The sequence below is a fragment of the Myotis daubentonii genome, chromosome 1, assembly GCF_963259705.1.
Source record: "Myotis daubentonii chromosome 1, mMyoDau2.1, whole genome shotgun sequence".
NCBI lineage: Eukaryota > Metazoa > Chordata > Mammalia > Chiroptera > Vespertilionidae > Myotis > Myotis daubentonii.
Window position 1 is genome coordinate 207,432,614 of NC_081840.1, and position 111,511 is coordinate 207,544,124.

The 111,511-nt window shown below is 40.4% G+C and overlaps 1 protein-coding gene across 4 annotated transcripts; it reads right to left on the reverse strand.

Annotated features, from left to right (window-relative positions):
• Positions 1-21,687: 21,687 nt before the first annotated feature.
• Positions 21,688-102,042, reverse strand: SLC30A9 (solute carrier family 30 member 9). Of its 4 annotated transcripts, none has more exons than XM_059672390.1 (18): positions 101,788-102,042; positions 90,585-90,752; positions 83,304-83,351; positions 80,723-80,822; positions 78,659-78,751; positions 78,193-78,275; positions 75,231-75,289; positions 70,067-70,134; positions 67,454-67,556; positions 62,089-62,144; positions 56,876-57,011; positions 53,190-53,229; positions 51,497-51,568; positions 50,961-51,068; positions 47,850-48,015; positions 40,892-41,021; positions 37,139-37,252; positions 21,688-22,814 (listed from the first exon to the last, which is right to left on the reverse strand). In XM_059672390.1, exons 1-18 carry the CDS (start codon positions 101,897-101,899, stop codon positions 22,770-22,772), a joined length of 1,701 nt encoding a protein of 566 aa, XP_059528373.1. In that variant the 5' UTR covers positions 101,900-102,042; the 3' UTR covers positions 21,688-22,769. The 4 variants fall into 4 exon arrangements, with proteins under 4 accessions (XP_059528373.1, XP_059528344.1, XP_059528353.1 ...); XM_059672361.1 differs by having other exon boundaries at positions 83,304-83,348; positions 101,788-102,040; XM_059672370.1 differs by lacking the exon at positions 37,139-37,252 and having other exon boundaries at positions 101,788-102,041.
• Between the last annotated feature and the right edge of the window lie 9,469 nt (positions 102,043-111,511).

Below are 111,511 nucleotides of genomic sequence, written 5' to 3' on the forward strand. Positions count from 1 at the left end.
TTTTTCAGTCCATTTCTATTGATCATTGTGGGAGGGCTGTTATGTAGATTTATCTATTTCTCCTTTCAGTTCTGTCAACTTTTGCTCCATGTATTTTGAAGCTCTGTTATTTTATTTATTCATTCATTTATTTATTTATTTATTTATTTATTTATTTATTTATTTTTATTGATTTCAGGGGGGGTGGAGAAATGGAAACATCAATAATGAGAATCATTCATTGGCCACCTCCCACACACCCCAGAGTGGGGATCGAGCCCACAACCCAGGCATATCCTGGACCTGGAGTCGAACCTCAACCTCTTGGTTCATAGGTTGGCGCTCAACCACTGAGCCACAAATTTATTTATTTGTTTTTAAATAAATAAATCAGTCTTAGGATAGTTTTGACCTCTTGAAGAATTAGCCCCTTTATCATTATGCAATGGCATTTTTTATCCCTGGTACTACTTTTCATTCTGAAACCTACTCTGTCTGCTATTAATATATCTATTCCAACTTTCTTCTGAGTGGTGTTGGTACGGTATATCTCATTCCATGCTATCATGCTTGATCTATGTGAATCTTTATCATCACAGTGGATTTCTTATAGGCATCCTATAGTTGGTTCTTGCTCTTTTTATCTAACCTGACAACCTCTGCCTTTTAATTGCAGTGTTTAGACCATTTTACATAGTTTATTTTAAATCTACCATATTGCTATGTGTTTTCTAGTCCCATTTCTTATTCCTTTTTACTCTTTTTTGGCCTTGTTTTAGGTTGTATATTTTTATGATCCAATTTTATGTCTTGTAGGCTTATTGTATCTCTTTTCTTTTTTTCTTTTTTTTTTTTTTTTTCTTGTTTCTAGGGTTTGCTTTACTGGTTAAAATATATATCTTCAACTTTTCACAATCTGCCCTCAAGCAATATCATACCCCTGCAGATATAAGAACCTAATAACAGCATAGTATTTTTTCTCTGCTAGTGTCTGTGCTATTGTTGTATACATTTCAGTTCTACATTTAAAATATACCACATAATATACTATATGATTTTTTGCATTAAACAGTAAATCATCCATTTTATCCTTTTTAGTTTTATTCATTTGTTTGGATATTGTCAGTCTTTTTTATTGAATTTATTGAGGTGACATTTGTTTGCAGAACCATACAGCTTTCACGTGTACAACTCAATAAAACATCATCTGCACACTGCATCATGTGCCCATCACCCCAAGCAAATTCTCTTTCCATCCCCATGTTCCCCCACTTTGCCCACTTCCTCCTACCCCCTGACTATCAACCACTGTTGCCTGTGTTCTGTGGGTTATGTATATATGTTCTTTGGCTAATTCCTTAACTATCCATTGTCTTAAAAACAAGAAAACATTTTTATATTTAATCACTTACTTCAGAGCTTTTCATTCCTTTGTGTAGGTCCAGATTTTTATCTGATTTCATTTTCCTTCTGCCTAAAGAACTTGCTTTAATGCCTCTTGTAGTCGAGGCCTCCCAGTGATTAATTCTTCCGTTTCACAATGTCAGAAAAATTCTTTATTTCACCTTCACTTTTGTGAGATATTTTCACTGAGATATTTTGTGAGATATTTTCACCTATAAAATTCTAGGTTGAGCATTTTTCTCTTTTAGCACTTTAAGATGCCAGTTCATTTTCTTCTGGTTTGCATAGTTTCTAATGTTACGTTTCCTATATTTCTTATCTAAGTATCTTTAACTATATGTCCCTTTGTAACTATATGTCCTTTTTTTCTCTGACTGCTGTAGATTATCACATCTTCAGATTTGACTGTGATGTACCTTGGTATGGCTTTCTTTATATTTATTTATTTATATTTCTGCTTGAAAGGTGTTGAACTTCTTGGATCTGTGGGTTTATCTTTTTAATTATATTGGGAAATTTTTTCACTCATTTCTTCAAATATATTTTCTGTCCTTACTGCTCTCTCCTCTCCTTCTGGCACTCTAATTGCATGTTCTGGGAAACAGAATAATGACTCCTCAAAGGCACCTGTGCCCTAACCCCCAGAATCTGTGAATATGACAGGTCACATGGCAAAGGGGACCTTAAAACAGGGAGATTACCCGGGATTATCTGGGTGGGCCAGTATAATCACAAGGGTTATTAAAAGTGAGAGAAAGAAGCATATGAGGAAGTCAGAGTGATGAATGTGAGGACCTGACTCACTGTTGCTGGTGTTGAGAGAGATGGAGGAAGCCTCGAGCCAGATGCAGTGTCCTCTAGCAGCTGGAAGAGGATTCTTCTCTGGGGCCTCCAGAATGAAATCATCCCCCTTACCACTGTGAGGCCCTCGTTGAACAGAGTCTTCAGAATTATAAGGTAATGCATTTGTGTTGTCTCAAGCCATCAATGTGTGTTAAGCTGTTATAATAGAATTGCAAACGAATACACACATATATTAGACTGCGTGATATTGTCTCACAGGTCACATGGACTCTTTTTTTTCTGCTTGCACTTTATTTTGGATAGTGTTTGTTGCTTGAAGTTCATTAACTCTGTCTTTCTCAGTGCCCAATCTGCTACTAATCCCATCTAATGTATTTTTCTTTTCAAATATGATATTACTTATTTCTTGAAGTTTCCATCTGTTACAAATATATATGAATATATGAATATATATATGAATATATATATATGAATATATATATATATATTCATTCACATCTGTCCTTATTATGTTCATATTGTCAACATAAAGAAGCATACAAACCTGTAGAGAATTTTTATGAGTGTATTTGAGCCAAACTGATGACATATGCCAGGGAGCAAGATTCAAAGGCTCCAGAGAATAACAGTTTTGCAGTTTCTTTTATGCATCTAAAATTAAAGAGCGAATGTAAGGAAGATTGCATGAGGGTGGGAGAAAGCAAGGCAGGGATCAGATCACCGGCTACTTAAGATTCTAAACTCCTTTGAGGAAGGTCGAGCTTTAGAAGGGGGTGTTAACCCAGATGCACAGAAACAATGGCCAGGGCGTGCTTACGACAGAGAAGCCTTTAAGTAAAGCAGTTACATGCCTGGGGCGTGACTACCCTCTATGACCTGCCCAGTTAGGAATTTAAGATCAGGTGCCCTGTGAGGTTACTTCCCATAGAACCCCTTTTCACCCACAGGGTTTTCATTTATGATCCCGAGCAAATCTATATTTATATACCTGTATTTAACTTCCTGTCAGCTGATCTCTTCATCTCTATCCTTTCTGGGTCTGTATCTATTGATTGCTTTTTCTCCCAGTTAAGGGTCGTTGCTGGGAGCCGGTCCATCCTTGCTGTTTCAAGGGACCTGGCATATATGGCATACTGTTCTTAATATGTTTGCTCACCTTCTTGGCACTATGTGTTTTAACCAAGGTCTCTGAGAAAGGTTGTTTCCCCAGGTAGGGATTTTCCCCTGAAGTTAGGGAGGGAATAAAACCCCTCAACTAAGTGCCAGGCGGCTAATTAATCATTTTAACTACGAACAATCATGCTTAAGCTGCATAATCTTTACTCCCTGGAATGGAGATAAGAAACGCCCTAACCTTTGTAATAGAGATTGATAGGATTGAATCAACTGGTATAAATACAGATGTAACAAGACAGAAAGAGACGGAACTTAGAAGAGAACCAAGAAGACAGAACCTACACAGAACCTACAGACAGAAGAACTTCGCAGGAGAGAACATGGCAAAAGATCCTGGACTGAACCTGACTACAGAAATTGGCAAGAGAACCTGACTAGAACCTGGTGACTGAACCTGGCTGGAGAACCTGGACAGAACCTGGCTGGAGAACCTAGCAAGAGAATATGGACACAGAACCTGGCTGGAGATCCTAAGCAGAACCTCTCTGGAGATCCAGACCAGAACTTGGCTGGAGATCCTGGCTGGAGATCCTGGCTAGGCTGCTGATCAACTGAACGCTGTCTCCGTGTCATTCCTTCTTCGCCGACTCCGTCTACACCTTTGGGGACCCCTGGACCTGCTGGGGTTGGACCCCGGTGTATAGTTCTGTCTCTTTCTGTCTTGTTACATCTGTATTTATACCAGTTGATTCAATCCTATCAATCTCTATTACAAAGGTTAGGGCGTTTCTTATCTCCATTCCAGGGAGTAAAGATTATGCAGCTTAAGCATGATTGTTCGTAGTTAAAATGATTAATTAGCCACCTGGCACTTAGTTGAGGGGTTTTATTCCCTCCCTAACTTCAGGGGAAAATCCCTACCTGGGGAAACAACCTTTCTCAAAGACCTTGGTTAAAACACATAGTGCCAAGAAGGTGAGCCAACATATTAAGAACAGTATGCCATATATGCCAGGTCCCTTGAAACAGCAAGCATGGACCGGCTCCCGGCAGGTCGTCTTTTCCTGCTGGGAATTATTGATCAGATGCTAAATATTGTGGATCCTAGGTTGTTGACCGATGGATTTTGTTGTATTATCTTACGAAGTGTTGATTTTGTTCTAGGATAGAATACTTGCAGGTCAGTTTGCTTCTTTTGAGGTTTGCATTTATGCTTTGTAGGGTGGGTCAGAGAAGCCTTTACTAACTTAACCTCACTAGGGTGTGACCCTGCCAAAGACTCTACCAAATGTTCTGCATATAAGGTTTCTCTCCCTTCTGGCTGATGGGAAAACAAACTATTCCCAGCTTTGTGTGAGCTCTGGGAATTGTTAGACCTACTGACTTCCTAGTTTTCCCAGTTTTGAGGCATTTCTATGCACTGATCGGTACTTAACCACACTCAAGGGAATGTCTTTACAGATATGCCGAGCTTTCTCTCAGTGTACTTCCCTTCTCTCTTATACTATGCTCAACAAATTCTGTCTTCCTTGAACTCCAGTTCCACCTCAGAGATCTCCAGGCCGTTTGGGTTATCTTCATCTGTGCTGCAGCCTAGAAACTGCTCGAGGCAGTAAGCTGGGGCAATAGTCAAGGCCACTTCTATTTGAATTACCTTCGAGAATGATAGTGATAATATCAGTCTCTTACTAGGCATGAAACAGGATAGTATTTTACATCTGGCGTCTTATTTAATCCATCTGGGGTTGGGTGATTCTGTTCTCTCCATTTAAGAAAACTGAAGCTGGGGTAAAGCAGGCCAGGTACAGAAGGTCAGCAGGGTGGGAAGCCCAGGTGCCCAGCAAAGGACAGTTGCTGGGTGGAACCTCACCCCCAGCGTGGCTTTTCCTCCCCTAGCATATCCCTGGTCTTGCGGTTTGGGCCCCTGCCTTTACTCCCTAGAGACAAGATTTAGGCCACAGTTGTATTTCAGCTCTACGTCCCAAAAGGCAACAAAACCAGACTAGTGACCCCCTGGCTGACCTCAGGACCAGCTGCACTGAATAATGACCCCTTGCCCTGGTGCCGGTCAGTCAGTCAGTGGAGACCACAACCCTGAAAGGACACACCTGGAAAACTGCTGAACATTCTATTAAGATCAGCGGTTCTCAACCTGTGGGTCGCGACCCCTTTGGGGGTCGAACGACCCTTTCACAGGGGTCGCCTAAGACCATCGGAAAACACATATATAATTACATATTGTTTTTGTGATTAATCACTATGCTTTAATTATGTTCAATTTGTAACAATGAAATTGGGGGTCACCACAACACGAGGAATTGTATTAAAGGGTCGCGGCATTAGGAAGGTTGAGACCCACGGGTTAAGATCTTCCCCTGGGACCTCTCCTAAAAACTCTACCTTACAACCATTGGGACAGAGGACCCAGCGCTCTCTCCCTCCTGGGTCCTCTCTTGTTTCCTTCCCCCGAGTCTTTTCCATTTCCTTCCCCTCCCCTAAGGCAGGTTACCATTACCTTCCTCACTCCCAAGCAACTAGGGCCCTTCCTTTAATTCTATAACTTGTTTCCTAAGCCCATTTCTTCTAGAAATTATTTTTCCTATCTCTGTGATTTTATAAATAAACTGGATGCCTAATGCACGAAATTCGTGCAAGGGGCTCAGCCCTCGCAGCCCTGGCTTCGTCTGGAAGGTCGTCCGGAAGGACTTCCGGAGGTCATTCAGCTGTTCGGACTAGAGGCCCGGTGCATGGGCTCGTGCACCGGTGGGTCCCTCGGCCTGGCCTGTGGGGATCAGTGGACCTCCATGCCGCTGCAGCCCGACCTTATCTGCCAGCTCATCAGGCCCCAGCCGCTCCCTTTCCATGTCAATCCCACACAGCACAAAGTAATGAGGGAAGCAGCAGGTGGCCGGGGAGGAGCCCGGGCCGGGGCTGGGTGCCGCACTGCTTCCACTCATCCTGGCCCACTATGCCTACCGCCACTTGGGCACATGGGGAGTGTCCACAGGAGAGGTTTGTACCCCTGCAGCTGCACTCGCCAGCTGTGAGCCTGGTGTCTGGTGCCATCTGTCAGCTGAGCGGCGCTCCTGCTATGGGAGCACACTGACCTCTAGGGGGCAGCTCCTGCATTGAGCGTCTGCCCCCTGGTGGTCAGTGTGCATCATAGCTACCAGCCGGTTGTCCAGTCGTCCGGTCACTAGGCTTTTATACTAGTACTAGAGGCCCGGTGCACAGATTCATGCATGAGTGGGGTTCCTTAGCCTGGCCTGCACCCTCTCACAATCCAGGACTGGGCCAAAACTGGCAGTCCGACATCCCCCCGAGGGGTGTAGCAGTGCTGAAGCAGCAGGCAGCTGGGGAGGAGCCCCAGCCAGGGCCAGGCGCAACTCTGCTGCCACTCATCCCGGCCCCACTGCGCCTGCCACCACAGCTGTGCTTGCCAGCCATGAGCCTGGCTTCTGGCTGAGTGGCGCTTCCACTGTGGGAGCGCACTGACCACCAGGGGTCAGTTCCTGCATTGAGGGACTGCCCCCTGGTGGTTAGTGTAAGTCATAGTGACCAGTCAACTGGTCATTCTGGTCGTTCGGTCATAATGGTCGGTTAGGCTTTTATATATAGAAATGTTCTCTTATAGTTTGGGTCTTGGCTCTGAATTCTTTCCTAGCCAGAACCCATGTACCGAGGTTGCTGATCCCAGGTGCCTTTTGTCTACAACAAAAGGACAGGAACTTATTTTAACAATGTTCATAGAATGGTTAGGTCTCCTCCTAAAAAATGAATTGATGATTCACAAACACAAAATAGATTTTGTTATAGTGTTCCTTTTTTCCAATCAATAACCCAGCTTACCCATCCACCATCTTCATCAGTCTTGGGTCTAATTAGGTTTGACTGCTTCCTAAAAATCAAATTTATCCTCAACAGATGAAATAGTGACATTCCGTCAAACCTGTTTTTACAAATAGGTCACGTATACTCTAGTTAACTCCCAAGCAGGCGTTCCAAACATATCCTGAGGAGGGCAGCATTGTTAGAATAAGAGTTGAACTTTAATGTCTACTAAAAATACTATTGACATTATTTTATGGTCATACTTTGGGTACAATTCCAAATTTAGACACCCCCCAATTAATTAGGTAGAAAATATTCTTTTATAAGAGAATTTATAGTGATCTTTCTTTAAATATTACAACCCTAATAACTACTATCATGTCTTAATGTAGCCATGCCTGGCCAGTATGACTCAGTGACTGAGTGTTGACCTATGCACAAATAAGTGGAACAACAGTTGATATTTCTCTCTCTCTCTCTCTCTCTCTCTCTCTCTCTCTCAACAAAAAAATCAATAAATATATTTTGTAAAAAAGAAAGTTTTTAAGAGAATAGATCTTAAAAGAGGAACATTTTGTAACTAAGTATGGTGACAGGCCTCATCACAAGAGGAACATTTTGTAACTAAGTATGGTGACAGGCCTTAACTAGACTTATTGTGGCCATCATTTTGTAATATATGCAAATATTAAACCATTACGCTGTACCCCTGAAACTATTATAATGTTGTATGTCCGTTATACCTCAAAAAAAATAAATGAAGTAAATAACTAATAAGGAAAATTGAATTCCTTTCATCTGAAAACACTGCCAAGCTTTGAGAGGTGGTCCTGTTGCAACACTAGGCCTGTCTTCAGGACACAGCAAGGCCTCAGAGAAGTGACGGTAGCTGAGACCCTCTCCCTGAGGAACGCCAGGGCTGGGCAGAAGAGAAGTCCCATGGAGCAAATGAGGTGGAAACGACTATGACATATACTTCTTTCCTTCTGGAGGTCCAGACTTTTTTACATTTAGAAGAAACAGAAATTCTATATCAAATATACACTGCCCATAAAATGTTAATTTGCTTCAATCTGAGTTTAACAGCCACCTCTCCTTTCATCTCTTACTAAATCATCTAAGGCTATACCTAGAATTCAATAAGAAAAATTACAATAAAAATGGGTTTTAGAGTTTTCTCAGGTTTATTTAATATCTCTACTGAGAATGGGTAACCCACAATTCAGAACTGCAGCAGGAAACAATATCTTGAAGCTACACTTAGGAGGAAACACATTAGATACACAGAACCACAAGAGACAGTATATACACCATTTCAAAACAGGCGCGAGACTCTTATCCATTATGATTCTCCAGATCCTGCAGAAATGTAGCAAAGTGGAATTCACTCAGTACTGAAGGCTATAGACCATCCGTATCAACTCAGGGAATGAAGATGCACGCTGAAATTCTTGTTAGAATAAGACTGGGTTAGCCTGATTGGACATACTATCCATTGAAGAGCAATGGACATATTCTGCACATATCTGTCCCTCGTCTAGAACACGCTCCACCCCCACTCTCTGTGTGCCTGGCCTTGAAGGGCACTTCCTGGAGGAGGCTTTCCTACCCACGCTGCCCAGGTAGTTACGGGGTTGTGCAGAGCCTAGTGACACAAGGCACTCAAAAAATATTTGTTGAGTGAATGTAATGATTAAAGGCTCAGTTTTTAAATTTCATTTTTCAGTCTTCTCTGACACTGTTTTTCAATGACCAGTAGTGAGATCTGAGAGTATATAAACAGAGTTAAGCACACCACCACGTTGAGTTCTAACAGTATATGCCCCTATCACTGGGGGTGGAAATCCCTATGGGAAACTTTTGAAATCTCATGATGTTAAATTTAACCCAAGTTAAAAACAAGAAACCAGCTATCTTCTGTCTTTTCCCTTTAAAATTTTTGGTTCTTGCCTCCTTTTGAAAGGAGGCATTACAAATAAAATTCTAATTCAAGGATTCTCACACTTTAGTTTGACATGAAATGTTTTTTAAAATATTTTTATTGATTTCAGAGAGGAAGGGAAAGGGAGAGATAGAAACATCAATGATGAGAGAGAATCATTGATCGGCTGCCTCCTGCACGCCCCACACTAGGGATGGAGCCCACAACCCAGGCCTGTGCTCTGACCGGGAATCGAACCGTGACCTCCTGGCTCATAGGTCAACGCTCAACCACTGAGCCCCGCCCGCTGGGCTTATTCATCCTTTCAAATTAAATTTTCTTTATTAATTTTTAGAGAGAGAGAAACATTGATTTGTTGTTCCATTATTATGCATTCATTGGTTGATTCTTGTATGTGTCCTGAACGGGATTGAACCCGTAACCTTGGCATATCGAGAGGATGCATTAACCAACTGAGCTACCCCGCCGGGGCTGTTCACACTTTTAACTATCTTTTTATTACAAAAGACAAGCTCATTGTAGGAAATCTGTAAATAACAAGAGAAAAAAAATATTCATTTTTTTAGCATTGTTAATATTTATTTAGTGTACTCCATTCAGTCCTTTTTCTATGTGTACAAAATGGAAATTATTCTCAATATAGCCATGCATCCTGTTCTTATTTTCCCCCTAAAGAGTCTTACGTGTTTTCTAAAATTAATAAAACTAATAGTTACTCATAAAAATGTTTTTAGAGTGCACAATAAAAAGAAAAGGACATCTCCCACCCCAAACCCAAATGTAGCAGTAACAACTTGAAGTGCTAGGTGTGTATTCCTTTTTTACTATTATAAGCATTTTGCCATATTATTAAATATTCTGCACAAAATGCTTCCAAAGTCTGCATTATATTCTACTTAAAAGTATGCCATACTTCTTTAACCATTTTCCCAGTTTTTCCTACAGAAGCAACTCTATTTCTTTAGAGTGTATTCCTAGAAGTGGAATGACTAGGTCAAAAGATAGGAACATTTTCCAGACCCTTGACGCCTACTACACAAGTACCCTCCAGATAGGTGGCCCCAGTTCACACTCCACCAGCAGCACATCAGCATGCCTGTCTCACAAACTTGGTCTAAGTCTTTTTGATCTTTATACCCCTAGAGACTAGGATCATACATGAAACACTCACTTATTCAACAAATAATTACTGAATGCCTACTATGTGTCAGATGCCATTCTAGCTTCTAGAGACCCAGCTCTAATGGATATTGTGTTGTAGCAGAGATGGGGGAGAGTGAACAAGGGTAAAATTATAATATGTCAGGTAATAAGTGCTCTGGTCAAAATCAAATCAGGGAAAAATTAGAGGGAAGAGGGAGAAATACAGGGTTTGCCATTTTATAAGGGGCAGCAGAGAAAGGCCTCACTGACCAGGTGGCTTTGGAGCAGATATTTGAAGCAGCATGCTGTGCAGGTAGTGATGGGATGAATACTTCAGGCGCTGGAAAGGCCTGGAGTTGAGCACATGCTTAGGGTGTATGAAAAGCAGAAAGGCCAGGCTGGAACAGTGAGGGAGAGAACAGTAGGAAATGAGAGAGAGAGAGAGAGAGAGAGAGAGAGAGAGAGAGAGAGAGAGAGAGAGAGAGAGAGAGAGAGAGAACACTCAGGGAGGATTTGTTAGCTTCTTTAGGACTTTGTTATTCTGTGTGAGATGAAAAGCCATAGGAGGGCTCTGAGAAAAGAAATTACATGATCTGACATATTTTCAAAACATGACAAGCTGCTGCGCTGAAATAGAATGTGTGGGCTAGGATTGCGGGGGAAACCAGTTAAGAGGCTATTTTGAAAATTCAAGCAAGGTAGGATGATGGCCGACATTAGATAATAATTGAGATGATGATAAATGGGTTCCAAATATACAGCAGTGAATCTTGCTCAGGTGTTGAATGTCCATTGTATAAGAAATGGAAGAGTCAGGCATGAGTCCAAGGTTTTGGGCAATTGAAATTATGAAAATACCACTTATTGGTAAGAACAAGACTGCAAGAGATTTTTTTTTTTTTGACAGTGAAAAAATTGGGGATTTTACTTTTGGGTATGTTGAGTTTGAAATATTAGTCATCTCCCAAATTTCCGTGGTGCTCACAACACATTGGTTGGTTGCCTTTCTGTCCCATATCTTTTCCATTAAAAAAAAATCTAGGTAGAAAAACAGCCCCTCTCTGAAACATACCATTCTCAGGGAAGAGGGAAAACAACTATGGTGGGATAGTGCGATAGCTCGTGAAATACCTGCTCAAACATGGCATATGCCACTTATGCTCACATTTTATTGGCCAAAGCCTATTTCACGGCGGAGTCTACTGTCAATGGGAGGTACTGCAAGTCACATGGCAATGGGAGGATTATTCACCCGAGATGTATAGTACTCTTACATAAGGGCAGTGAATAATGGGGACAACCATATAATCTACCACCTCAGCCAAGTGGAGATGTCAAGAAGGCAACTGGATTTGAATCTAGGGTTCAAGGTTCAGGTTTCAACAATGGTTTTTGAAGTAATAGGGTTGACTTACTCAGAGAAGGAATGTGGACTGAAAAGTGTAGCCCTGGGACACTCCAATGCTTGGAGGTAAGAGAAATGAGGAGGAACTTGCAAAAGGCACTGAAGAGTGGCCAGTGGGGTAGGTGGAGGACCCAGAGAGTTGAGTTCTGGAAGCCAAAGAACTCAGTGTCAAATGCTGCTGAGAGATCAAGTAAGATGAGAATTTAAGATTGATCACTGTGCCCGGCTGGTGTGGCTCAGTGGTTGAGCATGGACTCATGCACCAAGAGGTCACCAGTTAGGTTCCCAGTCAGGGCATATGCCCGCGTTGTGGGCCCGATCCCCAGCAGGAGGTGTGCTGGTATAGGAGGCTGCCAATCGATGTTGATGTTTCTCTCTCATTGATGTTTCTCTCTCTCCCTTCTCTAAAATCAATTAAAAATATCTATAATAATAAAAGGGTAATATGGTTATTAGACTGGACACCTGAACCACCTTCCAGATGTCCAAACATCCTTCCTGACAAAGTCAGGGCCCAAGGGAAGCCAGCCCGGTCCTGGATGCCTGCAGGTGGCCAGAGGAGGGAAAGCCCAGGACCCGGATGCCGGAGGGAAGCTGGTGCTGGCAGCTGGGGTCAGGAAGGCCTTACTTTGGCATGCGTTTTCGTGCATCAGGCCTCTAATATATATATATATGATTGACCACTGTACTGAGTGGGATGGAGGTCAAGGACAGGGTGAGTGGAGATACTGACAAAAGCCTGATTGGAGTGGGCTTCTGAGAAAATGGAAGAACTACAAGTATAAACGACTCCTGTGAGTTTTGCTGTGAAGGGAAATAGGAAAGTAGTTGAAGGGTTTTTTAGTGTGTTATTGTTTTAGTCTGTTTTTCTAAGATGGCAGAAATAACAGCATGTTTATAAAAATCCAGGAATTTTGTGTCCAACCAGGGCTGTGGATGGAGCCTGCAACTGAGGTACATGCCCTTGACCAGAATTGAACCTGGGACCCTTCAGTCTGAGGGCCAACATTCTATCCACTGAGCCAAACCAGCCAGAGCCACAAATAAATTCTTTATTGGCATAGCTCAGAATATCTCCTATTCAGTGAATTCATATTAGGATCACAACATAGTCTATACTTGAAATAGCCTGGCCATCACTGGCCCACAATTACCAAGTGCTTGTTTCTGATCCAGGCAGACCTCAGTGAACCTAAGAAAGCCAGAGGTCACAGCCAGGAGTAATTTCACTGTTCTGGTTCTCAGAGGAGGGGATCATCTGGATGAGACATCCACCACCCTAGACCAGCAGGAGTGACTGGGTTGTTAACACTGCATTATCTTCCTTCTTCTAGTCAGTCTCTCCCTCTCTCTTTCTCTTTCTCTCTCCCTCTCTCTCTCACACACACCATAGTATATAGTAAGCGCTCAATAAATTTTGACATGGGCCAATCCATACAAAAAGTATCATAAATAAATTAAACCAATCCAAGCAATTCCTTGGAAATTCCAATACTATTGGTATTAGACCATCTATCACCCAATTCTTTAATGTCCTTCTAACTCACCTGACCTGCTATAGTTCCAGGAGCAATCTAGTCAATCACCTTTAAACAGGATTACACAAAACAGAGATAATAGGATTCATATGGCAAAAGGATTTCTTTAAATCATGATCTTTAGGTGCTTTTAAAAATAGAGATTTAAAAATATTTAATTAACACAACTTCCAGGAACTTATTTCTTACATAAAGTGTGGTAAACTTGTAACTTCTCTCCTCATCATTTGGGCGCACCAGTCCTCAGTTCATCATCATCAGGTGGTGAATGGTGTGATAATGACAGCACCTTGCTGGAACACCATGTATATCAATATTATCCTTCATAATCACATAATAAGCATAGGTAAGAACTTCGAATGGCTCAAGAACACTTCAGGGTTGACTTGTTTCTTAACATTCAGAATGTTGATTGTGCATTTGAATGAGAGTTGAAGTCAAGTTCAAACTATTCTGAAGATGAGAAATTTACTTGTTCTAAGTAATACTAGTTGGTAGCTTCAAGTTTTAGCCCAAGAACTAATTTATAAGTGCTAAGCTAGAATTTACCTTTGACTCCAATAAAAACTAGGCACTATTCTATTATACACTATAAAGATGCTCTCAAGTATTAAAGAGGTTAGGATTACTTTAATCTGCCATATTAGTGCTGTGCAAAAGAACTTTCTGTAATAATGGAAATGTCCCAAAGCTGCCCTGTCCAACAGGTAGCCACCAGCCAGCCACATGTAGCTACTGAGCAAGTGAAAATGTGCTAAAGCCACTGGGGGACTGAATTTTTAATTTTCTTTAATTAATTTAATAGCCCTATGTCACAAGTGGCTACCATATTAAAGCACAGTACTATATTGTTATATCCTGATATAAAAACTTTCAGTGAACACAAAACTCTGAAAACTGGCTGTGTACAGATCCATTAATGTATATGTATTTTACCATTGGTGTAGAACGGAGGAAGTATATATTACAAACTTATGGGGTGTCCTCCCAAAATGTATACACACTTTGAATAATTTTTAATTCAAATGGGCTAAATCTGAAAAGAAAGAAACATCAATTGAGCTACCAGCTGTTAAAGTGTGTATACATTTTTGGGGACACTCTATATGTTTGTGGGCATGTATACATCAAATATAAGAACACATCACAAGCTTGTAACATTAGATGCCTCGGAAAAATAAATGGGTAACTAGGGATCAAATACAATTTTAAAATTTTAATAGTCTGATTAATGCTAATTTCCACACCTTGCCCCAAATTTCTTTCCTACGTGGTTCAAGTCAATGACTGGCAGTTGAACTAAATATTATCTTGTGGATAATAAGGTGGCCTCTAAGTAATGTTTGCAAGTAAATCTCCACTGTAACAGACAATTCCTTGGCTTCCATAATATCAACATCCCACCACAACCCATCCTGCCATCCCCGTTGCAAGCAATCCCTGTTAGATCTGGCTAGTTGTTCTGACTACTGAAAATGCATATATTTGCTTATTTTAGAACACAATGAATATTTTGTTTCTACTTTCTATATAGTGTTACTTCTCTTGGGCTCTTCTGCTCAGCAGTGACTTACAGAGCTAGACCATCTGATTTCAAATCCTAACTGCTCCTTACCAGCTGAGTATCCTCAGACTCGCTGTGTATCTCAGATTCCTCATATACAAAACTGAATAAGATCCCTACTTCACTGGCTCTTTGTAAGGATTAAATGTTTTAATGCTGGTATAACTAGCTAAAATTATCCTGTTGATAGCTATCTTATCTAATAATAGACAAACATGGTAATTAACCATACCTCCGACACGCTTCCCATTGGCTAATCAGGGCGATATGCAAATGAACTGCCAACCAAGATGGTGGCCGGCAGCCAGGCAGCTGAAGTGAACAGGAGGCTTGCTTGCTCCAGTGATGGAGGAAGCCAAGGTTCCCCGCCTGCCGCTGCTGGCCTCTGAGCTTGCACTCTAAGAAACAATGTTACAATTATAAAAGTTAAACAAAACCCAGAAACCTGCTTTCGGCCAGCCGGGCTTCAGCCAGCAGGATTGCAACAGTGTTTCAATTATAGAATCCAAACAAACCCAGATCTCTGCTTTCAGCAGCCGAGGTCTCAGAGCTGTAGCCGGGCCTCAGAGCTAAAGCTGGCTCTCAGCTCCAGTGACAGCCACAGAAGGTGAATAAATCCCAGAATAAAAGAAAAAAAGGAGAAGTTGGGAGCTTCAGTCGCCCACCAGCCTGAAAACGGCCCTCAGCCCCTCACCCAGACTGGCCAGGCACCCCAGTGGGGACCCCCACCCTGAAGGGGGTGTGACCAGCTGCAAACAGCCATCATCCCCTCATCCAGGCTGGCCAGGCACCCCAGTGGGGACCCCCACCCTGAAGCAACAAGATGGCGGCTAATTTGCATACTGAAGGCGGGCGGCAGTGGGCAAGGCTGTCAGTGGTCTGGGACCAGATCTGTGACCCTGCCGGATGGGGGGCAGCGCTTGAGGCTGTCTGCGGTCTGGGACCCAGATCCATGACCTGGCAGGCGGGGGCAGTGCTTGAGGCTGTCTGCTGTCCCGGGACCTGGATCCATGACACTTCCCGGCGGGGCGGCAGCTCGCACAGGGGCGGATCGACCGGGGTTGGGCAGGGCAGGACGCCTGGCTTCCGCCCAGCCCCAGTCACTCTGGGCAGGTGAGCAGCGCAGAGAGCCTCTGGACAGGGGAGGCAGGCTGGCGGAGGGCAGCCTGTACTCCCCACATGGCGGTGGTGACAGCTGTGAGCGCGTCAAGCGGAGCCTGCAGGCTGAGCTGAAGTAGCGCCTGCAGGCCATCAGCACCCAGGAGTGGCTGCTCAAGATCTGCCTCCTGGCCCAGAAGGTACAGGATCGCAGGGACAGCCACCGTGGTGGGCCAGACTGACGTCCTCCTGGCCGCACCACGGGGGTTTGCGGATCTGCAAAGCCAGAGGCCCCAGCATGCGAACATCCCCCAGCACACTGTCACCCTTCCGCGCCTGCAACAGTTGCAAACCAAGGCGTGCACAAGTTCCCCCTGCCTCTCCACCGGACTTCCATCAACCCAGCATGCCTAACACCCCCACAGGATGTGCACACATCCCCTCTGATGCGCTCACGTCCTTTGGAGAGTGTCTGGGTGTTCTGGGTGCTGAGGGTGGGCGCCTGTGAGATGACAGTGAGAGGGTGGAGTGGTGATGCCCTGTTCCCACGAGGCCAGTGCAGCTAGGAGATCACCTCTGGGGGGTTAATGCAGGTGCTGAGGTGGGAGCAGATGCAGACAGACACACCTGGTGGGTGCGGGCGGCCCTCGCTGAGGTGGCTTCGGTCAGCATTCAAGATCAAGAACCCAGAGGTAGAGAGGAATTCCATCCTCTCAGTGAAACAGTGGGCTAGTCGGGGCGACTGTAGAGGAGCAATGTGCACTTTGGGTGCCAGCACCCATGAGCGAAGGCTGCCCTGACTGAGCCTCGCTTGTTTGGGGCCTAGCGCACTCCTGCCAGGCAGCGGGTGACAGGACGTGCTTTTCCAAATTAATAAAAGAAAACGTTGATTCTCCTGCTGCCCATGAAGGTGGAAAGTGAAGTGGGGAGACGTGGGGAGTGAGCGAGGTGCCCTGTCTGGGGGTTCCAAATCTGCTGTTGGTTTCTTTCACTGCTGACTAGATATATACAGATTGTCCCCCCAAAATGTATACACACTTTGAATACCTACTAATTCCAATGGTTTTAAGCATAAGAAAGAAACAACAATGGAGCTGTTATCTGTTAAAAGTGTGGGCACAAACAGGTAGTTGGACATAATCTGAGGGGTCTCAGATTGGAGAGGGTGAAGGCCAGACTGAGGGGCCCTTCCCCTCCTCCTTACCCCCGTGCACGAATTTCGTGCACCAGGCTACTAGTCCTATATAATAAAAGCCTAATATGCTAAGTGTCTGGTCGGACATTCAACCAATCAAAGAATAATATGCTAATGATATGCTAAGGCTGCTCAACCGCTCACTGATGTGCACTGACCACCAGGGGGCAGACGCTCCAACCAGTAGGTTAGCTTACTGCTGGGGTCTGGCCAATTGGGACTGAGTGAGATGGGCTGGACATGCCCTGGAGCCCTTCTGCGATCCCGCCCCGGCTGGCCAACCTCCTGTGTCCCTCCCAGGCCCTGATTGTGCACCAGTGGGGTCCCTCGGCCTGGCCTGCACCCTCTCGCAATCTGGGACCCCTTGGGGCACGCTGGAGAGCTGGTTTCGGCCTGATCCCGCAGGCCAGGCTGAGGGACTCCACTGGTGCACGAATTCGTGCACCGGGCCTCTAGTAATAATATAAACAGGTATGTTTTTACTTTAAAATCTCATTTTAAACATCTATAGCCCTTAAAGATGAACACACAATTCTGTATTTTGCTCGTTTATCAAAATGTAATATTATCTATCACTAAAGGATATATTTTCTTAGATTTGTGCTTTAGCAAACACATGACATCCTAATAGCAGACTAATAACATTTCTCTTTATACTGAAAACCGATTTTAGAATTAAGAATTGTTGAAGTCCTAGCCAGTTTGGCTCAGTGTATAGAGCATTGGCCTGCGGACTGAAGGGTCCTGGGTTCGATTCCAGTCAAGGGCACATACCTCGGTTGCAGGTTACTCGCTGGCCCGGGCCCTGGTTGGGACTTATGCAGGAGGCAACCAATTAATGTGTTTCTCTCACATCAATATTTCTCTCTAAAAATCAATGGAAAAATATCATTGGGTGAGGATTAAAAAAAAAAAAGGTGTGATAGTTTTGTGAAACCAGGAAACTACAATCTAAAAAATATACACAATGAATAATAAATTCTGTAAAAAACATAAGCATGATTTTTAAGGTAAAATGTATCCAATTATACAGTTTAGCTCTTAACACATGAGGTAAAAAAGGATTTATGTTACAAAAAAAAAAAAACCCAACCATTTATTTATCAGGGGGAAAAATCCCAAACTAATAAGTGAACTGCTCTTATTTATGTAAGACATTTATTAAGAAAAAAAAGCATCTTGAGGGACCAGGACCATCTTAATCTGCCAGTGAAATCAGACAACTGAAACACAATGTAATAGAAATGAAATTTCTCTTTTTCCATAAAACCAAGTCTAGGAATGCTAGTAAACTTAAGTGCAAATGTAAAGGCTGCAAGACCAATTTTCTATATAAATCCTCCCAAAGTCCCATTTCAGAGACAGGGATGAGCGAGTTAGGAGAGACAATCTCTGAATCCACATTTTACATTCAATTCTTTGCTTCACTGACTTCTGACAGTTTGGCGAATTGGAGGTCAGCATTTTTTTTAAATGCCAAAACTTGACAAATACAATTTGAGAAAGACAGTATAAATTCCAAATGCCTGTGCAGTTTTCTGTAGTTCCTAGCATTCTACCTCAAAAAGTTATTAGATTTAAGACATGTCATTTCCTTTATTTAGATGGTACAATTTTAGCAAAAAACATTATCCAAATTATAGGATAATTACGGTAACACTAAAATCATATACCCAAAATTCAAGTGTTATTATGCCTTTTGTTATTCTGGGTTATGTGGGGTCTGTGTAGGATGATGTATGCAGAGATTAACTTTTCTGGGTGTGTGGGTGTGTGGCAGGGGATGGATTTCCAATCTGATCCTAGCTCAGTTTCCTATGTTCAGAAATCTTCCTCTTTGGAACTGGATACTATTGACCACCAATATGGTCCACTTAAATATAGGTTTCCATCCCTCATCCTCCCTCCCTCTGCCACGGTCTCAAAAAATGTGCCACCTTACCTAGTTCAGGACCTGATTAGAGATCCATTCTCAGCCAAAGCTGAAAACAAGCACACTTGACCTCTGATAGTTCCCAGATTTCAGCTTAGTATAGAGAGGAGTCATGGGCCCTTGACCGTCCTCTTCTGTCCAACATTATTCTTACAACTATTCTACTACAGGAGCTATTTTCCTTTAAAATACAGTGGGGCCTTGACTTACGAATTTAATTCGTTCCGTGACGGAGCTCGTAACTCAAATTACTCGTATGTCAAATCAAAAAGTGAACGAGTGAGACACGTGATGCTGGGCTAATGTTGTGGCGTTCACTGTGATGTTCGTTGCGCCAACTAGCAGTGGTGTATCTGAAGCTGGCTCGTAACCCGAATTTTAGCTCGCAACTCAAAGCAAAAAATCGGCTGAGAGACGGCTCGTATCTTGAAAAACTCGTTAGGACACTCGTAAGTCAATGCCCCACTGTATTGAGATTTGTATGTTTAAATATTCAAATGCTACGGAAGAGGACAAGACTTAAGAAGTATTAATTTGGAAACACACACACACACACACACACACACACACACACACACACACACACACGAAACCTGAATGAGATATCTTACTTTGAGACCCAAATTCCCTGGTTTTCAAATTTAAATTTGACTCTAGTTTAAAAGGAAAAAGGTCCAGAGAGGTCTTACATTTCCTACTCCCACAGAAATATTCAAATTGCTTGGTATGTACTATGCTTCTTCTTATCCAACTTTGCTCAAACAAACTGTAAAATACCAGTGCACAACAGCACTAAAATAAGACAGAAACATAAGCCTTCAATTCTTATTTAAGAATAGGTATGACCTCAATTAAATCAGATTAGAAAACCAAGTATTGGGAATTGGCCTCTTTTAGGGAGTCCTAAGAAATTTGGAATAACTTCTACACATCAATTTTTATAGAAATTTGTGCACTCGGGGGGGGGGGGGTTCCCTCAGCCTATGCCCTCTTGCAGTCTGGGACCCCTCGGAGGATGTCCACCTGCTGGCTTAGGCCCGCTCCCTGGGGGATCGAGCCCAAGCTGACAGTAAGACATCCCTCTGGCAGCCCGGCAGCCCTCGGGGGATGTCCACCTGCTGGCTTAGGCCCGCTCCCTGGGGGATCGAGCCCAAGCTGACAGTAAGACATCCCTCTGGCAGCCCGGCAGCCCTCGGGGGATGTCCACTTACCAGCAGAGAGCAGACCTAAGCTGCAGTCGGACATCCTTAGTGCTGCTGAGGAGGTGGGAGAGGCTCCCGCCACCACCGCTGAGCTGGCAGCCATCAGCCTGGCTTGTGGCTGAGCAGAGCTCCCCCTGTGGGAGCGCACTGACCACCAGAGGACAGTTCCTGCATTGAGTGTCTGCCTCCTGGGGGTCAGTGTGTGTCATAGTGACCAGTCTTTCTGCTGTTAGGGTCAGTTTGCATATTACCCTTTTATTATATAGGATAGGGACCTGGTGCACGGATGGGGGCCGGCTGGTTTGCCCTGAAGGGTGTCCCGGATCAGGGTGGGGGTCCCGCTGGGGTGCCTGGCCAGCCTGGGTGAGGGGCTGATGGCTGTTTGCAGGCTGGTCACACCCCCTTCAGGGTGGGGGGGTCCCCACTGGGGTGCCAGGCCAGTCTGGGTGAGGGGCTGAGGGCCATTTTCAGGCTGGCCAATACCCCCCCTGGTGACGGAAGCTCCCAGACTCTCCTTTTTTTCTTTTATTATTCTGGGATTTATTTACCTTCTATAATTGAAACTTTGTAGCCTTGAGTGGAGCTCAGAGCCGGCTAGGGTGGGCGGGAAGCTTGGCTTCCTCCATCACTGGGGCAACCACGCCTCCTGCTTGCTCCAGCTCCGTGACTGCAGGCCGCCATCTTGGTTGGGTTAATTTGCATATAGTCGCTCTTACTGGCTGGTGGGCGTGGCTTAAGGCATAGCAAAGGTACAGTCAATTTGCATGTTTGTCTTTTATTAGTGTAGATAGGTATGACCTCAATCAAATCAGATTAGAAAACCAAGTATCAGGAATTGGCCTGTTTTAGGGAGTCCTAAAAAATTTGGAATAACTTCTACACATCAATTTTGAGATATTTCTTAATGAGTTAAGTTATTCTTGTCTAACTATGTGAAATTTTTCAGAGTAATTTTACAAGGAGGGAACTGGATAGAATTTGGTACTTTCCCATCTTGGCAGTGACATGGAAAAACAAATGGCAGGTGGAAAAGAGGAGAGGAAGAACACAAAGTACAGAGTGAATTATAATGGGGGAAAACAGTTTCAGAAAAAAATGAGTGAAGAATTTGAAACCATAAGAGCAGAGAATCAAATTGTATATGTACAATAATTTTATATCTTAAAAAATAAAACTGGAATGTAATTTCATTTAAAATGTACAGCATGCAAAATGCTCTGTAATGGTAAAAATAAATGTACCACAATGTACACTTCCACAGTTTTCCAGTAGATGACATTTATGGATCAAAAATTATCATTATAAACCCTTTAATCAAATGTTATTTGTTTCAGCATTACAATTTGCTTTAATTCGTTAACTTCGATCTAAGTAAGTTTTAGACACTGACCTCATATAGGTAGTTAGGTCCTTATTACAAGCACTCATTTACCCGCAAAGAGATCACGCAGTTATCACTCGTGTGGACAATGCTCAGTGCTGCCTGAACCATCTAAAGTGCATATGAATTGTTCTGATGAAAGGAGACAGAGCTGTAGTTTTGCACTAGATTTTTAATTACTCAATTGTATTTCTTTTCACCTTGATACCATATGATCATTAGAAAGCTACTCACCGAATGTTATAGCCATATTTATGCTAACTGCCCAAGGGGAACTCAGGTTACAGACATGATACAGACTATGGTGTTATAAAAAATCAAGGACACAAGTTCTGCATAAGAGATTTACTTCTCTCCCTTTCTCTTTAAAGCAAGAAGTACCCCACAGTTCAGATTTACATAAGTAGTGCCTTTTTAAATAAATTAAAAGTAAAATGTTACCTTATCTATAAAATTATAAATATTTTTAGCCCATTTTATAGAATGTCAAAATACTTATAAATGCATTATGTCCTAGTAAATACACATGATGGCACTGAAGCCAGTTAAAAAACAAAAGCAAAAAAACCAGTTATTACATGTCCCATCAGAAAAATTAAACCAAATAAGAAAAAAGCAAAAGGAGAAATAAGAAATTTTACAAAATGGCAACTACTATGACCTCAAAGGCTGTATTAAAATGCCTTCCTTCAGTTCAGTAACCAAGGCCATTCTGGAATGAACATTTATGGATAACCAGGTTAGGAGAGTGCTACTCTTCATGCTCAGGGCAAAATCATAAGGTATGTAAAAATAATTTCCACATTCTATAAAGGCAGACGGAAACGGAGTGACTTTAAAAACCACAAACCAAGATTTAGCCCGCATGTTAAGTATTGGCAGGTTTCGATGGAGTGGTCTTCAGTGGAAATAAAATTAATAACCCTATGGATGACTGAAGGTACAATATACTCTGACAGGCCAAAAAGAGAAATTGTGATAAATTTAAGTTAACTAAAATGTTTCCTACTAAAACATAAAAACATGATTTCCAAACCGGTTCAAATTGTAATGTGTCTCTTAGAAATAAGTAGTAGTTTTAGTTCCGTAGCTTGTTGAATTGCCCTTTACATAAAATATTTCCTTCATCTTAAAAAAAAGTGGCTTCTGAATGGCGTTGACTCCTTCAATGTGGGAGAGAAGGCTCAACAAACTTGTTTCCAAGGTCCCTCTGAAGTGATTCATTCCATCAAATCTATAGTATCTCCAAATCAACATGTCGAACTTCAGGATTTCGTTTCTGGAAGGAAAAATCACCACCATGTTATTCAGAACAACACAGAATCTTCTCTTTCTTGTATTCCTTTAAATCACTAAAGCCACTGAAAACATTTGGTCAAACTATTTCATTGTAGCATACTAGCAAGAGAAATGATTTGATAAGGAAAAAAATAAAACCAATAGATGAATAAATCATACTATAAACGATATAGTAAGTAGTCTCACCAATATGAGTTTGTTCACATGTGCTAAGCATTACAAAGCACTGAAAATATGCTCATTTGTGGTAAAAAGAAAATTACTGCAAAACAATAATCAGAAAAAAATACATTGATATTCATTTACTTTAGTAACAATCCATATAGTGTTGGGCCAGGCATTTTGCCAGGAAATGGAGCTATGATTATTTTTTAAAATATATTTTTATTGATTTCAGAGAGGAAGGGAGGATAGATAGAAATATCAATGCTGAGAGAATCACTGATCCGCTGCCTCCTGCACCCCCCCCACTGGGGATTGAGACTGCAACCTGGGCATGTGCCCTTGATGAATCGAACCTGGGACCCTTCAGTCCAGAGGTCGACGCTCTATCCCCTGAGCCAAACCAGCTAGGGCTGGAGCTATGATTATTAAATAAGACTTAATACTCAGATGCCGGGGAAGTCAGGTTAGACAGGGAGATAAGTATAACAATAACCATCCATGAGCTTAGGCACTATGGTTAATAATAATAGTTAACATTTAATTAACACTTACTCTCATGTCAAGTACTGCGCTAGTAAAGGGTTTTATGTACATGTAATTTTAAATCTATCATAATAACCCAACTGTTTTACATATGGGAAAATTTAAGTTTGAAGAAATAACCTGTCCAAAGTCACATGGCTAATTAGTGATGCAGTCAGTGTGGATTCCAGGCCTGATTCCAGACCTCAAGCTCCTAACTGTTACAATATACTAAGTAATAACTCTAGGAACAAAAATGTGAGATATAGCACATATGCTCATGAGATCCGGAAAGGCTTCACTGAGGATATAATACGAGGTTTGAACATGGTACTTTCCAGAGAAAGGATGAAGAGGGTGCAGCCGTGGGCAAACTACGGCCCGCGGGCTGGATCCGGCCTGTTTGAAATGAATAAAACTAAAAAAAAAAAGACCGTACCCTTTTATGTAATGATGTTTACTTTGAATTTATATTAGTTCACACAAACACTCCATCCATGCTTTTGTTCCGGCTCTCCAGTCCAGTTTAAGAACCCATTGTGACCCTCGAGTCAAAAAGTTTGCCCACCCCTGGGAGTCTACTAGACAGAAGAAACAGCATGAACAAAGTCAGTCCAAAATGTAGGCAAGAAGCCAGGTTGTGAAAAATCTTAAATGCTAAGCTCAGGAATTTTCAACTCAGTAAAAACAAAAATATCTTTGAAACACGCCTACCCAGGACCAGGCATTGAAGTATGTACAACAAGCATCTCAAACTCAAAGGCTAACATGGGCCAAATAAACAAGGTTTAAGTTTATGTGGGCGGCAAAAAAACCAAAAGCTTCAATTCTCATAGAAACGTAGGTTTATTTCGATAGAGATATGATGAATACAAAGGGCTGAAATAAATGAGTAATCATTAAAATAATAGAACATTTTAATAAAAATATCTTTTCTTGAACACTAACTTACAAGACACTGAATAACAGCACAAATTAAGCATAATGCAAATAAACCTATTTTTCTTGTTCTCCGAAAGCAAAACATTTCCGGTTGTTCACACCAAACAAGTCAGTCCAAGACTAATGACATGGCAATCGGCTGCTAAAACATTCGCTGCTAGTATTAGTGGAGAGAAATGGTGTGCCTGCACGTAAGACGCGTAAGGGAAATGAATGCAACACAATTATAGTAATCAGTCATTAGCAAACATTGTAGTTCGCTAATGATAATTATGTATAACAAGATATTGTTATAAAAATTAAGTTAAAAATTTTTTATTAAAACGTTTCTTATATACCACTAGAGGCCCGGTGCACAAAAATTTGTGCACTCGGGGGGGAGGGGGGTCCCTCAGCCCGGCCTGTGCCCTCTCGCAGTCTGGGACCCCTCGGGAGATAACAACCTGCTGGCTTAGGCCTGCTCCCGGGTGGCAGAGGGCAGGCCCAATCCCTAGGTGCAGTCCCTGGTCGGGCTCAGAGCAGGGCTGATTGGGGAATTGGGGCACCGCCCCCTATCATGCACAGAGCAGGGCGATCGGGAGGTTGTGATGCCACCCTCAGTCATGCTCAGGGTAGGGCCGATTGGGGGGTTGGGGTACCGTCCCCTGTCACACTCAAGGCAGGGTCGATGGGGAGGTTGTGGTGCCATCCCCTGTCACGCACAGAGCAGGGCCCATCAGGGGGGTTGGGGCTCTGTACCCTGTCACGCACAGAGCAGGGCCCATCAGGGGGGTTGGGGCTCTGTACCCTGTCACGCACAGAGCAGGGCCAATCAGGGGGTTGGGGCCCTGCCCCCTGTCACACACAGAGCAGGGCCCATCAGGGGGTTGGGGTGCCGCCCCCTATCACCCACAGAGCAGGGCCGATCAGGGGGTTGGGGCGCTGCCACTCTCACACTCAGGGCAGGGCCAATGGGGAGGTTATGGCTCTACCCTGTCACACACAGAGCAGGGCCGATCAGGGGGTTGGGGCGCCACACCCTGTCACACAGAGCCGCAGGGCGATCAGGGGGTTGGGGAGCTCCCCCGTATCAGGCACAGAGCAGGGCTGATCAGGGGGTTGGGGCGTCTTCCCCTGTCACGAACAGAGCATGGTGGATAGGGAGGTTGTGGCCCCGCCCCCTGTCACACACAGAGCCGCAGGGTGATCAGGGGGTTTGGGCGCTGCCCCCTGTCATGCTGATCCCGGTGCCGGGAGGCCTGCGCTCCGCTGATCCCGGTGCTGGGAGGCATATTACCCTTTTACTATATAGGGTAGAGGCCTGGTGCATGGGTGGGGTTGGCTGGTTTGCCCTGAAGGGTGTCCTGGATCAGGGTGGGGGTCCCCACTGGGGTGCCTGGCCAGCCTGGGTGAGGGGATGATGGCTGTTTGCAGCTGGTCACACCCCCTTCAGGGTGGGGGTCCCCACTGGGGTGCCTGGCCAGTCTGGGTGAGGGGCTGAGGGCTGTTTTCAGGCTGGGGGTGACTGAAGCTCCTTTTTTTCTTTTCTTTTTTTTTTTTTATTCTGGGCCAGCTTTAGCTTTGAGGCTTGGCTCCAGCTCTTAGGCCTCTGCTGCTGAAAGTAGGTTTCTGGCCTTTGCTTACAATGTTGCGATCCTGCTGGCTGAAGCCCAGCGGACTAAACCCCCCTGGGGTTTTGTTTAGCTTCTATATTTGTTACATAGTTGCTTAGAGTTGCAGCTCAGAGGCCAGCAACAGCAGGCAGGGAATGTTGGAGTCCTCCGTCACTGAAGCAAGCAAGCCTCATGTTAGTTTCAAGCTGCCTGGCTGCCGGCTGCCATCTTGGCTGGCAGTTAATTTGCATATTGCCCTGATTAGCCAATGGGAAGGGTAGTGGTCGTACGCTAATTACCATGTTTCTCTTTTATTAGATAGGATTATATTGGCTAGGCCACAGAAATATTTGTTGTGGGCCACATGTGGCCCGCGGGACACAAGTTTGACATGCTTGGTGTACAACAATGAACAGGAAACAAATACTACTTGTCCTTGATGAACTTATGTCTAATAAGGATAAGCAGGCAATAACAATAGTTTGCCACTACAGAGCAAAGGAAAGGTGCTGGCTTATTTTTTCCCCATGGGTACATAATGAAAGTACACCTAACTCAATTTGGGAGAGAATTAAAAGTGCAAAAAAAGCCCTGGCCAGGTAATTCAGTAAGTTAGAATGTTGTTCCAATACACCAAGGATGCGGGTTTAATCCCATTCAGGGCACAAAGAAGAATCAACCAATGAATGCATAATTAAGTGGAAAAATAAACTGATGTTTCTCTCTTCCTTTCTCTCTCTCTCTAAAATCAATCAATAAATAAAAAAGTTTAAAGTACAGTTAAGTGTAATATAATGATACTGTGAGAATTCTCGGAGGGGAAAAGAGAGTATATAAAATAACTAAATCTATACCTATTAAAGACAAAATAATGTTTAAATTAGGAGCAGTATAAGACTTTAAGTAAAAATATAACAGTAAATATAAAAAATGTGAGAAGTATTAAAAATGATTATCTCTGAAAAATAGAATTAAGGAATGAGGAGGGTGAGGCTGGTGACACTTATTTCTGTTATAAGCTTTTCGGTTCTGTTTGATTTTATAAACTTTGTATACTATTTGGTTAAAATTGTAAAAATACATCAGCAGTTGGCAACTGGTGGTCCACAGACCACTGGTGGTCCTTGAGGTCCAAACAGTTGGCGACCGCTGGTTTAAGGAAACCTATGGAGCAGCAGTTGCCAACTGGTGGTCTGCGGACCACTGGTGGTTTACGAGGTCCGAAAGGTTGGCAACCACTGCTCTAAGTGATCTGATAATCTGTCAGGATCAATAATTCTTAACTTAAAAGGTATGCTGGGAACATTTACATATTACTCATGTTAAAGGAATCTATGTATATAAAAGCCTAAGCTGCAGCAATCCTGAGAAAGAACAAAGTAGGTGGGATCTCAATACCAGATATCAAACTGTATTACAAAGCCACTGTTCTTAAAACAGCTTGGTACTGGCACAAGAACAGACATATAGATCAATGGAATAGAATAGAGACCCCAGAAATCGACCCAAACCACTATGCCCAATTAATATTCGACAAAGGAGGCAAGAGCATACAATGGAGTCAAGACAGTCTATTCAATAAATGGTGTTGGGAAAATTGGACAGATACATGCAAAAGGATGAAACTAGATCACCAACTCACACCATACACAAAAATAAACTCAAAATGGATAAAAGACTTAAACGTAAGACGGGAAACCATAAAAATACTAGAGGAATCCACAGGCAGCGAAATCGCAAACATATGCCGAAGAAATTTCTTCTCTGATAATGCTCCTAGGGCAATGGAAACTAAAGAGAAAATAAACAAATGGGACTACATCAAAATAAAAAGCTTTTGCACAGCAAAGGAAACCATCAACAAAACAACAAGAAGACCCACTACATGGGAGAACATATTTGCCAATGATACCACCGATAAGGGTTTAATTTCCAACATTTACAGGGATCTCATGAAACTTAACAAAAGGAAGATAAACAATCCAATAAAAAAATGGGCAACGGACCTAGATAGACACTTTTCGAAAGAGGACATACAGAAGGCCGAAAGACATATGAAAACCTGCTCAAAGTCACTAATTATACGAGAGATGCAAATCAAAACGACAATGCGTTATCATCTCACACCTGTCAGAATGGCTATCATCAACAAATCAACAAACAACAAGTGTTGGAGAGGATGTGGAGAAAAAGGAACCCTTCTGCACTGCTGGTGGGAATGCAGACTGGTGCAGCCACTGTGGAGAACAGTATGGAGCTACCTCAGAAGACTAAAAATGGAACTCCCATTTGACCCAGTGATCCCACTACTAGGAATATATCCCAAGAAACCAGAAACGCCAATCAGAAAGGATATATGCACCCCTATGTTCATAGCAGCACAATTCACCATAGCTAAGATTTGGAAACAGCCTAAATGCCCATCAGCAGATGAGTGGATTAGAAAACTGTGGTACATATACACAATGGAATACTATGCTGCGGTAAAAAAAAAGGAACTCTTGCCTTTTGCAACTGCATGGATGGAACTGGAGAGCATTATGCTGAGTGAAATAAGCCAGTCAGTGAAAGATAAATACCACATGATCTCACTCATTTGTGGATTATAGAGAACAACATGGACTGATGAAAAGGGACAGACCCAAAGTCTGAGAAACAGCGATCAGGCTATCAATCCCCAGAAGGAAAGTTGGGGAGGGCGGGGGTAAGGGGAAGAGATCAACCGAAGGACTTGTATACATGTATATAAGCCAAACCAATGGACATGGACAACAGGGGGATGGGAGCATGAGTGTGTGTGTGGGGGGGAGGTTGGGGGTTAATGGGGGGGATGAGGACACATTTGTAATACCTTAACTAATAAAAAAAAAAAAAGTAAAAAAAAAAGAAAAGAAAAAAGAAAAAAGCCTAAGTGACCGAAAGACTGGTCGACCGGTCGCTATGATGCACACTGACCACCAGGGGGCAGTGCACATCATAGCTACCGGTCAGACTGTCAAACGATCAGCCAGTCGCTTAGGCCTTTATATATATACTAGAGGCACAGTACACAAAATTCATGCACTGGGGGGGGGGGGGGGTGGGGTGTCCCTCAGCCCAGCCTGCGCCCTCTCGCAGTCCAGGAACCCTTGAAGGATGTCTTGACTGATGGCTTAGGCCTGCTCCCTGCAAGTTGCCATGGAGGCAGGAGAGTTCCCGCCACTGCCGCTGTGCTCACCAGCCATGAGCCCAGCTTCTGGTTGAGCGGCACACCCCCTGTGGGAGCGTAATGACCACCAGGGGGCAGCTCCTGCACTGAGCATCTTCCTCCTGGTGGTCAGTGCACGTCATAGCGACTGGTCGTTCCACCGTTCGATTTGCGTATTAGCCTTTTATTATATAGGATAGATGTACTGACAAAAATCTGGTCTCGAGTAAAAGAAACCAAAAAGTTAATTTACTCTGCTGTTTTAAAAATCATTTTCAGAGAAAAAACTAATCAAATTCCTAATATATAATGTGACTAACACAAAGCAGATACACAAGGGTTTGCCGAATGAATGAATAAATAAAAGAGTATGATTAATATCCTTAAATGTTAATTTAATGTTAATATTAATATTTAATACCTAACAAGCTGCCATATACACAATAGAAACTGAATAAATATTTGTTAAATAGAATTGAAAATCACTAATTGGTGTCCAACTTTTAATTTTCCTTCACTTATTGATCTATTGTGTCCCAAGCACTGTTTAATGCAAATGGGAACATTTTACATACCACAGATTTTATTCCAACACTCATATTATGTAGAGATAAAGACCCAATTACATAATCTATTTTGAAATGCTACAGTCTCAAGTTAAGAAAATGCTATAGGAGAATGCAATTAGGAGAATGCAATTACAGAAGCAAACGACAAAAGTACAGAGTATTTAACTGGAACATTACTTATTAGGAATTTGCAAATGCTATGGCATCTTCCCATTTCCAACAGAATTATTTCCTTCCAAACACAAAAAACTTCATGGAAGTATAGAGAAGGGTCGACCAACAGATTGGAATATAGAGGCAGGACAACAACAAAAATCTTTCAAGTTAACAGTTCAAAGAACTTCAAAATAAGAACAAGATGTATCTCACATTTATAATATGGGACTTTGTAAATTAGCTTCTATTATTTTTTACATCTTTACATAGAACTATGCAAATTATACAGTTTAAGCTAAAAGTACCACCTATTCTAGTAGTTGGACCAATGACATTACTCAACAGAGATCACTATTCTGCTGCAGAATTTTCTCACTGAGTGTGACCTTCCAAAGTACTTCAATAATTAGGAAAATTTAAACTTAGAAGGCAAGCATTCTTAGATACTAAAAAGGAGGGAATATGCCGGTGTACAATGGTTCTGTTTTCAAAGAAAATCAGTTTATTTTCATAAGAAGAAAGGAGAATTATATTCATGCATTTTCTGTCTGTGCCTTAACTATAAAGAATTTCCTTTGACTTAAGATTACTTATGCCTTATTACCTTAGTCTGAGATGTTTTCACCTGGAAATGTGGGTTAAATTTGGCTTCCTAGTTTGAAAGGCTTACATAATTGAAAAACACTTATGACATAGTTCAAACTATTAATGATTAAATAGTGTTATTAAAACATAGTTATATAAAGAACAACGTAGACTGATGAACAGGGACAGATCCAAAGACAGAGAAACAGCGATCAGACTATCAATCCCCAGAGGGAAAGTAGGGGAGGGAGGGGGTAAGGGGAGAGATCAACCAAAGGACGTGTATGCATGCATATAAGCCAAACCAATGGACATGGACAACAAGGGGATGAGAGCATGAGTGAGGCGGGGGGGGGAACCAGGGAGGTTGGGGGTTAATGGGAAATGAGGACACATTTGTAATACCTTAACCAATAAAGAAATTTAAAAAAACCATAAAGTTAGCAAAAAATAGTAAGCTTATTTGATTATAATAAGAGTATAGTTGAGAATGATCAATTTTGTATTTATTTTTAAATCTGGCTTCTGACTTCTTGTTTCTATTAAACAGTAAAGCTAAAATATTGAATTTAAAAGTCCATTATTTTCTCTGGAACAGACAGAATGCAAATGCAAAGTTTATTCATGCTTGTGTCATCCTGCATAAAAATAATCATCTCACATTTTATTTAAACAGTGGTTCTCAAAATGTGCTCCAAGGATCACTGGGGTTTTGAGACCTTTTGAAGAGAACTCCAAGGTAAAACTATTTTCATAATAACACTAAGATGTAATTTGCCTTTTTCACTATGCTGACCTTTCCTCTGATGGCATAAAAGCAATGGTGGATAAAACTGCTGGCACCTTTGTACAATTCAAGGCAAATGGTACCAAACTACAATGGCAGTCATTTTGTTCTTTTATTGACACTCACAATTAAAAAAGAAAAAAAAAAAAGGTAATTTCACTTTAAACTGTCCTTCACGAAGTAGTTTAAAGTACTGGTTTAGCCCTAGCCGGTTTGGCTCCATGGATAGAGCATCGGCTTGTAGACTGAAGGGTCCCAGGTTCGATTCCAGTCAAGGGCACATGCCCAGGTTGTAGGCTCGATCCCCAGTAGGTGGTGTGCAGGAGGCAGCCAATCAATGATTCTCTCTCATCACTGATGTTTCTCTCTCTCTCTCCCTCTCCCTTCCTCTCTTGAAATCAATAAACATTTTTTTTTAAGTACTGGTTTATTAAACCTGAACTCCTGAATACACTTTAAAAAATATTCTATGACCAAACAGGAAGTATGTCATCAGACTTCAGTTTGATGTCACAAAGAAAAGCTCTTCTGTGATTGATTCAGTTATGAGCTGAGTCAGATGCTTTTTAAAAAAAATCTAAACACCATTTTTACGTAAAAGAATAACTAAAAAACTACAGTTATTCAGATTTGGGTATTTGGTAGGCATCTGCTAAAAAATAAACAAAATGAGTGTTCAAAGAAAACAGCTAAAAGTATTTGTTGCTAATAATGCAAGCTTTCAAGTGAAAATCAGAATGTTGGAAAACTCATAACCATCACTGTGAACTTGACAGCTTCTACTTTAAAATGTAACATTTGAAAGATGTGCATAGATTCAGTCAATCACTTGTTTTCCAAATGACCAATGCATAATACTAGAGAATCACGCATGGGTAAAAGATCCATTCAGAGTACCAAGACAGGCCAACAGATTTTAATATAAAAATACCTAGTAGAGAATTAATCATACCCAAAGAGAGGTCTGGTTTGTCCTTGGCTACTGGGAGGTGATCTCCAATCCCTTAGAACGTCCTGACTGCTAATTATGTCTTTACCTCCAGCCACACAGTGTCTGCTCTACCTCCAGAAGGAGCTGAAGATGTAAGGTCAGCTGCTTAGACAGTCACCTATGAAGACTAACAAAATCTCTTGATACGAAGGCTTAGTTAAGCTTCCCTGATTGGCAATATTCTTTGCAAACTGTCAAACAGTTGCTAGGAAAGAAATACTGTCCATGATTCTATGGGGAGAGGACAATTGAAGCTCTATGTTGGAACTCAGACCTATGCACCTCTCTTCCCTTGGCTAGTTTTAATCTGTATCTCTTCATTGTAATAAAACCTAACTGTGAGTTTAATAGCATTTAGTGAGTTCTGAAATTCCTAGTGGATTATCTAACCTGATGGTGCTTTTAAGGAACCCCTCAAACTTTGCAACAGTGTTAGAAACGAGGGTGGTCCCATGGACTGTGCCCCGTAACTTCATAAAGATATAAAAAGTTCATTGATATGGTTTCAGATTCCACATTGCAACTATGCTTTAAGAGGCTACCAGTTGTGCCCAGCTGGTGTTGCTCAGTGATTAAGCATCAACTCATGAACCAGGAGGTCAGGGTTCGATTCCCAGTCAGGGCACATGCCTGGGTTGCGGGCTGGATCCCCAGTAGTGGCATGCAGGAGGCAGATGATCAATGATTCTCTCTCATCATTAATGTTTCTATTTCTAACCCCCTCTTCTTTTCTCTCTGAAATGAATAAATTATATACTAGAGGCCCAGTGCATGAAATTTGTGCATGGGTAGGGTCTGTATGCCTGGCCAGCGATCAGAGCTGATCAGTGGGGTGACCGGTGTGGCAATTGGGGGGATCCCCGCTGGCACCTGCCTTGGCTGGCCTGGCACCGCCGGCTCACCAGCCCGGCCCCCCTCCCCCTGCCACTGGTCACCTCCCTCTGCAGGGTGACCAGAGGGATAATCGGGTGGCTCCCGCTGGCACCCGCCTGGGCTAGGCTGGGGGCAGCTCCTGCATTGAGCGTCTGCCCCCTAGTGGTCAGTGCGCATCATAGCAACCTGTCGTTCTGACGTTCAGTCAATTTGCATATTAGGCTTCTATTACATAGGATTTTTTTTTTTTAAAGAGGTTATCAGTTGTCAGTCGTTGGTATCAAAAGAGAATAACACTATCATTTAAAAAGGCATAAGAATACGCTTAAGAGCTGCTTCCTTTCTTCATATTCTTCAACCAAAACAATATATGGCAACATACTGAATGTAGAAACAGATATAGGAATCTAGCTGTCTTTGATTTTTACAAAAGTATGAAACAACTAGAGGCCCAATGCACAAAAATTTGTGCACTCGGGGGTGGGGGGCCTCAGCCCAGCCTGTGCCCTCTCGCAGTCTGAGACCCCTCAGAGGATGACCACTTGCTGGCTTAGGCCCAATCCCCAGGGGATTGGGCTTAAGATGGCAATCAGAAATCCCTCTGGCAGCCGGTCAGCCCTCGAGGGATGTCCACTTGCCAGCAGGGAGCAGACCTAAGCTGCAGTCAGACATCCTTAGCGCTGCTGAGGAGGCAGGAGAGGCTCCCACCACCACTGCTGTACTGGCAGCCATCAGCCTGGCTTGTGGCTGAACAGAGCTCCCCCTGTGGGAGTGACTGACCACCAGAGGGCAGCTCCCACATTGAGAGTCTGCCCCCTGGGGGTCAGTGTGTGTCATAGCGACCAGTCATTCCCAGTCTTTCTGCTGTTAGGGTCAGTTTGCATATTACCCTTTTACTATATAGGATAGAGGCCTGGTGCACGGGTGGGGGCCGGCTGGTTTGCCTTGAAGAGTGTCCCGGATCAGGGTGGGGTCCTGCTTGGGTGCCTGGCCAGCCTGGGTGAGGGGCTGATGGCTGTTTGCAGCTGGTCACACCCCCCTTCAGGGTGGGGGTCACCACTGGGGTGCCTGGCCAGCCTGGATGAGGGGCTGAGGGCTGTTTTCAGGCTGGCTGGCAACTGAAGCTCCCAGCCTCTCCTTTTTATCTTTTTTTTTTATTCTGGGATTTATTTACCTTCTATAATTGAAACATTGTTGCCGTCACTGGCGCGCCCAGCTCTGAGGCCGTGGCTGGCTGAAAGTAGGTATCTGGGGTTTGTTTAGCTTCTATAATTGAAACATTGTTGCTTCAGGAGCTCAGAGCTGGGCCACAGCAGGGGGGGAACCTTGGCTTCCTCCATCACTGGAGCAAGCAAGCCTCATGTTCGTTTCAGCTGCGTGGCTGCTGGCCGCCATCTTTGTTGGCAGGTAATTTGCATATCGCCCTGATTAGCCAATGGGAAGCGTAGCGGAGGTATGGTTAATTACCCTTTTGTCTTTTATTAGATAGGATACCACTGTTCTCGCTAATTTTTTTCATTTTAGAAAACTTATTTTTTGTTAAAATGTTATTTACATTAATATGTAATCAATATATGTTTTTAAATATTTTTCAATTTCTCAATTTTAATTTATGAATTGGTAAATAACAACAACTATAAACAAACAAAAGCTCTTTGGGTCCTCAGTAATTTTTAAGAATGTAAAATATGTGAGAATTGCTCATGTACAAACTTCAAAAATACGGCCTGACAAAGTTTGTGAACTATAACATTAATATTAATAAAATTATCTTAATTGAAGTAATTCTATTAATCTGATCAGATCTGAATTGTAAAAGAAAAGAGAGAAAGCAGTGATATGTTTCCCCTCAATTTTTGCTTTTGTTTCCCTTTAATTTTTAACAAAACTAAAGAATGGCCAACATCAACTGAAAAAAAATGCATGGCCTTCAACAAGCTATGTTAAAGATCATTCACAAGTTTTATTTACTGCAAACAAATAGAACTCAAATGTCAATAAATGACAATCTGAGAACACGGAGAGTTTTTAAGTCTAATCAAGTAATATTTCAGTAAAATAACCAACAGCTTGTTAGGATCTCCAAATGAACAAAACAAACAGAAAATATAACATCAGATGGACTAAAAAAGTAAAATGCATGTGTATGTTTCAGGTCACATGCCATTTTTTCCCTAACTTAGCAAATTAAAACATTTGACTATTTTAAATACTAAGCAAGTGGTATAGAACAGTGATAGAAGTAAAGAAGTTAGAATTGAGCTCCATAGGTTCAAATCCCAATTACCCTACTTACTTCAACAAATCATCTAATTTTTCCAACCCAATCATTTTCTCACCCAAAGCAACCAATACATTATGGGCTACTGATAGAATATACTTAAGATGCAATTAGCATAGTGTCTGACATACAGTAAGTACTCAAAAAATGAATTATATTATAGTATATTATATTATATTACTAGTAGCCCAGCCTCTTCCCTGCCCCGCCCAGCTACTCTGATCACTGGCTGGGGGGCGTGCAAAGGTGGCCCCGGTTCTCTGATCACAGACCGGGGGACAGGGCTCTTGCCTGCTGCCTGGGTTTCCGATCACCGTCAGCGGCAGGCAGCTTCCTCCATCCTTCCCCTTTCCCCTCCCAGCATTGCGCCTACGTATGCAAAATAACTGCCATCTTTGTTGGCGGTTAACCACCATCTTTGTTGGCAGTTAATTTGCATATTGCCCTGATTGGCCTATGGGAAGCATAGCGAAGGTATGGTCAATTACCATGTTTGTCTATTATTAGATATTATATTATATTATATTACACTAGGGGCCCGGTGCACGAAATTCGTGCACTGGGTGTGTGTGGGGGGGGGGGTGGTGTCCCTCAGCCCAGCCTGCCCCCTCTCACATACTGGGAGCCCTCAGGCATTGACCCCCATCACCCTCCAATCGCAGGATCGGCCCCTTGCCCAGGCCTGACGCCTCCGCCAGAGGTGTCAGGCTTGGACAGGGGACCCCCATCTCCCCCTGATCACTGGCTCTGGCCCCCGCCCAGGCCTGAGGCCTCTGGCCCCGGAATCATGCCTGGGCAGGGGACCCCCACCTCCCTCTGATCGCTTGCTCCACCCCCCGCCCAAGCCTGACGCCTCTGACCCAGGCTTCAGGCCTGGGCAAGGGGACCATCATATCCCCCCAATCCCCGGCTCCGCCCCCCACCCAGGCCTGATGCCTCGGCCAGAGGAGTTGACCCTCATCACCCTCCGATCACCAATCACCGGATCGGCCCCTTGACCAGGCCTGAGGCCTCTGGCAGAGGTGTCAGGCCTGGGCAGGGGACCCCCAGCTTCCCGTGGTTGCAGGCTCCGCCCCTGCCCAGGCCTAACGCCTCTGGCCTAGGCGTCCGGCCTGGGCAGCGGGGACCCGCAGCTGCAGTGGCCCCGCGATCGTGGGCTCCGCTTTAGGCCCAGGCAAGGGACCCCTAGCTCCTGGGACTGCCAGCTTCGACCGTGCCCAGCTCCCATCGCTGGCTCCACCCCTACTTCCTGCTATCACTGGCCAGGGCGGCAAAGGCACCTGATTCTCTGATCATGGCTGGGGGGCAGGGCAAAGGCGGCCCCAGGGCCGCCTTTGCCCTGCCCCCCAGCTCTTAGCTCCCCCCTGGGTTTCTGATCACTGTTAGTGGCAGGGGGCTTCTTCCTGCTTTCCCTTTCGCCTCCCTGCATTGTGCCTACATATGCAAATTAACCGCCATCTTGTTGGCAGTTAACTGCCAATCTTAGTTGGCAGTTAACTGCCAATCTTAGTTGGCAGTTAACTGCCAATCATAGTTGGCAGTTAATTTGCATATAGCCCTGATTAGCCAATGAAAAGGGTATCGTCGTACGCCAATTACCATTTTTCTCTTTTATTAGATAGGATTATATCATATTATAATGAATATATCTTACTTTTAGTTCCTTCTCAAGTCTATCAACTTCAGCTCCTAAAGTATCAATAATGTTTTCTCCATGTTTAAGCATAAAGATCTCTAGTTCTTCAGGAGTTTTTACTTCTTGAATTTCCTATAAAGAAATGATAGCAGAAAAACAAAAAACAAAAATTTTATAAAATCATAGTAATATGTTGATGATTTCTTTAAAAAAGTTGTAACACCATTAAGTTTAATGAAAAATAAAAAACTTTTTCAAGCCAGCCCTGCTCAGGTGGTTGGAGTGATGTCACATATACTAAAAGGTTGTGGTTTCGATCCTGGGTCAGGGAGCTTACGAGAAGGCAACCATTGATGTTTCTCTCTCATATCAATGTTTCTGTGTCTGTCTCTGTCTCTCTGTCTTTCTCCCCTCTTGCCTCTCTCTCTAAAAATCAACAATCATGTCCTCAGGTGAGGATTAAAAAAATAAAAGACAACTTTCAACCCACAGGCAATAAACAATCTATTTCTGAAAAACTTATGTTCAAGAAAAATTGAGTAAAATGCCACATTAGGTAGCACAGAAATTAGTGGTAAAAAAAAACAAAACAAAACAAAAACAAAAACACTATTCAATAAATAGTGCCAGGGAAATTATTTTTCTATAAAGAAAATATTAAATCTCTACCTCAGACCGTTAAACAAAACAAAAACAATTCTAAGTAGATTAAAAACCTAAGAGTAAAAATCAAACTGTAAAACTTTTAGAGCAGCGGTTCTCAACCTGTGGGTTGCGACCCCTTTGGGGGTCAAATGACCCTTTCACAGGGGTCGCCTAAGACCATCGGAAAACACATATATAATTACATATGGTTTTTGTGATTAATCACTATGCTTTAATTATGTTCAATTTGTAACAATGAAAATACATCTTGCATATCAGATATTTACATTATGATTTCACAACAGTAGCAAAATTAGTTATGAAGTAGCAACAAAAATAATTTTATGGTTGGGGGGTCACCACAACATGAGGAACTGTATTAAAGGGTCACGGCATTAGGAAGGTTGAGAACCACTGTTTTAGAGAATTAAAAAAGTATGTTTATGATAACGGGATAAAAAGGATTACTTGGGCAAGATTATAAAACACACAGAGAAGAAGATTATAAGTTTGACATTGAAATTAAAAACCACATTAAGTCTTTTGTACAACAAAGTGGTAAATCACAAACTAGAAAAAGATATTTGCATATACTCAATTGAGAAAGAATTAGAATCAAGCATATTAAAAATAAAATGTTTACAAATCTGTCAGAATAAGAGAAATTAACTAAAAAAAGAAACAAGTAGAGGGAATCCCAATGATCAATGAATTTCAATGTTTATTAACTTTACAACTACCAGGGAAATATAAATTAAAAACAAGATACTATTTCACACCTACCATAATGACAAAAATTTCAAAACACTGACAATACAATCTAGTAAGAATGTGAAGCAACAAATTTGATAAACTAATAGTGGAAATTAAATGGACCCACTTTGGAGAAAAGTTTGCCAATATCTAGAGAAGTTGAAGATATGTTCACCCAAAGCCCCACCTACTTTTAGCTATATATTACCCTAAAGAAATTCTTATACATGTGAACAAGGAAACATGTATGAGAATATCACTAAAGCACTGTTTCTAATAGCTTAACATGAGAAACAATATAAATGTCCACTAGAGACTGGGTAAATAAATTTCAGATACTCATATAATGGAATATTATACAGCAGGCCAATGCTCTATGCCCTGAGCCAAACCAGTTAGAGCGTCTTTTAAACTACTCTTAATAAAAGAAACAATGGATTCTGGAGGCATAGAGAACTAAATTCATGTGACTCCATATATGGCTCTCCAATTTTAGGCAAGTTTCTTAATCTCGCTGTGTCTTTATTTGCCTGTATATAAAAATGAAAATATAATTTCTTTTGTTTAAACTTTATTTTTTGTTAATCCTCACCTCAGAATATTTTTTCTGTTAATTTTTAGAGAGTGGAAAAATGGCAGGGGGGTAGGGAGGGAGACATCAATGTGAGAGAGACACTGCGATCGGTTGCCTCCTGCCCACACCTGACCACTGGGGCCAGGGGATTAAACCTGCAACCCAGGTACGTGCCCTTGATGGGAAATTGAACCACTGAGCCACACCAGCCAGGACAAAAATATTATTTCTTTACCTCACAGGGTTGTTAAAAGTACATTAGGTAATGTATATAAAATTAGAGGCCCGGTGCACGAAAATTCGTGCATGGGGGGTTGTCACTCAGCCCAGCCTACCACCTCTCACAGTCTGGAAGCCCTCAGGGGATGTCCTACTGACGGCTCCTCTGCGGGAGGCGACCGGGCTGATCAGGGGAAGGCACTGCCCCCATCACCCCGCTGCTGCTGCCACTGCTGGCCGCCACAGCTGCCAAAGTGTTTTCATCAACATGGACTCCAGTCCCTTCACCCCAAAAAAATGACAACTTTCTTTAGGCATTTTCAAGGTATCTTTTTCATAGGATATCACATTTCTCTCTTTTTTTTATCCTCACCTGAGGATATTTTTCCATTGATTTTTAGAGAGTGTGGAAGAGAGAGGGAAAGACAGAGAGAAACATCAATGTGAGGAGGGACACCTCGATTGGTTGCCTCCTTCATGAGCCCTGATCTGGGCCCCGGCCAGGGAGGAGCCTGCAACCTAGGTACATGCCCTTGACCAGAATCAAACCTGGACCCTGCGGTCCACAGGCCGAGGCTCTATCCACTGAGCCAAACCAGCTAGGGCAGGATATGACATTTCTTAGCCCCTCCAGCAGCGGACCTTCGTTTTGTCTTCCAGTAGTGAGGTGGAAAAACCATACATCACCTTCTTGGATTCTTATTACCCAAGTTACCAAGAACACTGTGAGTGGTGTACCGGGAGCTTAGCCAATGAGCGGTCAGAAAAGGTGTTTCCTCTGCAGCTCATGTGCAGAGGTGGGACTGCTGGCATGCCATGGATGGCAGGCCCTCTCCTCTCTGGGCCTGCCTTCAGCCACAGCGGCTGCAGGCGGGGGCAGGCCCACCCTCTCCTTTCCAGGACTGTCCTTGGCTGCGGAGGATGCGGGCAGGACCGCCCCCACCTTCTCCTCTCCAGGCCTGCCCTTGGCCATGGCGGCTGCGGGCAGGCCCAGCCTCTTCTCTCCGGGCAGCGGCCTGTGCCATCCATGGCTTGCCTCACTGCGCAGCAGTCCCTTCCCACCCACCTGCGTGCGCAGCCTCCTCCTGAGCAGTCGTGACTGTTATGGCGTCCCGGCTAATTTGCATATTACCCCTTTATATATGTAGATGCCTGGCAAGCACTTTATACGTTTGCACTTCTCTCTCCTCTAGTCCACTTTATAGTAAATAAAAGGATCTCTGTCAAATTTTGAAACCCTAAGAAGTTGAAAGCTAAAGTGACTTTATGAGCTATAAAAAAAAAAGTTTTATTTTAGCCCTGGCCAATGTAGCTCAGTTTATTGGGCGTCGTCTGTGCACTGAAAGGCTGCTGGTTTAATTCGCGGTCAGGGCACATGCCCAGGTTGCAGGCTCAATCCCCATAGGAGGTGTGCAGGAGACAGCCCATCAGTGTTTCACTCTCACATCAATGTTTCTCTCTCTGTCCCTCTCTTGTTTTCTGTCTCAAAAAACCTTTTTTAAAAGATTTATTTCATTTACTTAAAAAGTAACTTTTTAAACCATTGGCTTTATAAGAAAACAATAAATACATACACTTACCTGTAGCATTTGGTCAAAATCTTGTTTTTCCAAATATGATCTTGTAACAACTCGTCCATCAAAATCTACTTCTGCCTTAAATCTTACTTTACCTAGTCCCAAATCTGTGGCTTTAACATCATGAATTGCCCTGCAATCAATAACAATGGTTACAAATGGTTACACGTATGTACATTTTAATGGCACATACATAGTCTAGAATTATTTTTTCCACCAGTGATGAAAATGGACTAAGATGGCTTTCAGAGTGTTTACCATTACGTGCACCTATCATTTTCCAAACAAATGTCCACTTAGCTATTTTTACATAATGCCAAAGATGTAAACTTAATAAATATTATTTAATGGTAATCTGAATATAAATTATAAAGCTGATAGATTTTTAATAATCAACTCTAAATTACTTTCCTATAATCTGGTCATTCTATCTCATAGTCCCTTTTTTCTTTTTTAAATAGCTTTTTAAAAATATATATATTTTTATTGATTTCAGAAACAAAGGGAGAGGGAGAGAGAGATAGAAACAAAGGGAGAGGGAGAGAGAGAATCATTGACTGGCTGCCTCCTGCATGGCCCCTACTGGGGATCGAGCCCGCAACCCGGGCATGTGCCTTGACAGGAATCGAACCTGGGGCTGTCAGTATGCAGGCCAACGCTCTGAGCCAAACCAGCTAGGGCTAAATAACTTCTTTAAAAGTTTTCAAACAACGCTCTAAAGTACTCTATTAGAATAGCTTAGTCATAACTACCTAATGAAACAGATATAACAAACTGAGTCAACACATATGTAAAATGCCTAAAGTTATCAATTCCATGGCAGACATTTATTGAATGGCTTTTACAAAGTAGGTATGATGGTATTTTTATTTTACAGATGATAAAACAGCCGCACAGAGGCACATGTGACTTGTTCAAGGTAATTCAACCAGTCAAGAGCAGAGCCAGGACTCACCCATATCTTCAGATAGCCAAACCCAGTGGTCTTTCCAGTATACCATTTTGCCTCCCAGAAAGAGAAGCTCAAACATAACTGTGTTTCATCCTTTCTGCCCTTACCCTCTGGAATCAATCTTCCCCACCAAAAAAACTATTGAGAAATTATTTTCTTTCTATGATCATCACTATAACATCTATACAGGATATATAAGAGAATAAGAAAACACTGAATCCTAGGGACATAGAGAGCTATTGGGAAAACAAGTCTAAATGAGACTACAAGTACTCTTAAAACATTTGACTCTAATTTGAGTAATCTTGAGCAAGTTACTAAATACTGAGTCTGAAATTCTTATCTATATAAAGAAACATATTTATTAACTATCTAGGATAAAATAAGAATAATTAATATTACCCTGGCTGGTGTGGCTCAGTTTGTTGGGTGTCATCCCATGCATCGAAAGGTTGCCTGTTCAATTCCCGGTCAAGGGCACATGCCTGGGTTTTAGGCTCAATCCCTGGTAGGGGGTGTGCAGGAGACAGCCAATCGATGTTTCTTTCACTCTCAAATTGATATTTCTCTTTCCCACTCCCTTCCTCTCTCTCTAAAAATCAATAAATTATTCTTTTAAAAAAGGAATTAATATTGATAAAGTCATATGTTTCCAAGTTGAAATAAAACTTATCCAGATTGTCAAGAGGCTATACAATTTATTCTTTTTAAAAAAGCATATCTACCTCAGTCCTTACAAAATATTAATAAATTTGAATATTTGGCTAATACACGAGTAGCAGCTAATGAAAATATTCTAATACACACTTTCCTTGTGTTCTTATATAAAACTAAGCTGTCATAGATATTATCTGTCATGGCTCCATATGATCCCTGCCTCCTGTTTTTCAAGCCTCTCTTCTTGAATATGAGCTAGACCTAGTGACTTGCTCCTATCCAACAGAGCATGGCAAAGTGATGAGATGTTATTTCATCACTTTTATCTTGTTTACCCTCAGTCTCTATTGCCTTCTCAGCTTGTATACTTTGATTAATCAAGCTGCCATGTTGGAGAAGACCACATGGCAAACAATTAATCTTATTAATAACTGAGTAAGCTTAGAAGCAGATCCATCCTCAGAAGATGACTATTGTCCCAGCTAACACCTTAATGACAGTCTGTGAGAAATCCTAAGTAGAGGACCTAGGTAAACCATGGCCAGATTCCTGACCCACAGAAACTGTGAGGTAATAAATGTTGTTTTGAGTCACTGAATTTTGGGGTATTTTGTCACATAGCAATAGATAACTAATACATTATCTAAAAACTATATAGACTTTCTGGATTATCAGCATTTATTTTTTCCAACAATTTAATATACAGATCTTCACTCTTGCAGAAAAGTTCAAATTTGCCAGTCAGTCTTTCCACTTTTTTTACACTTTAATTATAAATATATGCAAAATTATAAACATGTATGTACCTAACAACAAGGTACTAAAATACATAAAGCAATAACTGACAGAAATAAAAGGAGAAATAGGCAATTCAACAATAATAGCCGGAGTCTTCTAATATTCTACTTGCAGTAATGGAAAGAATAGTAGGTGTACCAGTTAATAATGTAGATTTTTTTTTTTCAACAGATGGAGTTACACATATGTTGATATATATGCGATTTGATATGTATGCTATTTTGTTGTATTGACAGCAAGCTTTAAAACTTCATATGGCCCTAACCGGTTTGGCTCAGTGGATAGAGCGTCGATCTGTGGACTGAAGGGTCCCAGGTTCGATTCCGGTCAAGGGCATGTACCTTAATTGCGGGCACATCCCCAGTACAGGGTGTGCAGGAGGCAGCTGATCGATGTCTCTCGCTCATCAATGCGTTGATGATAAAACGTCCAGAATGGGCCAGAGATGCGGCAAAGTAATTTTGCTTCATGATAACGCACCATCACACACTTCAAAACCAGTTAAAGACACGTTAAAAGATCTTGCCTGGGAAGTATTAACCCACCCGCCGTATTCGCCAGACCTTGCTCCTTCAGATTACCACTTGTTCTGATCGATGGCACACACACTTTCTGAGCAGCACTTCAAAACATACGAATAAGTGGAAAATTGGGTCTCTGAATGGTTTGCCTCAAAACAAGAAAAGTTCTATTGGGACGGTATCCACAAATTACCTGGAAGATGGGGGGAATGTGTAGCTAGCGATGGACATTACTTTGAATAAAGCACTTTTGATGTTTCTCTTGAAATTATCGTGTTTTCTTTGATTACAAAATCTGCCATTATTAACCAGTACACCTGGTAACTAGACAATAAGATTAACTAGAAAATAGAAGACTTAAACACTATAAATGAATTAAATCTAACAGACATCTATACAACATTATCCAAGATAGAGCATATGCTACGTCATAAGCCAGTAAATTTAAAGAACATGTTCTCAGACCAAAATGAAATAAAGTAAGAAATCAATAACACACAGACATCTGGGAAACTCACAAATACATTGAAATTAAGACACTTATAAATCACCAATGCTAAAGAAGAAATCAAAAGTGAGATTAGAAAATTATTTTAAATGATTGAAAATGAAGCCACAAAATACCAAAATTTATAGGATGCAGCAAAAGTAGAGCTTGGAAGGAAATTTATAACTGTAAAAGCTTATGTTAAGAAGAAAGACAGCAAATCAAAACTTAACCTACCATGATAAGAAATTTGGAAAAAGAGCAAACTAAACCTAAAGCAAGCAGAAAAAAGAAAATAAAATAGATTAGAGCAAAAATTCATGAAATAGAAAATAGAAAAATAACAGAAAATGAATTCAACCAAAAGATGGTTTTCTAAAAAGATCAACAAATTGACAAACCTTTAGTTAGACCAACCAAGAAAAATGAGAGAAGATTCAAATTACTAGAATCAGCATTGAAAGGAGAGACATTGCTACCAAACCTAAAGAAATAAAAGAACTACAAAGAAATACTATGAACTGTTTTTAGATAACTCAGAAGTAGTGGACAAATTCTTAGACACAAAGTACCAGAACTGACTTAAGAAGAAAAAGACAATCTGAAGAGATGTATAACAAGTAGAGATAGAATTAGTAATAATAAAAAACAACTAGTCACACAGAAAAGCCCATGCCCAGATGGCATCACTGCTGAATTCTACCAAACATTTAAAGAAGAAATACTACCAATTCTTCACAAACTCTTCCAAAGAATATAAGAAAAGGAAACATTCCCTAACTTATTCTATAAGGTATTACCTTGATACCAAAATCAAAGATATCACAAGGAAAAGACATTAATATGGATTTTCTTACATTAAGTTACTAAGCCTAATACTTATTTTAAGAATGCTCAACTTCTTTTTTAAAATATATTTTTATTGATTTCAGAGAGGAAGGGAGAGGGAGAGATTGAAGCATCAATGATGAGAGTGACTTTGGGTGGTGGGCACATGGCCTATATACAGATTTTGTAAATTAGTAACCCACACACGTAACCTATATGTTCATGGAAACTAATGTCACCCCAATAAAATTTAAAATAAGGAAGAAGAAAAAACACATCAATGATGAGAGAGAATCACTGATTGCCTGCCTCCTGCACGCCCCCTACTGGGGATCGAGCCCACAACCCAAGCATGTGCCCTTGACCGGAATTGAACTTGGGACTCTTTAGTCCACAGAATGCTCAACTTCTGCTCTAGCTAGTTTGGCTCAGTAGATAGTGTTGGCACGAGGACTGAAGGGTCCCAGGTTCCATCCAGGTCAAGGGCACGTTCCTTGGTTCAGGCTTGATCCCCAGCCCTGGTCAGGGTGCTTGCAGGAGGCAACCAAGGGAGTGTCACTCTCACATTGATGTTTCTTTCTCACTTTCTCTCCCTCTCCCTTCCACTCTTTCTAAAAATCAATGAAAAAATAGCTTCAGGTGAGGATTAACAACAACAAAAAGAATGTCCAATTTCTAATCTTGATCCATCTAGGTAACTATTTTTCAAGATTAAACATACAGGGCTTAATCACTCATTTGTTTTACCAATTCAGACATATAAGCCATTCTTAAAAGATTTAACTCAAAGAGTTTAATTATAACCCAGAAGAAAAATACACTCTTATTTTAAAGTTTAAAATGGGGATTTTAAAGGATTGTTCCTTCCAATTCACTCTGAAATCACACTGTGGCTGAATTTCACTGAAAAATACTATTAGAACTCTGTATCTCGCTCTAGCCAGTTTGGCTCAGGGGATAGAGTGTTGGCCTGAAGACTGAAGGGTCCCAAGACTGATTCCGGTCAAGGGCACATGCCCAGGTTGTGGACTCAATCCCCAGTAGGGGGCATGCAGGAGGCAGCTGATCAATGAGTCTCTCTCATCATTGATGTTTCTATCTCTCTCTCCCTCTCCCTTCCTCTCTGAAATCAATAAAAATATATTTTAAAAAAAATAGAACTCTGTATCTGATTCTCTCCCGTCTTTGTTCTTTATTCTTATACTAGTGGCCCGATGCACAAAAATTCGTGCAAGAGTAGGCCTTCCTTCCCCTGGTTGCTGGCACCAGCTTTCCTCTGGCACCCAGGACCCAGGCTTCCCTCCTCCGGCCGCCAGCAGGCATCCAGGACCCCGGGCCAGCTTCCCCTGGGCCGGCCACAGGCACCTGGGACCCCGGGAGGCTTTGCCCAGGCCCTGGCTTAGTTAGGAAGGACATCCAGAATGATGTCCGGAAGACATCTGGTCTGTCTGGTCTAATTAGCATATTACCCTTTTATTAGTATAAACTAGGGGCCCGGTGCACGAAATTCGTGCACTGGGTGTGTGTGTGGGGGGGGGGGGGAGTGTCCCTCAGCCCAGCCTGCCCTCTCTCACATACTGGGAGCCCTCAGGCATTGACCCCCATCACCCTCCAATTGCAGGATCGGCCCCTTGCCCAGGCCAGATGCCTCTGGGGGACCTGCAGTGGCAGCGGGGGGGGGGGGGGGGGGTGCCGCGATTGCGCGGGCTCCGCCCCTGCCCCTGCAGGACGCCTCTGGCTGAGGCGTGCGGCCCGGGCAGCGGGGACCCACAGCTGCAGCGGCCCCACGATTGTGTGCTTCGCTTTAGGCCCAGGCAAGGGACCCCTAGCTCCTGGGACTGCCAGCTTCGACCGTGTCCAGCTCCCATCGCTGGCTCCACCCCTACTTCCTGCTATCACTGGCCAGGGCGGCAAAGGCGCCTGATTCTCTGATCATGGCTGGGGGGCAGGGCAAAGGCGGCCCCAGGGCCACCTTTGCCCTGCCCCCCAGCTCTTAGCTCCCCCCTGGGTTTCCGATCACTGTCAGTGGCAGGGGCCTTCTTCCTGCTTTCCCTTTCGCCTCCCTGCATTGTGCCTACATATGCAAATTAACCGCCATCTTGTTGGCAGTTAACTGCCAATCTTAGTTGGCAGTTAACTGCCAATCTTAGTTGGCAGTTAACTGCCAATCTTAGTTGGCAGTTAATTTGCATATAGCCCTGATTAGCCAATGAAAAGGGTAGCTCGTACGCCAATTACCATTTTTCTCTTTTATTAGTGTTGATAATTTAAAAGATAAAGATTATAAGGAAAAACTTAAAATAAACTAAAATAAGTTTATTTTCGAAGAGAATATAAATTATTTTAAATTTGGTAATCACTTCCCCATGATTAAAAATCTTCTTAAATTTAGTATATTCAATTTATAATACAAATATAAGGCAAATATAAATATGAAAGATCCACCCAAGTGGTTCCACATTAAGGAGGCAACTACTTTGCAAACTTCTGTTCCTTATTCTAAAAATTAAAGATACACAAAATTTAAAAGGAAACTTAAGGAGTTTCTTAAATGCTTTTACTTGCTAATTGTTGTAAGGTTGCAACTCTGAAAAGTAATAGATTAAAAAGTTCTGAAGGTTAGGAATCCAAAACCTCTTCTGGAAGTATTTACAAACCAAACATACCTATTTCTTAATGATTCTGTGAACCTTAGCAGCAGCATAGGAATAAACTGACCTTACTGATGGGTCATTCTCCAGGAGTTCAGTAAGCCGCTGTACTTGTTCCGGCTGGATGGATCGCCCTAGCAGTGCTTCTGTGTTAGTGTAAATGAGGAATGCTGAGACAACACCTAATAAGGTGCCCACACCCAAAGAACCCAGGCTGTCATACAGTGGATTGCCTAAATAAAGCACATAAGAAGTCAGTAAATTAACATTTTCTATTATTTCGATGAACTTTAGTGAGCAAAGAACATAATCAATAAATCAAGGGACTTCAAATTCATTCTGATTCCTTTAATGACTTTCTCCTGATAGATTTATTTACCTTACTACAAAATGGGAATGATACAACTTGCTTCATATTACATGGGAGTATAATGGGGTTTAATTATTTAAGATCTGTTTTTTGCATCTGGCCATTATATGGGTGAGGCTTCAGAGCATTTTCAGATTAGAGAATTTATATACATACTAGAGGCCTGATGCACGAAATTCGTGCAAGGGCCTTGGCCTCAGCCCCTGCCCTCCACCACCGTGATCGGGGGGCCCCACCCACTGCGGCTTTGTCTGGAAGGAAGGACGTCCGGAAGGATGTCTGGTCTAATTAGCATATTATGCTTTTATTATAAATTAATAACATAATAAAGAGTCCATTTCTGTTAGCAGTATCAGTAGCACTTTTCCTATCCCGGGTTGACAAAATAATTGTAAGATCAAAAACTGAAATAACAATTTTTGTGTCTTATTCCTACCAAGGTTCTATGAGAAAATTATAAAAGCCATACAAAAACTTATATGGGTCACTCCTTTATCATTCAACCAAGGGTGATACATAGCTAATCCTATTCTGGATACTAAAAAGAAAGTTTATTCATTGCTGCTCTGGGTACGTTTGAGCAGTGGTTCTCAAAGTATAGTCCTTTGACCATCAGCATCAGCATCACTTGACAACTTAGTAGAAATGAAAATTCTCAGGCCTTACCCTAGATCTTCCGAATCAAAAACTCTGGAGGTGGAGTCTAGGATTCTGTGTCTTCCTAACCTCCAGGCAATTCTGATTCTAAAATTTGTTAGGGCTTAATTAATTCTCTTCCAAAACCAATGAGATGATTTATCATCTATAAATGTGTAGATTAATCTATATATTCTATATATACAAAAGCCTAAGAGACCATTATGACCGGTTGACTGAACGACCAGTTGCTATGACATGCACGGACCACCAGAGGGCAGATGCTCAATGCAGGAGCTTCCCCCTGGTGGTTAGTGCGCTCCCACAGCCAACCTTCTGTGGCCGGCCAACCTCCCATGGTCCCTCCCCCTGGCCGGGCAGCCCTGATCAGGGCTGGGTGAGACAGTCCCAATTGGCCCCAATCACTGGCTGGATTGAGGGACCCCCCACCCGTGCACGAATTCATGCACTGGGCCTCTAGTATTTATGTAACAGACATCAATTAAATATTACAACACATGGCTTTTATAATTAGAGAAATCTTTATATTCTAAAGATTAAATTTAAGTCTCTTAATGCTTGATAAAACATATTTTACTAAAAAACTGAATTTACATACTAGTTTTACTAATATTTAGTCAAAAATATAACACTGAAAAGTAAACTGACTTATCTGTACTGAGGTCTTAAAAATGATCCACTTGTGAATACAGTATAATGTACTAGGAGGCATATAATTATAGAGTTTGAAATAAAATATATTGCATTGCACTTTAGAAACTCAAATTTCATCGTTTTTATTTAAAAATAGCCCTGGCCGGTTTGACTCAGTGGATAGAGCATCGGCCTGCAGACTCAAGGGTCCCAGGTTTGATTCTGGTCAGGGGCATGTGCCTTGGTTGCGGGCACATCCCCAGTGGGGGGTGTGCAGGAGGCAGCTGATCGATGTTCCTCACTCATCAATGTTTCTAGCTCTCTATCCTTCTCCCTTTCTCTCTGTGGGAAATCAATGAAATATATTTTATAAAAAAAATAAAATAAAAAAATAAAAATAAAAATATATGTATATAAATAATCCTACAGAAGTCACAGAAATATTAGCTAAAAAATATTTTATTTATTTATTGGCATGTTATTTAAATTTAAATGCATTAATTTAGCTAATTAAAATTTAATTCATGTGAATACTCTTAAAACAAAAATTTTATGTTTGATTTGACTGGTTAACATTATAATATAAAAGAAAATAATCTATTAAAAGTTGACTTACTTGTCAAGTCACACTTTTCTTAAGCCTGAAATTTTGCTAAGTAATGATTTATGTCTAAAATGATAAAGTTAACCAGAAAAACAATAAAACTTATAGAAATATTCTGGATCACAGTGAACATTAAAGAATGCTGGTTCAGACTTAAAATGTATATTCAAAATGAGAAAGACCTGTTCATATTTTAGAGTATTTTAAAAACACTGCAGAACTATGAGAGCTTATCACCTCAAATTATTTAAATATGCAAAAACAAATGGGTAAGAATGGAAGGAGTTCCATTCCAAGGCTCGGAAATTTGAGTCTTTGCATACTAAATGATTCTGATTTACATTCTGTCTTCTGATTCATCTGTATTGTACTGGCCTTTAAAACACTTAACTAGCTACCGAAATAAGGGTAGAACCAACTTGAGAGTCAAGGAAATAGGAAAGCAATAGTACTTATCATTGGGACTAACAGTGCAAAAGACAAATTAACAACAGCCACAATATATATTTATTTAGCACTCTAGAGTTTATTGAAGTTCTCTCTTGCATTATATTAATAAATTTGTCAGGTCACTAGGACAAATATCAATACTTCTATACGCAAAGAATAATTGTGTAACTTATGGTAAAGAATAATTGCGTAATTCATTAAGTCACAATTAGAAAGGTTTAGAGTATTACAGAAATGCACTATTAACAGCCTTCTTTATTTCTAAGAGAAATTCTTAACTCAGAGAAATTTTACACTTTTACTGACCAAATGTTTTATATAAATAAGTTAATAAGTTAGGGTAGTATAAAATTAGCATCTAACAATCTATCAGTTTAAAATTATTCAATGATATAAAAGAAAATTTCCACATAGGATTATTTAAGTAGTACAAATAAATCACCTGTAATATAAGGAATATTTACCTGTTATAGAAGTAAGGCCCATACAAGTGGCTGCTATTGTCACTCCCAAGACTGCTGCAGTATCCTCCAACAATATAACATTTGTACTAGGATCACGACTTTCCATTACTTAATCATTGGGGAGAGATAAAAAAGAAACTTTCTGAAATCTCGATATTCTCAGATAACATTTTAATAAGTATCCATTTAAAATTAAGATATAAATGAAGATTAAAAATGTGTGAGATCCTGATTTTAAAAACACTGCTCAGAGCAAACAATTTCTTGGCTTACATGTTCAAATTGTTTTTTTAAGTTATATAAGCATATACATAAATGCTGTAATTTACGTAAGTTAAATGCAAATATAAAGTATTCATGTTCAATTTACATTACATTTGTCTTTTTCAATGAACTGATACATATATAAGAGCCACACATAGGGAAGACACTGAGATATATTTTGTACATATCTATAAGGAACAAAGCAATAGTACTAGGCAATTTTAAGCAAATAATGGAGATAAAATAATACACCTGGTTTCTAAAGCACATACCATACTTGTAAAATGACATTCCTTTGGCCGCAGCACTCCTACGAAGTTCATTTACAGCAACAAGAAGTGTTGCTGAAAGAAAAGCATTCATATCAGCATAGGAGAAACTTCATGCCTCTCAACTTTAAAGATGGTATCTCAAAAGATAAATAAATATGTATAACACTTTAATGCCATGGTTGGAATTAAGAAAAAGTTCTGTATTAACTAGTCATTATCAAGGACCCAATTAATCATCAAACATAATGAATCCCATATTTCAAAACCACAGTAACTTAAATATCATTACCACAATAACAGCCGTAATTTATTGGACAGTTACTATTTGGCAGGCACCACACTAAGTAAGCATAGTCATTCTTGATCCTCCCAACCTTTTGAGGCAGGTAGTATTATCACCATTTTATAGACAAAGATGAACGAAATAGTATGCATAGAAAGTGACAACGTTTCAGAAGTAAACATACTATGAGTAAAGCAGTGAATTAGGCAGTTTCATACATGATAGTAGCACTTCTCTGTCATAATACTGCTATAGCTGAAACTTCCAGAAACTTTGACGTATTTGTATTACAAAAAATGACAGCCTTCTTTGATTAACATACTAAAACCTCATTTTTTTAGAACTCCGTATATAGTTATGTTTTTATATTTCAAATGTTCTGAGTTTTATGATATGACTAGAGGACCTGTGCACAGATTCGTGCACTGGTGGGGGGCGTGGCCTGCAGGGATGGGCCCACTGTGGGAGCACCGCTCATCCCAGTCAGCCAAGCGGCTGTGGACCCGCCCTCTGAGCAGCTGCTGAATGAGGAAATTAGTCTGAGCTGGTATTTCAGGGTAATGTCCTGGGTAAAGGTGTGTTCTGGGTCCTGGAGGAACCTGGCAGAGAGCTTTGCACCCCAAAGCCACTAGGTGAATGTCCTTGATGTATGATGCCAGGTCAGAGTCACCATTGGTATGTTCAGGGCAGCTGTGCTCCAGGATCCTCAGGCATCAGGACAGCCTCCCCAGGGGGTCCACAGTCACGTCCCCTCTTGCCATCCGCCTATGCCAGTTCCCCATGCTCTTTCTAGAACACACCTCAGAGGGCCTACATCAGCTGGTGGGGTCAGGCCAGAGTTTGGATTCTCTCAGGTATTTGACAGGTGTGGAGATTCGGATTCACCCTGGGCCTGCTAGAGGCTGCATCCCGGTCAGCCGAGCGCACTGACCATCAGGGGGCAGCTCCTGCGTTAAGCGCCTGCGCCCCCTGGTGGTCACTGCACGTTCTGGTCATTCCACCGTTTGGTTGCTGGGCTTTTGTATATATAGACTAGAGGCCTGGTGCACGAAATTCATAAACTCAGGATCCAGGAACCCTTGGGGGATGTCTGACTGACAGCTTAGACCCACTCCCCTAAGCCGGCAGTTGGACAGCCGGCAGTGTCTGCCCCTGGTGGCCACTGCGCATCACAGTGGCCAGCTGTTCCACCTTTTGGTCAATTTGCATATTAGCCTTTTATTATATAGGAGGATTCTCTAGAAGAAATAGCTTTTCTGTTGCCCCCACCCTTTACAGAAACAGCCACAGTACATCATATAGAGTTTACTCCTTAAAAGTAGACAAAGTTTAGATTCCTATTCCCAGTTTTTTTAATGAACTACTAAATATATTTTACTAAATTAAAAGAAATACTATGACAGTACATACCTCCTTCAGATAACAAGGATCCTGCTAAAATACAATATGCCTGAAAAATAAATATTAAAATAAAGCATAAATGAATATTTCACTAAAAATCAAAATTGTTCATACATAAAGTTTGTAATATTTAAAACGGAAACATGAATTTGAATTCATGCCAGATAAGGATCTTGATGGAGAAATAGTTCAAATGAGGAAAATGAGATAGGTGGTATCTTCATATGAGAAAACAGATAAAAGCTTAAAAATGTTATGGTCATCTCATTTTGTAATAATTAGAAGAGTGATATATATATTACTAGAGGCCGGTTGCACGAAATTCATGCATGGGTAGGGTCCCTAGGCCTGACTGGCGATCAGGGCTGATCGGCAGGGTGATCATGGGGCCCCCGCTTGCACCGGCCTTGGCCAGCCTGGCACTGCCCGCTCAGCAGCTCCGCCCCCCACCACTGCCGCTGGTAGCCTCCCTCTGTGGTGCCAGGTTACCTCCCTCTGTGGGTCACCTCCCTCTGCGATTGGGGGGGCAGCACCAGCCCGCACCCTCTGTGGGAGGCGACTGGCAGGGTGATCAGGGGGCAGTGCCGGCCCACTTGCCAGCCGGCCCCACCCCCCGCTGCCAGTCACTTGCCAGCCACCCCCGCCCATCACCTCCCTCTGCAGGGCAAATGGTGGGGTGATTGGGGGGCCCCTGCTGGCACCTGGCTTGGCTGGCCTGGGGCCTGCAGGCTAGGGGCAGCTCCTGCATTGAGCGTCTGCCCCCTGGTGGTCAATGCACATCATAGCAACCAGTCATTCCACGGGTCATTCCGCTGTTCGATTTTCATAGTAGGCTTTTATTATATAGGAGTAGAGACCCATTGCATGAATTCGTGTACGGGTGGGGTCCCTTGGCCTGGCCGGCACTATTGGAGGACTGGCTTGTGGGAGGGGAGGGACCCCGGGAAGTTGGCCGGCTGGCCCCCCGATTAGGGCCATCCAGGGGCTGGCCTGGTGGGGGGTTGGGGGAGGCAGGGGCTGCAGGAAGTTGGCCAGCCAGCTGGGGGAGGTGGGGAGGTAAATCACGGGGGGGGGAGGGGCCGTGGGATGTTGGCTGTGGGAGCACACTGACCACCAGGGGGTAGCTCCTGTGTTGAGCATCTGGCCCCTGGTGGTCAGTGAGCATCATAGCGACTGATCGACCAGTCATTCTGGTCGTTCGGTTGTAATGTTCGCTTAGGCTTTTATATATATATAGAAATGTATACGTGGGTGGGCAAAAGAAGGTTACATTTGTGAGTACACTACACAGAGTTTATTCCTGTATTATCTATTAATTATTATTTAATTTTCCATACATGCCCACCCCTATATATAATATAGTCCTAGGTTGTAAGTACCCCACATTCCAGAATGAGGCGCTATACCATTACAGAATGTATACCATGACCTAAGCTCAATTAATGATATAAAAGGTTAAAGTATTAATTAGTATAAAATTTTTGAAGTTCAAAATTAACACAAATTATTTGAAATCTGGGGTTGTGAATACCAGAGGCAGTAAGGTCCACTCCCATGCTCAAATAACTTCTGGATTTGTTTGGATGCCAATATAAAGAGAATCCTTTCTGAATTCTGATTCCAAAAGATAACTATAAGCAGTAATTTTTTTTGGTAACACTACTTTCCTTATAGTCCCAGGACATTCTTGGAATTAAATAAAGATCTCAGTAACTGTAATCCAAGGTATATAGAAAGAATTAAACTAGCAACACAAACTTTTAAAATTTTTAAATGAAATTCAAATCAATCATCTATAGAATTTTTAACATTACCTTTTTTGGGCCCCTAAGCTTCCCTAAAATAGAGGTTGAAAATTTTGAACCCTGTTCAACACTTTCATAATTCTGTTAAGGAAACAGATTTCCAAAGGCTATGTTATCTGCTTGAGAACACAAAAATGATACCACAGTAAGAATTAGAACACACACACCAAAAAAAAAAAATATTAGGACACAGACTTCTTAGTTTCAATTCTAGAGTCTTTCCACTCAATCATGCTGCCAATCTGAAACATAGTAACTAAACTTCCTTGTAATTGTTTTAAATCCTTCTATCTCTTTCCAGAAAGGATTTAATAAAGGGAGACACCATATGTCCACCAAGATTCCAAAATAATACCTAATAAATATAAGCTGGTTTATGGTGTGCTGGATCTATTTTTTATAACAAACAGTCACAGTCTAATGCAGTGGTTCTCAACCTTCCTAATGCCGCGATCCTTTAATACAGTTCCTCATGTTGTGGTGAACCCCAACCATAAAATTATTTTCGTTGCTACTTCATAACTGTAATTTTGCTACTGTTATGAATCGTAATGTAAATATCTGATATGCAGGATGTATTTTCATTGTTACAAATTGAACATAATTAAAGCATAGTGATTAATCACAAAAACAATATGTAATTATATATGTGTTTTCCGATGGTCTTAGGTGACCCCTGTGAAAGGGTCATTCGACCTCCAAAGGGGTCGCGACCCACAGGTTGAGAACCGCTGGTCTAATGGCAGGAACCGCATTTAGTTACTAAAAGAAGAGCTTCTAGAAGCTTTAAAACTTATACACACAATTGAAAATTTAATAATCAATCCCTAACTCCATAGCAATTAACTCCTTTGCTCTATAAAATAGTATTGTACAAATTAGATGAATGCTAAGACAATAAGATAATTATAACATGGTCAAACCTCTGCAGAATGGAGGAAATACCCTTCTTCATTTTAATTATCTGAAATGTATTATAGTAAGAGACTAATCAGTAAGAACTATAGAAAAAGCCTAGTTTAATAGGGTGATTATTATGTAGGTATATAGGTGTAACAAGATATTAAAATGAGATGCACTCCAGTTGAGAACAAAGTAGGTTACAAGCACCCCACATTCCAAAATGAGGCGCCAATACCATTTATTCAAGCCTTGCATAGGTGGCCCATGACTGATTTTACAACTCTTAGCTCCAAACCCACTAGCCCACATAAACACAACTGTGCTCAAACACAACTGTGCCAAAGCAGGATAATTTCCTTGAAGTGCCCATGACAGAAGAAAACAAAAACCAAAAAACAGCTTTAAATCTCTACAAAGGAAACTGATGCAAAATGAGATTGATGCCAAAAGGTAGTACTTTCTTGTCCCCTATTTTCAATGCTGCCAGAAGGCAACCTAGGGGTGGGAGAACATATACAGTGACTATGCTCCCCTTGCCCCATTCCTCCAGTATACCAGTAGCTTACCAGGATGAGGGAAATGAGAAGCTTTAACTTTATAACAATTTCAACATATGACTATTACATGGGACTGGATATTTTAAGTACTGATAGGTAATTGTTCTTGGGACTAAAAGTGAACAGAAGTCTTTCTTCTTATTTTTCAACAGAAATTAGAAAAATTAATGGGACTGCTCAATATTATAACTGTACCTACAAAGATGATCCTGTTCAACATCACTGAATCATGTATTTAGAAGTCATGCTCAACCATATTCTAAAAAATACAACTACAGATACATAACACTATATAACACAGTCAAGAAGGTATATTAGTCCCATTCTTTAACATCAAGATCACAAAGGTATTCCACGATAATTAAATACTATTTCATATAACTTCAAAACTGAGGGGTGGGGGGTGGTGGGTGGTGGGGGGAATAATTACCCAGAGCAGGGATTCCATTGGTTGAGGATGAAGCAATCCCATAATTCCATGGTACCAAGATAATCCTGCACCCATCATGAAAATACCAACACCACTAATTAGTGAAGCAATATAGCGCATATTTGAAAATCCATACCTGGAAAATAAAAATGGTAACATAGTTTACAAGAAATGCAAATGGTTCCCTTTTAAAATATATGTCTATAATGAAAATAAAAAGCTTCTTACAATATTAAGGTGTTATGGTTTTATATTTAAGTTTAAGTGCCAAACTCAAATCTAATCAGAAAATCAACATGTAAAGTGGAAAAAACTTAAAACTTATATTTAAAATACATAACTATAATGAATACAATTTAGTATAAGTATCTGCTAATTCCTTTTCCATATAGTCTGTTTTGATTTAGAACTTTACTATCATGTACCACAACAAATGCTGGTAAATTAATCTTTTTAAAAAATGCAATCAGATGTTTTTTTGTTGTTGTTTCTGTTTTTTAAAAAATATATTTTATTGATTTTTTTACAGAGAGGAAGGGAGAGAGATAGAGAATTAGAAACACCGATGAGAGAGAAACATCAATCAGCTGCCTCCTGCACACCCCCCACTGGGGATGTGTCCGCAACCCAGGTACATGCCCTTGACCGGAATCGAACCTGGGACCTTTCAGTCCACAGGCCGACGCTCTATCCACTGAGCCAAACCGGTTTCGGCGCAATCAGATGTTTAATGAGCAGGATATTATTTAAATTTCCTTGTAATGCAGCTTCCGAATGGGTTATTTTTGTCTTCTTGTACAGTCAATGGATGATTTATATTACCTATATTTGATGCTGGGAACTTGCTTCTGGTTCTATATAGTTTAACACAGAGCAACTGACTACTATTATTAGTACTAACAGCTTCAGTTTTCTGGGTGTTTTTAATGACAATTTTTAAAATCTAAATTAGCCCTGATCGGTTTGGCTCAGCGGATAGAGCGTTGGCTTGCGGACTGAAGGGTCCCAGGTTCGATTCCAGTCAAGGGCATGTACCTTGGTTGCGGGCACATCCCCAGTGGGAGGTGTGCAGGAGGCAGCTGATTGATGTTTCTCTCTCATCGATGTTTCTAACTTTCTATCCCTCTCCCTTCCTCTCTGTAAAAAATCAATAAAATATATTTAAAAATAAATAAAAATAAAATCTAAATTATTTTTTCAAGCATATTTGGTCTTTATGTGCATTCTTTTGTATTTCTATATGTACCAATAAAATACTAAGTTAAAAAATATGACATAATATAAAAGGAAAATAACCACTCAATAAATAAAAATATTTCCTAGGAAATTTACTCCCAAACCCAAATGCTATGGCACCCTTTTGGCAGATGAAAATTTAAACAAGAATTCTTATTAAAAACCAATTTTTAAATTCCTTTTGTAAGTATATAATCTTGACATACAGAATTCTTAGTTTATAGATGGGATAATGTTCTACAAGCTTGATTTAAAAAATTTATTTGCGGCTGGATTGAGAACCAAGATGGCGGCATAGGTTAACGCCGGAGTTTGCTGCTTTGAACAACTACTTCAAAAGTGAAACCAAAAAACGGAAGGGACATCACCCAGAACCACAGGAACGCTGGCTGAGTGGAAGTCCTACAACTAGGAGGAAAGAGAAACGCATACGGACACTCAGAGGAGGCGCAGTGCTGAAGTCAAATTCTAAGGTGCGGAGTGCGCGGAGCGGGCTGGCGGCGGAGGGCGAGGTTGTTGTTTTCAATCGGGAGGGAGTCGCAGACTCTGAGCACCAGATCCGGGCGAGTCTTTAGGGACCCAGACTCAAACGGGAGAAGCGGGACTGTCTGGCTTCGCTCAGAGCGAGTGCAGCTTTCTCTCCCAGCTTTGCAGCGGGTGCTGGGACTCAGAGAGGCAGAGCCCCTGGGGACAGGACTGAGAGCCGCCATAACTGCTCTCTCCGGCCCACCCTGTTGATCCTGTGCGACCCGCCCCGCCCAAGCCCTGCACAGAGGCATTTGCCGGATAGCCTCAGGCAAAGGCTAGATTAGCACCTCCCTAGAGGACAGAAGTTCTCTCACTGCTGACACAGCTGATTCTCATAGCCACTTGGCCTGGAGGTCAAACCCTCCCTGGAATTAGCTACAACAATCAAGATTTATCTATAAGACTGAGAACAAAGACCACTAGGGGGTGCACCAAGGAAGCATAACAAAATGCGGAGACAAAGAAACAGGACAAAATTGTCAATGGAAGAAATAGAGTTCAGAACCACACTTTTAAGGTCTCTCAAGAACTGTTTAGAAGCTGTCGATAAACTTAATGAGATCTACACGAAAACTAATAAGACCCTCGATCTTATATTGGGGAACCAACTAGAAATTAAGCACACACAGACTGAAATAACGAATATTATACAGACGCCCGACAGCAGACCAGAGGAGCGCAAGAATCAAGTCAATGATTTGAAATGCGAGGAAGCAAAAAACATCCAACCGGAAAAGCAAAATGAAAAAAGAATCCAAAAATGCGAGGATAGTGTAAGGAGCCTCTGGGACAGCTTCAAGCGTACCAACATCAGAATTATAGGGGTGCCAGAAGATGAGAGAGAGCAAGATATTGAAAACCTATTTGAAGAAATAATGACAGAAAACTTCCCCCACCTGGTGAAAGAAATGGACTTACAGGTCCAAGAAGCGCGGAGAACCCCAAACAAAAGGAATCCAAAGAGGACCACACCAAGACACATCATAATTAAAATGCCAAGAGCAAAAGATAAAGAGAGAATCTTAAAAACAGCAAGAGAAAGAAACTCAGTTACCTACAAGGGAATACCCATACGACTGTCAGCTGATTTCTCAACAGAAACTTTGCAGGCCAGAAGGGAGTGGCAAGAAATATTCAAAGTGATGAATACCAAGAACCTACAACCAAGATTACTTTATCCAGCAAAGCTATCATTCAGAATTGAAGGTCAGATAAAGAGCTTCACAGATAAGGAAAAGCTAAAGGAGTTCATCACCACCAAACCAGGATTATATGAAATGCTGAAAGGTATCCTTTAAGAAGAGGAAGAGGAAGAAAAAGGTAAAGATACAAATTATGAACAACAAATATGCATCTATCAACAAATGAATCTAAGAATCAAGTGAATTAATAATCTGATGAACAGAATGAACTGTTGATTATAATAGAATCAGGGACATAGAAAGGGAATGGACTGACTATTCTTGGGGGGGGAAAGGGGTGTGGGAGATGTGGGAAGAGACTGGACAAAAATCGTGCACCTATGGATGAGGACAGTGGGTGGGGAGTGAGGGCGGAGGGTGGGGCGGGAACTGGGAGGAGGGGAGTTATGGGGGGAAAAAAAAGGAACAAATGTAATAATCTGAACAATAAAGATTTAATTAAAAAAATTAAAAAAAAATAAATAAATAAAAAATTTATTTGCTTCTAAAAGTTTCCCCCACCAAAGTAATATTGGAGATAAATATAAGTTACAGTAAATGAAGATCTAAATTAAATAGCATTACTTTCATTATGTATTTTCAAGAAATCTGTAGGTTCTTATTAAAATTTTTAATTCAGTAGATCTGCACTGTCCAAAATAAATAATTAGCCACATAAGACTATTTAATTAAAACTAAGTAAAATTTTAAATGTAGTTCTTTAATTGCACTAGCCACATTTCAGGTGCTCCATAGCCACATGTCGCTAGTGACTATCATAATGAACAGATTTTGTAGAAAATTCTACTGGGCAGCAATAATGTAGGTTATTGAAAATACCTTAAGAAGAAATCTTCATGACCTACAATTTTAAAATTTTACCCTGTTTTAAAATTTTGGTGAACAAAGCTGTTCAGAAGTATATTTTTAAAATGTTATTATTTGTAAAAAACAAACAAACAGTAGTGTCTCGCTCTAGCTAGTTTGGCTCAGTGAATAGAGCATCAGCCTGCAGACTAAAGAGGCCCGGGTTAAATTCCGGTCAAGGGCACATAGATTAGCTGCAGGCTCCTCCCTGGCCCTGGCCATGGTCAGGGCTTGTGCAGAAGGAAACCAATCAATGTGTTTCTCTCACATCGATATTTCTCTATCTTTCCCTCTCTCTTCCACTCTCTCTAAAAATCAATGGAAAAATATCCTCAGGTGAGGATTAAAAAAAAAAAAAACAGTAGTGTCTTGCTTTCAAGTAAAGAAAGGCATTTATATAAAGGATAGAGGTAGACTCCTTTACAGCAATAAAAGTGCTTTTTTTTGTCTTAAGATTCATTGAATTCTACTACTGAAGAGTGTTTTTTAAAAATGATGCATGTGGAATTCAAAAGTTTTATCTGGTTATGGGAGAAGCAACAAAAAACATCTCTGTATCAAATAACTGGTAGAATTCAAAATAATATATTCTAAAAAGCATACTCATTTTACAAATAAATAATCTTAAATATTAACAATGCTATTTCCAAATCACAACAGGAGGATTAAAGTAGATTAAGTATGGATTTAGTAAGAGTTATTGCTAAGATTTTATTTATATTTTTTAAAGCTCAGTCCTCATGGGCCTTGCATTCTCATTTACATATGTAGACAACGAAATAATTTATTTATTTATTTTGTTGTTAATCCTCACCTGAGGATATTTTTTCCAATGATTTTTAGGGAGAGTAGAAGAGAGAGGGAAAGAGAAACATCGATGTGAGAGAAACACACTGATTGGTTGCCTCCTGCATGAGCCCCAACCATGGCCCCGGCTGGGAAGCCTCCAACCAAGGTATGTGCCCTTGACCAGAATTTAACCTGGGACCCTTTGGTCCACAGGCTAATGCTCTAGCCACTGAGCAAAACTGCCTAGGGCTATTACTAAGATTTTAGATAGAGTGGTCTGTTCATCTCAGTATGAAATATGAAATATGTTTCCTTTGACCAAATAAAAGAGAACTCTAAGATCAAAATATGAGCTTTGTTTTTAATTATCAAATATAAAAAGTACAAGATCGCTATGCCATGTTACAAAGCATACAAATAGTTTGAACTCTATTTTCAAATTATATCTTAAATTTACTTTGACACAGCAGTGAGTATGCTTCAGTGGAAGAAATAACCAAATCTTTAACATGAACTGCAGGTACAGAAACAGCAGGCTTCTAATATTAAGTTGCTTTTATTTCAATGACTTGCCACCAAAACAAACAAAAAAGAGAAAGGCAATGTCCTTACGGATGACTAGGATCTGGTGTTTGAATAGACTTGCTGATGCCCAATGCCAGTAAACCCTATGGAGAAGAAGCAGAAAGATAAATAACCACCTGCAAAGGAGGAGTATAACATGGTAAAGCCAATCTGGAGGATGCAACCTGAAAATGACAAACACAAATACAATGTCCTGGTTTCTAATACTTACCCGAGAGAAATAAAAATGAACACAAAGGGGTTCAGAACACCACTGCTTATAAAGATGAAAAATCTGAAAGCAACCTCAAATCCATCACTGAGGAATGGCAAAATAAAACCATAAATTACTTCTACAACAGTTAAAAGAATGGATTTGGGATAGAGCTTTATGTACTGAATGCTAAAAGCTCCTACACATACCATTAGGTGTAAGGGGGGAGGGGGAGAAGCGAATTTAGAAACAGTATTTACAGTACAGAACTTATGTTTTGTAGTTTTTTAAAACTACATATAATGTATAGCATAAGGAAAGGTCTAGAACAGGGGTGGGGAAAGTCCAGCCTACAAAATCAGTTGGTCTGGCCCTGCCAAGGCATTGGGGGTGAGTTAATTAAATGTTTGACGAAGTATAGCAGGCTAATTTTTAAGATGATAATTTTATATGGCCTGCGAATGATGTTACAAATATCCAAATGGCCCTTGGCAGAAAAAGGGCTCCCCACCCCTGGTCTAGAAAAATGCACGTTTAACTATATTTTTACCTCTGAGGAGAAAAGCAGGATTAGTGGTGTGTGTAGTATCTTTTCTTTATATATAAAGAATAAATTGTATAACTGTACAAATAAAAGTGTCAAATTTTAAAACAGTATATATTGTCTATGGACACATACATTGCTAGTAAAACTGCAAAACCATGCACAGGAATTTTACATATCAATTATACAGAGCAGTGATTATCAGGGATGTGGAAGGTGGAAATAAAGATGGAGGACTAGTTATAAATAAGATTTTACTTCTTTACAAACAAACAAACAAACAAAAAAACACCTAACATAAATATGGCAAAAATGAGACCATGAATTTTTAAGTTTTTTTTTTTTTTAAATATATTTTATTGATTTTTTACAGAGAGGAAGGGAGAGAGATAGAGAGTTAGAAACATCGATGAGAGAGAAACATCGATCAGCTGCCTCCTGCACATCTCCCATTGGAGATATGCCCACAACCCAGGTACATGCCCTTGACCGGAATCGAACCTGGGACCTTTCAGTCCGCAGGCCGACGCTCTATCCACTGAGCCAAACCGGTTTCGGCAATTTTTAAGTTTTGATACTGGAAATTCCACCCTAAATATACAGACTATTACAATTTTGGTTTTTTTCTACTGGACTCCAAAGGAAAAGAAGGTTAAAACTACCTAAAAACAAATGGCTTTTCAATGAATTAAACTAAGAAAATAAAAATAAAGAACATATAATTTTTAAGCCTGTACATTAAAACTGAAGTATTCATTAATTCACACTATGTATATATGTATGTGTGTTTATGTTTATGAAAGTCAATGAGGATTCAATTATTTTTAAAATCTTTAATATTAAGGTTGACTCTGCAATAAAGTATACAAATATCAAGTATTCTATAAACTAAATCTGAACCATATTTATTAGTTCTTATAAAAATATCACAGATCCTCTAATCCTGTTCTTCCCCAGAGGCAAGGTTGCATTAGTTATGTTTGATATGTCCTTCCAGAACTTTCTCTGCTCATTCACAACATATGTATATATGTGCATATATATGCTACATATATAACCTACATTTATTTGGTTTATAGCATTAATGAATATTATTAGCACCTAGTGGTTAAGAAGCATTATTAATATTTCCCCTTCTGTGATCATTTTTATCTTTTAAGCTTTTCCCCATACTATCATGCAACTATTTAAATGTTGTCTTAGAATATTTTTCTACTAGTAGCTGTTTTGTGTGTATGACCTGCTTACAGCAGAGCAAGGACTGACTGTCTTCTTTTTCTAAACACTTAATACATGGCAAACTAAAGTGTGTAAAAAAGTCATATAAATTAATATCTAGGAGAATCCTCATAGCTTTTGCTGGTATGTTTGGGCCTATGACCTACCTCAAATTTTATATCATCTGTGGCGGGGATCAAGGTACTTTGATTTTTTCCCCATAAGGCTATCCAAACCTTTCTAGTGCCACTTGTTAGAGTTTCCTTTCTTCATTCAATTGCTTTGGGACCTTTATCAAAAATCAATTGACCACATGTAACTGTGATTCTGTTGCTGGATCCTCTATTAAGTTACAATGGTCTATCAATCCCTAGGCCAATATCTTACTGTCTTAATTACTATAGTTTTATAAATTTTGAAGTCCTTCAAATTCTCTTCTTTAAAACTGCTTTGAATATTCTGAGTTCTTTGTATTTCCATTGTAAGTTCTAGACTTTATTTAGTTTTCAATTTCTATCAAAAAAAGTCTTCTGGGATGATTGCAGTTATATTAAATCTATAGATCAATTTAAGGAGATTTGACATATTACATCATGTCATCCAATTCATGAACATGGTATATCTCTCCATTTCTTTAAGTCTTCTTTAATTTCTCCCAGACACATTTTAAATTTTCACTGTAAAAGTTTAGCACATCTTTCATTAAATTTACTCCTAGGTATTTAGTTTTATATGACTTTAAATAAAATTTATTAAAAATTTAATTTGCCTTTTGTTTGCTGATAGTAGAAATGCAAATGATTTTTGCATGTTAACCTTCTATTCCTATTGATTTTGAATGTTAAATTAACTTTATATTCCTAGGACAATATTCACTTGATTATGATATATTATTATTTTTGTATATTGTTAGATTCAATTTGATTATATTTTAAGGATTTTTGCATCTATTTCCTTGAGGGATATTAGTCTGCATTTTTCTTTCTTGTAACATCTTTGTAAGGTTTTGATATCAGGGTTATGCTGACCTTATTAGAGGAGTTAAAAAGCATTTCCTTCTTCTCTATATTTGAAAGTCTGTACATTGGCATTACTTATTCCTTAAATGTTTGATAGTACAGTGGGGCCTTGACTTACGAGTGTCCCAACTAACGAGTTTTTCGAGATACGAGCCGTCTCTCGGCCGATTTTTTTGCTTTGAGTAGCGAGCTAAAATTCGGGTTACGAGCCAGCTTCAGATACCCCACCGCTAGTTGGCGCAGCAAGCGTCACAGTGAACGCCACAACATCAGCCCAGTATCACGTGTCTCACTCGTTCACTTTAAGATTTGACATACGAGTAATTTGAGTTACGAGCTCCATCACGGAACGAATTAAACTCATAAGTCAAGGCCCCACTGTATTCTCTTGATATTGTCTCACAGGTCACTGAAGCTACCTTCATTTTTTTCAATCTTTTTCCCTCAGTATGAATGTTTTCTACTGCCATATATTTAAGTTGATTTATTGTTTTTTCTATAGTGTCTGCTTTTAACTCTACACAGTGAATTTTTCATATCAGACCTATTTTTCAGCTCTAAAAGCTCCACTTCACTCTTTTTTATATCTTCCATTTCTCTTATCAATATATACATGTTTTCCTTTCAATACATGAATAGCCATTTAACATCCTTATCATATGTCATTTAAGTCTGTTTCTATTGACTGATTTTTCTCCTGGTTATAAGTCAAATGTTCTGCTTCTTGGATGTCAAATTCTTTTTTGTTTTTAATTGAATGCTGAATGCCATGAATGTTATATTGAGTTTCTGGATTTTGTTGTCTTCCTTCTAGAGTGTGGGGCTCTGTTCTAGCAGGTAATTAAGTTACAATTTGATCCCTTAGAGCTCTGACCCTCTGTGGAACTCTGCCTTGTCATTGCTGGCCTCCTCAGACTGGATAAACTCTAATTTCTGCCTTCTCAGCTTAATGAGACAGTTATCTCCGACTATACTACACCATCCCACATGTGCCTCCAACAAAAGCCAGAGAGATCACAGAGTTCAACTCATTTGTTTCCTTTCTCTCCAGATTCATGGTCTTATCCAGGATCATGGACTATTGTCCAAAGTTTAAAAATATTGTTTCCTATATTTTATGTAGTTTTTTAATTGTTTACAGAAAAAGACTAAGTTCAGTTCCCCTTAGTTCATCATGGCGGGAAGCAAAGGTTCTTTACATAATGGTTTACAATTTGATTTTTTTCCTTAATTTATCATGTTATCATTTCAGAACAGTACATACATCACTATAATTACCACATTCTTTTAAACCCTTGAATAGTCTTTCAGAGTATGGACACTGAAAAACTATCTTTAATGTTTTAATAATAACAGCTAATAATGAAACTAATCATCTGTACATATCTCCTTGCCCATATGTACAAATATTTTTGCATTTCAATTTTCGTAAGTCCAAATAAGCTTTTAAGAAAATACACATTATGTGGTATGTATCTCTCCCCAACCACTCTCCTCTCTCTCCACTCCACAACCAACTGGGAAAATATTATATTGATACAAGTTATTAAATATTTACTGCAAAAAAATTTAATTCAAGGGAAAGATTTGTGAGTACTGATAGCAAATGTCTGACTTCTTTCCTTACTTTTGCAAAGGGTTTTAATTTATTTGACAGTGAGTTAGGCAAGTTCTTGGGTTTAATTTTTAGTTAAGATGGCTCTCCCTACTCCCTACCATTTTATTATTTTTAACTTTGTCTTAAATATTCTTATTGAACCTGCTTTCTTTTATTGTAAGTTCTCCCAAATTCGTTCTTACATAACAGTGGTATAAATAAATAAATATTGAAAAGGTATTCTCTTAAAACAACACATTCTTTAAAATGTTAAATAATAACACAAGTAGAAAGTTTTATTGTGTTCTTTAAAAAGGCTTAAGTTTACAGTATTCAAAATTTGGATTAAAGAAGGTATTTTAATTTTATAAAAATCTTTCTTCATTTGAAAATTCAGGAAAGGAATTCAAAGTACAAGTCTAATGTGAAATTAGATCGATCAGATGGGACTAATTTACATAGTTATTCAAAATACTTAAATTCAATGGCTCTTAAATTCGTTGACCATAAGAACTTATGTTTAGATATAAATTTCCACCTAAAGTAAGAATCTCTTCTACAAAAACTTTTGCCCAAACACTTAGTGAATGATAATCTTACACTTCATATTCCACTGTTGGAAGTCCTTAAAGTCTAAAAACCTGCTTTAAAATACCATGATCATATTTCTATGTGCTTCATTGTTCAAAAGTAAAATGATTTTCTTTTTCTTCCACATGCCAAATATAGGAATTATTCAGTTTTTAAAACAGGCCAACTTTCAGATTAAAGCAGTAAAAAATTACTTTAAAATTAATAAGAGTAAAGCTTTTATCCCTCACCTGATTACAAGTATCAGATAAAGAATGTATAGCTTCGGAGAACATACTTGCTGAACCCGTATAAATCCAAGCAAGAAATTTAAAGAAGCAATTTAATCCATTGCTAGGAGAGAAAGAGAAAACAATTTAGCATTGGTTTAGACAAAATATTCATCTAAAACTTATTTAACTACCCATCTATACCTCTATACTAGATTGTGTCAAAGGAAATTAAAAAGAATCTCTAGCCTTCAAAAACTTACTATGTTTCTGGTAACAAGAGTACAAATTTCAAAAATACAAATTTGGTATTAAATACTCAAATGAAGAGGCATGATGCGTGTAAGCAAATTAAGTGCATTTTAAGAACTGATAAGAAAAGAGGATGTTCTACATTTGGAAAAAATAAAATTAGAAAGGATATTATGTGTCTTCGGTAGGTAAAAGATCTGCATCAATATTGTCCAGTAGAGCAGTGTAAAAGGCAAGACTTTGGTGAAGGTCTGTTTACTTAAATAGATGAAGACAAATCTAGACCAAGCAGTCTCTGAGTCAAACTAGACCACAGATGTTAAAATAAATATGGTTAGCTCTGAGCAAGCCTGCTGCTCAGATTCCAACAGTAATGACTAGCATGATTTATCTCAGGCACTATACTAGTCATTTACCATGTTTTATTAAAATTCTTTTATACAAATATCATCATCCTCATTTCATAAATGAGAAAAGTGTACATCCCCTTCCTCCACTTCAAATAATGTCTTGAAAGAAGCATATCTGCTCCTGTTTCTCCATTCTCTCCACTTTGTACAGTCTTCAATGCACTAAATAATGGCTTCTACCTCTAATACTTCCAACCATTTCTTGCTATAAAGTTCTTAGAAACATTTTAGTATTTTTCTTAATCTCACAGAAGCATCTGCTACTATTTTCTTCTTTTACTTAATCTTCACCCAAGGATATATTTTTCATTGATTTTTAGAGAGAGGAAGAGAGAGGGATAGAAAGAGAGAGAGAGACAAGCGCCTCCTGCAAGTACCCCCCTCACCCCACCAAGGGGGATCAAACCCGAAACCTGGGCATGTGCCCTCATCAGGAATCAAACCCACCACCCTTCAGTGTATGGGACTGCGCTCCAACCAACTGGCCAGGGTTGCCACTGTTTCCTTAAATCACTGCCTTCCTTGGCTTCCATGAAGCTCCCGGTTTTCTTCCTACCTTGCTCCTTATTCTTCTCCAGTATGCTCTTTTCCTTCTACCCAAGCATTCATCAAGGTATTTTCCTGAGTGCTTTTTCTTCCTGACACTATACCCATTCTTCTATGGCTTTAATTATTACCTCTATACTAATAACTCTCAACCCTAAATCTCTAATCCAAATCTCCCTCCTAAGCTTCAGACCAATAAATATTAACGGTAATTATGAAGTACTTATTATGTACCAGGTACTATGCTAAGTAGTTTACATATATTACACACATTCCTCTGATGGAAAAACTGTAATTACTAACAGAGTTTTACAGACAAAAAAGAAAAATTTAATCCTTTGACCAACTCCACTTGGGAGTCCTATAAAAACTCCAATTCGAAACTCAACATTTCCTTTGCTCCCACCCCGCTCCTCCTTCCAGTGTTCCTTCTCTCAGTGACGGTGCAAGGCCTATCGAATTGTTCAGAAACACGGGCAACATCTTTTTCCATACCTCCTAAGTACTTTCTGAACCCATCCCTCCATGCATACTACCACTATCTTAGTTTAGTGTAACATCATCTCTTTTCTGTGTAATTGTAAATGACTTCCTCTAGTTTAGTGCCCCTCTAAATCCTTGAAGATAAGAAATTTGTATTTTCAGACCCTATCATTCTTGACACACATATTATATATATTTTGGAAATAAAAGAACTAATGATTTATGAAATTAATGCTTTTAAATATTTTAAAATAGGTTATTCAACAAAATGGAAAAAAGATAAACAAAACAATAGGAATCAAGAAGACAGAGGACAAAATATGGCAAAAATACCAATTATGTTCTACACCAAGGTAAGTGGGAGAAAAATAATAGTGCAGATACTCTTTGATAGCTATAACCCAAGTTGATTTAATTACTCTAAAATAACCTTGGCTATCTCAACTTAAAAAAAAAGACTTATCAACTTCAATCAAAGTAAGAATTTTCAGATAGCAACTGTTCTTGGATCTTAACCACATCAAAAATATACACAGTACAAGCATGGGTATATATAAATATGGACTCTTCCCCCATCAACTTACAAAAACAAAGACATCCAACTTCTCCTAAAACAATGTAAGCCTCTAACTCTTTATTAAGATACCGACTAATAAAGAATATATACTGCCCTAGCCGATTTGGCTCAGTGGATAGAGCGTCGGCCTGTGGACTGAAGGGTCCCGGGTTTGATTCCAGTCAAGGGCACATCCTGGGTTGCTGGCTCGATCCCCAGTTGGAGGGATGCAGGAGATAGTGCATCAATGATTCTCTCTCATCACTGATGTTTTTATCTCTCTCTCCCTCTCCCTTCCTCTCTGAAACCAGTAGGAAAAACAACAAAAAGAATATATACATAAAATAATGTATGTCTATTTTAAAAGCAGTATTTTTCAGTACTTACATGCAAATGGCAACCATCACCACTTTTCCTGGCCCCTTAAGAAAAACTGATGTCATTCTGGAACGTGGCTATAAAAGAAAAACAATGTTTTATAAATCTCGAAAATTTATAGAAGCATTTTTATGCTTATAAGTGATTCTGACACACCAGAAAATATCTCCTCTATCAATAGCTCTAAACAACTAGGTTTACTTATTTAATTCAGTTCCTCCATAATTTCCTCTATAAAAATTGAGAAGATGGAAATCTAAAGGACATCTAGGTCCTATTCCAGAACCTTATTTATTTATTTTGTTTCCTTGTAACTGACTTCCTGCCTACTTCCAGAAAGGACCCTGGCCAGTGGGGCTCAGTTGGTTGAGCATCCTCCCATCCACCAAAAGGTTACTAGTTTGAATCCCGGTCAGGGCACATATCCAGGTTTCAGGTTCACTCTCCGATAGGGATCCAAGAGGGAGGCAACCAAAATTTCCTATATTAATGTTTCTCTCTCTCCCTCTCCCTTCCTCTCTCTCTGAAGTCAATAAAACCATATATTTTTTTAAAAACTAGAAATAGGAGAACCAAGATGGCGGCATAGGTTAACGCCGGAGTTTGCTGCTTTGAACAACTACTTCAAAAGTGAAACTAAAACACGGAACGGACATCACCCAGAACCACAGGAACGCTGGCTGAGTGGAAGTCCTACAACTAGGAGGAAAGAGAAACGCACACGGACACTCAGAGGAGGCGCAGTGGTGAAGTCAAATTCTGAGGTGCGGAGTGCGCGGAGCGGGCTGGCGGCGGAGGGCGCGGTTGGCGTTTTCAATCGGGAGGGAGTCGCAGACTCTGAGCACCAGGTCCGGGCGAGTCTTTAGGGACCCAGACTCAAATGGGAGAAGTGGGACTGTCTGGCTTCGGTCAGAGCGAGTGCAGCTTTCTCTCTGAGCTTTGCAGCGGGTGCTGGGACTCAGAGAGGCAGAGCCCCTGGGGACAGGACTGAGAGCCGCCATAACTGCTGTCTCCGGCCCACCCTGTTGATCCTGTGCGACCCGCCCCGCCCAAGCCCTGCACAGAGGCATTTGCCGGATAGCCTCAGGCAAAGGCTAGATTAGCACCTCCCTAGAGGACAGAAGTTCTCTCACTGCTGACACAGCTGATTCTCATAGCCACTTGGCCTGGAGGTCAAACCCTCCCTGGAATTAGCTACAACAATCAAGATTTAACTATAAGACTTCGAACAAAGACCACTAGGGGGTACACCAAGGAAGCATAACAAAATGCGGAGACAAAGAAACAGGACAAAATTGTCAATGGAAGATATAGAGTTCAGAACCACACTTTTAAGGTCTCTCAAGAACTGTTTAGAAGCTGTCGATAAACTTAATGAGATCTACACGAAAACTAATAAGACCCTCGATCTTATATTGGGGAACCAACGAGAAATTAAGCATACACGGACTGAAATAACGAATATTATACAGACGCCCGACAGCAGACCAGAGGAGCGCAAGAATCAAGTCAATGATTTGAAATGCGAGGAAGCAAAAAACATCCAACCGGAAAAGCAAAATGAAAAAAGAATCCAAAAATGCGAGGATAGTGTAAGGAGCCTCTGGGACAGCTTCAAGCGTACCAACATCAGAATTATAGGGGTGCCAGAAGATGAGAGAGAGCAAGATATTGAAAACCTATTTGAAGAAATAATGACAGAAAACTTCCCCCACCTGGTGAAAGAAATGGACTTACAGGTCCAAGAAGCGCGGAGAACCCCAAACAAAAGGAATCCAAAGAGGACCACACCAAGACACATCATAATTAAAATGCCAAGAGCAAAAGATAAAGAGAGAATCTTAAAAACAGCAAGAGAAAGAAACTCAGTTACCTACAAGGGAATACCCATACGACTGTCAGCTGATTTCTCAACAGAAACTTTGCAGGCCAGAAGGGAGTGGCAAGAAATATTCAAAGTGATGAATACCAAGAACCTACAACCAAGATTACTTTATCCAGCAAAGCTATCATTCAGAATTGAAGGTCAGATAAAGAGCTTCACAGATAAGGAAAAGCTAAAGGAGTTCATCACCACCAAACCAGGATTATATGAAATGCTGAAAGGTATCCTTTAAGAAGAGGAAGAGGAAGAAAAAGGTAAAGGTACACATTATGAACAACAAATATGCATCTATCAACAAATGAATCTAAGAATCAAGTGAATTAATAATCTGATGAACAGAATGAACTGTTGATTATAATAGAATCAGGGACATAGAAAGGGAATGGACTGACTATTCTTGGGGGGGGAAAGGGGTGTGGGAGATGTGGGAAGAGACTGGACAAAAATCGTGCACCTATGGATGAGGACAGTGGGTGGGGAGTGAGGGCGGAGGGTGGGGCGGGAACTGGGAGGAGGGGAGTTATGGGGGGAAAAAAAAGGAACAAATGTAATAATCTGAACAATAAAGATTTAATTAAAAAAAAAAATTAAAAAAAAAATAAAAACTAGAAATAGCTCTTGCCAGGTAGCTCAGCTGGCTGAGAGTCATCCCATATACCAAAGGTTGCAGATTCAATTCCCAGTCAGGGCACATACCTAGGTTGCGGGTTTGATCCAGAAGGCAACTGACCGCTCTCTCTATCTCTCCCCTCCTACCTCTCTAGCTAAAAATCAATAAATCCTTGGGTGAGGACTTAAAAAACACTAGGGGTAAAGTGATAAAAATATACTGAATGGAAATCAACTCTAAAATTTTTCTATTTCTTGAGCAATTTTTTAACTTTTAAGCATGGAATGACCCAAACCAACAAGTGTGCTGCTCTAATTTACCTCCTGACTAAAAACCAAAGACCTCAAGTGATAATAAAGTGTTTAATTCCAAAACAGACCAAAGTAAAAGGAAATAAGTAGAGAAACATATTCAGAGAAAATATTTTTGAGTTAAATGTTCTTTAGCTGTTCTGTGAATATATACTTTCTGTGTTTTTTCTCCCGCTCTTTCCTCTCCCTAGAATGCCATCATCTTCCACTGCAATCTATCCAGTTTTACTCATCTTCTTCCATGCCTGGCCAAGTGTCACCACCTTCAGTAGGAGGGCAAGTGTTCCTAACAGGAATATGGGAACAGTAGAGGGAAATTAAATACTAAAGTCTTATCCTATTACTACAAAAAAGGGTGTAGTAGATAGAAATTTGATTCAAAACCTAGAACATTTCAAGGCTGACAAGTACTAATCTTCAAAAGGCCTCTAGTGACACAGATTTCAGAAGTCAACAGCTACTAGTCAAATATTTGTTGAAGATGATCCTCCATGTGAAACAGATAGGAGGAAAGGAGTAAATCTTTCCTAGTGGCAAGTCTCACCAGCCTGTTATTCCATAGCAACATGCAGTGGCAGCGGCTGTCACAGCACAGAAGTGAAAACGCTGGTTCACAGAAGGTTCTGCCACTGAAGAGAGTCCACACCTTCAGTGCAGCACTGGAGTGCCAGAAACACAGGGCTCAGAGAGGAATAAAAATCAGTTGTGAATGTAACAAATGCGGGGAGGGAGGGAGCATTTCATCACTGGCAATTTCAAAATTTTTCAAGAAGGGAGCAATGTCTCAAATATAACTCAGAAAAAAGAAAACAATTGGCAGTTAGCCTTTCTCCAGATATGACTTCCATGTGTTGTTGTTTTTTTTAAATAAGTATTTTCAATTTTTAAAAAATATGTTTTTATTTATTTTAGAGAGAGAGAAAGCAAGAGGGAGAAAGAGGGGGGGAAATCCTACATGCCCCCTGGATCAAGCCCAAAACCCGGGCATATGCCCTGCCCAGAGCTGAACCGGAGACCTCTCGGTCCAAGGGCTGATGCTCAACCAACTGAGCCAGACCAGCCAGGGCGAATTTCACTTCTTGATCGGAGATATCTCCAAGCTAAGTTTAAATGCAAAGTTGACTTTGCACATGACTACTTGGCATTTTGGCGGTCCTGGTGACTCCATTTCAGTGTGGTAGAGGAGATGAAAGCCCAACTGAAAAGGATTCAGGAGAGAATAAGAGGTGGAATAGTAAAGGCAAACTTTCTATACAGGTGCCAATATTAATTTCCTCCTAGTAGAAAGGAAAACACAGTATTCTGGCATACATATAGATAAGTTAATAACTTTGGTGATAAAAAGTGAGATACTTTTATCAGATTACATCTATTTTTGTCAATGAAATACGAAGCAAGGTCATCAGCTGAAGAATAGAGTGAGGCTGTAGGACATTTGGAAAGAGGAAAAGAAATTCAATAGCAATCTCAGAGTGGAAAAGGGAATATACTATGAAAATTTAGTAAGGCTGTCAAATAATATTGAGTGTCCACTAATATAATAAAGAACAATCCAAACAGCTGTGTAATTTTCCCCTCCAGGGGCTGAACTTCAGTATAAGCAGAGAGTTGGCAGTTTAAATGTGTAACTAGGGGGGCAGGGAGCTGGGAGTGGGGACAGGTAGAGGAGGGTATAGTAGAGATAAATAGCAATGAATGGAAACTTGACTTGGGGTGGTGAACACACAATACATTATACATATGATATGCTGTAGAATTATGCATCTGAAACCTGTAACTTTCTTAACCAGTGTCACCTCAATAAATGCAATAAAAATTAATTTAATTAAAAACAATAAATAAATGCTATGACTAGGACAGGGGATAAAGAAAATTAAACGTGGCCCAGCTAGTGTGGCTCAGTGGTTGAGCATCTACCTATGAACCAGGAAGTCACAGTTTGATTTCAGTTCAGGGCACATGCCCCGGTTGTGGGCACGATCTCCATAGGGGACGTGTAGGAGGCAGCTGATCCATGATTCCCATCATTGATGTTTGTTTCTCTCTCGGAAATCAATAAAAAGATATTTTAAAAAGAGAAAAGAAAATTAAAAGTGGATATGAGAGAGCTAAATCTTGCTAAAAACCTGAGAAAACAGTTTTCTCTCTTACCTGTATCTTAGGCTTACAACACAGTCCTGAATTTAAAGAGAACTTACGTCCCAATGTTTAAAATTTCAATAAACAGAAGCAAAAATAGATTGTAAATTACAATGTGCTCAAGAAAATCTTGAATTAGGGCCACAGATGTGCTAGTATTTCGCAATGAACTAACACTAGAATTTCACTTGCAACACCTACATATCATTATCAGAAAGATATCCTTACCTTGGTGTTTCCCAGGAAGTCTCTATATTCTCTTAATATGCTTTGGTTTCTAAATAACCCTATAAGCAAAGAATTACAAAACACATTTAGCTCATACATATTCTTATCAGTCACATTTTAGATTAACACAAGTATTCTCTTTACGACTATGTTACAAATGCTCCATTAGCTACCAGCAAAAACATCAGGTTATTATAAAAAAAATCTGGATTTGCAACCCAATTAAAAAATGTGCAAAGGATTTGAAGTCTTTTTTCCAAAGATAATATGCAAATGGCCAACAAGCACATAAAAAGATGTTCATATCATTAGTCATCAGAGAAACGCAAATCAAAACCACAATGAAGTATCACCTCACACCCTTCAGAATGGCTACTATCCTTAAAAAAAATAAAAACAGAAAATAACAAATGTTGGCGAAGATGTGGAGAAACTGAAAACCTTATGTACATTGGTGGGATTGTAAAATGGTACAACTGCAATGGAAAACAATATGGAAGTTCCTAAAAAATTAAAAATGACCATGTAATCTAGCAACCCCATTTGTAGATATATATCCAAAACAAATTAAAGCAGGGTCTCAAAGAGATATTTACACACCTATGTTCATAGCAGCACTATTCACAATAGCCAGGAAGTAAAAGCAACCAAAATGTCCATGGATGAATGGGCAAACAAAATGTGGTATGTACATATAATGGAATATTACTCAGACTTAAAAAGGAAACCCAGACTTAAAAAGGAACCCTGAGGACACTATATGAAGTAACTCAGTCAAAAATACAAATGCTGTTCAGCCAGTGTTGCTCAGTGGTTGAGCATCGATCCATGAACCAGGAGGTGAGGGTTCAATTCCCGGTCAGGGAACATGCCCAGATTGTAGGCTCGATCCCCAGTAAGGGGTGTGCAGGAGGCAGCTGATCAATGATTCTCTCTCATCATTAATGTTTCTCTCTCTCCCTCTCCCTATACCTCTGAAATTAATAAAAACATATTTTTTAAAAACACAAATGCTGTATGATTCCATTTATATGAGGTATCTTCAGTAGTCAAATTCATAGAAACAGCCAAAACCGGTTTGGCTCAGTGGATAGAGCGTCGGCCTGCGGACTGAAAGGTCCCGGGTTCGATTCCGGTCGAGGGCATGTACCTGGGTTGCGGGCACATCCCCAGTGGGAGATGTGCGGGAAGCAGCTGATCGATGTTTCTCGCTCATCGATGTTTCTAACTCTCTATCTCTCTCCCTTCCTCTCTGTAAAAAATCAATAAAATATATTTAAAAAAAAATTCATAGAAACAGAAAGTAGAATAGTGGCTATCAGGGGATGGGGGAGAGGAAAAGGGGAGTTCTTGTTTAACAAGTATAGTTTGTTTTGTAAGATGAAAAAGTTCTGGAAAAGAAAACTTTCTGGAGATCTGTTTTATAACAATGTGAATATACTTAACACGTCTGAACTTACACTTAAAAATTGTTAAAATGATGAATTCTATGTTGCATTTTTTAATCACAATAAAAAAAAAAGGCAGGGAGAAATCTGGATTTGCAATGAGATAAAGGCAGTTTGATAAGATGCTCTTAAAATTACCTAAAATTAATGAGTTATTTAAGCTTGATATAAGAACCAATTGTTCACTTTTAACTCCAAGTTTAAAAATATAGGATGAAATATTTTTCTATTAGCGCGTTTCCTCAAATTTTGTTACTTTAAATATTTTCTTTAATATATGCACAAAGCTATTCATGGTATCACTATTTGAAATATCAAAAGACCAGAAACAACTTATAGGAGAATGACTAAATAAACTATGGTATACCCACCAAAATGGAGTATTATAAAAGAAACAAAGAAAAGTCTCTATTTATTACTATAGAATGCTCCCTGGGACATACTCTCAAATGGAAAAAAGCAAGGGCAGAAAGTATGTTTAGTTGTCTTATGTATGAAAGGGAGGTGGTTATTTTATTATATTTTGTATGTAATATATGCATGTACCTATACTATTTTATATGTTTAAAAATAAAAAAATAACCCTAAGACTAACTTTTTAAGTGGTTACCTATGTGAGAGAAAGGGTGGAAAGGTCTGGGATGGAAGCTAAATTTCTCTGAAATATTTTGTAAGATGTGACTTTGGAATCATGTACATGCTTTATATTTATTTGATGGTTTATTTACACAAAGAAATGTCAACAACAGTTATGTCTAGGAAGAAAAATGACAGCTACTAGAAGAAATAAAAGGAGACTTCTTCACGTTTTTGTATCCTTTTTAAAATCACAGGTATGCATCACGTCATTATAAGTACATATATATGTAAATAGAATAATTATCTGAAATCTATTTTATATTATATAAATTCTATCAAGGTGGTTTTGTCACTAAACCATTGGGTTGTTAAATTCCCTAAGAGTCTTATGTACATCTAAATCTCAAGCACCAAGCAGTTTCCAGTTCATAGGTGTTCGATAAATATCTGCTGATTTAATTAAAGTAGAAATGTGGTAGCTGAATTAACAGACTTTTCTCTAAGAAAGCACCATCTATTCTATCACTTTTAAAACACGCATAATCTTCAAATTAGACCATTGGTTTTAATATTCATGTCTTATGGAAACCATAAATTAACTTCACTTCCTCTCATCATCTTTAAAAAGCTACAGAGGAGAAAAAAAATAGGTATTTTTTTAATAAAATAATTGAATCCCAAGTGGATAGTGCTATTTGCTACAACCAAAAGAGCCAAAGCCAAAATTATGCAACCATCAGGGAGTACATAATTACAGGCACTATTCTTACCTACCAGTTACAGGCACATCTCATTTTATTGAACTTTGCTTTACTGTGCTTCACAAATGGTTTATTTCAGAAACTGAAGGCAACCCCGCGCCTCACCACCACCAGCAAAAATATTGTGGTGGTCTGGAAATGAACCTGCAATAGCTTTAAATTGAATATACTTACTTTCTCTGTATTCTATTTCTGCTTTTTTACGCAGTTTTTTCTCTCTGGCAAGAGCTTCAGGGCTTCCCCAAACTTCCAAAGATCTATGCATGAACACATAACCAACAATGGACAATTTTAATGACTTTATTGTAATCATATTTAAATCTAGATGAACCATCTAAATAACATATGAGGATCTTACAGCAATACATAAGGTCCTTTAGAAAAAAATATAAAGCACTTAAGAAACTTTTCTAAACTAAATCTAAACAAAATAGTAAATTCAACAGCAAATTTTCTTATAAATTACAACATATTTTTAGTTAAGTAGTATATACTAGTAATTCCCAGAAAAATTTACAAATATAAAAAGTCTACCTTTAAAAAAATAAAATATATCCTTTAAAAAATTCTGAATCTAAGATGTGTTTTTATTAATCCCAATTTCAGCTTGTACTTTATTCTAAAAGAACTATGTTCTTACTTTGCCTCCACATCTGATCTCAAGTATACAGTAAAGGATTCAGTATCTTCATGGGGACTTCGTTGTCTGATTTTTCGAAGTTGTTCCAGATCACTAAAGAAATAAACATGTTAAATTTATTCAGGCAATATTCATACAGTTTATGTACTTAAAGGAATTATTAAGAGCAGATAAAAACCACTACATTGATCCTCATCTTAAAAGACTATAGATCGGCATAGCATTTAAAGATCAGTTTATAAAGATTGCACTTTGTACACAAAAACTGGTTTAGAAACAGTGAAGAAACAATTATTTTTGCCCTGGCTGGGTAACTCAATTGGTTGGAGCGTCATCCTGTGCACCAAAAAGTTTCAGGCTCAATTCCCGGCCAGGGCACATACCTAGGTTGTGGGTTTGATCCCCAGTCAGGGCACAAATAGGAGGCAACCAATTGATGTGTCTGCCTCTCCCTCCCTCCCTCTAAACACATCCTTGAGTGTGGAAGGAAGGAAGGGGGGGCTTGGGGGGGGGGGGTTGCGGGGAGGGGAAAGAGAGGAGAGAGAGGAAGAAAGGGAAATATTCCTGATGTTCAACGTAGAGATTAAGTTCCTTCCTAAGTGCTTACATTTTATCTGCTATGGACGCAACGCTGCAATGTCTCATGCATAAAAAAAAAAAATGTGAAAACTAGAAAGAACATGGATTAGAGTATCATCCCTTTATTTAAGAATTTAAATTTTACAGCCCTATTTGTTTACGTCCAGATTAATACTAAGTGTTAGTACCATTCAAAGGTAGCAAGTCACAAAGGTTTATATGTCAATTTCATGCTATTTAATAATTGTCCCTTCTCTTATATTCCAAAAAGATTATATATTCAAGTGACAACTAAATAGTCATTCAATATTTGATCATTGGTGTTCCTAAGAAAATTCTGTAATGGCAATGAAAAGACCTATAAATTAAAATGTGGTGACGATGGACTATTACTAAGTTCTAGAAACTTAACCTGGAGTTTAAAAATATCAACCAACTATCACACATAGGTAAGACAGTGTGGACCAGCTACCAAAAGATTATTCTAGTTTCCTCTCTGTCACTGACTCACTAAATAAGCTGGGTCATCACTAACATCTTTATTATGTTTCCTGGCCTATAATGTGGAGACAGCAATACCTAACCTACTTAATTCCCAAAATTTTTGGAGAACTAAATGAAATACTCTACGTGAAACAGAATATATTTTTATAACAATGTTATAATTGATTATTATTTTATTAGTTGTATAAGTTATAAAGCAGATTGTTGGATTCCCTATTTCTCGATACTATACCATAGAGAATGACCATGGGGTGGGGGGGGGGGGGGGAAGAGTAGATCACATCTGATATCTCTAAAAAGCCAAGAAATCTTCCATATAAATATGACTTTTCTAGGTAAACACATAAAGGGAGGGAAAATTTAAAAATATGTGACAAATATAATTTCCATAAATCTCAATGACTGCAAGAAAATTAGTAAATAATCTTATATTGTTAATAATTCTGACACATGTGAACATAACAATAAAACTCCTATGATCTTGTGTGACACCGAGGTTTTGAAAAACTTGCCTTTTTGAATTTAAGAAGCCCAGAAAGACTAAAATTGCTTATGCTGGAGCAGAATTCAATGTTGTTAACAAATAATTTTAACATTTTTTTAACTGAATAAACATATTTCTTTCTTTTTTTAATATATACTTTTTTATTGATTTCAGAGAGGAAGGGAGAGAGAGAGAGAAAGAGAGAGAGAGAGAGAGAGAGAGAGAGAGAGAGAGAGAGAAACATCAATAATGAGAGAGAATCATTGATTGGCTACCTCCTGCACGCCCCCTACTGGGGGGTGGGGGGGATTGAGCCCACAGCCCAGGCATGAGCCCTTGGCTGGAATTAAACCAGCTAGGGCTAAACATATTTAATTTAGGAAGAAGCTATGGGAAAGTTTCCACATGGATGGAAGGTGACAGGAAACACATTCTAAGAAATAAATGGTTATTTACATTAGATAGGTAAAACTACTCTTTAAAAATAATAACTGTACCTGGATTTAAGGCAGAACTCATTTATTGCTCTGACTCCAGTGATGAAATTATTCTGAGTATACTTTGGTCCATACTCCCTCTTCTTAAGGACTGCTTTGACTAAAACCAAAAAACATAGGAAAACAAAAGTATGCACAACAAAAGTCATACTTAAAGATTAACATAAAATGAGGCTTCACTAATGAATTCCATAAAATATCAATCTTTTTCCTGATGTACTGAATGACATCAGAAAAAAATATTCTCCCAGTGAAGAATAGAATGGAATATTTGTAGGCATCTAGGTTTTATTTCCATAGTTCATCTATAACTGATGCCAAAATGCCATAATGGACACCTTGTATATATCACTTGTTGGTTTAAATTGTATTAACACAATTTAAATTGCTTAGGTTCTAAATGAAAATGAATTTAAGCTTTAGTTAAAAATGACTGGCTAGTTCAGTGTTTTTAAAACTGTGGAGTAAAACCAGCATTTTATAAAACATGAAAATAAGAAGCAATCAAAGAGTACTGCATAAAATAAGAACAAGTACTGTTTGTGAACACTTCTGCTACAGTTAAATAATCTCTGTATGTTTGAAAGCCAGTGGACTGTTTCACATAATGCAACAAAGCTGAGTAAACAAAAGGAACATTTTTATCAGCTAAAAATTATAAAGTTTATTATAGATTATAAGTAAAATACTATCTTCTATTAAATTATTTACCTATCAAGCGTCAAATGTTCATAAATAAGCCAGACACATCAATAACATTGATCTATGTTTATAAGTCATATTATAAAGTGGACTTCTGGTCACAATATAAATAATATAAGCAAATATCTAAAGAGGAAGAGAAAAACATCAGAAGAAACTTGTATGTTCTGTTAAAAATTGTCATCTAGTCACTTCACATTCTAGTCTTATATCTATTAATTCATAAATTTTCTGTTCTACTTTCAAGTTCAAAGAGCAAATTAAGACTAAAACTATGTATCACTGCAGTAGGTAAAAAGACTCTTAAAATAACACATGAACTATTAAAATCAAATGTACAAAAAATACTTAAGAACATTTCAAAAATAAAGTTCAATATAAAAATTAAAACCTTATTTGAAAAAACCAATATATAAAGAAGTTCAAGTTTCTTTTTAAATGAGTTCAAGTCTCTGAACTGCCTTTCTCCAATAACCCTCAAACTCAAAATCCAGATGAGGTCCTCTGGAGCAGAGAGGGGAATTACATCTCTTTTAAAAGATTAGTTGTTGTTTTTTTTTAATTACTTTTGTAAAATTTCTTCAAAGTAGCTAGAAATCCCTGTTGGCCTGTCCGGGCCCAGATTATTAATGATAATGACTGCTATCATAATATTAATTATTCTTAATTGTAACTGCACACTACTAGTATGTATCACCTTCAAAATTATCCTACTAAAGAAATTCCATTTTTAGCACCATATTACAGAGGAGAAAACTATGACTTAGAAAAGTCAGGTACATTGCCCAAAGCCATACAGTTGGTACATGCTGGGACCATAAATTGAATCCAGTTTTGTCTGACTCCAAAGCCACAGTGCTCCTAATCACAGAGTTACTGCCTCAGTGAAACATACTGATTTGGAAATGGGAGTCAAGGCTCATTATAAAAAACAGAGCTGCAATTATTCCTAGAAAAGAAAGTCAGACAAAAATGTCCAATCTCTACCTGGATTTGAAAAAGTTGAAGCTGAAAGGTGTTGACCTCTTGTTTTGTTCCTTAATCACCTTACTTTTCTAAAATGATAAAGTAATTGATAATTTTTATTTGCCATTACTCTTTTCCTTGGGCTTTTGAAAAAAACAATTACCACAAAATTTGTGACCAAAATGCAAAGTAAACTTCAGTAGAAAATTAGCTTATAAATCAGATACTAAATCCTTATGGTCAATCACCCTAACCTTAGCCCTCATTTAGATAATAGAGGCCTGGTTGCACGAAATTCGTGCATGGGTAGGTTCCTTAGGCCTGGCTATGATCAGGGCCAATCTGGGCCTTCCAGCTGCCGGCCAGGGCCTCCCTTCCTTCTGTGCCGCCCCGTGGTGGTCAGTGCACGTCATAGCGAGTGAGCAAACTCCCGATCTCCTGGTTGACCTCCCAAGGGGACACTTTGCATATTAGCCTTTTATATACATAGAAGATATAAAAGCCTGAGCGAACTTTCAACCAGTAGCTATTACGTGCACTGACCTCCAGGGGACAGACACTCAATGCACAGGCATGAAAACATGGAACAGACTGATTAATCTCAGAGGGAAGAGGGAAGTGGGGAGGATGGGAAGAGATTAACCGAAGATCTTATATGCATACTAGAGACCTGGTGCACAGATTCGTGCACCAATGGGGTCCCTCAGCCTGGCCTGCGGGGATTGGGCCGAAACTGGCAGTCCAACATTCCCCAAGGGGTCCTGGATTGCAAGAGGGCGCAAGCCAGGCCGAGGGACCCCACCGGTGCACCGGGCCTCTAGTGATAAAATAACTATAAAGACCTCTATATAAACTAATTTTATATATTTAATTCAAAACGTCATAACAAAAAATAGGATTAAAATATATTTACCTCTTACTTGGAGAGGTTCTTGCTTAGTATGTGGACCTTTGAGTTCTGCTGTAAAGTTTCAAAAAATTTACATTAAGCAGTGGCTTGCATACAAACCTATAAATTTATAAGCTAATAATCTGGCAATGTGTTAAAAAGATAATATATCATAGACAAGTTAGATTTATCCTAGGAATGTTAAGAGTAGTTAAATGTTAACAGATTCAAGGAGAAAAACTACAGTATCATTTCAGGAGGTAAAGAAAAAGCATTTAATAAAATTTAACACCCAAGCAAGTTTTCAAACCCTTTCTGAAAATTAGGACAAAAAGAAATTTCCTTAAAGGGTAAAACAAACCTAAACTTTAGATGCATTCCTTTAAAATAAGGAACAAAACAAGGACAGACACACTGTTGATTCTTCTACTTAAAACTGTCCTGGAAATATTATTCAATGAAGAATGAAGCCCTGACTGGTTTGGCTCAGTGGATAGAGCGTCAGCCTGCGGACTCAAGGGTCCCAGGTTTGATTCTGGTCAAGGGCATGTACCTTGGTTGCGGGCACATCCCCAGTGGGGAGTGTGCAGGAAGCAGCTGAATCGATGTTTCTCTCTCATCGATGTTTCTAACTCTCTATCCCTCTCCTTCTCCCTTCCTCCCTGTAAAAAAATCAATAAAAAATATATTTTTTTAAAAAAGGAATGAAGTCGTTACTAAAACTACTGTATAATCACCCCCCAAAAAAAAAAAAATTAAAAAAAGTAAATTGGAATCCACCTCACATCATCAACAACCAATTCCAAGTAGATTAATGACTTTAATGTTACAATACTTACATGCCTAACAAAACAATAAAGCCTATTTTTATGGTAGAGTCAGATTTCTTAACAAGATATAAACAATACAAGGAAAAATTGATAAATTCTGCTTAGAATTCAGAACATCTGTTCATCAAAAGGTCCCATTTAAAAAAGAAAGAAAAGCCTCAGACTGAGAAGATATTTCCAATAATTCAAATCAACAAATGATAAGTATCAAGACTATTTAAGAATTCCTCCAGATCAATAAAAGACAATTCACTAGAAAAAAAAGGCAGAAGACAAAAACAAAATTGCACAGAAAAACATTTATATATTACAATATGATCCTTCGTATATTTTTTAATTTGGGAATTTGCAATGTTATTCTGAATAGGCTATATCCTTTCCCTCTTCCTCATGCTTCAGGGCTCAGAACTCAGTCTGTTCTGAACCAGATATCAGACTGGCAGTTAGAATTCCTACCACTCAATCAAGTCTCCAAGCCAGCAAATGGCAGTTTTCAGTTCCCTGTTCCCTCTTACCACCCTGCCCTACTACCGCCTCCAGTAAGACACAGCCTTGGGTAACAAAGAGAAGAGACTATTTTCAGCCTCCTGCATAAGGATAGGTGCATAAGTTCAAACAGTGAGTCTGCCTCCAGTACCTCACTATGAATGCAGCACCTGCAAATCCATTACCCCAAACAAGCCAAACTCCTTCCTGGTTGCAAGTGCCTACTTAGCGACACAGAGTTTGGCATTTTCTGTTCCATTTCTTGGACATAAGCATGTCTTTTTTTTAATCCAGCTGTTCCTTCAATTTTCTCTTTTTACATTTTATCTATGACTCCAATGAGTAAGAAGTGAAACAGGTACTAAAGCATCTGTTTACAATGCCATCTTGATCAGAATTTCTGATTTATCTTCTTTCATGGCTTTTATGGATAAATTAAATATCAACAGACTAGACACTAACAAAGGTAAAACTCCCTTTGAAATAAAAGTAAAAAATCTTTTATGTAACTTTCAGTATATGTCTTGATTATTTTTCAGTGAAAGCCACTGATCAAATGACTTAAAATAGTATATTTGTTATGTTTTGATAACCAAAACATTTACAGAAAATTCCAAAAGGCTTTTAAAAATATATATATATTTTTTATTGATTTCAGAGAGGAAGGAAGAGGGAAAGAGAGATAGAAGCATCAATGATGAGAGAGAATCATTGATTGGCTGCCTCCTGCACACCCCATACTGGGGATTGAGCCTACAACCCGAGCATGTGCCCTTGGCCGGAATCGAGCCTGGGACCCTTCAGTCCACAAGCCAATGCTCTATCCACTGAGCCAAACCAGCTAGGGCATCCAAAAGGCTTTAACTATTCACCAAATCCTACGTAGGTTACAATAGCATATTGATAAATTAAAATAGGCTTCAAAACACTTCTACTTAATAACTATAGCTTCTAACATTTGACATTTAACAGTTAAATGATTATTACGATTTTATTATTGTCTACCTTTGCAGCAAGCAAATTCTAAAGCATCTTTTTAGAATTTATATATCAATTTCTTAAATTTTTCCTTTGGTGAACAAAGAGTAGGGCAAAGAAAAGTGAATGGGGTGGTGGAATAATGAGCTTCCAACACTCACCTAATATCTGAACAACTGAAATCTACTGTCAAACATTTCACTAGCCCTCCTTTCCACAATGACCAAAGTCATTCAACCAAACACAGAAAATAAGGTCCTCTAAGAATTTCTGGATATAATTCTCACTACAGACTGTCTAGATGTCACTAATTATGTAGTGTTAAGAATTACAAACAAGAAATGCTAGCAAATGGCTCAAAAATAGGTATTGATACCTATTTTGCACACTGCCATCTTAATAAACTTATATGTATCACTGGAGTAGAATCTTTATGATTTCATAAATAACCAGACATTTTATGCATGAATATTTCTAGACATTTTGTTTTAAGCTCAAGTCCTGGCTGTTTGCCACACATCTGCTGTCATTAGCAAAATTAAAACTAATTTTACTAAAATTTAAAACATCTGAATGCTCCTTAAAAACTTAAGGATTCCTTAGCAAATCTCTGCCTTTTAATGAGCTGTGCCTGACTGTATCATGTGATTTGAATTATTCAAAAGTCAATCTCAAACTCTTAAATATACAAATTACCTTTCAATCAAGCAATTACTTGCTGTCTACCTGATGGCTAACAAAATCTACTCTGGCCTAAGCTAATTCTGAAATATTGAGCCCAAAATAAAACCATCACAAACAATTTATTTCTAATATAAGAAAATAAACTAACATTTTTATTTCAGTCAGCGTAGAAGAAAGAAACTACTCACAGATTTCAATTTCAAGCATTTTGTATAGAGGTACCAACATTAAGTATTTTTTGCCTGAGTCTAAGTTCACCTCAGAAGAGCATTATAACATAATCTACCCTTAATTATATTATTTCATCCCTTGTTTCTTCTTCCATTTTGATGAGCTAATAAATAGGCTTTCTGGAACTTAAGGACTCAGTACACTCTCTATTCCTTCATCCTTTAATATCAAAATTCTCAATCAATATTTACCCCAGCAGTTCTCCATCACCACAAGAAAAAGAAAAGAAATTGCTAAAATTGCACAGTAAGCCTAAAGGGAGTGTAAGACTTAGGGAAAAGGAAGAAAAAAAAGACATCATTACATGAATACATGTTTCTCAATTAATCTGTAAAACCTTCCCCTGTGAAAGACATTCAAAAGGGAAAGATGGCCTTAAAAGGTTTCTTCTTCAAACGTTCTCTTCTCCTAACAGTGTACTCTCCTTGGATTTTCTCCTACCTCTCTGGGCTGCTTCTCCTAATAATTCTTTGCAAGCTCCTCTTCTTCCATTTGTCCCTACTCATTGGGGGTTTTGTACTAAAAGATTTTTAGCTCATTGCAAACACTCACCCTGCACTATATCAAACATACCAATGACTTCAGTCACCACCTAGGAATAGCTAACACCTCCTAAATCTGTATCTCCACGCTAGAATTCTACACATGCATTTATTTACAAATACTTATTAAACCCCTACTATATGCAAACCACTGCTCTACGCTCTGAAGTTCCTGCTGTCATTAGGCTTGCAAACAAGTGGGAAGTAAATAAAAATATTGAAAATACTAGTCAGTAATGAGTACAATTTAAAAGAGAATTAAAAGTAAGATAATATTAAAGACTGACTAGGTGGTTACTTTAGATTGAGTGATTAAAGAATGATGTGCAGAGATGCCATTTCAACTCCAATGTAATGACCAGCAGAGGTCAGCCAGGTGAAATACACCTTGGAAAGAGAAAGCAACTAGAGCAAAGGCCCTATAAATAAGAAAAGGCTTGGTTTCCTAAAAACCAAAAGGAGATGGTTTGACTGAAACATAGTAAGAAAGTCAGAGTGGAAGCAGGAGCCCAGGGAAACGGTTATTGCAGTAATCCAGTCAAGAGATGATGATGTCTCACAGTGGACTAGACCAGGTACAGCTTGTTTTATTGTGCCTTGCTTTATTGCACTTCACAGACAATGAGTTTTCATCAACATGAACCAAAAGATTATAATTCACTGCAGGCTCAGATGATGCTTAACATTTTTTAGCAATAAAGTATTTTTTAATTAAGGTGCAAACCTTTTTTAGACGTAATACCATTGTACACTTAATAGACTACATATAGTGTACACATATCTTTTATATGCACTGGGCAACCAAAAAGTTTATAACTCACTTTACTGTATTATTTGCTTTATTGCGGTGGTCTGGACTGACTTCACAATATCTCTGAGGATTGTCTGTAGTATACCCAACTGCCTACTAGATATCTGTTAAGATGTCTCAGAGACACCTACAATTTAGAAGATGACCAAAATTAAATCATCTTCTCAAAATACACTCCATCTAGCTTTGGTATTGCTAATTTTAGAAACCAATGAAATCACTACACAACTGCCCAATGCAGTAACCAGGCACTGACCTTTACTTGACCCCTTCCTTCATTCCCCCAAATTCAATCACCAAGCCCTAATTATACCACCTCCTAAATCTCCTGAGTTTATCTAATCCTTTAAAAGAATCATTGCCATTAGCCTGGTCTAGATCCTCATTTGTATTGCTGCCTCCTTTGCAATCTGTTTTCCAGTCTGCAACTAGTACATTCTAAAACCTTAAATCTGGTCAATTATTTCCTCTACTAAAAATACACCAATAGAGTCCCATTGCCTACAAAGTCCAAACTCCTGAACAAAACCCTGATCTGATTACTCTGTTTACCTCTTGAGTTACATCCCTTGAATTTTTCAAAACTACCAACCACAACACCAGGATTCTCTACTCCAGTGATGGCGAACCTATGACACGCGTGTCAGAGGTGACACGCGAACTCATTTTTTTGGTTGATTTTTCTTTGTTAAATGGCATTTAAATATATAAAATAAATATCAAAAATATAAGTCTTGCCCTGACCGGTTTGGCTCAGTGGATAGAGCATCGGCCTGCGGACTGAAGGGTCCCGGGTTTGATTCTGGTCAAGGGCATGTGCCTTGGTTGCGAGTGCATCCCCAGTAGGGGGTGTGCAGGGGGCAGCTGATTGATGTTTCTCTCTCATCGATGCTTCTAGCTCTCTATCACTCTCCCTTCCTCTCTGTAAAAAATCAATAAAATATATTTAAAATATATATATATATATATATATATATATATATATATATATATATATATATATGTCTTTGTTTTACTATGGTTACAAATATCAAAAAATTTCTATATGTGACACGGCACCAGAGTTAAGTTAGGGTTTTTCAAAATGCTGGCACACCGAGCTCAAAAGGTTCGCCATCACTGCTACTCACTACTTCAATCACACTATATTACTTGTAAATTTTACCTTCTTTTTCCACTGCTCATCACACCAATACCTAATTAGATATCATTCAGTTCCCTAATTAGATAATTCCTTATAGGAAACCTTTCCTAACCACTTTCTAGTAAGCTCAGGGGCCCTTCCCAGTATGTTCCTGCAGCACACAGTATTTCTCCTATCACAGGACTTACTATACAGTATTATATTTCTTTGCTTAATTTTCTGTTTTAGCAATAGACTATAAACTCAAAGAGTCATTCTCACTTGCTGCCATATGAAAAGTACTCAATAAATACTTCTTGAATAAAATAATAAAAACGTGAATAAAGGACTTCTTTTTAATGCTGCATAGCAAACTAGACAGCCTGAACAAAATCTTTTCAAATGCATTGCTAAAGTAGCAAAAAGTTTTCTTAAGAGGGCAAAACAAAGGAAAAGCTGGGCCTCTATAGAATAAGTGAGCACACCAAAGCCAGTTTTTGCCTTAGTGATTTCTGTTGAGCTTATACTTTTTGAGCTTCTACAGAACTTCATGACTACAAGGGGCATGGGAGACCAAAGAAGACTATTTCTGCTCAAGATGGAAACACTCAGAAAAAAAGTGTCTGCTAACAGAAAATACTCAGGAAAAAAAGCCACACACCTGGTATAACCGTGAATTAAAAATAATACACACAGAAGGGAACAACAGGGAAGCATGTCTGCCTCTACTTTCCTGTTACACGGGGGGGGGGGGGGGGGGGGGGGGATTCCCTGAAAACCCTAAGAATAAACCAGCCCTCATGCAAATTTGCACTCTGAATTCATGCTACCAAATGTGGTCTAAAAATGTAAAGCAGAGAATTTAATATGGTCCCAAGTTGTATTCTAGCAGCTAAAAGGCAAAAAGCAAACTCTCAGTATAGGACATCTTCAATCCAGAGACATCAAATAATTCCAAGATATAGAACTGCATAGAAAATGAACAACTCTTGGTTAAAAAACACAAATATGGTATCATGAATGAAAGCAAGAAACAAAGAAAAAAGATAATATAATTGGAACCAAAAGATTTCAGTTAGTATAATTTTCTGTCGGAATATAAAAATTATGTTTAATGTGGCTAACTAATAAAAGTTTGAAAATATCAGCAAGAAACATGAGACTAACCAAGCAAGGTAAAAAAACAATTACTTTCTAAAAATGAAAACTATAATAATTAAAAGCCCAACATATGTATCAATCAGCAGATTAGAGGTAACTGAAGAGGTAATTAATGAATTAGGCAGACCTAAAAAAATAATCCAGAATTCAGGCCAGAATAGAAATATAAAAATGACAGAAATAGAAATACAAAATTCAGTAATAGAAAATATGACAGGCTTAGAGTCATGGAAAATAAAGCAAGAGGTAACATATTTCTAATTAGAGTTCCAAAAGGAGATAACAGAGAAATGGAAAGAGACAATATTTGAAGGGACAATGACAGAGAATTCCAGAATTCCAGAACTGTATAAAAATATCAATAAGATTTTTTATAGGTAAGTTCTATCAAATATTCAAGAAACAAATATTCTTAAACCATTCCAGAATACAGAATTATTTTAAAAGATTTATACATACCTGCTTCATCAAGTGATGGTATTTTTTCCACTTGGAGAGTTTTTGATCCCTGCCCTTCTTTCTGAACATTCGTAGAGTACAACTTTGCTTGACTCAGTGTACAAAAGTATGAGTGACTACAGGGAACCATGTTTGAAAAGCTTCCAAATGTCACCAAATTCTGCCATTCTAAAAGAAAAAATTTATTTTAATTTCAAACAAACTCACAAGGATTTTTATACCCAATAAAACATGCCTACTATGATTAGAATGAGAACAGTTTTACAGAATAACAATAAAACTTTCATACTGCAAGATACCCAAATGTATAGTGCCAAACCACTCTCTCCACTGGAGATGTTTCCCTGACACCTAGGTATACAATTTTGTAAAGAAAAAAGTAAAGGATAATACTCCTATTTTCTCTCATTTGTAAACATAATCACATGGAAACCTTTAAAATATATTTTAAAAATTCATACTATTCAGCTATTCTGAAATACTCATTTTATATGCCGGTTACATGTAACAAACAAAAAAAAGAGGCATGTACTTTTCAGATATAGAAATCTTGAGGTGGGAGATCAGGAGGGCTTCCTACTCAAAATTCCCATATACTATACTACTCAAAATTAAAGTGTTCTCTTTCTACTAGCTGCAGATTTATTCCTTTCATTTCATAATCAATAAGTGAGTTATGGGAATTTTAATTGAGGGAACAGGATATTAATTATCAAGCATTTCAGTTGCTGCATCTGGGTTGGCTATGGGCTTTAGAGGGCTGAAATACAGAAGAAAAAAAATTCCACACTTGCCCTGAAGTGGTAGAAAAGCAAATCTGTCTATCTCTAGGTTCATGTGACCCTTATCTTTTATTTTTATACTTGAGACCCAGTGCATGAAAGGTAGGGGGGTCCCTCAGCCCAACCTGCACCCTCTCGCAGTCTGGGACCAACACTCTTTACTACCCGCCTGCTCGCTGCTGCTTAGTGCTGCCACGGAGGCAGGAGGATACCACTACCACCGCTGTGCTTGCCAACCGTGAGCCCAGCTTATTATGGCTGAGAGGCGCTCTCCCTGTGGGAGTGCACTGACCACCAGGGGCAACTCCTGCGTTGAGCGCCTGCCCCCCGGTGGTCAGTGCGCATCATAGCAACCGGTCGTTCTGCCCTAACAGTCACTTAGGCTTTTATTATATAGACTAGAGGCCCGGTGCACAAAAATTTGTGCACTCGGTGGGGAGGGGGCGGTCGCTCAGCCCAGCCTGTGCCCTCTCGCAGTCTGGGACCCCTTGGGAGATAACGACCTGCTGGCTTAGGCCTGCTCCCGGGTGGCAGAGGGCAGGCCCAATCCCTAGGTGCAGCCCCTGGTTGGGCTCAGAGCACGGCCAATTGGGGAGTTGGGGCGCCACCCCCTGTCATGCACAGAGCAGGGCGGATTGGGAGGTTGCGATGCCACCCTCAGTCATGCTCAGGCTAGGGCCAATTGGGGGGTTGGGGCACCACCCCCTGTCACACTCAAGGCAGAGTCGATGGGGAGGTTGTGGCGCCACCCCCTGTCACGCACAGAGCAGGGCCGATCAGGGGGTTGGAGAGCTTCCCCCCATCATGCACAGAGCAGGGCCCATCAGGGGGTTGGGGAGCTCCCCCCTGTCACGCACAGAGCAGGGCCCATCAGGGGGTTGAGGAGCTCCCCCGTCACTCACAGAGTAGGGCTGATAGGGGAGTTGGCACACCGCCCCCTGTCACACACAGAGCAGGGCGGATCAGGGGGTTGGGGCACCGCCCTCTATCACCCACAGAGCAGGGCCAATCAGGGGGTTGGGGCGCCGCCACTGTCACACTCAGGGCAGGGCCGATGGGGAGGTTATGGCTCTACCCCATCACACACAAAGCAGGGCCCGTGGGGGGGGGGGGGCACAGAGCAGGGCCGATCAGGGGGTTAGGGCGCCTTCCCCTGTCATGAACAGAGCAGGGCGGATAGGGAGGTTGTGGCCCCACCCCCGTCACACACAGAGTCGCAGGGCGATCAGGGGGTTTGGGCGCTGCCCCCTGTCACGCTGATCCCGGTGCCAGGAGGCCTCGTGGCTCCGCTGATCCCAGTGCTGGGAGGCATATTACCCTTTTACTATATAGAATAGAGGCCTGGTGCACGGGTGGGGGCCGGCTGGTTTGCCCTGAAGGGTGTCCTGGATCAGCATGGGGGTCCCCACTGGGGTGCCTGGCCAGCCTGGATGAGGGGATGATGGCTGTTTGCAGCTGGTCACACACCCTTCAGGGTGGGGGTCCCCATTGGGGTGCCTGGCCAGTCTGGGTGAGGGACTGAGGGCTGTTTTCAGGCTGGGACTGAAGCTCCCAACTGCTCCTTTTTCTCTTTTTTTTATTTTATTCTGGGCCAGCTTTAGCTCTGAGGCTCCAGCTCTTAGGCCTCCACTCCTGAAAGCAGGTATCTGGTTTGTTTCGGTTCTCGAAACTCTGTATCAACTCCAGCTCTGAGATCCTGGCTAGCTGAAAGCTGGTTTCTGGGGTTTTGTTTAGCGTCTGTATTTGTTACAATATTTGAAACTGCAGGCTCAGAGGCCTGCAAGGCAGGCGGGGAAGTTGGAGTCCTCCGTCACTGAAGCAAGCAAGCCTCATGTTAGTTTCAAGCTGCCTGGCTGCCGGCCGCCATCTTGGCTGAGTTTATTTGCATATTGCCCTGATTAGCCAATGGGAAGGGTAGCGGTCGTACGCCAATTACCATGTTTCTCTTTTATTAGTGTAGATGACTACTTATAATTCTTTCTAAAAGAATTCAAAACCCTGTCCAGTTATAACATATATAAGGTGTCCCCAGAAAATGTATACACACACTTTGAATAATTGTTTTGTTAATCCTCACCTGAGGATATTTGTTCCCTGATTTTTAGGGAGAGCAGGAGAGAGAGGGAAAGACAGAAAAACATTGTTGTAGGGCCAGTGCAAGGGAAGCTTGGCTTCCTCCATCACCAGGGGCAACCCAAGGCTCCAGCTCCGTGGCCACGGCCCGCTGAAAACAGCTATCTGGGGTTTATTTATCTTCTATAATTGAAACTTTATTGCTTTGAGTGGAGCTCAGAGCCGGCAGCGGCAGGCAGGAAGCTTGGCTTCCTCCATCATTGGGGCAACCAAGCCTCTTGCTCGCTCCAGCTCCATGGCTGCCAGCCGCCATCTTGGTTGGATTAATTTGCATATAGTCACTCTGATTGGCTGGTGGGCATGGCTTAAGGCGTAGCAAAGGTATGGTCAATTTGCATGTTTGTCTTTTATTCGTGTAGATTTTCAAACATATGCAAAGGTAGAAAAAGCTGTACAATAAATGTCTACATACTTAATGCCCACCTTCAATAAGTATCAACTCATAGTCAACCTTGTCTCATCTCTATCTATACCAGTATCTCCTCACCTCCATTTTAATTGATGCAAAACTCAGACATAAAATAATCTGTAATAATAAAAGTGTAATATGCTAATTAGACCAGACATCCTTCTGGATGTCCTTCTGAATGAGGCCGTGGAGGCGGGAGACAGTGGAGGTAGAGGCAGTGACAGCCACCGTGGCAGGAGTCGAGGCTCTTGCATGAATTTTGTACATCGGGTCTCTAGTTTCATTCATAAACATTTCAGTATGAATTCTTAGAAACAAGAACTTTTAAAAGTAAAAACTAATAACAATTTAATATCATCAAATACCATCAATTTCCAATTTCCAGTTGTTATAGGTATTATAATTTTTGTGTGTGTAAACAGATCCTAACAAGGTCCACAAACTGTGACTGACAGATGCCTTTAAAGTCTCTTTTAAGCTACAGGATATCTTTTTTTTTTTTTTTTTTAAGAGCAGTTTTTATATTGAAGAGACCAAGTTGTTTGTCCTAAAATTTTGTTCTCGTAGTTTTCCAGTCTAAATTTTGCTGATTTAATTCCCTGTATAGTTTATCACGTTCTATAAATTGTCTAAAGGCTTTATCCAGGCCTCATATCTCAGTTAAAGCATCATCCTGATACACCAAGGTTGCTGGTTCAATCCCCGTCAGGGCACATACAGGAAACAACCAATGAATGCATAAATTAATGGAAAACAAATCGATATTTCTCTCCCACTCTCTCTCTAAAAATCAATAAAAAATAAAGGCTTTATCCAAATTCTGGTTCTTTTTATTACGGCAACATTACTTGTTCGGTGGTGATGAGTTCTTTCATCAGGAGCCACATAATATTTGATTGTCTATCTGTGACAGTGCATGCTGTTGTTCAAAGCCTAGAACCATTTATTCATTAGGTGGTTACAAAATGGTGATAATTTAATTTTATCACTTCTTCATTATTATTCAAATACTTCTACAAAGAGAACGTTCCCTTCATTTATTTGGTTATTCAGCAGTATAGTTCATATATAGGAAAATCAAGCTAAGTAATTAACTCGTCCCCTAATTTTTTAGTTCTCAAAATAATGAGTTCATTACCATCCTGCAATAGTGACAATTAATTTCTGTGTGTGCATGTACTGTTATAATTTCACAGATTTAAACATTATTTGATGTATTTTAATCCATTTTAGTCATTATCTTGATTAATGCTCAAACTGTCCCATTTTTGGCTGGTATTCTCTTCAAATTGACACCTGTGTCCTTTTGGCACTATCCTAGTAATCTTTGATAGCTTCCTTGCCAGCTGTTTTGAAAAGTCCTTAATTTTTAACTTCAGGAAAATTTCAGGTATCAGCAACTTTAAAAGTACACATTTGGGCCCTGGCTTCTGTGGCTCAGTTGGTTGAGCATTGTCCGGTGCACTGAAAGGTCACTGGTTCGCTTCCAGGTCAGGGCACATACCTGGGTTGTGGGTTCAATTCCTGGTTGGGATGCGTACAGAAGGCAACCAATCGATGTTTCTCTCTCACATTGATGTTTCTCTTTCTCTCTCTCAAATCAATAAAAACATTAAAAATTTGTGGCATTAAAATTTTACACAATTAAAAAATTACACAAAACTTACAGAATGCATTACTACCTTTAACAGTTTATATTCTAAAAAATACTCAGGACCACATTTGAGTCAATAAGCAAATATAATACCTCACACATAGTAGTAAAAACACAAACATCTGTCAAATAAATGATTGAGTTCATTAATTAATTCTAGGCGGCAGAAAAATATTACCCACCATAATACCCTTTCTTCAAGGTGACTTCTAAAATAAGCTACATACAGAAGATCAGTCTTAAGTTTGGTGCTCACTCTTCTGCAGGTCTAGACAAGGACCTTCTTTTTGCTGTACAAATAAGGGTGGTTTCTTCATCAAGACTGCAAGCTACTGGTATTTTTATCAGTAGGGTCATAACAATTACTCTTCTCCACTTTTATTTTACTGTAGCTCCTAATGACCACTGCTACTGATCACCAGTTGTCATCTCTCTCCAACCTGGTTTGTCATCTACCACTTACTCTGGCTTTCAGAGGAAATTTAGCCTTCTTTTTCAGACTACAACAACAAACAACACAAGAAACACTGTAAACTGACATACTGTACATGTTGCTTAGGGAGTAACAATAACTAAAAACAATCAGAATCAGAGTCAAATGTGCACCCTGTCTTTCAGAGGTCAGTCTCATTATTTAAGAAACGATTTCAGTAGTTTTTCCCCCAAATTTCTAAAGCACTGACATACTGAAAACTAAGTCATGGTTACTAAATCACTTAATTTCAAAAAGGTTAGTGATTGTGAATTTAAAATAAGACAATAAGTAGAACAGCACAGCAAAAGCTTGCTAGGTCCATATAATATACTATTATTATATAGAATGCAAAAACTGTTCTTCATGGTATTATTTATTATAGCAAAAACTAGAAACAGCTTAAATGTTCCCCAAGAGAATGATTACATTATCAGACATCCCTGTATTTTCATTGTGTATTCATCAAAACCTTTTAATAACATGTAAAAATACTCATGCTATAATGTATTTATAGGAGACAAAAGAATAAAGTCTGAATTCAACTATTACAAATGTTACTGGTAAAATATTTGGGTTCTGCATAACTTTTTCTCCATACTTTTCTGTATTTTCAAAAAATACCTAAATTTTTAAAAACTAAAAATATTATCATTGCTCAATTACTTTTAATATTATTAGTGCTAATATTAACACACTATCTCTAGTTTACTTTTACACTTTCAGCCAGGCAAAAATGCAGAGAAATCTCTTTTATGCCTAATCAGCTAACAAGCAAAAGTGTGACTTTGACCGGGTAGCTCAACCTAAAAGACTAGTGCTGATTTGATCTTTCTCCAAAATAGAGTAAGCAATAGGAAATCCATTTTTTTTTTTCCAAGTAAAGTATATGAGATGCTGGCAACTTCCTGCATTGCTTCTTGGCATACATCTCTATTGCCTTGCTTTATTCTTGTTAATATTTGCTTTAAAAAAGTAAAAACAGTAACAGGAAAGCTAGAGTCCCAGACCAGCACATGTAATGAAACAGTCCCTGCTGGCTACTTTCTTGCACAACACTTATGTTTTCTCATTCCTAGTGTCTGCCCAATAAAGGTGAAAACTGTGTCTCTTGTTCAGCATTACACCATAGTAACTATAATGTCTAGCACCTCTTTATTGAATAATTTTTACTCACAAAAACTCTATGAAGAACATACTCATTTTACAGTTATAAATCCTATCATTAACTTGAACTACACAGAATCATGCTGCCAGTCTGCCAAAATGGTCTTTTATAATTGTCAATGTTTCTATTAGTTATTTAAGGGAGGGAGTTCTGGGGACAAAAGTTAAGTTGTTAAAATCCCTATTCTACTTTTCTTATGGTAGTAAATATGAGCACATTACAGATAGGAATAAAATACAAAGCTTTAATTTCTATATTTTTATTTAAAAACTTTCATTAATCTCAGTTTTAAGCAAAAGCATGTGTCTGTTCATTTGATATGCAGTACTTAAAGGAGCATCCTCTGACCTCAAATTTTGGTCAAATTTTTTATAAATATATGAAAAAATAAGCCCTAGCTGGTTTGTCTCAGTGGATAGAGCGTCAGCCTGTGGACTGAAGGATCTCAGGTTCGATTCCGGTCAAGGGCACATGCCTGGGTTGTGGGCTTGATCCCTAGTAGGAGACGTGCAAGAGGCAGCCAATCAATGATTCTCTCTCATCATTGATGTTTCTATCTCTTTCCCTCTCCCTTCCTCTGTGAAATTAATAAAGATATATTTTTTAAAAAGTTAAGTGCTCTATGCAAAGCCAAAGAAACTTAAAACAAAAAGGATATATTCACTATAGAAATTAAGTAACATCTTATTATTTAAAAGTATGTTTATTGTAGATCATTTGAAAAACACAAAGCTAAAAATTTTTTCTAGAGAAACTCAATTAACATTGCAGTATATTTTCTTACTAAATTTTTTTCTAATTTTAACTAATAGTACAAGAGCATTTTTCTGTCACTAAATATTCTAAATTATTACTTTAAAAAATGGTTGCATATATCACCAGCCCGTAATAAATTTACTATAATAATATTTCAGTTTCTAATTATAACTATGTTACGAATTTATTACTATGAATAATGAACTTTTGCACACATTTTAATACATACCTGATTATTCCATTAAAGTAAATCCCTTTAAGTAGAATTGCTGGGTCAGAAGGCATAAACCTTTAAAGTTATTTTTTTTTAAATTATTTTTATTGATTTCAGAGAGGAAGGGAGAGGGAGAGATAGAAACATCAATGATGAGAGAGAACCATCGATTGGCTGCCTCCTGCAGATCTCACACTGGGGATCAAGCCCGCAACCCAGGCATGTGCCCCCGACCAGAATCGAACCTGGGACCCTTCAGTCCACAGGCCGACGTTCTATCCACCGAGCCAAACCAGCTAGGGCTAAAGTTATTTTTATACAAAGAATAACTGACCTATAAAACACCGTTCAACTATATGTCCCAATCAGTAGTAAGAGAGTTCCTGCTTTCCTGCACCCTCAATATGAGGCATCATTTATGAAAAACTTAGCCAACACAGCCAGGCAATGAGTACTAAATCCTTTAAACTTATGGTTCTGTTTATTAGTGAGTATAAAACATTTTTGCTTTTTTTTTTGGCCATTTGAACTCTTTGCCCACTTTTCTACTGAAATGTACATTGGTTTGTAAAAATTCTTTTTAAATTAGGGATACGAACTCTAACTGCACTATCAATAGAGTAGTCACTGTTCATTGAGCACTTGAAATGTGGCTACTCTGAACTAAGAGGTGCTGTAAGTGTAAGATACGCACTGGACTTCAACAATTTAGTACAAAAAGATAATGTAGCCCTAGCTGGTTTGGCTCAGTGGATAGAGCGTTGGCCTGTGGACTGAAGGGTCTCCAGTTCAATTCCCGTCAAGGGCACATGCCTGGGTTGTGGGCTCGGTCCCCAGTAAGGGGTGTGCAGAAGGCGGCCAATCAATGATTCCCGCTCATCATTGATGTTTCTATCTCTCTCCTCCTCTCCCTTCCTCTCTGAAATCAATAAAAATATTTTTAAAAGATAATGTAAAATATCTCAATAATTTTTATATTGATTACATGTTGAAATATTTTGAATATACTGGATAAAATAAAGTTAATTTCTTCTCTTTATTTTTTAAAATATGGCTACCAGATAACTGAAAATTACATACATGACTCACATATTTCTTTTGGACAGTACTGCTCTAGAATACTGTTTTCCTTTCACCTTTAAATATTTTCCAGGTTAGTTTGACAAACAGTTATTTCTCACTTTAAGTATGCAAATGAAGCAATTGTTTCCCTCAAGGTTTCCTCCTCTCCTTACTCTTCATACGTTTTTCCCAACCCCATATTCTCCCACACAAGAATTTTATAAGCATAGAGTAAACTTTATTTCTTGACAAAAAAGTATGTTTTTAGAATTTTTCCCAAAAGTTCTTCAAATACTGTTTTCTTCTTACACTTAAACAGTACTCCTTTTCTAAATTATTTTTAAATTTTACCATAATTATGGTAGCCCTTTTAAAACAGTTTCAGTAGTACTGAAACTAAATTTTCACAAACAAGGTTATTTTTAAAACCCACTAAGTGTTTTTAAGTGTGAAAACACATTTTAATTTTTTTAATAATAAACATTCCAAAGAACTCTGCCAAATCATTCTGACTGGTGAGATAGGAAATTATTATTTATGGTTCCCAGATGATAAGAGAACATAATTTTTGACATGACAGTTACAGAGAATAGAATTACATATTACACTATTTCAACTCCTTTTAACCAACATTTAAAGTGCAGTTTTGCCTAAATTCAACAGCCACTACAGCTAATTTAAATGCAAAGTACAGAAATTATGTGGTCAATAGAAGCAATGCTACGAAGTTTACTTGGGTATCTTTTGTTGTTGTTCATCCTCACCCGGGGATATTTTTCCATTAACTTTTAGACAGTGGAAGGGAGAGGGAGAGGCAGAAAGAGGAACATCAATGTGAGAAAGACACATCAATTGGTTGCCACCTGCAGGGGCCTGGTGGGGACTGAGCCTGCAACTGAGTTATGTGCCCTTGACTGGAATCCAACCTGGGACACTTCAGTCCGCTGGCCGATACTCTAACCACTGAGCCAAACCTGCTCGGGCTTATTTGGGTATTTTAAAGTGAGTATAACCAAATGATTCATTCTGCTCATAAGAGAATCAGGTATATTGCCAATATAAAAAACTCAACAATTATACTTTCCATCACCACCAAAAAGCCTCAAGAACATTTCTGAAAATTTAAGAGCCCGCTTTTACATTTATTGCCAATAAAAAAATACAAATGTATTCTTTGCACAGCATAGGCGTTACCAGAGCTTGTATTATACACTAGTGGCCCAGTGCACGAAATTCATGCGGGGGGGGGGGGGGGCGCCTCAGCCCAGCCTGCACCCTCTCCAATCCAGGACCCCTCAGGGGATGTCCGACTGCTGGTTTAGGCCCAATCCCACAGGGACTGCTGGCTCGTAACCGCTCACCTGCCTGCCTGATCACCCCTAACCACTCTGCCTGCCAGTCTGCTGCCCCCCAACTGCCCCCCCTCTGGCCTTATTGCCCTCAACTCCCCCCCCCCACACACACACCGGCCTGATCGCCCCCAACTGCCCTCCCCTCCTGGCTTGATTGCCCCTAACCGCCTCTGCCTCTGCCCGGCCACCATGGCTTTGTCCAAAAGGACATCCAGAAGGTCTCCCAGTCTAATTAGCATATTATCCTTTTATCAGTATAGATTTGAATAACTTGACTACAAATTCTATTGCCAGGTCACAAACATCCCACAAGTGTTTCAAACATGAATTTTTGAAAAATGTTTCTGCAAATACTCTTTGCATCCTCAGGGACCTGGAGGATTAGATTAAGGGTGGGTTTGGTTCAGTCTCTGCCCTCATTGTTTCTATCTCAGTTTTCAAGTGTCACGCTATGGCTGCCCAATCTATGGCCAAAAGCGAGGTAGGCATGATTAAAACTTACAAGCTCAAAGCTATTTTGGAAACGATCGGACAATCTGCATTAGAAACGAATGTCGAAGTAGAGGGATAAAAATAACAGCTCCGGTAGATACTTTTTCACCAAAAGGATTGTTCAACGGAACTGAGGCGTTCTTTTGTTTTTCAGCCAAAAACTGGGCTCAATTCAATGACGGTGAGATGGCCATAGCCTCATACTTCTGAATGACTCGCAAATGTCAAATTGCAACCCCGCGCGCCTTCATCCTTTTAGGAAATGTAAGAAAACAACTGGGAATACGAGACAGGAGCAGGGCAGGAAAACCTCCTCGGCTACAACGCAGGTGGGTCGGGGAGCTCGAAAGCCCTGGAGTCTGAGCAGTCGGTCACTTCCCACGAGGCTGCCTGGGTGCGAGGAGAGGGGTCACTGCCGGCACCGCGATGTGCAGCAATGCTTGATTAGCTACAAAGTGGGCGGCTTCAAGGTGGCGACCCTGTCCGCAGGCGGCTGCGAGCCCTGCCCTGTGCTAGGACCCGAGGCGACACCAGGGTCGCCAAGGCCGGTCAGGAGGCCCCCTGGCGGGCGGGCCCCACTGCAGAGGCGGAGCCCCGAAAGGCTGGGGGAGGGCTCGCGGGCGCGCGGCCCGAGGAGAGGCGCCCAGCTCCGCCTGCTCCTCCAGCCCGGCTTCCGCGGAACCGGCGGCCGCCGGGGCGCGACACTCACCCGGGAGCCCGCCGGAGCCGCGGGCCGCCGCCCCGCCGCGCAGACGGAGCCGGCACAGGGAGGCCCAGCCCCGTCCGTGGGCCGCAGCGGCGGCGGCCAAGCCCGGCAACATCCTGGCGGGGCAGAGGCCCCTGCTCGGACTGCGTCTCCTGCCGCCGCGCCACCACCGGCACCAGCGGACTCCATAGACCGGGTACCGGCGAGCGACGACGCCTGCGCCGCCACTGGCGGCCTCGGGGACCCGGAAGTGGCAACGTCATTTATTAACGCCGGCGCGGATGCAGCGGACGTGACGTCACGCGGAGCGCGAATCGCGAGGTTCTGAGTCCCGGCACCGGGACTGGGCTGGTGTGGGGGGGCGTGGCTGCAGGTGAATTTGGGTGTGTATTCTTTTTTTTTTTTAATGTATCTTATTGTTGAAAGTATCACAGATGTCCCCTTTTCTGCCCATTGACCCCTCCACCCCTGACCCGCCCCCCGGTGTGTTCTTGTCTCCTCCGCGCCTGCACGTTCACTCTTTGCCTTGAAATCGTCGCCTAAGTTGTGGGCGTCTTCACAGTCAAGAGAGCCTGAGAGAAGTGGCAGCCTGTGGGGCTTTTGCTTGCTTTTTTACTTCTTTCCGAACTCAAGACCCGGGCCAGGTGTTGTCGGTGGGAAGGAAGGTGGGAAGGAAGGACGGACGGACGGACGCTGTCTTCTGATTCTCCCTCCCGTGCCTTCCCGGGTAAGTCCCAGAGGAGGCCGGCATGTCTTCGGTGCTGCCGAACCTTCACCGGAGCCCGAACCTTCCCCGGAGCCCGTCGTTCTTCGCCTGGAATGCCTTTTCGTGCCCAGGACCACGAAGGCAGGGGCCGGCTTCGGAATCAGTTACCTGCCCTACTGACCTTGAACCGCAGATTCTCGTCTGTAATACAGCAGAGTAAGAATTTTATAAATTCGAGATGTGTCTGCATAATCGGGATGTGCAGACATCGACAGCAGGACTCAGTCTGGGCCCCGAGAGAGAGAGAGTCCGCCCCCATATTCACCGCGGCGTTAACCGTGTTTCTCTCCGACTTGTTTATCTCTGTGTTTATCTTCTCCGGGTCTTAGCTCAAACTTAAGAGAGGCCTTCCTCGACCACCCTTGCTGTTCTTTGCCTTGTCGCCCTGTATACATTTCAAGACACTTATCACTGTGTGAAACTATTTTATTTTCTGTCTCAAAATAGAAAATAAAGTGTCATGATGCTGGAATCTTGTGTTTTGTACATTGCCGTTTCCCAGGGGTTAAAACAATGTGTGGCACAGATAAAGTGGTTGAATGGAATGCACAGTAGTTCGTTTTCAAATTAATCTCAGTCACTTAACTATATTGCTACACGATAGCTATTTCAAGGGGAAACTAATGAGCCTATTCCTAATTTTAAAAGAATCAACAGTCTTATACAGACTGAGATAAAGCCAAATTAGTGAAGTCATGGTGATTAAATTACCACAGATTGGTAAGCAAATTTAACTTCCTAAGGCAAACATAGTTTAAACATTAAGTGGTCAAACATTGAAAAGTGCTGTTCACCACATGTTCTTTCCTTTCAGCATCTCCCATACTCACTTCCTCATGCTACCCGTTGAGCTGATCTCACCCACACCTGCCAGGCGGGGGTCAGGCAAACCCACTATGGACTGTAAAACCAAATGCACTGTACTTAGCACCAGGGCAAGGTCCAAGTGGATGAGTTGCCTGGGCAGCCAGTGTGGCCCACTGCTCCCCCAGACATGCTTGGGTCCCACTTTTATTTCTGGCTCCCTAGGAGGGCCTTTTCTGTCTGACCCTCAGAGATCCTGGCCCTGAGATTGGCTTCTGTTGTGGGCTGAAATGTGCTATCCCCCCAACTTCCTATGTTGAAGCCCAAACTGCCCTCACGTCAGAATATGACTGTATTTGGAGACAGGGCCTTTTCAGTGGTGATTAAGTTAAACTGAGGTCATTAGAGCGGGTCCTAATCACATCTGACTGGTATCCTTAGCAGCAGAGGGGATTCGGACCTCCAAAGAAACACCAGGGATGGGCACACACAGCGGGAAGACTGCGCCAAGGCAGAGTGAGAAGGCGCCCACCTACTAGCCAAGGAGAGGCCTCATCAAAGCCAAACTTGCCACGCCTTGATCTTGGACTTTCAGCCTCCAGAACTGTGAGAAAATACATTTTCTGTTGTTGAAAACACCCAGTCTGTTGATAGTTTGTTCTGGTAAAACAAGCAAATTAATAGACATTACAACTGGCCTTTGCTGTTTTCTGTTACTACTAATAATAATGAAAATAAAAGTTAACCTTTATTACATATCAAAAAAGTGCTGTCCCATAAATATTCATAATCTGAAATTGGCTCAAATATCTGAATATTACTGTTAAGATAGACTTTAACAGAAATTCAACTTTATGATATAAAATACATAAGGGCTTAACTCTTAATTTTATGGTAACTATGTAAATATCACTAACCTTTGCTATAATGCTATTTAAATGCTTTAAATTCTTAAAAATAGCCCCTGGTTTCAACTATCATTTTAATCAAACTGATCAAAGCTTACTATTATGTACTATATTGATTTCAGAGAGAGAGGAAGAGAGAAGTAGAGAGAGAAACATCGATTGACTGCCTCCCGCACCCCTAACTGAGGGTTGAACTGGTGACCTTTTGCGGCGACACTCAATTGAGACACACTGGCCAGGGCTTCCTCCTCTTTTTGCCTCAAATATCTACACAAGCGGGATAGGACAGGCCTAGACTCTTGCTCTATTTTATTTTCAACCTTCTGTGAACCCATCTTCCAAATATTTCAACAGCGTGGACATCTTCATTAGAGTTTCATTGTTCCCACTAACTCTAGAACACTTTCTCCTGACACCTCCAACATTCCTTGTCCTTGGGTAGCTTGCTGGAAACTTTCATCTGACATGTATCAGATTTCTGTAAAAGTTTACACCAAATATCCAGGCCTTTATTTTATAGCTTTTTTTTTTTTTAATTAAAAAGTAGGTTGAATTGAGTTGATTCTGGTATTAATTTTGGTTACATTTACTTCTGGACACAAACAGCTACAGAGAAATTTGAGACAAGGGCGTGGGGTGGGGGGAGAGGGAAGAAGCCTGTCCCTGCCTTGTTTCCTGGTTAAGAAGGAGCCAGCTTTGGAGAAGGGGAGCCAAAGCATGGTTTGTAACAAGCTGAATAGATGCCCTTGAAAGCTGAGGCCCGCACAATACCCATGAAATAGTAAACAAGCTTGACTGTGGTTTTGGCTTATTAACAATAATGAGTAAATCAATTAAGAATTTCAAATTTCTCTTTTTACTTAAAAAGAAGTAGGCTATTAAGAGCCATAAGACTTTTCAAAGAATTTGGGGTAAATGGGAGAATTTAACAAATAAAAAAGAACTAAATAAACAAAAGAAAATCTTAAGCAGCAAAAGAATAATTACTTAACCCACATGGCTGTGACAAATGAAAGGCCAGAGTACAAAAAAAATAATTACTGATTAACTTGCACTGTAGCATCTGCTACATGTTATTTCAGCAACTGAATTATGCAGTAATGATTTAGAATTCTAAACTTAAGTATCTAATAATTTAGCAGTCATTCCTGTTCCATACTTGCAAAAAAAAACCAAAAAACATTTTATTGAAAAAGTGGTTAAATAGTATCATGACTAGTCATAGAATCTAATACTGTAGTATACTGGTACATTCAAACTGGCCAGCAGCTGCTCACTGACCTCATTGTTGAATACAGTGGTTTTTATGGTAACAAGTGAGAAGCCCCGAGACGGTTCAATATTTTACACCCTCGCTATTTTTTTTTCTGATAATGGGCTTGTACTCTTATTCCTTTTCCATAAGTAAAGAAAGCATCAAATTATTTAGTCACTGCACCCCCAGCCAAGAAGTACAAGTCTCTGATGGAAACTGTACTCTAGACAGTGGGTTTTGGCTATTTGTGAGGATGTCAAAAGGGAAAATAGGCAGCTGATAAAGCCTAGAACCAAGGTTAGCGTAATGCTCTCCAGTTCCATCCATGCCATTGCAAATGGTGAGAATTCCTTCTTTTTTACTGCAGCGTAGTATTCCATCGTGTAGATGTACCATAGTTTTCTAATCCACTCATCTGCTGATGGGCACTTAGGCTGTTTCCAAATCTTAGCAATGGTGAATTGTGCTGCTATGAACATAGGGGTGCATATATCCTTTCTGATTGGTGTTTCTGGTTTCTTGGGATATAGTCCTAGAAGTGGGATTATTGAGTCAAATGGGAGTTCCATTTTTAATTTTTTGAGGAAACTCCATACTGTTTCCACAGTGGCTGCACCAGTCTGCATTCCCACTAGCGGTGCACGAGGGTTCCTTTTTCTCCACATCCTTGCCAGCACTTGCTGTTTGTTGATTTGTTGATAATAGCCATTCTGACAGGTGTGAGATGGTACCACACTTCTATTTTTTAAAAAGCAACAACAACAAACACACCCTTCTATTAATGTAGCCTCTAGAATTCAGTGTTCTAGAAAATGGAAAGGAATGGCAGGGAAGAACACCCCATCCCATCATACATAAATAATTTTCATTTTATATTGCTCTATTTTTCAGAAGAATGAACAGACATGAAGAGTGGTTAAATGTATTACCCATAGTCATAGATTTGTGTGAAGTACTTAACTACTGAAATCTGGTTCTGACCCTTATTCTATGCTCTTACCATTATATTACAACTAGAGACCCAGTGCATGAAATTCGTGCATGGGGGGGGGGTCCCTCAGCCCGGCCTGCACCCTCTCTAATCCGGGGCCCCTCGGGGGATGTCCGACTGCCTCTCGCAACCCGGGACCGCTGGCTCCTAACCACTTGCCTGCCTGCCTGCCTGATCGCCCGTGACCCCTCTGCCTGCCTGCCTGATTACCCCTAACCACCTCTGCCTGCCTGGCCTAATTGCCCCTAACTGCTCCTCTACCAACCTGATCTCCCCTAACTGCTCCCCTCCTAGCCTGATCACCCCTAACCGCCTCTGCCTCACCCTGTACCCGGGACCTGGGCTTCCCTCCCTCTGGCCGGCCACAGGTACCCAGGACCCAGGCCAGCTTCACCCGGGCTGGCCACCCGCCACAGGGGACCATGGCAGGCAGCTTCGCCCGGGCCACAGCTGCAGATGCCCGGGACCGTGGGATGAGTGGCTTGTCCCTTTCCCAGGGTGTAGACACAGGTGCAGGCGCTGATGTCCGGGTCCACGGGGCATGCAGCTTGTCCCTCTCCCAGGCCGTAGCCCCAGCCTCTGGCGTCTGGGACCACAGGGCGAGCAGCTTGTCCCTTTCCCGGCCACAGGCACAGGCACAGCCACTGGCACCTGGAACTGTGGGGCGGGTGGCTTGTCCCTGTACTAGACTGCAGCCTGGCTGGTCCCCATCTCTCTCTCACAAGCTCATTTGTTCCTGGCTGGTCCCCATTCCTCTCTCCCCAGTGTTGAGTGTCTGAGCCATTACAGCGTGATGGCATGAAGGCGTGATGACCATTTGCATATTACCTCTTTATTCTATAGGATATCCTGTAATCTTCAAAATTTAAACTTTCCTTGACAATTAAAAAATTTACAGCACCTGGGTAGGGGAGAAAACGGGATATGGTCAACACTACAAATATCAATTAGTACTCAACAATACCTGGAAAATAATTTGTTATTTTCTAACTGTTTGGGATATAAATAATTGGGAAATTATGATAACAACTACTCAATTTATTCAGTAAAGCACTCCATACAATTGTTCTAAATTACAGATCATAACAGCCAAAATGTTTTGAGCCCTTTTATCTGAAGCACTATTTTAAAACTCTATATGGTTGGCTCATTTTGTCATCTCACGATGTATGCGGTAATATCATCGTTTTATAGGAGAAACAGAGACCACACAGCTAAGAAGTGACTGAACCCTACAGTTTGACCAAGCTCCTGTGCCTTCCTGATAATATTCTTATTTCCTCTACTTCCTAGGTGTCTCACTTAGGATAAGAATCAAGTCACTCCCCATTTTTGGCAGATTCCCTAAAGAAGACAGAATTGTAATTCTGGGCTTCATTCTGTGCACATTATAGATAAATTTAGTTTGGAGCATTTTATAGACTATTTTTGCATCTTATGCATTCATTTGGGGAAGTTTACAAAAGCATGTACTGAAGGGGACTTTTTTTATTTTTATTGCTTAAAGTATTACAAAGGGTATTACATATGTGTCCTTTTTCCCCCCCCGCCCTTGACAGTCCCCTAGCCTCCCCTATCCCCCAGTGTCTTATGTCCATTGGTTATGCTTATATGCATGCATACAAGTCCTTTGGTTGATCTCTTACCCCCCTCCCTCCTGCCCCCCAACCCTCCCCGGCCTTCCCGCTGCAGTTTGACAATCTGTTTGAGGCAGCTCTGCCTCTGTATCTATTATTGTTCAAAAGTTTATAATGGTCTCTATTATCCATGAATGAGTGAGATCATGTGGTATTGTTCCTTCATTGACTGGCTTATTTCACTTAGCATAATGCTCTCCAGTTCCATCCATGCCGTTGCAAATGGTAAGAGTTCGGGACTTTTAATCAGTTACTGATTTTGAAGATGTACTTCTGGAAGAGCTCTTGTTACAGAAACTGATCTGATTTTGCTATTAATAAGTAATAGCACTTTTGCTTTCTGTCCTTGGAATTTACCTGAGAGTAAAAAAAAGCAACTGTCAACACAAGGTTGTGTACTTTACTGAGGGAAAGGGGAAAAAAAATTCTCTTAACAGGTCCAATGTTTCTTTTTTGCACAGAAAAGTGTTGACATAAAGCATAGCAACATAAGTTTAAACCACTACTGATTCATCAAGTAGGGAAGTTCTTTAAATTTCAAGAGTCTCAGAATTTCCTAAGGTAAAATGAGAAGCATATTATAAAATGTAGCTATTCACCTTCAACAATTCTCAACATAATTCTATGCTGACCACATTCTATGAATGAAGAAATTGAAGGCCAATGAAACAAAAAGAATGTGTACAGGTTGGAGGCACCACTGTGGGCTTCCTGACATTATCCTGATGCCATATTATATTTGTAACATTTGAGCTGAGACATCCTGAATTTAAAAAGAGCCCAGAGAATGTGGTGAAACATTTATTTACTTTTCCCATGGAGTCTCTTAGCAGATCACAGAGTCTACCTCAAATAGATAGTAGTTTCCTTTCTCTCTTGGCTCCTTGCCTTTCTACCTTCTTCTTCCCTCTACCCATCCAATCTTCCAAATCTTCTCCTGCCCTCTGTCTCCCATTAGGTTCCCATCTCTGTGTTGATGGGCAATAAAGGATCATTCAGGTGCTATCTATCTTTGGACAAACTTTTGAGTACTTCAGATTCTTCAGAATAAAACCCTACCCAACAAACCTTTCTCTGTATGCTTACTGATTCTCAAATCTCAAAGCCCAACTTTGGACTGATTTGTTTCTGCTAGCAGGGTGAACTAGACACACTAGAAATAATCTTTCAGCTAAAATCAACCAAAAATATGTTAAACTAGAGGCTTGGTGCACGAATTCGTGCACAGGTGGGGTCCCTCAGCCTGGCTGGCGATCGGGGCCAATCGGGGCTATCAGGGTCGGCTGGCTGGGGGAGGGACCACGAGTTGTCCAGCTGCGGGAGGTTGGCTGTGGAAACGCACTGACCACCAGAGGGCAGCTCCTGCGTTGAGCGTCTGCCCCCTGGTGGCCAGTGTATGTCATAGCTACCAGCCAGTCATCTGGTTGTAAAGGTCGCTTAGGCTTTTATATATCTACTAGAGGCCCGGTGCACAAAAATTTGTGCACTTGGGGGTAGGGGGGTCCCTCAGCCTGGCCTGCACCCTCTCGCAGTCTGGGACCCCCTCGGGAGATAATGACCTGCTGGCTTAGGCCTGCTTCCAGGTGGCAGAGGGCAGGTCCAATCCCTAGGTGCAGCCCCTGGTCGGGCTCAGAGCAGGGCCGATTGGGGAGTTGGGGCGCCGCCCCCTGTCTTGCACAGAGCAGGGCGATCGGGAGGTTGTGATGCCACCCTCAGTCACGCTCAGGGTAGGGCCGATTGGGGGGTTGGGGCACCGTCCCCTGTCACACTCAAGGCAGGGTTGATGGGGAGGTTGTGGCGCCACCCCCTGTCACGCACAGAGCAGGGCCAATCAGGGGGTTGGGGCACTGCCCCCTGTCACTCACAGAGCCGCAGGGTGATCAGGAGGTTTGGGCGCTGCCCCCTGTCACGCTGATCCTGGTGCTGGGAGGCATATTACCCTTTTACTATATAGGGTCGAGGCCTGGTGCACGGGTGGGTGCCGGCTGGTTTGCCCTGAAGGGTGTCCTGGATCAGGGTGGGGGTCCCCACTGGGGTGCCTGGCCAGTCTGGTTGAGGGGCTGAGGGCTGTTTTCAGGCTGGGGGTGACTGAAGCTCCCAACCGCTCGTTTTTTTCTTTTTTTTTATTATGGGCCAGCTTTAGCTCTGAGGCTTGGCTCCAGCTCTTAGGCCTCTGCTGCTGAAAGTAGGTTTCTGGCCTTTCCTTACAATGTTGCGATCCTGCTGGCTGAAGCCCGGCGGACTAAAGCAGGTTTCTGGGGTTTTGTTCAGCTTCTATATTTGTTACATAGTTGCTTAGAGTTGCAGCTCAGAGGCCTGCAGTGGCAGGCGGGGAACGTTGGAGTCCTCCGTCACTGAAGCAAGTAAGCCTCATGTTAGTTTCAAGCTGCCTGGCTGCCAGCCGCCATCTTGGCTGGCAGTTAATTTGCATATCTCGCTGATTAGCCAATTGGAAGGGTAGCGGTCGTACGCCAATTACCATGTTTCTCTTTTATTAGATAAGATCTATCTATCTCTATCTCTATATCTATATCTGGTCTATAGATATAGATATAGAGATAGATAGATAGATAGAGATAGAGATAGATAGATAGATAGATAGATAGACAGACAGACAGATAGATAGATAGAAAATGCACATCTTAAAAGCAATTCCCAAGAAGGCAAAATGTAAAGAATTTTCAGAATACATGAATGCACACAGGTAATCTATTCTAGCTCCTACTGAACGTGGGGTAAAGGCTGGGACACTGAATGCAGGAGATAAAGAAGGCCCAGCCCAGCTGGTGTGGCTTAGTGGTTGAGCATCAACCCATGAGACCAGGAGTTCCTTTGATCACGGCACTTGCAAGCTCGGTTTCCAGTGAGAGGTATGCAGGAGGCAGCCAATCGATTATTCTCTCTCATCATTAATGTTTCCGTCTCTCTCCCTCTCCAGTACTCTCTGAAATTATATATATATCTATATATCTATATATATATATATATATAGATATATATATATATAGATATATAGATATATAGATATATAGATATATAGATATATAGATATATAAATATAAATATAAAGAAGGCCCATCCAAGGAGGAAAATCTAATAGACATTTGCATAACCACTGTATTTGAAGTCATATGAGACATCTAGGAAAGTTGCCTTTTTCTACCTGTGTGCCAGGTGCAGTGAAGAAAAATCTCCCCTGAGAAGTCATAACCACAAGCCAGTATTCATAACATTGTGCCCCAAATTTATAATTCCTATACAGAAAAATGATATCCAGAGCTAAAAATTTAGTTTAAAGTGTTTCCAGTTTGGTAGTGCCCCAGGCATCTGGCAGAAGCAGCTGTAAATCTTTTTAACCGCAAACTT

Excerpts from the sequence above, each read along its gene's own strand:
- SLC30A9 (XM_059672390.1), bottom strand. The coding sequence starts at position 101,899 with ATGTTGCCGGGCTTGGCCGCCGCCGCTGCGGCCCACGGACGGGGCTGG. Across the intron at positions 57,012-62,088 it reads ACACCAGATCCTAGTCATCC|GTATGGATTTTCAAATATGC; the intron begins GTAAGGACATTG and ends TTTATTTTCCAG. Across the intron at positions 37,253-40,891 it reads ATTTTGACCAAATGCTACAG|GAAATTCAAGAAGTAAAAAC; the intron begins GTAAGTGTATGT and ends ATTTCTTTATAG.